This window comes from Schistocerca piceifrons, chromosome 5 (genome assembly GCF_021461385.2).
Source record: "Schistocerca piceifrons isolate TAMUIC-IGC-003096 chromosome 5, iqSchPice1.1, whole genome shotgun sequence".
In the NCBI taxonomy this organism is placed as follows: Eukaryota; Metazoa; Arthropoda; class Insecta; order Orthoptera; family Acrididae; genus Schistocerca; species Schistocerca piceifrons.
Window position 1 is genome coordinate 322,009,713 of NC_060142.1, and position 144,179 is coordinate 322,153,891.

Sequence of the window (144,179 nt, forward strand, 5' to 3'; positions counted from 1 at the left end):
CAAACCTTCCAGGAATTTCTGACTTCCAGCCTTGCCTCTCAATCCTTCTTAAAAAACCTGAATCCTACTCCCAATATCACCACTGCTGAAGCCCAGGCTATCCATGATCTGAAGGCTGACCAGTCCATCGCCATTCTTCTGGCGGACAAGGGTTCCATGACCGTGGTACTTGATTGTTGGAAGTATGTGGCTGAGGGACTGCGTCACCTTTCAGACAACACCACATACAAAGTTTGCCAAGGTAATCCCATTCCTGATGTCCAGGCGGAGCTTCAAGGAATCCTCAGAACCTTAGGCCTCCTACAAAACCTTTCACCTGACTCCATCAAGCTCCTGACCCCACCGACACACCACACCCCTACCTTCTACCTTCTTCCTAAAATTCACAAACCCAATCATCCCGGGCGCCCCATTGTAGCAGGTTACCAAGCCTCCACAGAACGTATCTCTGCCTACGTAGATCAACACCTTCAACCCATTACGTGCAGTCTCCCATCCTTCATCAAAGACACCAACCACTTTTTCGAACGCCTGGAATCCTTAACCAATCCGTTACCCCCAGAAACCATCCTTGTAACCATTGATGCCACTTCCTTATACACTAATATCCCGCACGTCCAGGGCCTCGTTGCGATGGAGCACTTCCTTTCACGCCGATCACCTGCCACCCTACCTAAAACCTCTTTCCTTATTACCTTAGCCAGCTTCATCCTGACCCACAACTTCTTCACTTTTGAAGGCCAGACATATCAACAATTAAAGGGAACAACCATGGGTACCAGGATGGCCCCTTCGTATGCCAACCTATTCATGGGTCGCTTAGAGGAAGCTTTCTTGGTTACCCAGGCCTGCCAACCCAAAGTTTGGTATAGATTTATTGATGACATCTTCATGATCTGGACTCACAGTGAAGAAGAACTCCAGAATTTCCTCTCCAACCTCAACTCCTTTGGTTCCATCAGATTCACCTGGTCCTACTCCAAATCCCATGCCACTTTCCTTGATGTTGACCTCCACCTGTCCAATGGCCAGCTTCACACGTCCGTCCACATCAAACCCACCAACAAGCAACAGTACCTCCATTATGACAGCTGCCACCCATTCCACATCAAACGGTCCCTTCCCTACAGCCTAGGTCTTCACGGCAAACAAATCTGCTCCAGTCCGGAATCCCTGAACCATTACACCAACAACCTGACAACAGCTTTCGCATCCCACAACTACCCTCCCGACCTGATACAGAAGCAAATAACCAGAGCCACTTCCTCATCCCCTCAAACCCAGAACCTCCCACAGAAGAACCCCAAAAGTGCCCCACTTGTGACAGGATACTTTCCGGGACTGGATCAGACTCTGAATTTGGCTCTCCATCAGGGATATGACTTTCTGAAATCCTGTCCTGAAATGAGATCCATCCTTGATGAAATCCTCCCCACTCCACCAAGAGTGTCTTTCCGCCGTCCACCTAACGTTCGTAACCTCTTAGTTCATCCCTATGAAATCCCCAAACCACTTTCCCTACCCTCTGGCTCCTACCCTTGTAACCGCCCCCGGTGTAAAACCTGTCCCATGCACCCTCCCACCACCACCTACTCCAGTCCTGTAACCCGGAAGGTGTACACGATCAAAGGCAGAGCCACGTGTGAAAGCACCCACGTTATCTACCAACTGACCTGCCTGCACTGTGACGCATTCTATGTGAGAATGACCAGCAACAAACTGTCCATTCACATGAATGGACACAGGCAGACAGTGTTTGTTGGTAATGAGGATCACCCTGTGGCTAAACATGCCTTGGTGCACGGCCAGCACATCTTGGCACAGTGTTACACCGTCCAGGTTATCTGGATACTTCCCACTGACACCAACCTATCCGAACTCCGGAGATGGGAACTTGCTCTTCAATATATCCTCTCTTCCCATTATCCACCAGGCCTCAATCTCCGCTAATTTCAAGTTGCCGCCACTCATACCTCACTTGTCATTCAACAACATCTTTGCCTCTGCACTTCTGCCTCGACTGACATCTCTGCCCAAACTCTTTGTCTTTAAATATGTCTGCTTGTGTCTGTATATGTGTGGATGGATATGTGTGTGTGTGCGAGTGTATACCTGTCCTTTTTTCCCCCTAAGGTAAGTCTTTCCGCTCCCGGGATTGGAATGACTCCTTACCCTCTCCTTTAAAACCCACATCCTTTCGTCTTTCCCTCTCCTTCCCTCTTTCCTGATGAGGCAACAGTTTGTTGCGAAAGCTTGAATTTGGTGTGTATGTTTGTGTTTGTTTGTGTGTTTGCTGACCTGCCAGCACTTTCATTTGGTAAGTCACATCATCTTTGTTTTTAGATATATTTTTCCTACGTGGAATGTTTCCCTCTATATATATATATATATATATATATATATATATATATATATATATATATATATATATATATTTTCTTTTTTTTCTCCTTGGTTTCCTCCACAGCTTTCTCAATAAAAAGACTGAATAACATCTGTCATAGGCTATAATCTGGTCTCACTCCCTTCTCAACAACTGCTCCTCATGTGTTTCAAATCTAACTGCTGTCTAGTTTCCGTACAAGTTGTTGATAATCTTTAGCTCATTTTATTTTATCCCTGATACTTCCAAAATTCAGAGTGTAGTCCACTCAACATTGCCAAAGTTGTCTTTAAACCTACAAATATTATAAATGTAGGCTTGCCTTTCTGTAACCTATGCTCTAAGGTAAGCCACAGCGTCAGCAATACCGCAAGTACTCCTGCACATGGGATAGGCAAAATAATGTGAACACCTGTACTTACTTAAGAATGGTTTATTAATATGGGGTTGGACACCCATTTGCCCATAATACAGATTGATTCTTCTTGGAATACTGGCATATAATGATTGTAGAGTCTCCAGTGTAATGTTATGCCTCTCTTCAAACATAACCTCTTTTAACTCCTGTAGTAACAAGGGAGGCATAAATCTGCTCTGGAGTCTGCACTCCAGTACCACCCACACGAGTTCGATAATGTTCAAGTCCAGGGACTGTGCTGGCCAGGGAAGATGCTGCAGTTCAGTTGCATGCTCCTCATACCACAGTTGTCCTGTGTGGGTGTGTGAATTTGTGCATTATCGTTTTCAAATATGGCATCACCGTTGGGGAACATTTGAATCATTGGGTGCATCTGATTACCTAAAATGTTCACATGATCGTTGGCTGTAACACGGCCTTTGAGAGTAATGATGGGATCAGCAGAATGCCATAATATGGCTGCCCACACCTTCACACTTCCACCTCCAGTTTAACCATTGTGGGCTCCTTTTGTGTTCTCCAGGCATAAACCCAGACCAATGTTGAAAATAATGAAAACATTGACTTGTCGGACCATAGGGTGTGTTTCCACTGCTCAACTGACCAGGATGTATGCTCCTGACACCATGTTTTACACTTCTTTGCATTGGTTGTCATCACTAATGGTTTTGGTTTAGCAGCTTGTCCATGAATATTCGCTTTATGGAGTTCTTGGTGGACAGTGTTGATACATTCGGAGTCTTGAAGATAGCTATTGAGCTCTGCAGTCACTTTAGCCGCCACAGTTGTGAGTTGTTTTGACACAATTCATGTTAGCATATGACGATCTCTGTCATTTAGTTTTGATTTTGCCCACTATTCCATTTACAGTATAATGTCTTTCCATGTTTTGTGTAGGCTGTCATGACTGTTGAAACATTTGCTCTTAAAACATTCAGTTAGTTGGCCGTCTTGGTTACTGATGCTCCAGCTAATCGGGCCCCTACAATCTGTCCTCTTTGGAACACTGTTAGGTTTTTCATTGCACATTGACCTTGGCCTCTGAATGCAAATACGAAGTGTGCACCATTCACAAAAAACCTCCACTGATGCCTAGTCCATACTGAACATGCAGAGTCCAGCGCCACATGTGCCTTACTTGTTATTGGCCATCAGACACAACCATACCATTACTCACATTATTTTGCCTATCCCCTGTACATTTTTCCAGAACTAAAACTTCCCTGAATTCAGCCTCTACCGGGCTTTCCATTCTTCTATAAATAATTCCTGTCAGTATTTTGCAACCATGACTTATTAAACTTATTGCGCAGTAATATTCAGACCTGTCAGCACCTGCCTTCTTCAGAACTAATTATTATATTCTTCTTGAAGTCTGAGAGTATTTCTCTCTCTTCCCCCCCCCCACCCCTCTCTTATCTTGTGCACCAGGTCTTCACTTGGGTCTTCCACTGCACTATCAGATTATATTTCTCATCTACTACTTCCTCCTCCCTGTCCAAGATACTGTATTCAAATTCATTTCCTTTGTTACACCCTTCTACATTTCAGCCTTCTCATTTTTGCTTGGTACTGGCTTGCCACATGAGTTCTTACTATTAATGCAGTTGCTTCTCTTTTCTCCAAAGGTTTCTTTAATTTTCTTGCTGGAGGTATCTATCTTTCCCAAAGTCATGCATGCTTCAACAGCTTTGCATTCCTCCTTTACACATCACTGCTTTGCCATTCTGCTTTTCCTTGTCTATTTTTAACTCTTAAAGCTACCCATTTTTCTTCAATTGAATTCTTTTGCTCAGTTTCAGGTAATTGTTGCCTAATGCTTTCTTTTGAAACTCTCCATAACTAGAGCGTTTTTAATTTATCCAAGTCACATCTCTTATCTTCCTGCAATTTCTTCGGGTTAAATCTGCAGTTCATAATCAATAATAACTAGAACCTGCATCTGCACCTGTACATGTTTTGTAGTTTAATATCTGGCTTTGAAATCTCTGTCTTTCCATAGTATAAGCTGAAGTCTACTGGTGTCTTCAGGTCCGTATCACATACTGTATAAACACCTTCTTGCACGATTCATAAACCAAATGTCAGCAACAATTAAACTATGGACTGTGCAGAATTCCATAGTGGCTTCCCTCTCTTTCCTTTCCTCAGTCTATATTATCCTGCTATCAAATTTGTTTACCACATTGTCTTTTCCTTTAATGATGAGAATAATTTATTTTATCACCTCATATATTTCATCAGTCCGATCATTTGCACACCTAGTTATGCAAATAACTATGTACTATGGGTATTGATTCGGTTCTTATCTTGGCCGTGATAATGTATTCACTATGTTGTTCAAGTATATCAAGATATTGCATAACACTGTAATTTCCAGGAAATGAAAATTGTGTGTAGAGATCACATAGAGTACATATTGAAGAAACATGTTTGCTCTACGTACTGGAGAGGCCCGTCTCTCTAATGACAGCTATAAAATCTGCCTAGACATTGCTGATCAGAGATGTATTACTTCTGTTTATACAATATAGTATCTCTGTTTCCAAGCAATGTAGACAAAGGGAGAATACTTCACTATAAGGTTCACATGAGTTTGTGTGTAAAGTCATTTACATAAAAGAGCTTGAGTGGGTGAGCCTCTAAAATGTACCTGTCAATAGTATCACCATACATTTGTATCAAAATGTCTTTCTGGTAGCAAGAAGAGAGGACATCTGATAAATTGTTTCCATATTATATTCCATTATTTTTACAAGCAGCAACACAAGACTTAAAATATCCAAAAGGATTTTGTATAGGCATCTTTCTAGGAGAACCTTCAATGTTTCAGTATACCAGATTTGTAAAAAGACTTGATATTCAGTCTGTGGACATAACTTAACTGCAGAAGGAATCATATGAAGACAATGTTACAGAGGTGAGCAATATTAAAAGTGTGACTGTATTATTGGATAAAAAAGATGCGTTTATAACAACATTTCATACATCACCTGTGTTTGAGCCATTAAGGCAGCCTCCCCCTAGTACTGGTCCCACTCAGTAAAGGAAACCACTCTTGCTCACATATAAAACATTCTCAGACTTCTTGCCACTTCAGTTCAGGGTGAAACCTTGAGCTTTTGACAGTTACCTCCATTGTCTTCGTAAGGAGCAATTGGTTGTCAAAGCTTCTGCTGTAGTGGCCTTATACAGCACATAGATGGCTTCTGATTGGTCGGTAATTACGAGGTGCTGTTGCAGAGGGTGTCAATGTCTGCACTGGTGGTGCCACTGCTCACGGTGTTGCACAAATATTGCAACAAATATTTCTTTCCCATGCTACACTCACACAGAACTCCTTGAGTGTGAGGTCACAAAAGGCCAATGATGTTTATAGCATTTGACACTCCATATATTGTCTGCCATGCAACCACAGTATTGGCTGCTAATGGCAATAGGGGGTAGGACTGGAGCTATCCAGTAATGAGCACGGCATGGGGCTATGGAGCTTGGTTGAACTGCTTAGTCGACGAGAAACTCCAACAGTGCTAGTAGTGTTGATACAAAACAGGGCAATGGTAACGATAAACAAAGTAAATACTGTATTACATCTATAACTACAGTTGCCGGAATTGATATTTTGTCAGAAAGGAACCAAAGGAATTTTGCAGTGTGAGAAAGAAGTGGCAGATGAAATATTAGTGTTTCTGCAAGATGAGTCAGTGGAATACGTGATGTCATATATGCTCAACTGTGTGGACAATGTACATGAAGAGTACAATGATGACAATACATGCTTAGCAAGTGAAAGGGATATTGTAACAGGGGTCGAGCCATGTAGTTCATCTTCCTTGTCAGGCAGAGAGTAGCAAATCCCATCTCCAATGAAATGTAGTGAAGGACAATCGCTGTCCAAGGAGCGGGTACTAAACACGATTATGTACATGGAAGATCATTCACAGCATAGAAAAGAAAATTATGAACAGATTTTGAATAAGTCAGCAGCAATACGTCTGTGTAGTGCATAAGAAAAACTATGGATGGTCAGGAAAGGACAAGGCACACTTGTTACAAAAACTGATGTTTATGCATTTCAAGGCTGCTCAATACAATTTACAGGACATGCATGAGAGTGACCTGCTATGTTATGCACATCAAATTGTGCATGACAGATTAAAGTGATTCAAAGGAAAGCAGTGGATGGTTGCATAACTTCAAACTGTGCTGCAGAATTGCAAGACGTAAAATAACCAAATTTCAAACAAAGTGTCAACTTGACAATGCACAGCAAACTGCGGAATCAGCCCAAAAATTTGTTGATGAGATAAACACTCTTATTCCATTGTTCAGTAAGGAATTTGTTTTCAACTCCAACCAATTGGGATTTGAAGAGAAAATGCATATGAAAGGAACCCTGGAAATTAGAGGTACAATGAGAATTGTAGAAAGATCAACTAATATCATTGCCTTAATGCTTTCATATACAATTATGCTGACTGTTAATCTGGATGGTAAATTGGCTGGAAAGTTATTTACTGTGCTCCAAGAAGTTGGAGATGCTCTGCTCCCTATGATTCTTCCTTGTGTGTGAGATCTTGCAAAGGCAGTAGGGAATATTTATGTCACAGCAAGCAATAGTGGGAAAATGGGCATAAGAGAAGTACAACTATGGTATGGGTACCGCTTGTGGTTAATAGACTCTTGCTTTTGCTTAATTACTGGTCTGCATGTAAAAATCATACTCACAAATTATCCCTCTTGAAAAGTGTGTGACATTGCAATTCACACCACCTAGAACCACTGGACAAATTCAGCCTCTGGATGTTTGTTTTTTTCGTGCCTATAAAAATTATTGCAGTATCTGTAGCTATGTCTTAAAGCATAGCCAGTTTCACAATAGGCTTCATGACAGACTGTTTGGCATTTCGTTGCAAGTCATCATATTCCATTAGTTCTCATCTCCCCATTGCACCAAATGATTCTACATGCATTCTGTAAGAGTAGATACCCAGATGAACGTCCTGCACAGTTTTTGACTCCCAAGGAGTTGACTTTGATCTTGATGGTATGAACCTTTTTGATCACTGGTGTGCCATTTTTCATTCAGTGTGCATGGTGCAAGTTAATGGTTTATTTTTAACACTTCTTGAATGTCGATGATGTCCATTTTGTGAAGTGTAATACATATATCCCAAAGAAGTTTGACCTCTGCATCTCACAGACATTCATTTTCTGTCGCCCTCCTAATGCACATGGTAAGTCTTTAGCAACTAATACTTCTTCCTGTCATAATTGTTGACACAACACTTTCAGATGAGTCTTCGTCAAAATTGAATTTGCAACCTCGCACTCAAGGTGTCCCTTGTAAGATTATATCTGCTGTCATGGTTGGTGTTCTTCTTGCACATTATTTCCACAGCCTTTTTAATTACAGAGTCCCAGTACATAGGAGCCTGGGATAAAACTTTTGTTTCATCAAACAATGCTTTATGTTTGTTTATGAGGATGTGCTCAGCAATTGCAGATTTCTCCAATTCTCGATTTTTTATGTACCATTGATATTCTGCACAGCTGTTGGAAACAGTACAGATGGACTGACATATGTAGTTTTTTCAGCACTCACAAGGGATGTTACAAATCCCAGGGATCCTGAGGCCGAGACTGTCTGTAACAGGGCATAGCATCTCCTTTATCTTCTTGGGAGGTCAGAAAATAGATCTTATACTTCATCTTCCCAGGACTCTACCTATTTTGCTGGATGTAGTGGTGCAGAAAGGAAGGCATGCAATTGGTGGCTCATCAAATGAATGTTCAATATTTTGACATTCCCTTTTGTTGGCGAATGCAGTCTTCATATCACATGACCCACAGCCATTCTTTCAGAGTTTTTTCCCTGGAATTTATGACATCCTTTGTGAGTGTAGAAACAATTACATATGTCAGTCCATCCACACCATTTCTGACTGCTATGCAGAAAGTCAATGGCATACTAAAAATCGAGAACTGGAGAAATCTGCAGTTGCTGATCACAGCCTCACCAACAACCAGAAAATATTACTTGACAAAACAAAAGTTTTGTCTCAGGCTCCAACATACTGGGATTCTGTAATTAAAGAGGCTGTAGAAATAAGAATGTGAGAAAAGAACCATGACTGCAGATATAATCTTAGTGGTACATGGAAGCAACCTCTCGATGCCAGAGATATTCGTCAAAATGTTAATGCTATGATGGGAGTGGTGGCACTATCAGCACAGAATGCTGACACCATCTGCAATGGCGCTGCATAATTACCAACCAATCAGAATCTGTCTAAGGGCTATATGAGGCCACCATAGCAGCAGTTTTGACAGTTAGGTGCTCCTGATGAAGATGGAAGCAATCATCAAAAGCTTGAGATTTTACCCTGAACTGATGTGGCAAGATGTCTATGAATGTTTTATGCAACAGAGCCATCGCAAAAGCTTCATTCTCACAGCACTAGCATCATTCATAAAACACCCTGTCCATTTATTATTATATGTGTGGCAATTGCATTTTGAATTCTGCAGCTGCCTTTTATTCTGTATTGTTTAGCTCCTCGTTTTAGATTATGTACACACTGCATACACTATATACACACCAGTGTACCAGTACAGTGCAGTACATGCCCATTGCTGACTTTTAACTGTGTAAATGCTGACAAAAAATCCTTGGAGCAGTGATTGAAATCAGTTTGATCATGGAAGGTCTCCATTTTCTTCCCGTCTATCACATACACCTCCCATGTCAATGGTTCTTAAATGACAGTGTAAGACAATCCTATAGGTGGGTGGGAATGGTCTGGGATATACGAGAAATTTAAAATGGTTTATAATGCTGAATCCACAGTCTTCAGGATTGCTAAGCTGATTGGTGAATGTATAGATGATTTTTTATCCCTGAGGTTCGGGTTGACGACATATAAAATTAATCGAAAATAACTGTCTTAACTAGAAAGACAGAGCATGAATTTTACCAGATAACATTTATTGACAATCATAACAGAAGGTTAGATTGCTATTCACCAAACAGCAGAGACGTTGAGTTGCCGACAGGAACAAACAAACAAAACGTGCGTATGCGCAAGCACACACATTACCACCCTCTGGCTTCAGTCTTGCACCTAACCACTCAGCCATGGAAATATCTCATTTTCTAAATTAATCCCCCCCCCCCCCCCCCCCCAATCATCTGTTCTAATTCAACTACATTCCACTATCCTTGTTTTACATCTCATTCTGTTCATCTTACAATCTTTTTTCAAGACACTACCCATTCCTATCAACTACTTTTACAAATCTTTTGCTGTCTCAGATAGAATTATCTCATCAGCAAACTCCAAAGTTTTTATATTTTCTACATTAACTTAAATCCCCTTTCCAAATTTCTCCTTGGTTCCTTTAGCAGCTTGCTCAAAGTGTATTTTGAATAAAATCAACCTGACTCACTTCCTTTCAGCTACTTCTTTCCTTTTGTGGCCTTTAACTCTTATAACTGCAATCTGGTTTCTACACAGATTGGAAATAAGCTTTTGCTTCCTACAATTTGTCCCTGCTACTTTAAAAATTTCAAACTGTGTACTTCATTCAGCATTGTTTTAAAAGTGTTTCCAAAATGCTCTAAAATAAGTTTGCATGTTTTTAAACCTATCATCTAAGTTAAGTTATGTTGTTTACCTATTGCCTAACATGTTCTTAAGTTTCTGTGGAATCCAAATTTATCTCCCCAGAGGTCAGATTCTACTAGGTTCTCCATTCTTCTCTAAATAGTTTGTGTCAGTATTTTGCAACAATTACTTATTAAACTGATGGCTCAGTATCATTCATGCCTGTCTACACGTGCGCTTTGCAACTGGAATTATTATGGCCCTCTTAATGCTTGAAGGTATTTCATCCCCATCATATATTAGGTGGGTGTGTATGTTCATAGTGTTTCCTTTTTCATGTTGGTATTTCAGTTGCTATAGGTTTATTTATCAATTGTCATTTTGTATTTTTAGTTCACTGTTGCTATTTGAGTTCACATATTATGAAAAGGAAAGTTGCTACTCACCATATAGCTGAGGTGCTGAGTCACAGATAGGCACAACAAAAAGACTGTCACAAATAAAGCTTAGGGCCATTAAGGCCTTTGTCAACAACACACACACACACACACACACACACACACACACACACACCCCTCCCATTGTTTTCATTCACATATTGTTATTTTGTCATCTGGAGATACTGAGTGGAGCTGTAGACACTGGAAAATGGAATTACAAGTGGAGAAATTGGAACATTTCTGACATATTCTTCTGATTGAGTTCAGTAAAATGGTGACAGCAGTGGAAGCAGCCGGAAACATTTGCGCTGTGTATTGGGATTATGCTGTTGGACAGAGCACGGCAAGAAGATGGTTCTCTTGTTTTAAGGAGGATCGATTTGATGTTAGTAACTATCCGCGTTTAGGAAGACCTTCAGGGTTTGATGAAGATCGTTTAAACACATTAATCCCTAAAGATCCACACCAGTGTACTTGACAACTGGCAAATGTGATTAACTGTGATCATGCAACATTTACATGTAACAAAGAAGGTTCAAAAATTGGTTGAGTAACACATGCTCTAAGCCAAAATCAGAGGATGACCATACGTGCATCTCTACTTGCTTGTCATCAACTGACTCATGAACAACACCAGCCATTCTTATCCTGTACCATTACTGGTGATGACAAATGGTGCCTTTATGCTAACACCAGAAAAAGACAGGAATAGATGGGCCCAAACAAAGCAGCAATTCCCTGTACAAAGACATGCATGCAAATTCAGAAAACAATGTTATGCATCTGGTGGAACAGCAATGGTGTGGTGAACTAAGAATTGCTTTCCTGAGGTATAACAGTCACTGTTGTCAACAACTGAGATGTCTTGCAGACTCAGTTCAAGAATTAATGACCAGGAAGCCTGCATGAAGTGATGGTATTCCACGATGATGCTTGCCCGCATTCTGCTAAACTGACAAAAAAAACACTATACAGGAGTTGCGTTGGGAAGTCATTTCTCATCCACGTAATTCACTTTATTTTGTGTCCTCAGATTTTCAACTTTTCTATTCTCTATTGGGAAACCTTCGAGGAACTTCCTTACCAAATGAAAATGTGCTCCGCACATTGCTTGACAAGTTCTTCACATCAAAACCATGTGGTTTCCACAGTCGTAAAATTGAAAAGTTATTGCGCTGTTGGCAGACTGTTGTAAATAGTAAAGGAGAATATATTATTCATGACTAAAGTCTCTGTTATGTGTATCGGTTTTGTTTATCTAACTTGTGGAAAAACGCTACACACTTATGCACCAATCCAATATCTTGCACACCAGGCGGAATAGTTTTGCCCTAATTGGTTTTGTTTTTTGGTTTTAGGGCATAAAAGAACTCAAAAGTGACTACACGTGAGACCCAATCGGTGGAAGGAAAGCAAGCTAAGAACAAGGACTTACTCATGTAGGAAGGTCTACAAAATATGCTGTAGAGACAGTGGAGATCCTGAACCAAAAGATTAAATGTCCATCACCATGTTGCTGCAATGGATAAAAAGTAGGACGACACTGACAGCATATGTGTTGTTCACTAAAACAACCATTAACTCAGGCAGAAAACATATATGAGAAATAAGTGGTTAAAAAAAAGGGAGTTTGGTCATGAAATGGTGAACCGTCCAAGATAGATGACAGTGAGCACAAAGTAGGGGGGAGGGGGGGGGGGGCGGGGGCAGGACCACCACTTAAATGGCAATGGCTAAAACAACAATACCCAATATGTAACCTTAGTAAAATGATCAGCCTCGCGGCAAGAGGGCCGAGATGAGTTTGGGCGAGCTGCTGGGAGGTGTTTAATTTCCCAGAGCTCATTCCCATGAAGAGAAGACCAGTGGTAATGCCAAAGTGACAAACTACCAACAGACGGCAACATGGAGATCTGAAGGGGTGGAAGAGCTAGTGGACTGAGGTAGGGCTGCAGCCTCATTTCCTGTCAGACTGACGTGGCCTCGAATCCACATGAACATAACAGTGGCTCCCTCAACAGCGAGCAAATGGAAGCTTTCTTGGACTCGTTGCACTAAGGGGTGGACTGTGTATAGTACACAGACGCTCTGAAGGGCACAGAGAGAACCAGAGCATACCTGTATGACACAGTTAAAATGCCTGTGTCACTCGATGTATTGGCCGGGCTGATAGAGGGCAAAGAGCTTTCCTGTAAATACTGAACAGTGTTCTTTAAGCCAATACCAAAAATGTCAGTGCCAGTGCTCTCACTAAATTGTGTGCAAAAGTCGAGAAACTTACCGCGATAATTCAAATCTGGAATAGTTTCCTTAGCAAGTGAATGAACGTCAAGACAAACACAGACCACTGCACAAAGCCAAGTGACGGAGGGATCACACCCGCCAGGAACGTGGCAGGTAGCATGAAGTTAAGCTGCTGGAGTAGGAGCCAGAAGTGAACTCTAGGCGGTAACAGAGAAATGGGACACAGCCCATACTGCCGGTCAAGGGAGTCATCGAAAAAGGATGCCTAGGATGGGTGGCTAGGCATAGCATACAAATGCCATGCGTATCTGCTGAGGAGAACATCATGCTGGTACAACGGAAATAGTGCACCAGCTTATGCGTAGACACACTCAACAGGGCTAGTGTAAAAGGTGCCAGTGGCCAAGTGGATTCCATGATGGTGGATTCTATTAAGATGGTGTAAAATGGATGGATGTGCAAATTGATAAACAGAACATCCATAGTCTGGTTTTGAACGGACAGGGGATTGGCACAAAAGGAGGAGGGTGGTCCGATCTACTCCCCAGGAAGTACCGCTTAGAACACAAAGAACATTGAGAGACCGGGTACAGCATGCAGCCAGGTAAGACACATGCTAGGGCCAAGAAAATCTTCTATCAACCAAGAGTCCCAGTAATTTCATAGTTTCAGCAAATGGAAGATCAACAGGCCCAAGATGTAAATATGGTGGAATAAACTGATTGCACCGCCAGAAATTCATAAAAACGCTTTTGTCAGTGGAAGAGCAAAACCCAATATCGACATGAGCAAAGATGATCGAGACATTGCTGAAGAAGCTGCTCAAGGAGACAAGTGTGTGGAGAACTGCAGTAGATCGCAAAGTTATTGACAAAAGGGGAGATGGAGATGCTGGCAATAGACAGGAGATATTAGAGTTAATGGCTACAGCAAAGAGCATGACATCAGGACGGAGCTCTGAGGCACCCTGTTCTCCTGGATGAAAATATCCGATAAGGCCAAACCCACACATACCTTGAAAATTTGGACTTTTAAAAATTCCTGAAGGAAACAGGGCATGTTGTCCTGGTAGCCCCACATGTAGAGAGTATGGAGGATACCCGTCCTCCAGCAGCTGTCCAAATTGGAAAACACGGCCACAGTCTGGAATTTCTGCAGGAAACCTTTCATGACATGGGTTGACAAGGTGATGAGTTCATGAACTGCAGAATGGTGCACTTGAAATCCACATTGCGAGATTCATGCCATCATACCAACCAGCCATGAATCACGCGTTCCATCACCTTGCAAACACAGCTGGTGAGAGAACTGGGGTGGTAGCTTTAAGGAAGGTGTTTGTCCTTACCAGGCTTAGGTATGGGTATGACAGTGGCTTCATGCCAGCATCTGGAAAACATGCCAACTGCCTAAATGTGATTGTTATATGAAGGAGAAAGTGCTTGGCCGTGTGAGAAAGGTGCTGCGACATCTGAATGTGACCATTGTCAGGCCGTGGGGCTGAAGGTCGGGATGAAGTGACAGCATGATCTAGTTCCATCACTGTAAAGGTGGCATTGGAGCATTCATGATTCTGAGAGGAGAAGGGTACCACCTGATCCTCGTCTCCACTTGTTTTGCCTGAGCCTCCTCCACGCTCTTCTGAGGGAGAAAGGTGGGGTGATAATAGGCAGAGCTCAAAATCTCCACAACATGGTGGCCCAGGGTGCTGGAGATAGCTACAGGGTATGCAAGGATATCATCTGCTACAGTCAGGGCAGAAATCAGGGAATGGACCTTGGTCTAGAGAGCTGACTGAGGTTGCCCCACATGATGGAAGAGAGAGTGGAACTGTTCATAGAAGCAATAATGAAATCCATATAGCTAGTTTACTATCACAAAGAATATGATAACACTGCACATGCAACTGTTTATAATGAATACAGTTTGCCATCGTATCATGATGCTTAAAAAGAAAGAGAGGAAATCTTTGCATGCAAATTGCATTGCAACGTGCCTCAGTCTACTAGGGGACCAGGACACGACGTGGAACTTTTTGCAGCAGTAAGTATAACATTCAAGAGGTACTCTACCTGGTCATCACAACTGGGGAAAAGTTGTTTGTCAAAGGTTGCCATAGACGAATTTAGCCTCCAGTTGGTCTTGGAAAACTGCTAATTGGTTTTACATGTAGGTGTGGTAGGAGTCAACAGACAGATACCACAACATAAATGGTCACTTGATTACATATGAGAGAGAACAGACCACTCGATAGGACAGGCAAGTGGGCAGTGCAGAATGAGAGGTCCAAATGGGAATAGTTGTGCATGGAGTCTGAAAGGGACATACATGCTCCAGTGTTAAGACAAACGAGGTTGAGTTGATTGAGAAGGTCAGCCAAGAGGGCACTTCTCTGACAGGTTCTGGAAGAGCCCCCAAGGGGATGGTGTGCATTGAAGTCATCGAGCAGTGGAAAGTAGTGAGAGAGTTGACCAACAAGCTAGAGGAAGTCTGCCCTGGCAACACTGAATGATGGACAGTTGTAGACATTGCAAAGATGAAAGGTGAAGCAAGGAAGGATAATGCAGGCTGGAACAGCTTGCAACCAAGTGTTCACTGAGATGTCTTCACTTAAAACCTCCGGGTTGATAGGTCATGGTCAAAGCATAAAACTCTCCCAACATTTCGTCTCCGACTGCGGGAGACATCCTCCGAGGTAAAGCGGCACACTGCAAAGAGAACTCGAGCAAGCGCTGATTATATAGGCAGTACTGAGGGCGCCACTGTCAGTCATTTGGCATCGGCTACAAGACTGTCTCTGGTAATGTCAACATTCTCGACTGAAAGTAATAGATCGTCACGCTTCTGGTGCAATGCTGACATCCAAATTTTATACAGTTTATCTTCCTCTTTTGTGTTAAAATTATTATGGTGTTTATCAATCTCGATAGCCTACCTACACTTGCATGCATAATAATGCGAGGTTTTAGATATGATACTAATCTTGTTGAATTTTATTTCATGATTACTTTCCTGGTAAACATGTTCTGCTAAGGCCGATTTATCCGTGTGACCCAGGTGGCAATTACTCTTACGTTCATCAAGATGGATGTTAACACTTCTCTTTGTGGTACCGATGTGAACCTGTGCACAACTACAAGAAATTTTATATACACCCGATGTAGCCAAAGGATGTCATGCATCTTTTGCTGATCTTAAATATTCTTATATTTCTTTGTGGGTCTGAAAATAGTTTCCACTCCATACTTGCTTAACACATTCCCAATGCGATCTGTATCCTTACTAATCAGTGGAAGAAAAATCTTGCCGTTGAGGCTGTTGTTCATCGTTGCTCTTGATTCTCTGCCTAGATCAAAGTGCTCAATCGGTCTCCTTGCTAGAATAGCCATTCTTCACGAAAGTTGACCATAGATGTTCAGTCTCATCTTTTAAATGAACAGGTTCACAAATTTCATATGCCCAGTCTACCAAAGTTTTTGTTACACTTCTTTTGTCTAGGGTGGTGGTTAGAACCTTTACGCAGATAATGATGAGAATGTGTGGCCTTTCTATACACCTTATAGCCCAACATTCTATCCTGTCGTTTAATCACAAACACATCCAGAAAATTCAGTTGCCCATTACTCTCTGTCTCCATAGTAAATTGGATTTTTGGATCAATGCTGTTTAGATGTGTCAGGAAGGCATCCAACATCTCTGCTCCATGTGTCCATATTACGAAAGTGTCAACAACATATCAATACCGTCTGGCTGGCCTCTTACTGTGTCTGCAATGCCCGTTGTTCAAAAGTCTCCATAAACAAGTTAGCCCCTGCAGGACTAAGAGGACTGTCCACAGCCACTCCGTCCATCTGTTCATAAAAATCACTATTGTATTGAAAGTAGGTTGTGGTGAGGCAGTGTCAGAATAATGCCACAATATCAGTAGGAAAAATATCCTTTATGTACAAGATAGCCTTGTTTACTGGAATCATGGTATATAGCATCAAAACTAATGAGGATATCATCTGGGCCCACGCTCTTTCCTACCAACATAAGGTTGCAGCAATGAGGTAATGTGTCTAACTCATAGGTGGGACCACCTACAGTGCTGACAATTGACCTCAAAGGAATGTCAGGTTTATGCACTTTGGGTAATCCATAGAGTCTAGGTGGGTACGCTTCTGTTTTACAAAGCAGCTTCTTATCGTCAGAGGAGAATGAAGACACTCTCACCAGTAGATTCGTCATTTTTAAAATCTTCATAGTCTGATCCTTCTGAAGTACATAAAATTCCTTGTAGTCATGGACAGGTTTATATCGGCAACGTAAAGAGAAGTGTTCAACACCCATCTTGTTGGGTCACGCAGATAAATTGGCCATAGCAGAACATGTTTACCAGGAAGATAATCATGAAATAAAATTCAGTGAGACGAGCATCATATCTAAAACCTCGCATTATTATGCACGCATGTATAGAGAGGCTACGGAGATTGATAAACAGCGTAATAATTTTAAGGTGGAAGGTGTTAAACTAGATAAAATTTGGATGTCTCCGTTGCACCGGAAGCATGGCAATCAATTACTTTTAATCGAGAACGATGGCACTACCAGAGACAGTCTCTAGCCAACGTCACGCAATGGACAGTGGCGCCCTCTGTACTGCCTATATAATCAGCGCTTCCTCGAGTTCTCTTTACAGTTCGCTGCTTTACCTAGGAGGATGTCTTCTACAGTCAGGGGAGAGTTTTATACATTTACCATGGCCTATCAGCCTGGAAGTTTTAAATGAAGACAATACCAGTCATGAAAGCCTACGTTGTATGTTCATCGAGATGGTTTGCTTATGAATGTCATCTCAGATGAGTAGTACGAGTCCCCCACAAGATGCAATGTCGTCCTTTGTGGAGGAAATATCAAAGCAGACTGGAAGGAAATGCGAGAGGTCGAAGTGGTTGCAATAAGCCAATTTTGTTTCCTGGAGGCAGAAAACTAGTCAACACTGTGATTCCAAGAGCAGCCATAATGCCTCCATGTTAGATCTAAATGCTGCGAAGGAACATTCCAATGGAGGAGAGATGTAACTGGGAAAGGGGACAAATGAAAGGTTGTCATCTTGGTGGCTGCCGAGTGCTAGCCTTCAAAGACTCAGTTCTATAGGGCATGGAGGCTGGAAGATCCTGTTCCATGAGATCTACAGTCATTAGCATTCTCACTGGCTTGGCCTGCGGGTTCCACAGCAGAAAAACGGTAGGTGGTATGCACTGGTGAAATGGAGGTCGGCCAGATAAGGCTATAACACTGCGACTCTGTTGAAGAGGATCTCTTGAGTCGCGAAAGGCAAAAACCATTTGCCTTTAATTTCTTAAAGCCTTGGAAGTTGGCAGATGAAGACTCAGATGTTTATTGGCTGGCTCAATGTAAAGTTTTCACAGGAGTATTCTTTTTGGCCTCTCTGGCCTGTCAGTTGTGTAGCAGGTGATTTTGCCACTGGAGGCGAAGATTTGATGGCTTGTTGCAGAGCTGGAGGGGAAGGAGACAGGGATGCCACTGTTATACTCAGCGATTTTACAGCTGCAGTGCTAAACTTGAGGTCAAAAGTCTGCATGGTCATGACCTCCATGGAGCAAGGTGTAGAAAGAATGGTACTTTAAGTGCTAGACAGGAAAACGCAGGGCTTTTGACTAGCCAACAACTTGTGAGTGACAGGGTAAAGTACTTTTTCCTTCACCCAGATCTCCTGGACAGCTCGCTCATTGAAATACACAGGACATTCTCAGGATGAGAGTGCATTTTGCCATTGCAACTGATACGGGAAGGAGGCGGGCAATCGCCCTCTTGAGTATTCCTACCACAAGTAACTCATTTGCCCTTGTTTTGACAGGACATGGAAGTATGGTGGTAATGCTGACACTGGCAGCAAAGCAACAGGTATGGTCGGACTGTGATGACTTCATAGCCTGCTTCCATCTCCGATGGAAGGACTACTCTTCAAATGAGAGAAAAGAGTGCATGTAGGTACTAAGGCTCTATCAACCTTTTCAATTATCTGATGGACTGCAGTGATGACCTGATCAGAGAGCTAAGTTTGGATTTCTCCTTCTATTAGACCATCGAGCAACCTAGCGTAAATAATACCACATGAAGAATTCAGCGGTAGATGGGCCTCAACGTGAAGAAGATAGCGGGCTTGAAAATCACAATTGGTCTCCAAAAGCGAAGTTGCATTATGTAAATAAGGGCAAGATTTCACAGGGCCTGCAACTGCATCAGCATCTTTCTGAATAATAAATGAATTAACCATAGCGAAGTACTAACCGCCTACAGTAATTGATACCATGAGGAACTGAGGTGCAGTTGGGAGATTCTTTGAATCTTTAGCCTCATTTTGTTTACATTTAGTAGACATAGACTGAGGTGGTGATTGGCTCAATGTGAGAAAATCCTCCACGATTGCCAGCATCTCTGATGGCACATCCTTCCAACTGTGGGGCTCCCTCATGCGGGTGGGGGCGGGGAGGGGCACTCATGTGCTTTATTGTTCACACCTCCTGAACTCCTGACAGAGGGAACAATTGGCAATTTGTGAAGGTAACAGCTCTGGCAATCACCCCTCCCTGGGTCTGGCCTGTACCAGAGGGTATGTGCAAACCCCATGTGTCAACCTGGGGCTGGGAATTACGCATAACCGTCACCTGTTGTGCATCAAATGCATGGGCCATCCTTCATGAGCACATAGAGAGGAGGAGGAAGAAGAAGAAGAAGAAAGAAAGAAAGAAAGAAAGAAAGAAAGAGGAACCTCAAACATCAACAGAGGAAGGGTAGGAGATGGGGAATGAAGAAAGTAAGAAAGAAAAAACAGTTGAGGGACTATTCTGTGAGGCTATTAAAACTTCGGAACACATTCTCAAAAATATCCCAAGAATGTTCCCCAAAGGTGGGGAGAAAGAATAGCAGGAGTATAGGCCCACAGCACAGAAAGGGAAAAGGTGCTGCAAAGGCTGAGTCCCCTGTGCTAGCCAAGCATGAACTCATGAGAAAGTGGTGAGTCCCCTGGGAGGGGGTCCCAATTGGCTCTATCGATTCTGAAAGAATGTCATCTACTCCAAGGTTTTTTTTTTTGACTTAGGCCTTTTAGTGCTGTCAAATTCTTCTCACAATTTATCTCCCATCTCATCTAGTCTCTCTTCCCTTTCTATAATATAGCCCCCAAGTTCATTTCCCTCCCATAGACCTTTCCCTTGTTTGCTTAGTATTGGCTTGCGATGTGGGCTCTTAAATATTCACACAGCAGCTTTTCTTTTTACTCCAATGGTTTCTTTAATTTTCTTGTAGGTAGTATCTACGTTCACAAAGTCATGCATGGTTCAACAGCTTTCCACTTTTCCTCTAGCTATTCCTGCCAACCGTTTGGCACTTTGTCAGTCTCATTTTTCCTGCTTCACATGATGTACTGGGTGTTTCAAAAAGGACTTTACAACTTTGAAAATTCATATAAATTAATTCATAGTACCTATAGAGTTAATTGTAGTCTCAATCTGTAGGGAAATACATCAAGTTTTGTCTCGCATAGTTCGCCAGTGCCAAATCGCACCATAAGGAGCACTAGTGGCAGTTGCATAAAAGAGGACTGCCTTCACTGGACCCAAGTGTGCTAGCTGTGCATTTTGGTTTGAAGAATCTAAGTCAGCGACAGCAGTTCAGCATAATTTCTGTACCAAGTATGCTGAAGCTCCTCCTAGTAGGCGTACCGTTTATGGGTGGCAAAAATGTTTTGTAGAAACAAGATGCTCAGTAAGACATGGGAAATCATCATCAGGTCATCCAAGCACATTTGATGACATCGTTGAGCAAGTAAGACAATGCTTTATCGACAGCCCTACTAAATCGACCCGGTGTGCATCACGAAATCTGCAAATGCCACGTACGACTGTTTGGCATGTGTTGATAAATTGTTTGCATTTGAAATCGTACACATTGATGATCATACAAGCAATAAAAGACACTGATAAAACTGCTCGCAAGGACTTCTGTGTAGATGTGTTAAATCAATGACATGAGGATGAACATTTCTTGGACAAAATCATCTTTTTTGACAAGTCCATTTTTCATTTAAGTGGCAAGGTTAACACACCAACTGCAGGATTCGGGGCAGTGAAAATCCACATCAAACAATGGAACATGTTTGTGATAGCCCTAAACTGAAATTTTTTGTGCATTGAGCGAGAGCAAAGTGTACAGTCCCTTTTTCTTCCATGAGAGAACCATCAACGGGATAGTGAACCTGGATATGTTACAACAATTTTTGACATCACAGATCAATGAGGATGACCAAGAATGAAATGTTTACTTCATGCTAGATGGTGCACCAATTCACTACCTGGCTGATGTCCGAGATTTTCTCAGTGACCCCTTTCCAGGTCAATTGATTGGCTGTCATGTGCCAATTGCATGACACCCACATTCCCCAGACCTGACACCACTTTTTTTTTTTTAAGGGTAAATCAAAGATACTGTTCTTGTACCTCCTGTGCTGGCTTCTCTACCTGGACTTACAGCAAGAATTTATCAAAGCAACCCATTCCTCTTATTGCATTTCTGTCCCCAGGTTCAGTTTGTTTCTTTTAATCCCAGTTCCATCTCAATTTCTGAACTTTCTGCAATTTATTCAGTTTTAATCTAGTCCATGAACAATATATTACATTGAAAGACGGTATCTACTCCTGGAAATGTCTTGCAGTTTAGACCGCTTTTGAAACACTATTACCATCATGTAAGATATTTGAAACCTTCTGGTGCCTGCAGTTCTCTTCCACCTATACAATGTTCCTACATGACCCCTAATGCAATGGTTTAATTATGATGGGTGGAAGTTGTACCACACACTTCTTTCATTCCTTTCTGCCATTCCACATTCACTGTGTTTTCTTCTCTTGCTTCTCCTGCTGCTGAATTACAGTCCATCATGGATTTTCACCTCTCGACTACCCAAATAATTGCTTTCATCTCTATATATTCTTTCAATTTCTTCATCAGTGGAGCTAGTTGGCATATAATATTGCACTACTATGGTGAGTGTTGTCTGAGCTATGATAACATTCCTATTTTCTTACTCATTAAACCTGTTCTTGCATTACCCCTACCTGATTTTGTATTTGTAACTTACCCACCTAACCAGAAATCCAGTTCTTCCTGCCATTGTACTTACCTAATTCCCACTACACCTAATTTCAAACTATCAATCTTCCTTTTCAAATTCTCTAGCCTAAGTACACAGTTAAGGGCTCTAACATTTGACACTGATATGTAGTACTATTTTTCCCAATGACTTCCTGCATAGTCTCTCCCACCCAGATATTAAAATGGGGGACTATTTTTCCTATATGCCCTCCCAAAATATAAACGCTTGTTTCCCATTGCATGGGAAGGCAATGTTGGTAAATGCAGTCAATTATCCAGCCTGTTGCTCCAGCAGCTACAGAAAATGTCTTGATGCCCATCGTCAGAAACCACAGGTCAGTCTGGCCTCTCCACAGATAGCCCCTGTGCTATGGCTACCTGTGTCATTAAGAAATGCAAGCTAGCTCCTCCACAAAGTCCATGGTTGGAACTTTTTGGTATTGGCATAATACTTATCTTCTTGGGTATTTCATTACATACGGGTGAAAATTTCATGCTGAAAAGTATTTTTTTTTTCCTTCCACTTTGAGGATAAGAAGCATATTGGCTATCATATTTACATGGGCATTCATTATGATACATGAAATACATTCACAGTTGCAAATATATATAACCATCAGCTGTATAACAGACTGACAATGAAAATTTTGCTGGACCGGGATTCGAACCAGGCTTTCCCACTATGCGAATTGTTGACTTAACTGGTTGTGAGTCGTGCTTGGGTAGCTCAGATGGTAGAGCACTTGCCTGCGAAAGACAAAGATCCCGAGTTCGAGTCTCGGTTCGGCACACAGTTTTAATCTGCCAGGAAGTTTCACTAGCACAATGCTTTTAATATGATCCAAGTGTGACACTCACTTTTATGTTTAATCAGCTTTCAGTACTACATTACTAATATCAGGATTTTGCTCAGTACTATTTCAGCTTTTAGCACATGCACACTAAGTTTCCGGCTCAACTGCTTGGCTCATGGTGATACAAATCAGTGAATGTGTTATGTATATATTGAGTCTAGGTATGTAATGAATAAACGTGTGCTGGTAACATTATGACAAAAGGGACAGGGTGAAACCAGATGCCAGCACACAACCTTCTCCTCTCTAACAGCATCACTGCTGTCCCCATTTGATGGATGGATGACTATCAAAAGTGCCACATGCTATCATTACATGCAACACTGGACAGGTTTGGAATTTATACAGGAGCACCACACCACCTCTCCTGCCCTTAAAGTCAGAAAAGCTAATATAGTTTCCTATATTTTTTGTATTTACTCGTAGCACTTAGAATTTTGTCCCCTGAAGGCAAACTGGAAGACACTGTCAATCTTTTCCTCATCCCGTGGGTAAGTACTACACTATAAATGTGCCTCATCGTTATCCCAAGTTAATATTGGATTATAAATCATCTCTCTAAGGGCAACAATCAAGAAGTTCTAAACACTTATCGGCAGATGTTTCACTGCCAGGCCTCTGCATCAGGCATGTGGTTCTGCTGTAGCTTGTAGGGGCCTCTTGGCAGTCAGAAGTGTTAATCTAGTCTTAGATTAATTTCAAAATTTACAATGGTAGAAAATTTCACAGGAATGGAATTCGCCCCCCCCCCCCCCCCTGAATCATTTTTCATGCCATTTGACAGGAATGGAATCCACCCCCCCCCCTCCCCCGAATCATTTTTCAGTGATGCCAATCATTTGCCTACAGGAGTGCATTTGATTATACAGTTTTCTTTTTAACTTTTCAGTCAAGAAACTACACTCAAAACAAATGACATGCATTTTTGTGCAATGATGCAGCACACAGCTTTCACCAATTTACTCAACTATACTGTGAATAGAAAGCCAAGCATGAATAAAGCACTGCACTTACTGCACCATAGAGCACAAAATTCATACTTCTTAGTCTTTGTGTAGCACATAAAGATGACTTAAGGAGCTTTCTTATCTTCTTAGAGATTCCCGAAAGTACTTTAAAAAGACATGTTCCAGCTTCACAACAAGCATGCATTCCAAACAGTACCATAGCATTAGAAAGAATTCAAGTGATTACAATGCCATCTTTCCCATAGACAGTTGCATTTAAAGCTTAACACTAGAAAGGTAGATTTATGATTAATTAGGATTTATGAAGTATTTCTTTTCTTTGGTATTTTATTTGATACACCTAAGAACTGTTGAAGGAGTCAACTTTACAAAGCTGTAATTTCTCTTTTGAAAAATTGTAAGCAATTCAACAATGAAGTGGCAATGATCAGCAATTTTGCAGAGTTGTTGCATCTTGGCACTTGCACATTCCAATCTGCTATAGTATGTAAGAACGTAATCCCAAAAGTAAGGTCTCCTACCTTTTTTTTCTATGTTATATATAGAAGTGCAGAACTCTGTGTGGCAGTTGGTCACACTGTTATGAAGAGTGCTTCACACACTGTGTGTAAACATGCACACACCGCACTGAGGCACTGTCTTGACAGCTGTCCAGAATGGGGCTCCTGTTGGATGTTACCACCAAGTGCGAATTGCACGCAGTTATTCGGTTTTTGAACACAAAGTGTGCTGCACCAATTGAAATCCATCACCAATTGACAGAAGTGTATGATGAGTCCTGCATGGATGTCAAAAATGTTCGTAAGTGGTGTAGAGAGTTTGCAGCTGGTTGGACCGAAATTCACGAGAAACAAAGGAGCAGGCGACCATCAGTTTCTGAGAAGACAGTGTTTAAGGTTGAGCAAAGCATGCGGGGAGATCGGCAGATCACCCTGGATGATCTCTGCACGTTGGTTCCTGAGGTTTCCCGAAGCACTGCTCACAGAATTTTAACGGAAACAAACACTGAACTACAGGAAGGTGTGCACAAGATGTGTGCCACACATGCTGACTCAGGACCACATGCGGCAACGAGTTCATGCTTCCTGCACATTTCTTCACCGCCTTGCAGCTGAACAGGACAACTTTCTGGACTCAATTGTCACGGATGACGAAACCTGGGCATACCACTTTAAACATGACACCAAGCAACAACCACGCCAGTGGCGGCATCCTCCTTCACCAAAGCCGCAGAAATTCAAACAAACACATTGTGCCAGTAAAGTCAAGACAACCATTTTTTGGGATCAGAAAGGGGTATTGTTGACGACTATGCCCTCTGGGAATGCTGATAGGTACTGAGAGACTGAAAAAACTCAAACGGGCAATTCAGAACTGGAGAAGAGGAATGTTCAGCAAGGGCATACAATTTCTCCATGGCAACGCTTGCCCACACATCGCTCAGCAAACCGTTGCTCTCCAGCGACAGTTTCAGTGGAACATTATCACCCACCCACCCTATAGTCCTGACTTGGCACCCAGTGACTATCACCTGTTCCCTAAGTTAAAACAACATTTGGCCGGATAGCGATTCAGCTCCCATGACGAGGTGAAAGAAGAGGTTCATAACTTTCAAAACAGCATGGCGGCGAGCATACAAAAACTGCCACAGCATCTACAAAAATGCATCGACAAATGGAAATTATGTCGAAAAATATCTAAATGTTCAAGCTGTAAACTGATGTAAACCATTGTAGAAATAAACAGGTGTATGTACTTACAAAAAAAAATAGAATACCTTACTTTCGGGAATACCCTCGTACAGTGTGATTCAGGCAATATTGCCAGCAGGAAATTTTCACTCTGCTGTGGCACGTGCACGGATATGAAACTCGCTGGCGGACCAAAACAGTGTGCCAGACCAAAACAGTGTGCCAGACCAAAACAGTGTGCCAGACCAAAACAGTGTGCCAGACCAAAACAGTGTGCCAGACCAAAACAGTGTGCCAGACCAAAACAGTGTGCCAGACCAAAACAGTGTGCCAGACCAAAACAGTGTGCCAGACCAAAACTAATTTGGGACCTTTGCCTTTCAGAGGAAGTGGAACATAGGAGATGAGGTACTGGCAAAAGTAAAGCTGGGAGAACAGGTCGTGAATCCTCATTGGGTAGCTCTGTTGGTGCAGCACTTACGCACGAAAGGCAAAGGTCCCAAATTCGAGTCTTCGTTCAGCACGCACTTTTCACTTTTAATCTGCCAGATAATTGTGTGTGTGTGTGTGTGTGTGTGTGTGTGTGTGTGTGTGTGTGTGTGTGTGTGTGTGTGTAAGACTTCGAACATGTCTCGTCAACTTGGACTTTTTAATTATGTACCAGAGACAGTGGAAGATTTTATGAGCAAGAAGGAATCAGTGAAGGATGACTCAGATGCTAATCTAAGTCAACCAAAAATCAATCTGAGCTGAACACCCGCCAGCCAACAACTGTCTCTTGAATCTAAAATTTGGAGAAATTTATGGTATTTGTTCTTACTGGCCTGGAGAAAATATTACCATGTGAAACAAGATGATTCATTCAATTCATGCCCAGCAAGATTGACAAGTATTGTCTCAAATACTGGACTTCTGCCAATGTGGTGACAAAGTAAACATGTGATGCTTTCCCATACCTCAAAAAAGCATGCACACACAAAGAGATGCAATCACCTAGTGCGTTGTTCTGCATCTTGTGGAGCATTTTTAAATCAAGGAAGAAATGTGAAGACCGACAACTATTTCACATCTCAACCTGCTAAGAAGCTTTAAGAACTTCACTCCCAATGTCCCAGGAAAGGTAGAACTGACACCTAGGCACTATGCAGCGTGATGCATATGAGCCCAACAATATGCTGAATGGACTAGTCAGACTTGGCAGCAAGTTGTATTAACAGATGAGACCTGCATATGCCTTCAACCAGACAATCATCGGAGACATCGGTGGAGGCAGTTTAGTCACCCTGAATGTCTTTAGTACACACACTGTCCAGCATGGTTGTGGTTCCTGATGTTCTGGGGTGGTATTATGTGGGGTAAACATATGTCACTGGTGGTCACTGAAAACAATCAAATGGCTATATGATACAGGGATGACATCATCCTATGTGTAGTGCAACAATATGGGCAGCATTTTCTAGAGGGATATGTCTTAATGCATGACAATTCGAGTGCACATTTTGTGAATATGTTCCTTCACGATAACTAAATCACTAGACTAAAATGGCCAGCATGTTCTCCACCCACGAACCCTGTCAAACATGCCAGGGACTACTCATGAGGTATCTACAACACACTGCCACTGACTGGGACAATCTGTACCAACAGTGCTTTTATGATCTAGGGACAGTATTCCACGATGAATACAAGCACGCATCAATGCAAGATGACATTTTATTGGGTACTGGAGGTACATGTGTATGCTGCAATCTGGAATACACTAAGGAAGTCCAGATTTATTATTGTACAACTTGCAATTTTTTGTTTTCATGAGCAATAAAGGGAGCTGAAATGTTCTTGTTTATCTTTATTCCATTTTTACGTAAAGGGAGGGGGACACACACACACACACACACACACACACACACACACACACACACAGAGAGACCGCTATTCCTGCAAGGGCAACTTGTCCAAAAGCTTACACATTTACGATTCATTTTTCACTGTGCCTGTCTGACTCAACACCACTCTCTGTGGCAACCTACAATCTATATTCTTCATATTGTGATTACACTGTTCAATGTATGGCTGATGCACATCTATATGATCTTTTCATGGTGACAAATTTGTCTTATCTACAAAATAGCAATGAACAAGAAATGGAAAAGTTCATACATCATGGGAACAGGAGAGCAGGAAGAACAGATGAAAGAGGATACAGGACAAAACTCGTCTAAGCTGAAGTAGTGCCAAATCAGTTTTACAAAGGCAATAAAACCAGTGAGGAAAATGCCTGATGAACTCCAGAAGTAGTTCTTATGAGTAAATAATATTTGATATTTTATTCCTCAATTACTATAGACGTATAAACCCAATGCCATTTGTAATTACATACATCTTTTCCAGGGCTCAAACAGTTCCAGTTCCAACTGTAACAAGAGAGATTACGGTTTGTCACATCAATGGTGAGGTCATTAAACACAGTTGGTGCTGAGAATGAAACTGGCTGTCTTTTTCGAAGGAATGACATTTGCCTTTAGCACTGCACGGAAAATTGTCCTTCCAAGTAAGTCTGGTGACTTAACCACTACACCACCTCATTGAGCACAGTTGAGAACATTTTCCCAACCATTTAACTAAAAACATGTTTGATGTTTGTTAGACTTTTTTTGGATAAAAGGGCAAGGACACTATAAACCTTTTTGCAACATCTGTAATAAAAAATTCAATAAATATTCTTAATGGCACCTTACATTATAGCACATTTTTGTACCAATCACACCAGGCTTTGTTATTTTCATGAATTCCAGTTTATTTCTTCACTTTAATAACTAGTATGCAGATGCTTTAAAGTTTAATAAACAATTTCAATTTTAAGGCTTATGTCATATGAAAGCTTAAGAGGATCTAAATTGCCTCTAAACTTCAAGTGCACTTAGTAGTTTCATTGCTGAGTATAATGTTTGCTGACTTTATAATTTTAGTCCCACAACCACAACAAAGCTGGGATCTGCCAGCATGATATTGACACCAGCTGTATATTTGCTGCGAAGTAAATCAACAACTTGCACACATATACCCAAGCATACACAAATTTACATGATCATGTTTTTAAGTAACCAGTTTATTTGTGTAACAATAGCATACAATATAAGTTAATAAATCTCCGATGTGGAATCTTCTGCATCTGAAAGGATTCACACAGCTTTAACAAAATGAGGTACAAGGGCACAAGCTGACCTTCCAACTGAGGAATCCAATAAGAAAGTGGATTACCAAATTCAGTAACCAACTTCTATCAACAACTATGAATCACACGAGCATAAAAGTTCTTTAAACACAAACAAAATCCCACAACAGTTTGAGGCTTGTTACCTGACCCCACACATATTGATAGCCCTTTATTTTGTAACAAAATAAAGTATCTTGACATTCACAAGAAATAAACACTTTTATAACACAATTTCACACTGCAGCTATATTAGTATCAATACTGTTCACCTATCCATGTATCATCACTTTAGATGTCATAGTTCATAATTTAGCTACCTGGAGATGCTTTAAAAAGCAAGCGAGTTTGTGAAATATGGTCCTCCTAAAATTTATATTATGTAATAAAGCTGGGAGTGTTCTAGTGTCAAGATCTACACTTACATGACCAATTTATTATATTCAAGTTTTAAGCAAAGGCAATGAGATGTCACTTTCCTTACTTCAGTTTCTCACTAACATTACAAAGATTTCTATAAGAAACCTAGCAATTCTACCAGAACTGCAATTTTTAAAATTTTCACACATCAGAATTTGGTTCAATAAAAACTTGCACACTTTAACAATGTTAGCAAATGCTCACTCTCCATGGGTACACCAGTCAGAATACAAATTACTTCACTGTATAACCTATTGCTTTTAAATTCAGATCCCATCACATCTACAAAAAGCATGTACTATAATAAGATGAGACTGCTACATGAGGCACTAGGACAATGACAAGTAACTTGCCAAAATATCCTTCCTCCGATATTACGTGAACCTGAAATTTTAAGCAGTACCACTTGTAGGTGGCCAATATTATATGATCTCCAGGATTTATTACAGGAACTGCACCAAGTTCGCAGACTGACGTTCACAGCAATTATCACATTCCTGGTGAGATTAAAATATTTTATATCACGTTATAACAAAAAATATTTACATATCATTAGGCTACATTAAATTGTGATTTGTATGACTATGGTTCCCAGTAATGAAACTGTTGAAGATGACTATATGTAAATATATATAAATAGCAGCAAACACTGCATTAATGACATCATAAAAAGTATTAACTAGTTAATTTAACTGTCTTTGTTCCACTCATCAATGAATATTTACAATATGTCCAGTCAAATATGGCAGTTAAACATGAGACCAACAAGGACAGTGCCACTTAAACAAGTGAAAGGCACAAATAAATTATGTACTGCATAGAAATATATATAATATATTTATATATATCAGCTTTCCTCATTCAGGAGGCCACAGCACATATGGGCACATATTTCAACAACTACATACAAACTGTTTCTTAAAATGCCATGTTATAAACTTTGTTGCTATCTACATTTGTTACTTAATGGAAGTATTCTTGTTGGCATCTTTTTGTAACCAATTTGAATGTGCATTGTATGGAGTCAACTGTAGCAGATTGCAGATATAAATGTCTGTATCAACATTTCTTACTTGAACAATCAGTAAACTACATTACAGTTCCTGATTGTCCATAACAATAACCCATTACATAAAATATTAAAGAGTATAAAAGTGCAACACTGGAATTAAGTACAAACAATGTTGTGTTTTATGGTATATTATTTTGTGAATTTTTATGACTCAAATGAATGTTCTCTTTCTGAGTTCTATTCTTCAAACGGAGAACACACACTCAGGTCACCAAAACATTAATACATCGTTAAAAACTTTATTAAGAACAACAAAAAGGTAACAGTTATGCCTTCTGGCATTGTTCACTTTCTATGCCTGATTGAATCCTTCCCATGGTCAGGTGTGTTTTTCCTGCAACAAATGGAGAGAAGTAAATATTGTATTTACCATGAATGAAACTATTTAGATACAAAAGTAAGTACCTTTTGATGAGAAGCAAACAGAAGAATTGATCTTCAACATAACTACATATTTAAAGAGTTTTTCTAGCTACAAAAGTTGAATAACTTCCAGTCGAGAATAGTGAGCTCCAAATATGGTGCTTCCTTTTGTAATCTCCAGTGTAAGACATTACTACGAAACTTTTACATGGATATTAACTAGATCATTCAAGAAACTTTATGTAAAAATTACTGAACTTTCAACTCTACAGCAATAGCAATACTAGCAGTTTTAAATATAAGGTCAATTATTGTTTGTTTATGAACCAAGTAACAGTATCATCTTTTAAGCAACACCAACAAGCTTTTTGGGATCCCAAAGGAAGTCCTTTGTACATCGTGGATAGTATCCTACCTGTTCAAAGGAACCAAAAGACATGCCTTCACAGACCTACAGAGGCAAGTGCTGGGGCCAAAGGCAAGGAATTTGTCAGTGGCTGCAGGTGGGCACAAAAGCCTGCCAGGTCCTTGTCCTCTACTAACTATCCCACTATCAGCCTACAGTGCTCTTGACAAATTTGTAATGAGACACCCAAAACCACAATATAAGAACCACTGTCTTACATGATAAGACTAATTTACAGTTGTTTCTACAGATTCAACACACAATCCAATAACCCCATCAACACACCATCATCTGCCTGTTCAAAATCCATTTCATTTGGTGACAATCTGGTCAATCAATCTATGCACAAATTACTGGACTCAAAAAGATTGAATAAGATGCCTTTACATTATTTTGGAAATATGCCACAGAATAAATTTTTCAAACAGCATTTTTACTTACTGCTCTGGACTGTTATCTGTGTCACTTTCTTCAAGTTCCGCCTTGTTGCGCTTCTTCTCATAAATCAAGATAATGGCACACAGTACAAACACTTCAGCACATATGCCGAGGAATGGCCATAAAGCAGCAAGTTTGTCTAGAAACAGAAGCACTGTTTATTAGCACTATCACAATAGGGACATAACTTATTATTATAACAATAATAAATAATGGAAAATCCAGGACAGAATGTAACTGTCTGGCTTCACGCGTGTGTGTGTGTGTGTGTGTGTGTGTGTGTGTGTGTGTAAAACTAGTATTGCATTACATTATACAAAACCTACATGACACTTCTGGTTTTAAATTTGGGCTTTATACAGATATTTACAGTTGGGCACTTCTATGCTGACGGCACAGCCTATTCAATATGGTTCACATGGTGGTTCTGGAATTTGAACACCAGAAATTAAGTCTGGTAATACAATAATTATTCTGAAGACAAAACTATGAATATATGCTGGTATCACTAACATTTTCCTTGTATCAACCAGAATTTTCTTCAATCACCCTTCAACCTCTGAAACACCTGTCAAATTCTACGAAATTTTCGAATTACCCAAGGTTCCAATCTCTTAAAACATTGTTGCTGTACAATTTCTCATGCAACCACAAATTGCCAACTACTCCAGTCACAGCATCCAATTATAAATACATGTGCTTGTACCGGGAGTACACTACGCGAGGGATTTGAGTGTTAAGTAAAGATTGAAGGAAACTGAAAAGACGGCGGTACTGAGAAATGACGTGCCTATATGTGGTTTTCAATTGAAGCAGATGGTCGATATGAGACCTTCCCTCCTGAAAGCCATCCTGGTAAGGAGATAAAAGGTCCCAAGATTTGGGGACCCAATAGAGCCAATTTAGTAACTTGAAGTGGACACTGGCCAGACTGACTGGCCAGTAGCTATCAAGAGATGACAGCGTCAAACTTTAGGTCAGGCATCGCTATACTGCTAAACATCCGGAGGAGATATTGTCGTTGTGGAGGACTGAGGTGTTGAAGCAACTCATTACAAATGGAATCAGGACCTAGGGCTAAATCTTAAGAAGATTTAATCAGAATTAATTCTCATCCAGTAAAAGTTTTATTGTTGGATTCCACCTGACAAGGGGTAAAATATAAGAGGAAAGCTTCAGCCCACTGTCTCTGGAGGAGGAAGGCCACTGGTTAGGAGGCTCACTGCTGCTGTTGCTGAATGAGTCACGATGTGTTCTGCAAGACCTGATGGACTGGTACAGATGCCACCTGGAAGAGCAACGCCCGGCATGGATTGGTTTGTTTGTGGTATAAAGGGACCAAACTGCAAGGTGGTCAGTCACTTTTTCCTGACAAGCAAGGCTCAATGTACAAAAACACCCAACACCACACCTAAAAAGAAAACTAATGGAACAAACAAAAAAATGGGGAAAACATACACCACAAAGAAAAGTAGAAGAATGTATTAAAACCATAGAGCATGTGGTCTGGGCTGGCTGATGACAATAATAAAAGAGGATGAGCCAGACACACTGCAACACACTAAAATGTCCACCCCAAAAAGACATGGCGCGTTGAACACATGTAGGAAAAAGATGACCATCAAGACAAACAAATGCAAAGAAAGTGTGAGACTTAAAATGCAGGGAGGGTGACAACCTCAGAGAGAAGGCAAAAAGACCACCCTTAGATGGTACGATAAAAAGCACCCTCATGGGTAAAATTTAAAACTAAATCTGCTGTTGAGGCATTGTCGACCAACACCGAAAATAGGGTGCTGAGAAGATTAAAAGTCCGCCACAGAGCAGCTGAAAGTGGGCAGTCCAGCAAGAGGTGGATGACCGTCACTCTGAGCCACAGCGACACAGAAGCAAGTCCTCCTGACGGAGGAGGTAAATATGCGTTAGCCATGTATGGCCAATGTGGAGCCGGCAGAAGACAACTTACGCCCTGCGATAAGCTAGCATGGAAGACTTCCACGCATTCATAGTCTCCTTCATGAGAGACAGTTTGTTGTGCATACTGTTATGCCATTCCATCTCCCAAAGCCAAAAAACCTTGCGGCATAAGACAGAACGCAGGTCAGGTTCAGAGAAGCCAATCTCCATAAGCAATTTCCGTGCAGCCTGTTTGGCCAGCCCGTCAGCAAGTTTGTTACCTGGGATTCCGACATGACCTGGAGTTCAGACAAACACCACTGAACAACTGGTCATAGATGGACTCCCACATGGTCACTACCAAACGATGACGAGGGTAGCACTGGTCGATAGCTTGAAGGCTTCTCAAGGAGTCAGTACACAGGAGAAATGACTCGCCTGGGCATGAACAGATGAGCTCAAGAACATGAGATATAGCCACCAGCTCAGCAGTGAAAACACTGCTGCCATTGGGCAAGGAATGCTGTTCAATATGTCCTCCATGGACAAACGCGAAGCCGACATTACCATCAGCCATTGAGCCATCGGTGTAAACCACTTCATAGCCTCGGTACATGTCAAGAATTGACAAGTAGGGGCAGCTGTGAGCTGTGGGGTTAACTGAGTCCTTAGGGCCATGTGATAGGTCCAGGTGAAGCTACACACCATGGAGGTACACGTGAATGGACCTCAAGTATAGGTGGTAAAGGCCACGGAATCCAGTTCGGATAGAAGGGATGGAACGCTAACTGCAACTGTAAACCCTGACATGGGCCACTGATGTGGGAGTGGAACTGCCGTGGGTGGGAAAAGGAGATGGTAATTTGGATGTGCAAGGGAACTACAAATGTGTGCAACGTACCTGGTGAGCAGTTGTGCAAGCCTAACATTCAATGGAGGGACTCCAGCCTCCACCAGGACACAGGTCACTAGACTCATCCTAAAAGCTCCCATCACTAGTCTAACACCACACTGGTGAACTGGGTGAAGTAACCGCAACGCTAAGAGTGCCACTGAACTATAAACTACACTCCCATAGTCAAGGCGGGATTGAAGGACGACTCTGTAGAGCAGCAGCAGCATAGAGCAATCTGCACCCCAGGTGGTGTTGCTCAGGCAGTGGAGAATATTGAGGTGCTGCCAGCACTTCCACTTCAGCTGACAAAGGCGAGGAAGCCAAGCCAATCGGGCGTCAAAAGCCAGTCCTAAGAATCGATATGTCTCCACTAAAGTGAGTGGATCGTCATTAAGGTAAAGTTTGGTTCTGGATGAATGGTACTAGGCCAACAGAAGTGCATAACCCAAGACTTTACGGCTGAAAACTGGAAACCGTGGGCTGGAGCCCATGACTGTGCCTTGTGGATAGCTCCCTGTAGGCACCACTCAGCAACACCAGTACTGGTGGAGCAGTACGAAATTCTGAAGTCGTCTGCATACAGAGAAAGTGAGACCGATGGCCCTACAGCTGCTGCTGGACCATTAATGGCCACTAAAAATAGACATACACACAATACAGAGCCCTGCAGGACCCCATTCTTCTGAATATGGGGGGGACTATAGGAGGCACCAACTTGGACACAGAAAGTACGGATCAACAGGAAGTTTTGGATCAAAATTGAGTGCGGGCCTCCGACACCCCACTTGTATAATGTGGCAACAATATGATGTTGCATGGTGGTGTCATAAGCTTCTCGTAAATCAAGGTGTTGGCATCTCAAAAAGGCTGTTCGGATGGCAGACTATGGATACAAGAGTGACCCTAGCAGAAACCGCCCTGGCATGGACCCAGCAGGCCACGTGATTCCAGGACCCAACCTAACCATCGACACACTATACATTCTAGCAGCTCGCAAAGAACATTGATGAGGCTGATAGGCCGATAGCTATCCACATCAAGCACGTTTTTGCCAGGTCTGAGCACTGGTATGATAGTGCTCTCCCACCACTGTTATGGAAAGACCCCATTGCACCAGATCCGGTTGAAGGTGACAAGGAAATGTCACTTTTAGTCAGACAAGAGATGTTTAAGCATCTGACTATGGATCCAATCAGGCCCAAGAGCTGTGTTGGAGCAATGTGCAAGGCCACTGAGGAGCTCCAACTCTGTAAATGGGGGGTCATAGGGGTCACTGTGTCTTGTAGTGAATGAGAGGACTCTCTTCCATCCGCCTTTCGATAATGCGAAAGGCTGGTGGGGTAGTTCTCCGACGCAGATACTCTAGCATAGTCCTCAGCAAAGTGCTCGGCCATTGCATTTGCGTTGGTAGATAACAAGCCATCAATGATAATTCCAGGGACACCTGTTGGGGTCTGGTACCCAAAAAACGTCTGATCATTCAGATATGGGAAGGTGACATATGGCACGCAATGGTTGAGACATTCCTCTCGCACCACTAATGATTCCACCTTTTGATAAGCTGGCAAACACAGGCACGGATCCGTTTAAAGGCTATTAGGTGCTCTGCCATCCGTTACGAAAAGCTTATGACAGCACCTTGCAACATCATATCCTGCACTTATGTCATGGTAGAGCTTGCCGACTGCTCTTTAATTGCCTCAGCGACTTCCAGCGACCACCTAGGTACAGACTTTCGCCGGGGCACCCCAAAGAACGATGGTTGGCATTTTCTGCTGCAGAAATTATTATTGTAGTGACCTGCTCAATCACAACCTCGATGGCACCACGTGGGGAGATTCAACGGACACCGTGGCAGTGACAGGAAGATGGGGGGGAAGTGGTCACTACTGCACAGGTAGTCATGTGCTCTCCAGTGGATAGTTGGGGAAGTCCTGGGCTGCAAATTGATAAATCAATGGCAGAGTAACTACCATGAGCCACATTCAAATGTGTGGTGGCCCCAGTATTTAAGAGGCAGAGGTAGAGTTGGGACAGTAAATTTGTGAAATCTCTGCCACAGCCAGTAAGCATGGTGCTACCCCACAAGGGGTTATGGGCGTTAAAATCTCCCCAAAGTAGTAAAGGTTTAGGGAGTTGATCAATCAGTGCAGCCAATATGTTCAGGGGAACCGCACCATCTGGAGGGAGATATTCACAGCAGACAGTTATCTCCTGTGTTGTCTGTATCCTGACAGCCACAGCTTTAAGAGGAGTTTGAAGGGGCACAGGTTCACTACATACCGAGTTCAGGACAAACGCAAAAACCATCCGACACTACTATAGTTGTTACAGTTCTTGTAATATCCCGTGTAGCCACGAAGAGCAGGGGTCTGCGTTGCCAGTAACCAGGTTTCCTGGAGTGCAATGCAGAAAGCAGGTGTAAAGCTTAACAATTGCTGAAGCTCAGCCAGGTGGTGGAAAAAACCGCTGCCATTCCACTGGAGGATGATGTGATCATGAAACGGCAAAGGCATGTAACAATCAATGAGGCAGTCTATGGCTCAAGGTCACCTGCTGCCACCGGCATTGCCGAAACAGGCTATATCCATTGTGTCTAGAGTGTCTGGCGAGGTCTAGGTCCTCAGTGGATCGAAGAATCTCCACCCCATCCTCAGACGTAGAGCTTGTAGGTTTTGTGTGTTGTTTTTAGGGCATGAAACATCTAAGGTCATAAGCACTCAGTAAAGAACCAGATAGTGCTGGGGCCGTGAACGCAAATAATCGTTACAAGGTCCAATACAAAAGGGAAGAAAAAACAAATCTAAAACATCAAGACATCATCATGGAAGAGTATCTAAAAGACGTCAACAAGACATGGAGTCACCAGGTAGAAATTAAATCTCTCTCGTCATATTACTGCTTTTAAAAAAACACAAAAAGTGAGCCAGAGCTCGCATGTCATCTGCTAAAATGCCCGGCAAATCAGGTGGCAGCCCGACCCCGAGACGAAAGTGGCTAAAATAGGGGCAGAGGGTCAGGAAATGTCTGACTTAATGGCTGGCTTTAGAAAGGACAGCTGGGTGCAAAGTCGCCACTCAACAAGTGGCGGTGACTAAAGCACCAGTTCCCCATTCGCAACCGAGCTAACATTACTTCCTCATGGCGAGACAGCCAGGAGGAAGTCTATCAAGCTGTTGGGAGAGGTTTCACTTCTCTGAGTTTGTTCCCATGAAGGGAGCACCAATGGTCACATCAAAGTAACGTGATACACTGAGGGATAAAAGTACAAATATCTTATCAGAGAACAGAGTAAGAGGCAGGCCGACAGATGGACGGTGGCCTTGGCTGCAGCATCAGCAACATCATTCCCAGGCAAACTAACATGGCCAGGAACCCATATGAACATCACTTGGGCTCCCCCATCTGGGAACAAATGGAGGCAGTCCTGGATCAGGATCATTTAGACTCTGAAGGACACTGAGGGAGTCAGAGCAGATTACACAGCGACCGACCTGGTGCCTATGGAGAATCCAGTATTGAAACTTATCAGCCCCGACGACAAAAGCACAGTCAATGCCATGGGCAGACTTTGAAGCATCAGTGTAGAAGAGTATGCTATTGGCAATTTGTGAGCGAAGTTCGAGAAATAGGTCAGCTCAGGAGTCTAATCCTTTAGGAATGACCTGAGGTCAAAATGAACACAAACCTGTGTACGAAGGCACGGTGGTGCAAGGATCTCCCTCATTCGGAAAGTGGCTGGAAGTGTGAACTGCAGCTGCTGACGGAAGCGAACACAAGGAGGCTGTAGAGAAGAAATGTACATCTCGTACTGATGGTCAAGAATGTAATCAAAAAAGGTGTCAAAGGTTGGGTGGCCTGGCATGGAAGGAAGCCGACATGCATACCTACTGAGCAGGATGACGCACCCGTGTAGAACTTCGTTGCATCCACGATCGGGAGAGCATTTTGGCCCGGGTGCAAGGACAGTGGAAGAAACGCCTTGTACTGCCAGAAGTTGACACAAACGGATTTGGTAGCAGAAAAGCATAAACCATTTGTGACACTCCACAACACTCAATACAGAGCCCTGAGGCACCCCATTCTCCCGTGAAGAGGTGAGGTGCGAATAAGGAGGAACTCCACACGTACCCGGAAAACTCGTTCCGTTAAAAATTCCCAGATGAAAGTGGGAAGACTACCGCGGAGGCCCTGTGTGTGCATAGTATGTAGAATGCCTGTTCACCAACAGGTCTCCTAGGCTTTCTCCAAATCAAAGAAAATGGCCACTGTTTGTCGCTTCTGCAGAAAATTATTCATTATGAATGTCGGCAGGGTGCCGAGATGATCAACCGCAGAGTGGTGCTTTCGGAAGCCACATTGATCATCAGTGAGAAGATGGTGCGACTCCAGCCACCACACTAATCTACCATTGGTCATGTGTTCCATCACCTTACAAATGCTGCTGGTAAGGAAAATTGGATGATAGCTGGAGGGAAGAGATTTATCTTTATCAGGCTTAGGTAGGGGAACAATGGTAGCCTCACACCAAAGCGTGGGAAATACACCGTCAGTCCAAATACGATTTTAGGTGTCGAGGAGAAACTGTTTTCCCACAGGAGGAAGATTCTGCAGCATGAGGATGTGGATTGTATCAGGCCCAGGAGCAGAAGACTTGAGGATGAGGAGAGAGCACACTCTAGCTCCCTCACATTAAAAGAAGAGTATTGTAGCATTCTCGATTCAAGGAGAGAAGAGAGATTGCATGAGCCTCCTCCACCTGTTTCCGAGGAAGGAAGGAAGGAAGGCAAGATGGTAATGGGTGGAGCTTGAAAACTTCTGCGAAGTACCAACCCAAAGGGTTGGAAGCATTGACAGTGTCGACTATGACGTTTCCCGCCACAGTCAATCCAAAAATCGGGGAGTGGGTGGTAGTTCCGGAACACCAGTACACGCCACCCGAAACGAGAGAGGACAAAATAAATCTGTTGAACGAGCTGGTGAAGGAAACCCAGCACGGGAGAGGAGGGGGGACGGGAGAGGAGGCGCGAGAAGAAGGGGGGGGGGGGCAGGACCTCTGACGCCACCCACTCTGACGCCACCCACTCTGACGCCACCCACTCTGACGCCACCCACTCTGACGCCACCCACTCTGACGCCACCCACTCTGACGCCACCCACTCTGACGCCACCCACTCTGACGCCACCCACTCTGACGCCACCCACTCTGACGCCACCCACTCTGACGCCACCCACTCTGACGCCACCCACTCTGACGCCACCCACTCTGACGCCACCCACTCTGACGCCACCCACTCTGACGCCACCCACTCTGACGCCACCCACTCTGACGCCACCCACTCTGACGCCACCCACTCTGATTAGGGGCCCTCCCCACAGGTGCCACCCAATCTGATCAAGGGCCACCTGGCGGGGTGGCCATTGCCAGGCGTCCCAATGCCCCCGGGAGATGGGTATCTACTGGCATATGTAGGGAGTTTACGGCGCAGACATCAGCAGAGCGACCCCTGTGCATTCAGGAGGCTACAACCAACAGGGTACATGGCAGCCCCACCTCAATGGACTGGCTACTGTGCTGGATATGAGTTGCAAAGAATTCCATGGTCATCGATGGCGCACAAAATGACACTGCATAGCAGGTGGAGGATAACGCACCCAGGAAGGTGTCCTCACTCAAGAGATGGACAATGAGCAGGACTGCAATGCCAAGACGAGAAAACGGGCTAAAGATCTCAATGCACGATGAACATGATGCATCACGTAAGGCACCCTTCCCCAATTGGCTCGTTCTTCGGGAAAATTTAGAAAAATGGAGGTCAAACCATACAGGGGACCATAACATAAAGGCCTAAAGGTGTGTGACTGCTTAGTCGCCTCTTACAACAGACAGGAATACTTCGGGCCTATTCTAACCCCCGGACCCGCAGGGGGAGCCCGGCATAGAAGACTCCTGCTGACGAACTTGGAGGGTGCTGAGTGTAGCCCTCAGCCATGACAAAGGGACAGAAGAATGTGGGAAGGGGAGGAAGCATTCTCAACATACCCATTTGCTCTGTGAAGTATTCGGCCTTGGCGCAAAGATGTTTAGGAGTAATAAGATGGGTGCTGCTTAAGATTAAATGGGAAGTAGTCTGTCACAGAAGAAGTAGTGTTGTGATTTGTTTGAGGAAGGAAGGAAGAAGGATAGGGGAGTAAGCAAAAAGATCAATGGCAGAGAAAGTGCCATAGGCAGCAGTAAAATGACACGGGAAACCATTGCTAAGAAGACAAAGGTCATGGTCCACAAGAAGTTGGTCACTAACGAGCCTCCAACTAGACGAGGAAGCACTGCTGGATGGATGGATGGGCATGGGCATGTGATCAATGGGAATACTGCACAAGTATTGTGTTGGTCACTAAATAACAAGCCACCAGCTGATAGACAAGTGACTGATGCATTGTCATCAACTTCATTGTTATCACGTATATAAAGACTGTACATTACAAAGCGGTCAGAGCAGTGTTGACTTTTACATACTCCTTTACGTATCTGATCAATATGTTCATGACAATCTAAGGACAGATTCAACTCTAAATGCATAAAATAAATTCACTGGTTTAGCAGCTGGTGGCTTCTTATTTAGTGGTCAATACAACAATCATGTAGTACTATTGATTAGCAACATAGTCACATTCTTCCTGCACGACTAAGCACAATCACAAATTTAACAACAAAGAGTTTTAGTCCTAAAGCTAGTATAGTCTACATCTACATGGAGAGGGTTCATCGAACCACCTTCACAATTCTCTATTATTCCAATCTCATACAGCGTGCAGAAAGAATGATCACCTATATCTTTCCGTACGACATCCGATTTCCCTTATTTTATCATAGTGATTGTTCCTCCCTATGTAGGTCAGCGTCAACAAAATATTTTCTCATTCGGAGGAGAAAGTTGGTGATTGCAATTTCGTGAGAAGATTCTGTCACAAGTAGAAACGCTTCTTTTCACGATTCCCAGCCCAAATTCTGTATCATTTCTGTGCCGCTCTCTCCCATGTTTTGCGATAATACAAAATGTGCTGCCTTTCTTTGAACTTTTTCGATGTATTCCATCAGTCCTATCTGGTAAGGATTCCACACAGTGCAGCAACATTCTACAAGGATGGACAAGTGTAGTGTAGGCAGTCTCCTTAGTAGGTCTGTTACATTTTCTAAGTGTCCTGCAAATAAAATGCAGTCTTTGGTTCGCCTTCCCCACAACATTTTCTGCGTTCCTTCCAATTTAAATTGTTCGTAATTGTAATACCTAGTAATTTAGCTGAATTTACAGATTTTAGATTAGACTGATTTATCATGTAACCAAAGTTTAACAACTTCCTTTTAGCACTAATGTGGGTGACCACACTTTTCATTATTTAGGGTCAACTGCCACTTTTCGCACCATTCAGATATCTTTTCTAAATCTTTTTTCCGTTTGTTTTGATCTTCTGATGAGTTTATTAGTTGATAACAGTGTCATTTGCAAACAACCGGAGAAGGCTGCTCAGATTGTCTCCAAACTTGTTTAATAGATAAGGAACAGCAAAGGGCCTATAACACCACCTTGGAGAACGACAAAAATCACTTCTGTTTTACTCTATAACTTTCCGTCAATTACTACGAACTGTGACCCCTCTTAACAGGAAATCGCAAATCCAGTCACATAACTGAGATGATATTCCATAAGCACGCCATTTTTACTATGAGCCGCTTGTGTGGTACAGTGTCAAAAGCCTTCTGGAAATCCAGGAATACAGAATCGATCTGAAATCCTTTGTCAGTAGCACTCAGCACTTCATGTGAATAAAGAGCTAGTTGTGTTTCACAGGAACGATGTTTTCTAAACCCATGTTGACTGAGTGTCAATAGACCGTTTCCTTCAAGGTAATTCATAATGTTTTAACACAATATACGTTCTAAAATCCTGCTGCATATCAACATTAACGATATGGGCCTGTAATTTAGTGGATTACTCCTACCACCTTCCTTGAATATTGGTGTGATCTGTGCAACTTTCCTGTCTTTGGGTATGGATCTTTCGTAGAGTGAACGGTTGTATATGAGTGTTAAGGATGGAGCTAATGCATCAGCATACTCCGAGAGGCACCTAATTGGTATACAGTCTGGAACAGAAGCCTTGCTTTTAATAAGTGATTTAAGTTGCTTCACTACTCCGAGGATATTTACTTCTACATTACTCATGTTGGCAGCTGTTCTCTATTTGAATTCTGGAATATTTACTTCATCTTTTGTGAAGGCATTGATAGTTTCTTGCTGCTAACGTACTTCACACATGACCAGAATCTCTCTCTTTGGTTTTTCTGCCATGTTTCGAGACAAAATTTCATTGTGGAAACTGTTATAGGCATTTCATCTTTAAGTCCATGCTAAATTTCGAGCTTCTGTAAAATATCGCCCGTCTTTGGGATTTTGCAGCTGTCTAAATTTGGTATGTTTGCTTCATTGTCTCTGCAACAGTGTTCTAACCCGTTCTGTGTACCAAGGAGGGTCAGCTCCAGTATTTCGAATAAATCTCTCAATTTCTGCCAATACTATTTCTTTGAATTTAAGCCACATCTGGTCTACACTTATTAATTTGGAATGAGTGGAGATTGTCTCTTAGGAAGACGTCAAGTGAATTTTTATCTGCTTTTTTGAATAGATATATTTTTCACTTATTTTGGACGATTTGGGGATTACAATATTCAATCTCGCTACAACGCTGTTCACTAATCCCTGAATCAGTTTTGACGCTCATTATTAACTCAGGATTATTTGTTGCTAAGAGGTCAAGTGTGTTTTCAAAATCTTTTACTATATGTGTAGGCTCATAAACTAACTGCTCGAAATAATTTTCACAGAATGCTTTTAGCACAAAATTCGGATGATATTTTATGCCTGCCTCCGGAATTAAACATGTATTTTTACCAACATATCAAGGGTAAAAAAGTCAACTATTATAGTACAAGATGGGTACGTGTTTGAAATCAAACTCAAGTTTTCTTTGAACCTTTCAGCAACTATCATCTGAATTGGGAGGTCGGTAAAAGGATCCAATTATTTTATTCCAGTTGCCAACAATGACCACTGCCCATACTAACTCACAGGAAGTATCTACTTCAATTTCGTGACAAGATAAACTACTTCTGACAACAACAAACACGCCACCGCCAACCTTGTTTAGCCTATCCTTTCGGAACACCGTTAGGTCTTCGAAAAAATTTCGGCTGAGGTTATATCCGGCTTTAGCCTGCTTTCAGTGCCTATAACGATTTGAGCATCAGTGCTTTCTATTAGCACTTGGGCTCTGGTACTTTCCCAACACAGCTATGACAATTTACAACTGTTATACCAATGGTTCCTGCATCAGTGTTCTTCCTGTGTTCAGCCTGCACCCTTTGTGACTCAAGGCCTTCTTGTGTTTTCCTGATACCCTTTAACCTAAAAAAAAAAAAAAAAAAAAAAAAAAAAAAAAAAAAAAAAAAAAAAAAAAAAAAAAAACCTGCCAAGTCCACGCCACACAGCCCCTGCTACCCGTGTAGCCGCCTCCTGCATATAGTGGACACCTGACCTAATCAGCAGAACCCAAAACACAATCACCCTCTGGCACAAGTCGAGAAATCTGCAATCTACCAGTTCATTTTTATATACTATGCATCAAATCCTTTCATACATGATTAGTATGTCACAAGCATTACTAATAACTGAATGACTGATCCAGTCAATTTCACATAACCTCCTTATTCCATACTATAATAATACTTCACAGATTTTACAGCTTTCAACAAAAATCTGACTAACAACTGCTCTTTTAGGAAGCTCTTCTCCCCTTTCTTGGTATCCTGTGTATTTTTAAAATGCCATTTCACAAAAATATAATATTACATTTACATCTAGCATTTATGTGACAAGCTTGGTTTGGTTTTGGCCTTGTTTAGCTGTAGGGCACAAAAAAAAGGTCACACACATACACAAGTCAAAACTACAGAACATGAAGACAGAGGAGTTGAAAAAACAATTATATGTCAGAAGACAGCTAAAAACAGGCACGTGGAAAAAGGGCTAAAAACAACACCATATACTGATACGAAGGTCCAAAACTAAAAATTAAATTGCTTTCGTAGATAAAAAGTAAAGCGCAGTTGACAGCCCGTGCGCCATTTGCTAAAACAGCCAATAACTCATATGGCAAACCCGAGCAGGACTTTTAAAAAATGGACATTCCATAAGAAAGTGGTGGACAGTAAAAACGTGCGTACAATGTGTACAAAGTGGTGGGGTAGCATCACTTAGCAAATGATGATGACTAAACAGGCAGTCCCCAATATGCAGCCTAGTTAAAATGACCACCTCTTGGCGGGAGGGCGAAGAGGTGGTCATCCAAGCCGCTGGGAGAGGCTTCATAATCCTGGCCTCATTCCCGTGAAGGGAGGACCATGGGTGATATCACACTGGCTCCAGCAAGATTGAGCAAGTGACAGTTTTCCTAAACCTGCTGCACGAAGGGGTGGGCGGTGTACAGCGCACACAGACTTTGAATGGTGCTGAGTGCGTCTGAATGAGGACAATTGAAAAGGCTGTGTCGCCTGATGTACTCCGTGGTACGATACAGGATGAAGAGCTCTGCTCTAAACACTGAGCAGTTTGCCAGTAGCTGAAATCTAAAGACACACGGGTGCCAATGACTAAGGCACACCCAACCCCACAATCAGTCAGAGCCATCAGTTTACACAAAGGTACTATCGTGAAGTTCCATGCGAAGGTCATGAAACTGAAGGCAATAGATCGAGGCTGGAATAGTGTCCTCAGGAAGAGAATGAAGGCGGAGGTTAACATTGGCTGCTTCACGAAGCCAAGGTGGTGAAGGGTTCACACAGACCACAAAATCTGCAGGTAATGTGAAGTTAAGCTGCCGTAGCATGTGCCGAAAGCAAACTACAGGAGCTAACAGAGAAGAGGGACACACCCCATACACGCGATCAAAGGAATCATTGAAGAAGGAGGCATAGGATGGGTGGCCATGCATGGCAGACGAACAGCACGCATACCTGCTGAAGAGACAGTCACGGTGGTAGGACAGTGGTAGTTCAGCAGCTTCAGCATACAGACAACATACAAGGCACGCGTGGCCCAACAGATGCCACGATGCTGGCTGGTGTTGAGACGATGTAAGAGGGATGGACGTGCAGACACATGAACAAAGCACCCGTAGTCAACTATTGAACAGACAGGGGACCAGTACAAACAGCACAGTGGTTCAATAAGCACCCCAGGGAGGACCATTCAGGACACGGAGGACAGAGTACAGCAGGCGGCCTGGTAAGACACATGGGAGGTCCAAGAGTATTTCCTATGAAACAAGCCCCAGGAATTCTGTAGTTTCAACGAATGGTAGGGCAACAGGCCCAAAATGTAAAGATGGGAGAAGAAACCAACTGCACTGCCAGAAATTCATACGAACAGTTTTGTCAGTCCATAAAAAGAAAGCCATTGTCTATGTTCCATGAGTAAAGACAATTGAGACATCACTGAAGACGTCACTCAATGAGACAGGTCCATGAGGAACTGCAATAGATGGCAAAATCTTCAATAAAAAGAGAGCCAGATATGCCCGGCGGGAGAAAGGCCATTATAGGATCAAAGGCGATAGCTAAGAGGACGACACTCAGAACGTAACCCTGAGGGCACACCGTCTTCTTTGATAAAGGTGTGACAAGGCAGAACCCACAGGCACCTTAAAAATACCTGAAGGAAAACAGGGCAAGTGGCCACTGAAGCCCCCACGTGTAAAGAGTATGGATGATTCCAGTTCTCGAACAGGTGTCTTAGGCCTTCTCCAAATCTAAATGCACGGCCACAGCCTGGGATTTCAGCGGAAAACCATTCATGACATGGGTGGACAAAGTAATGAGATTGTCAACTGCAGAATGCCGCACTCTAAATCCACAATGTGCATTCGTCAGTAAATTGAGAGACTCTAGTGACCATACCAGCTGAGCATGAATCATATGTTTCATCACCTTGCAAACACAGCTGGTAAGAGAAATGGGGTGGTAGCTAGAAAGAAGGTTTTTGACCTTACCGGAATTGGTAAGGTATGATGGTGGCTTCATGCCAGTGTCTGGGAAATGTGCCTCTGCCTAGATGCGGCTGTACATGTTAAGCAGAAAGTGCTTGCCCGCTAGAGAAAGGTGCTGCAACATTTGAATGTGGATGGCATCTGGCCCTGGGGCGGAGTATCGAGATGAAATGAGAGCATGATCTAGCTCCTCATAGTAAAGGCAGTATTGTAGCACTCATGATTCAGAGGAGGGTATCGCCCAAGCCACCTCCGCTCGTTTCCGATGGAGGAAGGCAGGGCGATAGTTCGAAGAGGTCTGAACTTACGCAAAATGGCCACCTAAGGTTTTGGCAATAGCTGTAGGGTCCACAATAACCTCGTCTGCTTCTGTCAGGCCAGAAATTGGGGAATGGATCTTTGTCCCAGAGAGCCGTCCGAGGTTGGCCCACATGACTGAGAAAGGGGTGGAACTGTTAAAAGAACCAGTGAGTAAAATCCAGCTAGCTTGTTTGCTATCTCTAAGAACGTGACGACACTTTGCAACCATCTGTTTATAATGAATGCAATTTGCCATCATAGGATGGCAGTTAAAACTGTGGAGAGCACGTCTCCGTGCGCGAATTGTGTCGCAGCATGCCTCAGTCCACCAAGGGACTGCGACACGACATGATAAAGAGGCAGTGGGGGGAATGGAACGTTCTGCAGCAGTAAGAATAATGTTTGTGAGATATTTCACCTGGTCATCACAACTGGGGAAATGTTCTTCAAAGACCGCCATGGAGGAATAAAGCCACCAGTCGGCCTTAGTAAGCTGCCATTTGGGTGTGCACGCAGGTGGAGTACGAGTCAGGACAGGGATAGCACATGGGAAATTGTTGCTCTAGGTAGGTGTCGGAAAGAATGGACCACTCAAGACGAGGGGCAAGCTGGGCAGTGCAGGTCCAAATGGGAGTAAGTGTGCAAGGCGTCTGAAAGGAAAGTGGGTGCTCTGGTGTTAAGGCAGAAGAGGTTAGGTTGATTAAGAAGCATAATATTTTGAGGAATCGGCCCCAGTTGCTCAAATTTTCTTTTTTTTACCAGGTTTCGGCTAAATTAATCTAGCCTCCTTCATAAGCATAAAATTACTATAACATTCCAGAGTAAGGCACAGTCATCATTAAAATTAAAACCTATAGTACCGTGATACCATGCCGCTGACAACCGACCCCACGTGGTGAAGAGATGCCAGGGCTGGACTTAAGCTAAGTAGTTTTATTCAACATGGTACCACAGTACTATAGGTTTTTATTTTAATGTTGACTGTGCCTTACTCTGGCACGTTATAGTAATTTTATGCTTCTAAAGAAGGCTAGATTAATTTAGCTGAAACATGGTAAACACCAGAGAATTTGTGCAACTGAGGCTGATTCCTCAAAATATTAGTCTATCACAGTTGCAGAAGGGGCTGCAATAGCCTAAAAATTCTTGGTTAAGAAGGTTAACCAGGAGGGCACCTTTGACATGTCCTGGGAGAACCCCAAAGGGGATGATGCGCATTGAAGTCACCGAGCAGCAAAAATGGCAGAGGTAGATGCCCAATAAGCTGAAGGAAGTCTGCCCTGGTGACTGCGAATGACAGAGGTACATGAATGGTGCAGAGGAAAAAAGTCAGGTGGGGAAGGAAAAGGTGAACTGCAACAGCTTAAAGATGGGTAGTGAGGGAGATGGGGTGACTATGAATGTCATCCCAAATGAGGAGCACGACACCCTTATTAGATGGAATTCCAACCTCAGGAGGAAGGTTGAAACGAATCGTTAAGAAATGTGAAAGCGCAAAGTGATTGTGAGGGTGCAATTTCGTTTCCTGAAGGCAGAGTACAAGGGGACACTGCAATGCTAAAAGGAGCTGTAAATCCTCTTTGTGGGACCGTCATGAGAGTCGTGATTAAGAGATGTAGGGGTGTCACCTTGGTGGCTGTCAGAGTGACAGCCACGAAAGAGTCACTACTACAGGGCACAGAAGCAGGATGATCCTGCTCCATGGGGTCCACTGAAACATCAGCATGCTTGTGCAGTCGGTCTGTGGAGTCCAACGCCGAAAAATGGTTGCTGGTACACTCTGGTGACACGAAGGCCGGCCGGGCTACGGTATCACGTGGCAACACCGTTGATGAGGATCTTCGAGTTGGCTAAGGAGAAGACCGTATGACTTTGGTTGACTTCTTCGAGCCTTTCCGGTTAGAGGACAACTTGGGGAGTTTGGCTGAAAGGATGGAGGATGTCTTCAGGGGAGTACTCTTTCTGTCCTTTCCAGCCTACTGGTTGTGTAGCTGGTGGCTTGCCACCTTGAAGTGAGGGTTTGATGGCTTGTTTCACAGCTGGATGGGGGATGGTGATGCTAACTTGAAAATGGGCGATTTCACAACCTCAGAGATGTAATGGAGTTCGCATGTCTGTATGGCCATGTCCTTCCCCGAGTAAGGGGTAACAAAAACAAAACTATAGGTACCAGACGGGAGTTTGGACCAGGGTTTGCGACTAGCTGGTAACTTGCGAGCAACTGGGTAAGGCAGTTTTTCTTTTACCTAGATCTCTTTCACATCCTGCTCATCAAGATACATGGGGACCATCTCGAGAGGTGACAGCATGGCCACCATTGCAGTTGATACAGTGGGGAGACGGATGTGGACCATCGCCCTCGTGTGCATCCATACCACAGGTGACATTTGGCACGGTGTCGACAAGACGTTCTAGTGTGGTTGAAATGATGACACTGGTAGCAGTGCATTGGGTTTGGAATATACACCTGGAATGTGATTATTTTATAGCCTAGTTTGAGCTCTGACGGAAGCACCACTGTATCAAAGGTGAGAAAGAGTGAGTGGGCACTAAGGAGGAATCTACCTTTTTCATCACACGATGGATGGCAATGAGGCAGGATTCAGAGAGGCAGGATTGGAATTCGGCCTCAGACTGTCGAGCAGCTTGGTGTAAATTATACCACAGGAAGAATTCAAAGTTCTATGGGCCTCAACACAAACAGGGTAACCGTGGAGAAGCAAAGCAGCAAGCGGTAGTTGTGCTTGAGAATCAGAAGTGGTCTCCAAAAGCGAAGTGCCATTCTGTAAACGTGAGCAGGATTTCACAGGGCCGGCAACTGCAACAACACCTTTCTGAATAATAAAGGTATTTACTGTGGCAAAGGACTGACCGTCTGCAGTATGTGAGACCATGAGAAACCGTGGTGCAGTGGGAAAGGTATTTAAATCATTAGCCTCATTACGTTTACCTTTTGTAGATGTTGAGTGGGAAGATGCACTGTGAGGAAATCCCCATGATTGCCAGCATCTCCAACAGCACACCCCTTCACAAGAGGGCACACCTGCCTTAAGTAATTGGTCCCTCTGTCAGGTGTTTGTGAGGTGTGAACAATCTGCAATTTAGGAAGGTTGCAGCTCAGGCAATCACCCCTCCCTGGGCCTGGCATTACCCAGTCACCTGTTGTGTATCAGACATATAGGTCGGCCTTCAGGAGCGCACAAGGAGGAAGAAGACAAAGAACTCAAACGCCGAAGTGGAGGCACGAGAGAAGAGAAAAAAAGTTATAAGGGAGCAAAAAACAAAGGTGACACTGTTCTTACGTCAGCAACAGAATGCAGAACATCCTAATAACACCCCAGACATCCTCCCAAAGGAGGGGAAAAAGAATAGCAAGAGGATAGACATGCAGCATGGAAGGGGAAAAAATGCAGAGTTCGGCACCCCGTGGTAGCCAAGCACGAACCCGCCTAAGTGTGGCAAGCTGTCTTGGCGGAGGGGGGGGGGGGGGGGAGGCAGAAGGCTATGTGCTCACAGAATATCTAACTTCATGGACCTTAGTCTCATACCAGACAGTACCTGCACTTGGTAAGAGTACTCTCCTGTTGCACTACACAATAGAGATGTTGTAATGAAGTCAATCCTAATGGAGATTCTAAAATAATCCACTCTTTACATTGCTAAGTGGTAGTAAGAGTATCTCAATTTACACTCTTAGATTAGCACCATGTATATTTAATGTACCTTTCTCAATTTCTCTATTACACAATGGACAGCATCATGGGTGCCTGTTGCTCCCTAAGGGCACCCTGGATCCATCCTTTCAAGCTTGATTCCTACCTCAACCACTGCTCACAATTTACAGAATTATTTGTTGTTGCTTTTATTTTAATACCTCAACCACCCTATCTATTTTGCCCACAGTGCCAAAACGTTACTGTTTTAATTGAGCTTTTACCTTTTTTATTCTCCCGTCCATTTTCTTATTCCATTTTAACCTCTATCCTATATCATTATTCAGTTTTTCCTTTCTTCTACCTATTAATCATCCTACTTATGAGATTTGTCTCCCTTACACCTGTCTTGTGAAATACTGTTGCAACTTTAAATTTGAATTGTGTTCTAGCTTCATATAAATTTCTGTATGTGCATCCGAGATATTACTTTAAGCTTATTAAAACTCAAGAGGAAGGCACAAGAAAATGCTATCCCAACTTAGTGAGGCTTGTAGAAATGACATTTGTATGTCCTATAGCTACATACCATTCATCTTCCTTTGCATAACAAAGAATATTATTTATAAATAATGTATTCCGACAGTGCATGCAGCACATGCTATTAAAAATGTTGTACTGGGAAACTGTCCAACCAAAACCAGGCACACAACTAAAAATAATTTGTGCTGGTGCTTCACATGTTACAATAGGTCACGTCTATAATTTATTGAAGCTGTGGAACAAATCAACAAATACTACTCGCTCGGATCAGTTTCATCACACACTTGTGTTTCCGAATACATTGCAAGCTTGTAGCAACTAATTTCATTTTCACCGCTTGGAAGTTCTGTTGGTTATTTAAGTTGTTCTGCTACATTGTATTACTGTTCTTGTTTTTGGTTTATCCAGCATAAAATGCACTAACTCAAAATGATCCCTGGAATAACATTTTCTTACAGCATCTCCAATTCACCACCGTTTGTACCTCTTCCCAGTCTTGTTAATGCACAGGGTGTATCAAAAAGAATCATGCGATTCGGCACATCTATATTTCTGAAACTAACACCAGTCCATCTTACAGTAATTCTTTGATTTAAAAAATGCCCGCACTTACAGATGTTACTGTGCCAGCGCCCCAATAAAGTCCTTCGAATCAGTCTTCAACTGTGAGAAAAGGAAGTTCTCAAGCATATTGAGATATGTGCTTCATATAGTGTTCTCAGCAAATAAAACTGGTCTATACACCTTTTCCAATGAAATTGCACAAAACCATTAAATTTTGGAGAGTCCCTCCCGTGTTTTACACATTCACATGGTTGTTCCGTACCCCATATTTTCACATTACGACTGTTCACCTTTCCATTTAAATGGAATGTTGTCTCTTCACTAAACAAGAAGCGTGGAAGAAAACAGTCATCCATCACCATGAACGAAATTACAGAGCTCCACACACTGTTGTTTGTCACCTTCAAGAAGAGCTTGCATTAGCTGAATTTCGTATGGTTTCATGTGTAAACATTGACTCAACACACGTCAGACAGACATCGGGCATCTTGAGCTGTAAAGCGAACGGCTTTCTGCGGACTGTGTGAAACTAAGGCAGCTACTTCCAACATCTATGTGTGTCAGGCACGCGGGGACTGGCCGTCAATTTGCCTTTACACAAACAACCTGTTTCTTGGAATTTTTCATGCCATCATCTAATGCTTTGTGCCGTAGTATGATCCACACCCTACCTAGTACGAAAGTCACACTGAACAGTTATTACTGACCCACATTGTGCAAAAAGTAGACCACAAAATGCTTTCTGTTTTCCTGACACCATTTTTACTAGAACTGAAGAGGGTACACGGCTGCTACCTAATGAGAACCATGTAAAACTTTGAGGTTTGCTCTTTCCAACGGTACGTTGTTCACACATGTATCTCAAATAACTTATCACTTATTTTTAATACTGATGATTCTTTTTGATACATCCCATATTTAAAAATCAAGACCTATGGAGATTACACGTAATGAAAAAATTATTCTTTGACCTTAAAACTTAATTACACAAGACATTTTTGGAGGTTGTGAAATTTAATTCTGTACAAGTGAAGAACTTTAGTAAATACACAGCATAATTATTAACAGTATAGCAGTATAGTTAGTGAACTTAAAGGAGACAATTCACTTTCCACTTTTCAAATATTCTACTAGAAATTAAATTGTTGTACAATAACTACAGTGCATTCATACTAACAGTAAGCTCACCAGGCTGTTTTAACAGTGAAGCAACAACAATGGAAGCTCCAGGTAGAAATATTAACATTGTACGAATAAGGACTGCTACTTACCGTAAAGACACTAACTTGCAGAAAGGCACATTTCAACAACACTTAAATAGAGCTTTCAGCCACAGCCTTCATCAGTAAAGATAGAGGCATCCACACATGACTGCCACTTCTAACATCTCTGACATTCCAGCCTAAGATGCTGGAGTTGGCCATCATGTATGCATGAGGAGGATGTGGATGTGTGTGTGTGTGTGTGTGTGTGTGTGTGTGTGTGTGTGTGTGTGTGTGTGTGTGTGTGGGGGGGGGGGGGGGGGGTGTTTACTGATGAAGGCTGTGGCCAAAAGCTGTGTGTCTGCAACTTAATGTGTCTTCTTTATAAGTAGCAATCTGTCTTTTCCTATATTGTCAATGAAGCAGTAACTTATTGCTTACCTAAATTTAAAATAACTCCAAGAATTATGTAAATATACTGTTTCTATGTGCAATGTTTTATCTTAGCCATCCAAGCACTCTTCACACTAACTCAAAGCTTCAATGACAGCCAAGTGGAAACTAAGAAGTTACTGCAAAACTTAGCTTTGAGTCCAGTAGATGAGGCTTTGAGGCTCAATTCAGTGGCTCAGACAGATGGCAGTAATATTTGAAATGCAAAAATCTTTGTGCAAGTAACTGTCCTATAGGTGTTGGGAAACCTACCTTGTAAAGAAGTATAATAGAAATTTAATTTTACCTTTGGTAAAAGGTATGAACTACAGGTTCAAACATTAATTTAGTGGCAATTACATTAGCTATTACCAAGGGCAAAGCAGGCACTACTACTAGTAATCCCCATACACGATGATAAATTATTTTTTTCCAAATGTGACTGTACACAGAACTAACCTTTTACGCGCACCATTGATTTTGCTGTCCCAGCCGTCGTCATATTATTATAATTTCCAATATTGGAAGCAATGCAATAGTAATTATTTCTATCGTCCATTGTAACTTCCTTTATGTACAGAATTGCATCAGCAATGTCACCTTTTGCTTTCAGCGTGATACGATCTGTACTTCCATTTAAAATTTCATTGCCTGAAATGAAGATATTTACACATATGATTTTAAGGAAATCAAACTTGAGAAGCACACTACATGTTTATCTTTAAAACTTGTGTTCTTTTCTAAAAAGGATGTATTTTTTACACTTGCCTATTTTCCATTTAATTGTTGGAGTAGGGACACCACCAGTCTGGCATTCTAATGTCAAACTCTCACCCTCTATTACTATTGTGTTGTCAGGTAGGCGTGCAAATGGACGAGCTGTAAGAAAAACATTATATAGCAGATACAGTAATTATGAGTTATGCTTAAATATCACAACTGTTAAATACAACACTTAATTTTAATAAGTAATAAAGTATCTCAATACACTACAGCCAAATTCAGAACAGTATCAAATCACACACAACTTCTGTACTACTGCAATCTTTTTATTCACTTGTAATTGAAGTTCTTTACTGATTAACAAGTAAAAAAATATTGGAGAAAATTTACTATATTTTCAACAAAACAGTTTCCACTTTGAACAAACCAAGATTAGGTGTATATATATATATATATATAACGAAAGCGCTGGCAGGTCGATAGACACACAAATACACACAAAATTCAAACTGTTGCCTCATCAGGAAAGAGGGAAGGAGAGGGAAAGACTAAAGGATGTGGGTTTTAAGGGAGAGGGTAATGAGTCATTCCAATCCCGGGAGCGGAAAGACTTACCTTAGGGGGAAAAAAGGACGGGTATGCGCGCCCCCCCCCCCCCCACACACACACACACACCCACACACACACACACCCACACACCCACACACACACAAGCAGACATATTTAAAGACCAATATGTGTGTGTGTGTGTGTGTGTGTGTGTGTGTGTGTGTGTGTGTGTGTGTGTGTGTCTGCGTGCGCGCGCGCGCGCGCGCGCGCGCGCGAGCGAGAGAGAGTATACCCGTCCTTTTTTCCCCCTAAGGTAAGTCTTTCCGCTCCTGGGATTGGAATGACTCCTTACCCTCTCCCTTAAAACCCACATCCTTTCGTCTTTCCCTCTCCTTCCCTCTTTCCTGATGAGGCAACAGTTTGTTGCGAAAGCTTGAATTTTGTGTGTCTGTCGACCTGCCAGCACTTTCATTTGGTAAGTCACATCATTATTCCAAACCATCTCTCCACAAAAAGGCTGGAAATGTACGTAGGAGCAGTAACAGATGGAACAATGGCATAAAATGTTTATGGCATTGACAGAAGTTAATGTTTGACTGATAATAAAGCAATGAACCACACTGACCATTTGGTCCAATATTTGTGGAGGGCATGTTTTACAGTAAAAAATATGAGTGCGAGAGTGAGTGGCCAGTACTTGCTTTTTTTTGGGGGGGGGGGGTATAATTTTTAATACTACTTGTATACATACAGAAAAGGACAAGAAACAATACTAGCTTTCAGAACTACTAGTTCCTGTCTCAGAGGCAAGAGGGATAGGTTGGGGAGGATTGCCAAAGACAGAAGGGTAAGTAATTCAGACTCCAGGATGAAAGAGACCCGTCTCCTCTCAGGTTATAGGAAGGTTTGATAATGCAATAATACAATTTGTCTCCATACATTAAAGCAGAATGACAACTTCTTAAACCACTGATCAACTAACATTCTACACCAGCACATGATCTGTGATTTACAGGTTTATCAGGCGTAATAACAAAAATGCAAAGACATTACTGGCATGTTCATACCTGATCTCTTTCCAACAAAAAGTACTGATTCAAAATTTTACAACAGGAAATTTCATGTAACAAAAATATTTTTAGTTTCCTAGTTAGAAGTCAAAATATAAAAATTGACTTTCTGTAATTTTTTTACAGTGTACAATGAAACTTACAGATAACAATGAATGGAACACTTGCATTTGAAGCAAGATCAGTACAAGTGTAATTTCCAGTCTCATCGTCTGTTGGTTTCTCTATCACCAGAGAAGTTGGTTCAAGTTTGTATTTTTCACTTTCTTTAATTACTGTGTCTCCTTTGCGCCTGAAAACAAATTCAGTTCAGCATAGAGTGTACACATCTTTACATAAATTTCAGAGGTATAAAACTGAATTACACAGTGAGTTAAGATAAACTACAATAAACTGCAACAAACTATGACCTACAACTGACATGCACATTTATTGTTATGGAACACTTGTCTTATCCTAATAAATCCCCGTTACATATTTTCAAAATTATGACCAACTGAAATTTTCAGAAACACAATAACTTCTCAAGTAGTATCAAGTCGCTTACCTGCTACCTTACAACAAATAAAAAGCTCCACTGCACAGGATTAATAAAATGTTACTATACAGTCTGTCTACACTGAAGAGTGAATCACTTGTGGTGAGGAAGTGGCACTTACCAAATAAGCACCTTACCTCCTCCACAGGATGAGTAAGAATTAAGTTTCCCATCTAGCAGTGGTGTGGCAGCATGCAGTGACTTACATTTTGTTGACATACATTAACAACATTATTATCGAAAGGATAGATTGCTGCTCACCACTGTGGACTCTGCAGTCAGGCCACAGTGGCAATTCTGCACACACGGGCACCAAAAGGTGAAATGTTTAATAGCCTTTCCAGTCTGCAACTCAGCACCTCTATGTGGTAACAAATATTGCTGTTCCATTACTTTCCAATGTTTGGTACATATATATTAGCTATAAGCTACTAATTTTTTTATTCCATATACTGTTAATGCATTTAGTAGACAAAACACACCCGAGTGAGGACTCATTGCAACTCATTTAAAAAAAGCACACTATGGTTGGTACACAGCCTGTAGGTGCTCCTTGTGATGTAGTTGGGATGGTGAATGGAAACTTCTCTGCTTGCTATTCAGTTTACTGACAGACTATAGTAACAGAACACACCTACACTGGAAAGTTAAGACAAACGAGTTTGCTTAATGTGACACACTTAACAACCAATCTCCCTGCCTTACACAACTGTTTACATCATAGAGACTAACAATGTGTTGTTTTTCAAGAGATAGAGCTACAGTTCAGAATTCCACTCTTAAAAGTTTGAGAAATTAAGGTTCCCAGCAAGCTTACTGGAATTCAGTGTTAATCACGAAGCTCATGGCTACACACACAATTCCATCAGTAATTAAGATGAACTACAACAAAAGACTGCGCTGCTTGCCCATGATGAACACTAAGGCCACCCATGATTCTTGCAAACATGCTCTCAATTTTTTGAAAAATTGTATCTCGTGTGATTATTAATAAAATATATTCTGGTTTGGTTATTATTGCCACACAAAAGAAATTTTTCACACATTGTGCAGAAAACAAACATTGTTTAAATGCAACAAAAATTTATGGCAAGGGTATTCATGTACATGCAACATCTCATATCTATCTTGGACAGAAGACTGCAAATTAATTTGTAGTGTATCATGCAAATTATTTTAATTTATCTTTAAAGTCACTCACCGATATAAATTACTTACCACTCCAGTTTTGCAGTCGTACTGTTAGTACATTTCAGAACCAGTTTAAGCTGCCTCCATTCCATTACCTTGTAATTCTCAAAATCATACACAGGTTGAAGTTGTGGACCTGAAAAAATAATGCATATTTTCAAGGAATTTGTGAGTAACTTTATCAGCACTTTATTGTGGGCAACTGGAAATTATACAGTCCTTAGCAACTACACTAATAGTTGCTTTCAACACATGAATATCCAATAAGAGAAGGAAGGAAATAATTTTTTTATTATGAGCTACATATGAATACATAATTCCCCAATTTAAACTGTACCACATAAATAAGCCTTTAAAAATTGTCCATTTCCGTAGACAAGGTCACAAGTATATCAGAATAATGTAAAATGCCAATGTGTCGGTGTCGCAAGCAATCTTTTGTGTGAAAAAAAGAGGGAAGTTTCGTTACTATGATCACAAACTAGTAGCAACAGTCCTTTTGTAAGTGCAAATACTCACACAAATGATGTATGTGATTTAGCATGGATGTTAATCCTTACACTTTCCCAGGCCTAAAATTTTACAGCACTCGAAGTGAACCCATCTCAACAATTCACAAATTACTTTAGTATACAATGAAATGAGAGTTCTCCGAGATTCTCAAATTTATGTTAGATTTTGCAATTGGTCACTACTTCACATTAATGTATAACTGAAACACTCCCTCAAACTCATGGTTACCACTTGACCATGCACATGCAAGAAACCTTGTACAAAATACTCTAAGGCACCTAATGATTTCTTCACACATTTTACAGTAAATAAAGAATTGTTCTTATGTATTTTGGAATAGTTTTAACACTTCATTTGTAGTGTAAATTTAGGACATGTCTAGTGAAAGTAGTCATGAACGCATGTGTGTGTGTGTGTGTGTGTGTGTGTGTGTGTGTGTGTGTGTGTGTGTGTGTGTGTGAGAGTGAGTGAGTGAGTGAGTGAGAGAGAGAGAGAGAGAGAGAGAGAGAGAGAGAGAGAGAGGGAGGGAGGGAGGGGGCGGGGGGCAGCAAGTTTCAGTCAGGCCAACCCAGAGTGAAGGGGAATATACATTTTTTTAAATGAAGAAAGGAACAGCACATTTTAAAAATTACAACAGTATGTACCCATTACTCTAACAATTTAAAAATACAAAAGATATGTGATTCTTGTGGCTGATGTTGAAGGTAACTAGTTACTTCACAGGTCTGTTGCTGTTTTAGCAGCACTTAACAACAGATTCACACTTTCTTCCATAATATAACAAATTTTGCAAAGTTGTATAGGAAGTAGTTTGCATATTTTTGTGTTACACTAATCATACTTTGATATTAATTCTCAAAAATTTACTTTAATAAAATGATCAGAATTTGCACAACACTACCAACATCATAAATTACATTAGTTATTACAGCTGCAGAAATGTGATTAGTGATTAATATTACTGTCTTAACTGCTACGAACCAGATCATAACCTTTTTGTTATTTAACAGTAGTGTCGTGCTTTCCAGTTTTCCTCTCAACTGCACAAAGAACTCAGCAAAAACTGTCTAGAAACATGTAAAGTTGTGGAACAGCACTAAGGAAAAAACAGATTGTATGAACAGAAGGACCTAGAAATACCAGATGATTTCAGACCGATTATACAGGGTGGTCAGAGTCTGACGAGCTTGTATGGGTGTTACAGGGTAGACTGTACTGAGAAGTAATTGTTAAGAAAAGTGTCGTTTCTGTCAGCACTGACATTAGGACCTAATTGGCTAACTTAATCTGAAGTGGATCAATGTATGAAGTTTTTTCTTTTGGACTGTTTCTGATGATCCTGTATAATAAGGTATCAAAACCAGATTTTAACCCACAAAACATTTCCATGGACAGATGTTTACATAGACCATAATTTGTTGGTTATGAATTGCACATTAAAATTTTTGGCATTGCAAGAAAGGACATGGAGATTGGTTCTGGGTAAATTTAAAGAACCACTTAAATTCTCAAAGGGCCAAAAGCTAACAACAACCTGGAAAAAAGGGAGGGGGGGAGAAGGATCAGTTGATAAGAGACACTGAGGCATCAAGGAATTTTTATTTGTTAATGGGAGGAGTGCAGGCTGGGGCTGGGGGTATGGGTATACTGAGGAAAGGGGGAGGGTTAAATTGTCATTAGAGGGAAGGCTTGCACAGGGGTTAGCGTGGAGAGCTGCATCAACTCAATCTTCCAACTGAAGACCATCAGAAAACTTGTTATTTTGCTTGCTTCCTTAACACTGTTCATTTTGGGGGGGGGGGGGGGGAGGGGGTGCTCTGGACATTCCCTCATTCTTCCCTAGTCCATTAGTGACAGCAGCTAGAAATTCAATCTAATTGTGATAGTATGTAGGTGTAAAAATCACAGCACCGAAAGCCATATTTATACCAGAGATGAAAAATCTAATTAGTAAAAAATATTCACAGGGCCAAAAAAGGCAGAGTTCATATTTTTCACAAGCTACATAGCTCATTCTCTTTCCATGTACTTTGAGTCCTAGGGTTCAAAGGTGCTCAGAGAAAAACCTATAGAGGTGACAACTGATGTAATGGTGGTGACAGTTCATATCTGTTATTAGTTTTAACATTTTTGGTTCACTGACAATTGTGCATTTCAAATGTTGTAACATACATCCTACAACCAAACAAGGTCACAATGGAATAAAGACTGCTTCCAATAATTCAGAAGCATATTTATTATCTCTGTTACCCATTTCCTGTTTATGTATATATTTGTGACAGTTCTCTATAGTTTTTGGTTTGTCATGATGCTGCAGTGATGGATTATTAAATTCCTGAGGCAATGATCTGACTACCAAATTTATTACTGTGAAGAATGAAAAGTTGATACTAAACACGACATACAACAGGGAATTGAACGAAATGTTTACTAGTCAATACCATCAATTTCTTCCATGAACTTTCTGACAACATTTTCCTTGAACTGACAGTATACTCTTGATATTGAGTCTTCTGAGCCCACCAGTTACAAAGGGGCTCAACCAGATTTAATCCCACTGTCAAAGGCCAAAGCAGTTGCCTCCACTAAAAAGCTCCAAAATACATTAAATCACAGGAGTGGATTCTCTTGGTTGAAGAGAAAGAATTCTATGACAATGAAAGAACATCTACAAGAAAGGAAGAAGACTGGAGGAACTCTTTAGTACTGGGCCATCCAATTTCTCATATTTATTGGAAAATTTCTTTTTGAAAGCTAGTGCAAACTGAAAAATTTCAAGATAAATACCAAATATGACAAGCTATTAAATGCACTGGCAAAAACCAAAGAAGCAGAATTTGAGCCTGAAAGCAGCGGAAGGTGCAATTGCAAACTGACATTTTATAATTACAAACAGCAATTGTGATTACATAATTTTCTGGCATAATAAATGTGTATGCACTTCACAGGTATGAAGCTGGATTTAATCATTCGGACGACAACATTTCGACAATCCAACTGGCCACCATCTTCAGGTAAGATTGCAGGTGCGCAATCACGCCAGAAGCAAGCAATGGCCAACATTACTTTTCTGATATAAACACATTTTCCTTAAACTGACAGTATAGTACTGAAGATCCTGTTGATGAAAAAGGTATATCAAAAAATTTGTGGCTATCATTGACTAGTTCTGGCTTGACTGCACCTGTAATCTCACCTGAAAATGGCAGTCAGTTGGGCCATCCAAATACTGTGTCATCAGGACAAAGCCCAGCTGCATACTAATGAAGACTTAAACAAATTTATTAATGTAAGTGACAAATGGGATGTATTTTTGATGCTAGGTAAGCTCACCAGATGTTCCAAGTCACATGTTCCAAGCAGGAAAAATTAATGGACCTGGCTAAAGAAAATTGCAGCACATGTTATGTGACAACTTCGTTACTGGTTGACTCATGGAGCCATATCTTTGATGAGATTTTTTGTAACAACTTTAGAACAGCTACATGCACAATCATCATACTCCAATGTTTAAATCTGGGTGATGTATATGCCCTTTGATGGGTCAAAAACTAACTGGCAATGCACCTTGACCAAAGAAGTGAGCAATTTTTTAAATGGAAGGATGCAATTAAAATTAGCCAACTGTTCATAGGTTTTAAGCATACCTATGTTTCATGGCACAATATGATTCAAAATTAACATAAAGGGGATTACAAATTATAGCACCAACAATATGTCTCCTAGTCCTTTAGTGATGACAAAAGGAGATGACAGGTTACCTTAGGGTGATCAGATTTCCAAAATCATAATATGGGACACAAATTACAAGTTGAAATGAATGGACATTTTATAGAAACTTTTGTTAATATGCCTACCTTATCTAGCAGATTTGTTGCTTTATGCTACAATTGCATTTTTTAAAACTACAACATACACAAAAGTACTTTCCGTTAATAATCAAGTAAATATTTCAATGCTGCGACGTGCAAAAACAGTATATGACTTTCGTGTAACTAGGGTAGTAAATGATTATTATTTACGTAGGGTACTAATTTTCCACTCTCAATTGAGCGCGCGAGTTTAACCGTGGTTAGTTTCTGAAAAATGTTTTCGATATATTTTGCGTAAGTTTGATATTTTGAAAGGAAACGTTAGAAAAATTATGTTAAGTATTCAGAAAAATCAATCTTGGTTATAAGCACTTCCTCAACGGTCTACACACTAAACCACCTCTTTTCAACTGTTCATAAATCATTTGTGATCGAGAATACCCATTCTGCAGTAACATTAGTGCCAGGTATAGTATCACAAATGCAGAAAAAGAGCTACAATTTTTTCTCATCTGTTCTCTTGAGATGAAGGAAGCTGAAAATGGTAGACATTCCGGTTGGTTTAGTCAAATAGTGTTATATTTATTCTTTGGGTATGACCACTTTTTCTCCATCTGGTTATGCAACACATTAAAGACAGGCTGTTGCAAAATACACGGGAGAAGGATAATGGAAAACGCGGACAATACACGGTCCTATTTATTTTGTCGGGGCAATGGGAAACAATAAGGGACGATCACGAAAAATACGGAACGTCGGGTCACCCTAGTTTAACTTCCTTTTGGGAAGTACATTTCTCAACATTTGTTAACCACGCTTAAGAAGAAAAGAAAAAAAACTGTCAGGCTGTGAGCTAACAATGTTCATTGCCTACGTGAAGCACTAATGGCGGGTCTAGTACAGCAGGGAATACAACGGATACAATCCGTCGGCTTTGAACAATGACGTCACAAGTCGCCAGAGAGCATGTATTACAAAGATGAAAGAGCTGAGGAGAATGTTGAGAAACAAAGGAATGAGAGAGAGATAAACTTTATTTCACATATGTAAGGGCCAGTAGTATTTTCACGTTAACGATATCGCGTGTTTGTATCTTAGTATTTCTCCGCAAAATACAATGGAAAAAAATGAATGAAATTACTAGCAAAGAATACAGCACGTTACATGTATGTCAGTTGTATCTCGAAAGTCTTTCGAACTGTATTGCTCAAGTGCAGTACGGGATACAAGTTCAGCGTAGTCGATTTCTTAGCTTCAATTAGCATTGCTGTCCTGTTGTTCACTTGAACTATGTATCCCCTGCTTCACTAAACCGCAAATGAAACCCGATACAAATTAAAAGCTCATTCGAAGTGTGTTGCTTAAGTACAGTCCGGAATACGAGTTTGTCGTAAGGCGATTTCTTCGTTTTCACTAGCATTACTGTCCTGTTCTACACCTGAACGATGTACCCTCCGCTTCAGTAAAACCCAAGTGGAACACGGGATACAAATTGTAGATGTGCTGTTTATTTCGTCTTCGCTATTACTAACAAAGTACTATCAGTTTATTCTATCTCGTGAGTTTTTTTTAAAAGCCAAAAAAATTCAGTAGAATAAACTGATCCTAACATACAGATGGTTCAGTAGCTGATAAGTGTTTTTTGGCTTTTTTAAAAATCTCACGAGATAGAATAAACTGATCCTACTTACGAATAGGTGGAAATACACGTACGTTACATTTGCAACCTGTTTCATTTTATATGTTTTGATTGTTTATTTAACCTTTGTGTTTCACTTGTCTTTTGCTGTTATGTTTTAGTTTAGTTTTTTATTGATTGCTTAATAAAGTAGGATCAGTTTATTCTATCTCGTGAGATGTTTTTTTAAAAAGCCAAAAAACACTTATCAGCTACTGAAGCATCTGTATCTAATATCAAGCGATCGCTTTTAGATTCACATTCAATTATTTTAATAATAGCGCTTATTAGAACACAGAACTGCTTTATTATCTATGCCTCGAAGTGAAGACATTACTATCTATGACTAAGGAATGACGTCATTGTTCAAAGCCGACGGGTTGTATCCCCTGCTGCACTAGACCCCTAATGGCTGTAGAATTGCAAGATCAGAATCAAATAGAATACATGTAGGAACCAGATTAGTGCAGATCGTCAACTTATTAGTCTGCTTTAAGTGACGCATAACCGAGCTTACGTGCGGCAAGAGATTACATCACTGTTAGTCTAGTAAACATGCGCCTTTGCGATAATTGCTGACGTTAACCTTATCAGTAAGCACACAGCAATTAATTACATTCTTAATTACCGCTACCTGAATGCCGTGGCATTGTCAGCAGATACCAGGTTCCATGAAAAAATCAATTCCTTCTATTACATGAACGATGTGATGCTGTGGGAAAGTAGCCATTAATCTACACACCTCAGATAACAAGACTCGGCGCGGTAATAATGCTTTGCAGAACACCAGGCGCCATTTTAAGAAGGATGCATTATAATTCACAGTGACTCAAAATTTTTACACGAATGATCGATATTCACCTATCTTCTACATCGATGATCTAATAAAACTGTCCAGTACTCTTTTGCACTAAACAGTCATTTTACCATTAATTTGCTTATTATATTTCTTGTTTCTTTTTGAAGTTATGATGTGAGGAAACTGCTTGAATCGCCCAAGAGTAAATACTCTTGTTTTGCGTCACAGCAAGGGCTTGTTTTCGGTGTACACGGCTTTCGATGCAGGTGAATTTAATGCTAAACGCCTTTTGTATTGCACGGTTATGAAATATTGTCTAAAACAGTTAATTTGTTTTATGCGGTGGTAAATAAATAACTGTTGCGAATAATTTTTAATTTATTAGCTTTTAAAGATGCCATAGAAAAGTCGGGACTACTGAAGAACGGGATACAACCCGTCTGCTTTGCCCAATGACGTCAGAATTTGTTAGATTTATTACACAAATTTAACAGCAAAGACGGGTGTTCATAAACAAAGGAACCCAGGAGAGAGAAAGATGGTAGACAAACTTCACGTGCATTAAGATTTCGAACATAACGTTAAGGATATCGCTTGTTCGAGTCCTAGTTCTCGTGCAAAAAAGAAAAAACCGATTGAAGTAACGTTAGCATGGAATACCTACGTCAATATATGAGCTGTATCCTTAACTTTCGTCGATCTGTATGGATTAACTGCAGTACGCCTACCAATTGCAGTGCTGGCACTGCAAATTGTGCGTCATGCTTACACGAAAGCAGACAAAAGACTTGAAAGTAAAACTCGCCTTAAATGTTGTTCGTAAACGAAACTGAAATCGTCATGTACATTAAAATCTATAAATATAAAAATGAATGTATGTATGTCTACCATGCGCTCACAAACCATTCATCGGATAATTTTGCGAGCATCGCTACGTAATACTGGTTTCCATCTAACCGTAGGCCTACCGGTAGGTGTTGGCGACTCCCGAGATGGGCCAGCAACTGCCTCTTCCCTCATTTTGAAAATGTTTAGCACAACTGCACAATAAAAACACGCAGAACTGTACAGCGCAAAACAATAACGAAGCAGACGACAATGGCTACCTTGTACAACACAGTCAGCTACGTAATGTTGGCAGCAGTCTAAACTGCGTGCCTACCGAAGCTTCACGACGTTTACCGACTTCTGCCATCTAAAAGTTTACACACTGTAGTCAATCCCTGCTACACATCCATATGAATAAATCTTGAGTACGACGAGCAGATACACTCATCAGGCACATATGTTCGCCGCACTCACGATATCGTACGTAATCAGTAAGAAGACCAGGCATTTGCAAAAATCGAATGGTTGCCATCATGTCCACGCCCAAAGCCTGCTTTAAGGCTTACATATTCATGGGAATAGATTAATCCATACCTACAAAAGAAAATAGACTAAAAATACTTCTAAATGAACTGTTCTTCCAAATTATCTTCGAACTCACAAAGAATGTAATTAAGTACAGAATGAATTGGAAAGAACCAGTTATTTAAATCAATCCAAAAGAAAAAATCTTACGCAATGTCTAACTGAAGATGCGAATCGGCGAGTGATTTGTGATTGGGAAAGAAGGGATACACGCAGTGCCAGAAACCATTCTCTTACTCAACCCCACGCCCTAGTTGTCGAAACACGTCCGAATACGGTGATATGGGGTCACAAAGGATTCGGATGACTAACAGTATTTTGCACATGATTTGTAAGGTCTTACAACAATTTCAAATGTTAGAAAACGAAGATTTTCTGAATTTAATTATAGTCGCTTGCCCATTACCCAAAATACCTTTACGATATACTAATGAACGAATGTTACAAAACAAGTGTGATACTGCAGAACACTATAAAGAAAAACTTCAGAAAATTAGTTTGACTATCATCAGACACTGGACGGACACGCGTTTGAGGGTGACTTGTTTTCTAATAAGGAACAAATGGCTCTGAGCACTATGGGACTTAACTTCTAAGGTTATTAGTCCCCTAGAACTTAGAACTAGTTAAACCTAACTAACCTAAGGACATTACACGCATCCACGCCCGAGGCAGGATTCGAACCTGCGACCGTAGCGGCCTCGCGGTTCCAGACTGCAGCGCCTAATAAGGAACAATTAAAGTCTATAACGTTAGAGTTTATGATTTAACAATACTATACTGCCACTGCTACGCCCCAAGCCGAATTTGGCGGCACGAAAATCAGTTTAAAAAACGCGTAATTTTCCTGAATGAATAGCAGTAGTTAAAAGAATAGCAACATGTTTCAAAACAATGTGTTGCCTCTAGTGACCAGTTAAAGCAAAACTCCGGTGTTAAGTTGATTTACGATGTTTCCACTTGTTGAAATGCAACATTTTAATATGACAGAGATTTGTTAAAACCTGCGCCTTGCAATCAATAAACTGCCACATCAGTACACCAGCAGAAACGTCAACGCAAAACAAATACCTGATTTATCAAAAGTGTGAGATATTACATCAACTGAGATAATTACTCGCGAAGCTCGTGGTGAAAAGTTTGTAACCTATAACCAGAGAAATTAAAAAACCAATGCTACATGCTGAAAAAGTTACTCTTTGCTGTAGCCACTCTTTGATACTCTATTCAGGATCATAGATCTTTCAAGAGGCACTAACCTGTTCAAGAGCCATTAAGAATGTCACGGAGTTTATTTAGGAATTGAGGTGCACGAATGAAGCGAAAATTACATATTGTCTACGAATTCCACAACATAAGAAGCCACATTTGTCTGGAGTGAGCAATATAAACATATTAAGAAGAATGCAAGTTATTTAAAAAGTCCGCAGCTGAAGGAAGTATCTATCCAACACTTGTGCCGCACAGCGACTGACAGATTCTGAAAGACTTTCAAACGCTGGTCAACATCTGTATCAACGACTTGCAGGAAAACTTTGGCCAATGTCACTTTATTGCAGAGTGTACCGAAACTAGAGTTTTCCTCTTTCTCGCCTGTGTTGTACGTAACGAACATATACGGTGAACAATGAAACGACTGACAATGAAGTCTACTGGCAATGCAATATTTTTCGGACAGCCTGTAGCACAGGCCACAGACAGTTTGCAGACGGCCTTCTGCAGGGTTACTTCATACTAAATACCACGGGAACAACCCGAAACAACTGATTTCACCACGCAGATCGATTTACTCGTATAGATCCAGCGTTAATGGTACATGCGACAAGATTAGGTATTTCCTGAATGTTGAACAATGAGCTCAATCTTGTAATGAATACTTAAGGATTGTTAAACACTTGGTCTTTGGTTCCTCTGTTCGTTGCTGCGAGAAGCAGTCTTACTAGAGACAACTGGAAATTGAATTTATACGTGTTCCTACGGCTTGAATATCATTAGTCATGACACCATGAATATAGAGGAGGTATAACAAATTTTTTTCGCAATTCAGGTTTAAGAACTGTAAATAGCTCCTTAATACAACAATCATATGCCGTTTATTTAAATTTACGCAACACTTGTACCACAGGGACACACTACAGTTTCAGCGTCACGTAAAAGTAATGCTAAGCACTAAAGACAGCACTTTTTTTACGCCGGATTCTAGTATATCTATTGCTTTTTAATTTGCTGTCATTCTGGTGAACTGGAGTTGTGAGAAAGTAGTTTCATCCAAAATTGCCCCTATCTGAACGTGGCGAAAGGTTGGAAGAGGTACTAATTTTGTCACACAAAAAGAAAATTATCTTTGTGTAAATGGTGAAATAATCTCAGTTCTTTCTGCATCATCAAAACTGGTTAGAATCTAGTGACTAATGTTGAATGATAGCCTCAGCAGTCAAGAAGACATGCTTAACTTTCCTGGACGCTTCATCCCTTTATTACAACAAGCACATGAATGGAACTTATCGAATGGCTATACATGTGAATCAGTACAGGATAAATACCTGTAACAGGCAATGGTAATGGCCTCTTTCTAGCTGGTTATTAGACTAACTTTATACAATGCCTGGCTGCAATACCGCATAAATTTAAATTTTCGAAGAGAAATTACGCCGGTTACCTGAGACATTCTCCCCCCCCCCCCCCCCCCCACACACACACACACACACACACACACACACACACCAGTCCATTGTACCAGATGAGCTCCACTTTCATGGAATGAAGCACCTAATTGTAAACTACAGGAGCTCAAAAGAAGACATGGTATAAACTGTAAGACATCAAACACCCACTCCGTAATATGGGACTAAGTGTTAATTCCTCGCTGCTTAAACCAAATTGTTTTGTATTTGTATTTTTAGTCATGTTTCTTTCGGTAAAATATGTGTAACCTTTTCGAATAAATGTATTTTTTCCCCCCCTCAACGGTGCTTGGCGTTACATATATGGTACAGTCGATTACAACGAAACTAGAAAGGTAAAAACTGGCTTTTCCCTTTAAATGTTTTTCCAACGTAATCACTGAGAAACTAATAAATGTAAAGATCAACAAAAGTAACTGGGCACTATCCCGAAAATGCACTGTTACTGCAAGATAAGTTATGAAATTAGGTTCAGCGAGCCAGCTTTTTTACAGTGGTTTTTCTCCGAAGAGCGCTTATCTGGCACTCTTTTCCGTTCCGCTCCCCTCCCCACTCCGGGAATATGGTGTACACAGTTTCCATTCATTGCAGAATCCTCATGCACTGATCACTCCCGTGATCCTGCTAAACCTCTTTTAGCAAATAGTGGCATTACGTCGCTGGTTGCAAGGAGTCAATATTACGGCGTCTCGCAACTCATTTATAAAGAAAACAATTCTTTTATTTCCCCTCCTGTAAAAATTTTTGCGGACACCATAGCCACGATCGTTACTCGATTCCATCATCCACACCAAGTTACAACAGTTCAGACGTAATATATCATAAGCAGTCATTAGCACGGGTATCATTTCATTTGTATGCGATGGTTGGTTGGTTTGTTTTGGGGTTTTATGGGGGGCTAAACATCGAGGTCATTAGTCCCCTGTTCCAAACAGACATACTTGTAAAAGGCCTATATAGTAAAAGCAAAACCTCTGCACCCAGAGGGAGGGTACACCAAGGGGTACAGAGCTAAAATGAACATCGCAATAACACAAAATAGAGGACACTTAAAAGGAGCAGAGCAAATAGTTCACTAGAGTGAAACAGACTACAGTGGTTGATGGATCAGGTAAAAGGTCAACCACTCAACTACAAACGAAGAACCTCCAGCTGGAAAGCACTGATAGAGGTACCAACACAACTTGTTACCACAAGACACTATTTTGGTATCCACGTCACAAAAGTCGCTGGAGTGGGTGTAGCCAGAGAAATCATGCGAGAGCGCCCACACTAGAGCGAGTGAAAACCCAGCTGCACGGATAAAACGTAAAACTGAGTCGGCTATAGAGGCATCGCCACCTAGAATTAAAGGAAGTGCAGCTGGCAAATTAAAGGACTGCCGCAAGGGGGCTAAAAGAGGGCAGTCCATCAGAAGATGGACCACTGTCAGCCCCCGCATCACAGCGACACTTGGGCGGGTTCTCATGGCGAAGGAGATAGTTGTTCTCTGCCGTCTCCGAATTGGACACACGCGGTTCACCCACAGCTGAGTCCCTACGCGTGCTTCCCAAGGACGAGTTCCATACGGCCGTGGACGACTTTACCATGCGGAGCTTATTTGGCGTGTTCAAGACCGACCATTCAGAGCTCCAGACATCGCGGACCTTGCGATGTAGGGCTGACCGGAGGTCTCTTCCCACGAGACCAAGCTCCAGGGGTGGCGCAGAGGTGGCCTGCTGGCCATCCGATCGACACGCTCGTTTCCTGGAATGCCGATGTGGCTCGGGGTCCGTACAAACGTCGCTGAACGACCACATTCGGCGAGAGCAAAAACAGCATCTTGAATACCGTGCACCAAAGGGTCCCGAGGAAAACACTGGTCGAGTGCTTGCAATCCACTCGGAGTCACTGCATATGACAAATGACTCCCCAGGGCAGGAGGAGAGGTGAGCGAGTGCACGATAAAGAGCAACCAGCTCCGCAGTGAAAACACTGCTCCCACAACGCAAGGAATGCTGCTCAACGTAGTCGCCGTGGATGAAAGCAAACCCAGTGCGTGCATCGACCACTATACCTGCATCGCGAAACGAGGCAAGAAGAGCTATGAATTGTTGACGAAGACTGGCAGGTGGAACGGAGGACTTGAGAGTCGCAGGACAAATCCAAGCAAAGCCGCAAGCGAGGGAGGGACCAATGAGGGGTATAAGAAGAGGGCCGGAAGGATGGAGGAAGGGGAAAGGACTCTAGTGACGAGAGAAGGGAACGAACGCGGACCGCGGTCTGGAGACCCGACCTAGGCCGACGTCGTGGGGAGGGGAGCGCAGAAGATGTTTTAAGGAGCCTGCGGTTTGGGGGGTCGGGCGAGACATGGAAGCGGGCGATGTATGACGTGAGCAACTGTTTTCTTCTATGCGATGGGCATGGAGAAACTGGCAACGTTTAAATTTTTCGTGCATTCCGCTCTGAATAAATGTGCGTTCCGGAAGCAACACAGCTACTGCGAAGAATTTCGTGCCTAGAAAATCAGTCATTTATGCCATTATTTAAAACGTTACTCGCACGCTGCTGTATCTTCAAGAGTAATACATACTACAAAAGACCAAGCTTCAAGAATACAGTTCTCTGACGAATTACAAATTTTAAAATAACGCCATGTTGTAATAATTATCCTTCCGAAAAAAATCGAGGTATATTACTAAGCAATTTATTCCTCTTGAGCTTCCAAAATTTCTTGATCAGTCAACAAACGAAAAGTATTTGTAGCTAAACTACGGCAAACTGCGAAACCTAATGAGTACACACACGAAATTACGCCAACGCAATCACACATGGGCTGAGCCATTCGTAAAAGCTGCTGTTACGTGCTCTAATGATTTCTTCGAAATACTTCTGGAAATTTAAACAGAAGGCAGAACCTGTTAAACGACAGGTACCAAGACGTCCGCACATTCTCATGCGAAATAAGTTCAGTTTTCGAGCGGTAAGGTGGCTCGCGCATCGATGGATGGGGCCAGTGGTTTGCGCGACAACAAGGTCTTTAGCCCGGACAAGAGTAGACACGAGTTGCAGCAAAATACACAAAGAAGTACAGCACAGCAACAGAAATTAAAAGTAACAAAATCGTGGCAAACCTTGTGTGCACCCACACAACCACCAAAAGAAGGTATCATGTCAAGATTAAAAGAGATAGGAGAAAGTAGGAGAAATTAAACCAACATAGCAGATCGCCGGAGGCCGATCACAGGAAGAGCAAGGATGAGCCAGCCAATCTGCCAGACAAACTTCCAGCCTAAATGACGACTCAGTCTAGGCATCACAACATCTTAAAACATTGGGCACACCTGATCAGCTAAAATAGAGGGGAGATTTCCACCGAAATTCACTTCAAATATGGTGTACAGCGATTTGCAAGCCACTTGCATCACAGAATGGGCCATCCTCGCAACAGAGTAAGAAGCTACGTATAAAGCTCTGTATAAAGGGACAGTGCCCGATTCAGAGGCGTGTAAGGGAGCACGTGGGTGGGGTAGGATTCAGCAATCTGATAGCACACGGTAAATGATCGCTTGTGTACATGTCAGAACGGACCACTCGAGATGATGGGCAAGTTGGGCAGTGCAGAAGGAGAGGTTCAAATGGGAACAGGTGTGAGCAGAGACTGAAAGGAACGTGGGTGCTCCTGTGTTAAGGGAGATGAGATTACTGTGATAGAGATGCCCTCTTGGCTGACCTTCTCAGACAGGTTCTGGGAGAACCCCAAAGGGGATGATGTGTGTTGACGTCATGAAGCAGCAGAAACATGTGAGGGAGTTGCCCAATAAGGTGGAAGAACACTACCATTTACATCCCTCCATTTGATGTCACAAGGGCAAAGGGAAAATGCAGTGTGGAAGGAAAATGCGGACAGGAACAGCTTGAAGCTGGGTAGTCAGGGAGATGGCTTAACTCATGATGAGTAGTAAGACTTCCTCACAAGATTGATTTGCGACATCAGGGGAAGATCAAAGCAGACCGGGAAGAAATGCAAGGGCTCGAAGCTGTTGTTAGGACGCAATTTTGTTCCCTGGGGCAGAGAACAAGCTGATAGAGCAATTCTAAGAGCAGCCGTAAGACCTCTTTGTTGGATCAAAGGCTAGGAAAGCTCCACTGGAGGAGAGTCGTGACGAGAAAAGGGGAAGAGGGAAAAAATGAAGGGGTGTCCACTTGGCGGCTGCACTGTTACACAGTGCAGAGATTCGAGGATCCTGCTCCAAGAGGTCTACAGAAGCATGAGCATTCTGCTCCTATCAGTCTACAGAGTCAAGGGCAGAAAAGCAGTTGGCGGTGCCCAACAGCTACATGGAGGTGGCCGCGTGAGAGTATCACATGGCGACAAAGTCTAAGAGTATCTCCAAGGAGAAGACCGTCTGCCTTTGTCTTCTCTGAGCCTTTCCAGTTGGTGGAGGAAGACTCATTTGTTGGCTGGAGAGATGTTGGCAGTCTTCCTGGAGTACTCCTGTCCATTCTGGCCTGCCAGTTGTGTAGAATATGACTGCCAAAGAGGCGAAAATTTGGTGGCTTGTTGCACAGCTGGAGGAGGAGACGGGAATGCTACCATGACCCCAGGTGATTTCACAACCATGGTAGTGAATTTGAGGCCACATGTGTGCATGGCCATGTCCCTCATGGAGCAAGGTGCAGCACGAATAATACTGTAAGTATCAGATGGTAGAACTCAGTTTCCTAGTATCCAACAACTTGTGAGCCACTGGGTAAGGCACTTTCTCCTTCACCCATATATCCTGCAAAGCCTGCTCATCGAGATACACAGGATACACTCAGAAGGTGGCAGCATGGTCACCATTTTAGTAGACACAGCAGGGAGACTTAGGTGGACAATCGCCTCCGTGAGCATCCCTACCACAGGTTACACATTTGGCCAGGTGTCAAGACAGAGTGTGGTAACAATGAAACTGGTAGCAGCACATCAGGTTCAGAATGTATGGTCAGACTTTGATAAGTTCATACCTCGCTTTGATCTTTGATACAAGCACGACTATCAGAAGTGACAAGAAGAGTGTGTGGAGATACTAAGGATGCAACTACCTTTTTCATCGCCCAATGGACCGGAGTGACAGTGATCAGCAAGGTATGTTTGGATGTCTGCCTCAGTCAGACCATCAACCAGCCTAGTGTAAATATCACCGTGAAAAGAATACAGTGTTTGATGAGCCTCAACACGAACAGGATAGCCGTGGAGGAGCAAATCTGCAAGCAGTAGTTTGCTTTTTGAGACTACTTCTGATTCTCAAGCACAAGTGCCATTCTGTAAAAGAGCAGAACTTCACAGGGGCAGCAGTTGCTTCAACACCTTTCTCAATAATAAACGGATTTACCATAGCAAAGATCTGACCACCTTCAGTACATGAAACCATGAGGAACCATGGTACAGCTGGGAGGTTCTTAATTGTTAACCTCATTCCGTTTACGTTTCGTAGATGTTGACTGAAGATAATTGGCTCATTGCGAGAAAATCCCTCATGAATGCCAGCACCCTCGATGGCATGTTCCTTCCAACTGTGGGCCACCCCTCAGAAGGAGTACACACACCTTAAGTGGTTGTTCACTATCTGGTCAAACATCCCGAACACATGACCGAGGGACCAATCCGCAATTTGGGAAGGTAGCAGCTCAGGCAATCACTCCTCCCTGGGCCTGGCCTGTACCAGGGAGTGTGTGAATCCTACCTGTCACTTGTTATGTATCAGACATGTGGGCTGGCCCACAAGAAGAGCACACGGGGAGGAAGAAGAGAGAGAGACCTCAAACGCCAAAGTGGAGGTGGACAGGAGAAGAGAAACAGAGAAAGAAGAAAGGGACAAAAAACTGTGGAGAGGTTGTTCTAATATTGGCTACTGAATATTCAGAACATTTCCAAAAACATCCCAGACATATTCCCGAGAGAGGGTAAAAATAATAAGAGGATAGACATGCAGCACAGAAGGGAAGAGCCTGCAAAGGATGGTGCCCTGTGGCAGCCATGCAGAAAACTGCACTCCCATTGTTCCACAGCACCCCTATTCATCTTATCTGAGTCAGATTTTTCTATTGCCAAAGCTGAAAAATGTCTCCAAAAGACATTTCAGACTCTTGAGTGCAGTCAAAAGAATTTGGCCAACATGTTAAAGGCCCTACCGGTTGAAGCCTTTCACTACCATTACCAATACGGAACAACAACACTGGTGTTTAGCTGCTTAAGCTAACTTCTTCAAATGTTACAATACTGTTGCTAAAAGAATTTGGCAGATTAAAAAATCTGTGTCATTACTTTTCTCAGACCTCGTATACACATTGGTTCACCCTGAGCCAGGAGATGTTACTCTAAAGGCATCTTGAACCCATATTAAGTTCCAATGAAGTACAGAAGCAGCATTACAATGGTGATGTATGCTCAAGCCATTCCTCCATTATACCCACAAGGTAAGGAAATTGCAGAAGGGGGGTGGGGGGTGGGTGGTTCACTTTCGGGACACTCTGGTTCCCTGAGGCAAACACTAACATACATACTGTCAATGTTATGGTCGTCTGATCCACTGGACAGGAACAAGGTTGCATGGTCCAATTTTCTTTAGTGAAGATAGCACAGTCCCTGCTCCAAACTGGATGGGCCTGGAAGCAATTAAAACACATGGGCAATCAGGATGTTGAAAACGCATTTTGTGGGTCATGGTGCCACGTCTTCCACATGTAGCCCAACTGTTAGAACCCTTCATGGTGTGACTGTATGTAGACAACAGTACATTGGTGGAGAAAGCCTGCTAAAATATACTCTTACAACTTTGGCAGATATTGTCAGGGTAAGATGCTGATTTTTGAAGCTCACCATCGACCATTTCCATAACACTGTAGACTTCTGTCACCTATGTTCCTGTTGCACCTCGTTTGTATTTGTACCCATAATGTGCCAACATGTTTAAATTTTATTTTAATCCAGCTTGCAGCTCACTGTTTATGGGCTTCAAGTGGCTTGGTATTCACAGCTTGTTTGCTTGTGGAGACTTCAGCCTCAAGCAAGAGGACTTGTGTACCCTCTTTATGGATTTGAGATGCCCTACAAATGTCCCCCCCAGAACTTTACCAATAAAGAAGGGTGGCAATTTTTCAAAAGAAGGGCATGCACACATTTCATCACAAAGACATGTGGTAAGTCACTTAATACTTTCTGTAACATTCAGAGATGACCCATGTGGACCAGCTATGTGAGGCCTCAGACTGGGTGTTAATACCACCCAATGGACACCTGACCACTGGGAGTAGAATTGTAAGGTCTGCACTTCTTGCAGATCCTGTGATGAGTTAGGGAAGGAAATCCACCCAGAGCCCCACTTGCCTGGATAAGCCTTATACAACTGAGGTGTTTAAGGTCTCCCAGAGATTGCACACTGCTGCCCGTTCCTCCACAAAAGCCACACAGTGCAGCATAAGGAGCTTTTTATAGAGGTTTTTCCATCCTTGCAACTCCAGCAGTTAAGCCAAGATTACTGGTCTCTGTGAAACACTATTGCACCGCTGTGCCACACAGTGGTCACTAAGCATGCCAAGAGCTTATGGTGACAGGACTGGCAGCACTTACTAGTCCCAAGGTCAGGAATCCTGTTGTCACCAAGCACTTACTCAGAAAACTAATGCTGACCCTGTGGGCTCACACTTCAAGAAAATCTTGCCCCAAGCTGTACTTCAGTGCTGTCTTTTGGAAACAGCATTGCGCACAAAGTTCTACTCCGACTTGGCTGCCACAATATTAAGGACGTGAAAGGCCCCACCTAGTTTGATAGTAGAAGTTTGAGAAAATAAGGTGGTTGTGCCAGAACTGCATACAGGCTGTATTAGAAGAAATTTGAGTGTCTAAAAAGCTATGAGCAACAATAGTTTCCACTGTTGTGTGTTAGCAAAAGATATTTCGGAGGTTCCACAAAAAGTCTGACCCTGTACTCAAACATCACAGTGGCTCCATAAACAGTGAGCAAGTGAAAGTTTTCCTGGACCCACTGCACAAAGGTATGGATGGTATATAGCAAACAGAGGCTTTAATGGGTTCTGAGAGAATCTGAGCAGATGACAATTGAAACGCCTGTGTTGCCAGATGTACTGCACGGCCTGATACAGGGTGCTCTGCTGCAAATACTGAGCAGTGCGCCGGAGGCCGAAACAAACAAACAAACAAAACAAACAAACAAAGGCACCAACGACGAAGGCACACCTATCACCACGGTCAGCCCAAAGTTCCATGCAAAGGCAGTGAAACTGAAGTCAACAGAGAGGCTGGTGTAGCGTCCTTAAAAAGCGAATGAAGGCGAAGGTGAACACTGGCCACCACAGAAAGCCAAAATGGTGAAGGGTTCACACCCACTGGGAAAAGTTGAAGGGAGTGTGAAGCTAATCTGCCAGAGCAAGAGCCACAAGCAAACTCTAGAAGGTAACAGAAGAGGGACGTGCTTCATACTGATGATAGAGGAGGAGTTGAAGGAGGAACTGATTGATGGCCATGCATGGCAAACAGACAGCATGCGTATCTGATGAGAAAGTCATGGCATTAGGACAGCAGTAGTTCAGCAGCTTCTGCCTACAGACACTCCACTGGGCTGGTGTGAAAGGCATCAGTGGCCAAATGGATGTCACAATGGTGGATGGTATAGAGATGATTTAAGAGGGACAGACATGCTGATGCATGAACATAGCATTCGTAGTCTACTTTTGAACAGGCAAGAGAACGGTACAAATGGAGGAGGGTGGTCTGATCCACACAGCAGGAAGTACTATTGAGGACACGTAGGACATTGAGGGACCATTTATTTGGTTTGGTTTTGGTTTTTTGTTTTTGCTTTAGGGCACAGACAACTGGGATCATGCGTGCCCAAGTCAAAATTATAGAACACAAAGACAGACAGAAATTGAAAACGATTACACGTCAGTCCCGTGCAACATACTGATGATCAAAGAAATCATCAAAGGAGGCATAAGACAGGTGGCCACACATGGCAGACAAATTGCATGCATACCTACGGAGGAGAAAGTCATGGCAGTAGGACAGTGAGTTCAGCAGCTTCAGCGCACAGACACAATGGGACTAGTGTAAAAGGAGCCCGCGGTCAAATGGATGCCACAATGGTGGCTAGTACTGAGGCAGATAAGAGATGGGCGTGCAGATGCATAAACAAAGCACCCATAGTAGAGTCTTGTACAGACAAGAGACTAGTACAAACAGAGGGTGGTTCAATCAGCACCCCAGGAAGTACCATTCAGGACACAGACATTGAGGGACTATATACAGCAGGCTGCCAGGTAAGACACATGGGAGGAACAAGAAAGTTTCTTATCGAGCAGGAATCTCAGGTATTTCGTAGTGTCAATGAACGGAAGAGCAACAGGTCCCAGATGTAAAGATGCCAGAAGAAACCAATTGCACCACCAGAAATTCATACAAACAGTTTTGTCAATGGAAAAAAGAAAGCCACTGTATGTTCCACGAGTAAAAACAATCAAGACATCGCTGAAAATGCTGCTCAACGAGACAGGTCTATAAGGAACTGCAACAGATGGCAAAATAGTCAACAAAAAGGGAGCTGGAGATGCCAGGCAGGGATAGGCATTATAGGATTAATGGCGATAGCAAAGATGACGAAACTCAGGACGGAACCCTGAAGGCACACTGTTTTCTTGGGTAAAGGTGTCCAACAAGGCAGAACCCACACACACCCCTTGAAAACTGTCTTAAAATGCCTGAAGGAAACAGGGCAGGCAGCCACGGAAGCCCCACTTGTAAAGAGTACAGAGGATACCAGTTCTCCAATAGGTGTCTTAGGCCTTCTCTAAATTGGAAAACACAGCCAGTCTGATTTCTGTGGAAAACCATTCATGACATGGGTTGACAAAGTAAGGAGATGGTCAACTGCAGAACACCACACTAAATCCATTCGTCAGTAAATTGCGAGACTCTAGTGACCATACCAGCTGGGCATGAATCATATGTTTCATCACCTTGCAAATGCAGCTGGTAAGAGATGGGGTGGTAGTTAGAAAGAACGTTTTTGACCTTACCGGATTTAGTATAGGTATGATGGTGGCTTCATGCCAATGTCTGGGAAATGTGCCCACTGCCCAGATGCAGTTGTACGTATTAAGCAGAAAGTGCTTGCCCGCAAGAGAAAGTTGCTGCAACATCTTAATATTAACAGCATCTGGCCCTAGGGTGGTAGATCAGGCTGAAGTGAGAGCATGATCTAGCTTCTTCATAGTGAAGACAGCATTGTATCAATTCCGCGAAGAGAAGGGTATCGCCTGAACCACCTCCACTTGTCTGATGGAGGAAGGCAGGTTGACAATGGGAACAGCTCAAAATTTCTGCAGACAATCGGGTCCACAATAACTGTCTGCTACTAGCAGGCCAGATATTGGGGAATGGAACTTGGTCCAGAGAGCTGTCGGAAGTTGGTCCACAAGAATGAAGAGGGAGTGGAATTGTTAAAACAACTAGTGAATAATATCCAGCTAGCTTATTTGCTATCCTGAAAAATGCGATTACACTGTGCACCCATTTGTTTATAATGAATGCAGTTTGCCATCGTAGGATGACAGTTAAAAAAGCTGAGAACATGTCCTTGGGTGCGAACTGCATTGTGGCATGCTTCAGTCCACCAAGGTACCGGGATAAGATGTAAGGATGAAGGTCAAGGAAGGGAACATTTTGCAGCAGTAAGAATAATGTTTGTAAGATAGTCCATCTCATCATCACACCTGGGGAAATCCTGTTCTCCGAAGGTCACCAGGGAGGAGTGTAGCCTCCAGTTGGTCTTAGTAAGCTGCCACTTGGGTGTGCACACAGATGGGGTAGGAGTCAGGAAACTGATAGCACACGGGAAATGGTTGCTCAAGTAGGTGTTAGAACGGACCACTAGAGACGATGGGCAAGTTGGGTAGTGCACAAGGATAGGTCCAAATGGGAATAGGTGTGCAGAGAGCCTGGAAGGATCGTGGGTGCTCCTGTGTTAAAACAGAAGAGGTTTAGGTGATTAAGAAGGTCAGGGCACCTCTGACAGGTTCTGGGAGAACCCCAAATGGGATGGTGCACGTTAAAGTCACCGAGCAGCAAGAATAGGTGAGGTAGGTACCCAATAAGCTGGAAGAAGTCAACCCCGGTGACAATGGAGGGATGTGAATGGTAAAAAGTGAAAAGGCCAAATGAGGGAGGGAAAGGAACTTCAAAAACTTTAAGATGGGTGGTCAGGGAGATGGTTTTACTATTAATGTCATCCCGTATGAGCAGCATGACTCCCCAAGGAGATGGAATGCTGACCTCAGGCAGGAGGTCAAAAGAGACTAGGGAGAAACGCAAAAGCTCAAAGCGGCCGTAAAGATGCAGTTTTGTTTCCTGAAGGAAGAGTACAAGTGGACACTGTTATTCTAAAAGCAGCCATAAATCCTCTGTTCCATTGGAGGAGAGTAATGACAAAAAAATGAAAGGGGGTGTCCCCTCAGCGGCTGCAGAGTGCCAGCCTTCGAAGACTTGCTGCAGCAGAACAGGGACAGCAGGATCCTGCTAATGAGGTCTGCAGAAGCATCTGCTTCCTTCTGTTGTCAGCCTGAGGAGCCCAACACTGAAAAATGGTTAGTGGTGCGCACCAGTGACACGGAGGCCAGCCAGGCGAAGGTAACTTGTGGCAACACCATCAAAGAGGATCTTCGAGTTTGTGAAGGACTTCTTTGAGCCTCTCCGGTTAGCAGAGGAAGACTCAGGTGTTGGTTGGCTGGAGAGATTTAGGAAGTCTTCACAGGAGTATTCCCTCTGTTCTTTCCGGCCTGCCAGTTGTATAGCTGGTGACTTTGTCCTGTGAGGGCCAAGTGTGATGGTTTGCTGCACAGCTGGAGGGGGCACCAGGGATGCTACCTTGACACTGGGTGATTTCAGAACCTCAAATCTGAATTTGAGGTTGCATGTCTGCGTGGAAATGTTCTTCACGGAGCGAGACGTAGCAAGAAAAGTGCTGCAAGCGCCAGACTAGAACGCAGGGTCTGCGGCTGGGCAATAACTTGCGAGCGAACAGGTAAGGAACTTTTTCCTTTACCCACATCACCTGGACATCCCGCTCAAGATACACAGGACACATACGAGATGAGGGAGCATGGTCACCATTGCAATTGATACATTGGGGAGAAGGAAGCGGACAATCACCCTCGTGCGCATCCCTACCACAAATTACACAGTTGGCTGGGTGTCAACACGACATTCAAGAGTGGTTGTAACAATGACACTGGTAGCAGTGAATCCGGTTCGGAACGTACAATCTGACTGCCATAACTTCATAATCTGCTTTGATATTTGACAGCATCACTACTATCAAACGTGAGAAAAATAGTGCGGGTGGGCACCAAGGAGGCATCTGTGTTGCTCATCACCTGATACACAACAATGAGACTGATCAGAGAGGTATATTTCGATTTCAGTCTGTCAGACCGTCGAGCAGCCTAATGTAATTAACACTATGGGAAGAATTTAGAGTTCTATGGGCTTTGACACATACAGGTTAGCCGTGAGGAAACAAAGCGGCAAGCAGTAGTTGTGCTTGAGAATCAGAAATAGTCTCCAAAAGCAAAGTGCCATTCCATGAATGTGCACAGTATTTCACAGGGCCAGCAATTTCATCACTTTTCTGAATAATAAACTGATTTACCATTGCGAAGGACTGACCTTTTTCAGTATGGGAAACCACAATGAACCGTGGTGCAGCTGGGAAGGTCTTTGAATCATTAGTCTCATTCCGTTTACGTTTTGTAGAGACGGATTTTGAAGATGATTGGCTCATTGTGAGAAAATTCCCGTGATTACCAGTGTCTCCAATGACATGCTCCTTCCAACTGGGAGGAGCTCCTTCACAAGGAGATGCTCCCGCCTTATGTGATTGTTCAAGGTCGCACCTTTGAACACCTGACAGATGGACCAATCGGCAATTTGGGAATGTAGCAACACAGGCTATCACCCCTCCCTGAACCTGGCCTGCTGTACCAGGGGACAAGTGTGAGCCCTACCTGTCGACCAGGGCTGGGAATTACATTACCTAGTCATCTATTACACATCAGAGAGGAGGGCCAGCCTTCAAGAGTGCAGAAGGAGGAAGAAAAGGAGAAGCCTCAAATGCCAAAATGGAGGAAGGATAGGAGAAGATGAACAAAGAAGGGAAAAAGAAATGAAACAGTGGTGAGACATAAGAAGTCAGCTACAGACAGTGCCGAACATTCCCATAAACACAATGTATGTTCCCAAGATGGGGAAAGAAAATAGCAAGAGCATGGAAGGGAAAAGATGCTGCAAATGATGGAGCCGCGTGGTAGCCAAGCACAAACCTGCCAAAGATCGAGTGCCCTGGAAGGGAGTGGGGGGAGGGGGGGCGGGTTGGAGGGGGGGGGGGGGAGGAGGGGTGAGACCAGGACAGTGGATTCTCTGCAAGAAGTGTGTGAAGGGAAGACTGCCATGTGGTCGTGGTCACCTTTATGGCCCTCTTTTGGGTGAGTCCAAGGCGAACAAATCTGATTTCAAGACCAACAATTGATGGTATAGAGCTGACTGAAGGTCCCATTTGTGGACCTGCATTTCCAAAATCAGCATTCAGGTAGCCAACTTTGCCCACCGGATACCATGTTCATTCCCTGAGGACCCAACATGTCCAGGGTTCCACACAAATGGCCAGTCATCCAGCTTGGAGGTCAGGAAGATCCTGGATGGTCATGACTAATGGATGGTGAGAGTAGAATTGGTCTGTAGCCTGAAGGCTGCTCAGAGGAACAGCTCGTGAAAGAACAAGCATGGCTAAGGGCTCATTAGATGACCACCAATTCAGCTGTGAAGACACTGCATCCGTTTGCCACGTAGCTTAGATCACTGCACCTTACACGTGTGTATGCAAAACCGGTTCGTCCACTGACTGTGGCATTAGTGTATACTACTTCCGAACCCAGAAGCATTGAGGACAGCCAGGAACAGGTGGCAAAAAACGACATGGTAAACTGAATCCTTTGGTCCAATAAACAGACATCTGAGGTCAGGGTACATGCCATGGGGGCACACAGGATTGATCCCTGACAAGGTGACATGGAGCTCAGAAATGACCCACTGTAGCCCAAGTGCAGTTGTGACCCAATTCTGGATCTGTAGTAGTAGGGCAGCTCGAAAGGGCACCTCGAAAGGCCCCTGTTGCGCGTTGGACTCCAAAGTGGTGTATCTTCTCCAGTAACCATGATGCTGGGAGTGATGCTGAAACATATGCCAGACTCCCATAATCAAGATGGGAAAGAATCTGGGCTTTGTAAAGCTGTAGAAAGGTAGTGCAGTCTATGTCCCGGCTGCTGTTACTGAGGCAGTGAAGTGTATTACGGTGTTGTCAGCACCATTGCTCAATATGGGTAAGCCACATCAGCTGGGCATCGAAGACCACTCCCCAAAATGTAAGTGCAGCACATGGAGTAATTGGTTGTTAAGATAAAGTTCTAGGTGTGGTCAAACAGCACAATGTCAACAGAAGTGCATGACTTGAGTCTTAATGGCTGGAAGCTTAAAGTCATGCATGAGAGTCGACATTTCGAACCGCACCCTGCAGTTTGTGTTCAACACCAGCGCTAGAGGAGCAATAGTAAAAGCAACAATCAGTGTACAAGAAGGGTGATACTGAAGATCCCATAGCTGCTGCTAGGCCATTGATGTCTACTAACAAGGGAACCTCCCCATCGCACCCCTCTCAGATTTAGTTATAAGTTGGCACAGTGGATAGGCCTTGAAAAACTGAACACAGATCAATTGAGAAAACAGGGAGAAGTTGTGTGGAACTGTGAAAAAAGGCGGAAACAGACTCCTGAATAGAGGACACCAGAGGAGAAGAGGGATAGCAGCGGTCGATGGCCTGAAGGCTGCTCAGGGAGTCACTGCAGATGACGATGGACCTACCTGAGCAGAAACGCATATGCTCAGAAGAGCGCGCAAGATGGCCACCAGCTCTGCAGTAAAAATACTGCAGCCAGCCGGCAAGGAGCATTGCTCAACATGGGCAGCGTGAGCAAAAGCGTAGGCAGTGCGACCATCAACCAGGGAACCATCAGTGTAGACAGGCTCACAGCCCGGAAATGATTCGAGGAGTGCAAGAAAACGGCGACGGAGGGCCACAGGCGGAACCGAGTCCTTAGGTCCCTGTGCCAAATCCAGACGGACGGACAGCCGGGACAAACACCAGGGAGGCGTAGGTGTACGGACCCGGAAGGGAGGCAGAAGAGGGAATGACCCCAGTTCTGACAGCAGGGACTGGACACGGACAGCTACGGAAAGCCCAGACCTAGGTCGCCGTTCGGGCAGATGGAGGACCATGGCAGGGAAAAGCAGGCGACGATTGGGATGGTCTGGCGAGCAATGCACGTGGACAGCATAGTCTGCAAGCAGTCGATGGCGCCGAATCCGCAGCGGGGGAACCCCGGCCTCCACCAGTAGACTATCTACGGGGCTGGTACGAAAAGCGCCAGTTGCAAGCCGAACCCCACAGTGGTGTATGGGGTCTAACAACTTCAACACTGAGGGTGATGCAGACCCATAGGTCAGGCACCCATAATCAAGCCGGGATTGCACAAGGGCTCTGTACAATCGCAGCAGCGTGCAGCGATCTGCACCCCAAGACGTGTGGCTAAGGCAGCGGAGGGCGTTGAGGTGCCACCAGCATTTTTGCTTCAGCTGAGTAACATGAGGAACCCATGTGAGCCGGGCATCAAACACGAGTCCCAAGAAGCGGCAAGTGTCCCAAGGTGGCCGCCGAGGTAAAGGTCAGGATGAGGGTGGACTGTCCGACACCTGCAGAAGTGCATAACTCGAGTCTTGGCTGCAGAGAACTGAAAACCATGAGTCAGAGCCCATGATGCTGCCTTGCGAACGGCGACTTGCAGCCTGCGGTCGGCGACTCCCGTAGTCTTGGAGCTAAATGAGATGCAGAAGTCGTCGGCATACAAAGAAGGAGACACCGACGACCCCACTGCTGCAGCCAGACCATTAATGGCCACTAGAAATAAGGAGACTCTCAACACTGAGCCCTGCGGGACCCCATTTTCCTGTATATAAGATGAACTAGAGGTGGCACCGACTTGCACTCGGAAAGAGCGGCGCAATAAAAAGGTTTGAAGAAAAGCTGGGAGCCGACCACGAAGACCCCACTCATGCAACGTGGCGAGGATGTGATGCCGCCATGTGGTGTCATACGCCTTCCGCAGATCGAAAAATACAGCAACGAGATGCAGACGTCGGGCAAAGGCCGTACGGACTGCAGATTCCAGCCGCACCAAATTGTCCGTGGCAGACCGGCCCCGACGGAAGACACCCTGGGATGGAGCGAGGAGACCGCGCGACTCAAGGACCCAACACAAACGCCGCCCCACCATACGTTCCAGCAATTTGCACAAAACGTTGGTGAGGGTAATGGGACGATAGCTGTCCACCGCCAGTGGGTCCGCACCGGGCTTCAAGATGGGGACAATAACACCCTCTCGCCATTGCGACGGGAACACGCCTTCGCTCCAAATGCGATTAAATATCGCGAGAATGTGTCTCTGCAGTCCCTGGAGAGATGCTTCAGCATCTGCGCGTGGATGCAGTCTGGGCCTGGTGCTGTATCAGGGCAATCGGCGAGGGCAGCGAGGAATTCCCTCTCGCTGAAAGGAGCATTGTATGTTTCAGAACGACGCGTGTGGAATGAGAACGGCGTCCGCTTGGCTCACTCCTTTAGAGAGCGAAAGGCGGGGGGATAGGATGCAGTCGCAGAGCTCTGAGCAAAGTGCGCGGCAAGCCGTTCAGCAATGGCGGCAGCGTCCGTGCAGACAGCGCCGTCCAAGGAGAGCCCAGGGACACCCATAGGAGTCTGGTATCCGTAAATCCGCCGGATCCGGGACCACACGAGTGAGGGGGAGACATGGGAGCCCAAGAATGAGACATACCTCTCCCAGCACTCCTGCTTACGCCGTGCAATAAGACGACGGGCGAAGGCACGGAGCCTCTTAAAGGTGATGGTCTCAAGAGACGGGTGCCGCCTATGACGCTGGAGAGCCCGCCGACGGTCGCGAATAGCTTCAGCAACCTCCGGCGACCACCAGGGTACAGCCCTCCTCTAAGCCAGAAGAACGGGGGATGGCAGCCTCGGCCGCTGAAATGATGGACGTGGTTAAAACACGCACCACCTCGTCAATGTCACCCTGTGGGGGAGACTCAATGGTTGCAGCGGAAGTAAAAGCTGGCCAGTCAGCCCTGTGGAGAGCCCAGTGGGGCAAGCGCCCAGAAGAATGACACTGGGGCAGTGACAAATAGATGGGAAAATGGTCACTACCACACAGGTCAGGATGCACTCTCCAGTGGAGGGATGGGAAAAGTCCAGGGCTGCAAATAGAGAGATCGATGGCCGAGAACGAGCCATGGGCCACACTGAAATGCGTGGGAGCACTGGTGTTCAAGAGGCTAAGGTCGAGCTGAGCCACCACATGCTCCACGGCCCGACCGCGGTCATCGGAGACAGTCCCACCCCATAGAGGGTTGTGGGCATTGAAATCGCCCAGCAGCAAAAAAGGTGGCGGCAGTTGGGCTATCAGAGCAGCCAGGACATGCTGCGCGACAGCACCATCAGGTGGAAGGTAAATACTGCAGACGGTAATAGCCTGTGGCGTCCACACCCGAACAGCGACAGCCTCTAAAGCTGTTTGTAGAGGTACAAACTTGCTGTGAAGAGAGTTAAGGACATATATGCAGACACCACCAGACACCCTTTCATAAGCTGCCCGGTTCTTAAAATAACCCAGATAGCCACGGAGGGCGGGGGTTCGCATTGCTGGAAACCAAGTTTCCTGCAGAGCAATGCAAAGGAAAGGATGATGGCTGATAAGTTGGCGGAGCTCAGCTAGATGGTGGAAGAAACCGCTGCAGTTCCACTGGAGGATGGTATTAGCCATGGATGGGAAAGGCGTGAAGGGATTGGGGAGGCAGATTACGCCTCCGGGGCCCCTGCTGCTACTGAGTCACCACCTGGACAACAGCTATCTATTGCATCCGAGGGACTGGCGAGATCCATGTCCTCAGTGGACGCCAGAATCTCCACCTCATCCTCAGACGCAGAGCTTGTAGGAAGCGGTGGAATGGGTGCCACCGCAATGTCGGTAGCTTTGGGGAGTTTCTTCTTCTTCTGCTTCTCGCACTGCGCCTTGGGTGGTTCAGGCTGGGAGGGCATCACTGGGTCAGTCTCAGGGACAGACGATGACCGTGTGTCCCGACGACCAGGGACTGGCGGTTGTTTGAGCCACTTGTGGCTGTCGGCTTTGGAACCGGTCGGAACGTGCGAAGGGAGGTCCCCAAGGGACCCCTTCCTTACGAGAGTAGCCGAAGAAGTCTTACGCTTCTCCGGCTGGGAAGGGGGGACTGATGTCCCCGATGGTTGGGGAGGGTGTTGCTTCTGAAGTAGATGGAGCAGGAGCAACAGGAGGTTTAGTGCCCCCCACGATCAAGGGGGCAGGTGTGGGACTTCGACTCTGAGAGCTGACTGGAGTGGATGGAATTGTAGAAGGAGTGACAGTTGCGGCATAAGAAGCTGTCATGCGCACTGGATGAAGCCGATCATATTTCCGCTTCGCCTCAGTGTACGTCAGGCGGTCGAGAGTCTTGATTTCCATGATCTTCCGCTCCTTCTGCAGAATCGGACAGTCTGGCGAGCAAAGCGGATGGTACGCACCACAGTTCACACAGATTGGAGGCGGCGCACAGGGATGATCAGGATGGGAAGGTCGACCGCAATCGCGACAGACAGGTCGGAAGCACAGCGTGAAGACATGTGGCCGAACTTCCAACACTTGAAGCACCGCATCGGGGGAGGGATATACGGCTTGACATCACAATGGTACACCATCACCTTGACCTTCTCAGGTAACGTGTCACCCTCGAAGGCCAAGATGAAGGCACTGGTGGCAACTTGACGATCCCTCGGACCCCGGTGGACGCGCCGGACGAAATGGACACCTCGGCGCTCCAAGTTGGCGCGCAGCTCGTCATCGGACTGTAAAAGGAGATCGCGGTGAAAAATAATTCCCTGGACCATATTTAAGCTGTTATGTGGGGTGATAGTAACAGACACATCCCCCAACTTCGTACAAGCCAGCAAGGCTCGTGACTGGGCAGAGGATGCCGTTTTTATCAACACCGATCCAGACCGCATCTTGGACAAGCCCTCCACCTCCCCGAACTTGTCCTCTAAATGTTCGCCAAAGAACTGAGGCTTCACAGACACAAACGAGTCCCCGTCAGCTCTGGTACAGACGAGATACCGGGGCGAGTATCTTTCTCTCTCATTCACAGCCTTTCGTTCCTCCCATGGTGTGGCCAGGGAGGGGAACGATTTGGGGTCATACACATTAGCCTTAAAGTGAGATTTGGAACGCTTAGAGACTGCTGACGGCTGGCCGCCAGCGAGAGATGATGTACCATGCTTCATTGCGGGTCATCCGCCCTGATGCCACCTACTCCGACCAAGGGCCCTCCCCACGGGCGCCACCCAGCCACAGTAAAGGCCACCTGGCAGGATGGCCATTGCCGGGAGTCCCGATGCCCCAGGGCGATGGGCATCTACTCCTTGGCATATGTGGGGAGTTAACAGCGCAGGCATCAGTAGAGCGATCCCTGTGTTGTCAGGGGGCTACAACCAAGAGGGTACATGGCGGCCCCACCACAACAGACTGGCTACCGTGCTGGATCTTAGGTGCAAAAATGGCCAAGGTGGTCGTCGCAGTTAAAAGAAACACTGCAGAGTGCAGCATGGTAATCGCCCAAGAGATCGAAAACGAGCGGGACACCATTGCAACGACGAGAAAGACGGCTAAAGGTCTAATTGCACGACGGATACAATGCACCACGTAAGGCGCCCTTCCCCAAGTGGCTCACTCTTCGGAATAATTTAGAAAGATGGAGGTCAAACCTGAGAGGGGACCATCACATAAGGCCGAAACATTTGAGACTCCTTTTAGTCGCCTCTTACGACAGGCAGGAATACCGCGGGCCTATTCTAACCCCCGAACCCGCAGGGGGTGAAGTCACTGGTCCCTTGTTCCTAATAAAACAATGCCACAAGTGAGAGAATAATACAGACGAAACATAACAAAATGGAAAGAAAGGAAAAGCCACAAGAACAAAGGGCAGGCTATTAACACCAAAAGGAACAAAACAGGACAAGGAAACAACAGAGACACTAGAAACAGAAGAGAGTAAAAGATGAAAGATTACAGTGGCTGGCCCCACGAGAATAAAAAGAGAAAGCCAACCACTCTGCAACACATTAAAACCTCTACCCTAAAAGCACTACGGTGGAGGACACAGAGACAAACAACATGCACTAAAACCTACATAGAAGTATAAAACCCACTCTCAGATAAAACAAACCTAAGGCTGCTGCGGAGGCATTGTCACCCAACACCTAAGGCAGAGTGCTGGGAAAGTTAAAAGTCTGCCGCAGAGCAGCTGAAAGTGTGCAGTCCAGTAAGAGGTGGACAACTGTCATTTGGGAGCAACACTGAAGTGGGTCCTCGTGATTGAGTAGGTAACAATGCCTTAGCCATGTATGGCCAATGCGGATCCGGCAGAGGACAACTGATTCCCTGCGAGAGGCCTGCATGGAAGACTTCCACACATTCATAGTCTATTAATGACTCGCAGTTTGTTGTGCGTGATGTTCTGCCATCCGTACCCCAAAGCTGGAAAACCCTGCGGTGTAAGACAAAACACAGGTCAGCTTCGGAGATGCCTATCTCCAGAAGCTGTTACCGCTTCACCTGTTTGGCCAGCCTGTCGGCAAGTTCATTGCTTGGGATTACGATGTGTCCTGGGGTCCAGACAAAAAACACTACTGAATAACTGGGCCATTCCAGGGCACAGAAGGACTCCTGGTTGGTCACTACCAAAGGATGAGGAGGGCAGCACAGGTAGACAGCATGTAGGCTGCTCAAGGAGTCTGTACACAGGAGAAATGACTTGTCTGGGCATCAGCGGATGTGCTCAAGAGCAGAAGATATGGCTGCCAGCTCGGCAGTGAAAACACTGCAGCCATCTGGCAAGGAGTGCTGTTCTATGTGCCCTCCATGAACATAGGCAAAGCCAACGTGACCATCAGCCATCGAGAGATCTGTGTAAACCACTTCATAGCCCCAGTACATGTCAAGGGGAAGAGACAGCGGAAAGTCGCAGGGTTAACTGAGTCCTTAGGCCATGTGAAAGGTCAAGACGAAGCCGTGGCCTAGGTGTGCAGCATGGAGGTGTACATGAATGAACCTTAGGCCATGTGAAAGGTCAAGAAGAAGCCGTGGCCTAGGTGTGCAGCATGGAGGTGTACATGAATGAACCTCAAGTATAGGTGGTAAAGGCAAGTATTCCAGTTCAGAGAGAAGGAATCGCACACGAACTGCAATTGTAAGTTCTGACCTGGCCCGCCAAAGCGGGAGATGAACCACTTTGGGTGGGAAAAGAAGACGGTAATTCAGATGCGCAGGAGAACTACGAACGTGTGCAACATAACTGGAGAGCAATTGCGGATGCCTAATCTGCAATGGAGGGACTCCAGCCTCCACCAGGACACTGGTCACCAGACTTGCCCTAAAAGTTCCCATCGCTAGACAAACACCACAATGAGGCACTGGGTCGATTAAACGCAACAAAGTGTGCCGCCGAACCATAAACCAGACTCCCATAGTCAAGGCAGGATGGAACAAGGGCTCTGTAGAGTTGCAGCAGTGTATAGCAATCTGCACCCCAGATAGTGTTGCTCAAGTAGTGGAGTGCACTGAGGTGCTGCGAGCACTTCTCCTTAAGCTGATGAAGGTGAGGGAGCCAAGTCAATTGGAAGTCAAAAACCAGTCCTAAGAATAAATATGTCTCCACACCACTGAGTGGATCGTCATTAAGGTAAAGTTCTGGTTCCGCATGAACGGTATGACACCGACTGAATTGTATGACATGACTGTGCGGCTGAAAACTGGAAGCCGTGGGCTGGAGCCCATGACTGTGTGCCTTGTGGATGGCTCCCTGGAAGGGCCACTCAGCAGCAACAGTACTGGAGCAGCAGTACGAAATTCAGAAGTCATCTGCATACAGAGAAGGTGAAGCAGAGAGCTCGACAGCTGCTGCTAGATCGTGAATGGCCACTAAAAACAAAGACACTCAATACAGAGAACTGTGGGACTCCATTCTCCTGGATATGGATGGAACTATGGCAGTCACCAACTTGGACACGGAAAGTACGGAGCAACAGGAAGTATTGCATAAAATTAGGGAGTGGTCCACAGAGACCCCACTCATACAATGTGGCAAGGATGTGTCATCAAGTCGAGTCGTACGCTTTATGCAAGTCAAAAAAGACGGCAATCAGATGTTGCCATCTGGAAAAGGCTATTTGGATGGCAGACTCAATGGACACAAAATCATCAGTGGTAGAGCAACCATGGCAGAAGCTGCCCTGACATTGAGCCAGCAAGCCACGTGACTCCAGAACCCAACCCAACTGCTGACATACCATACGTTTCAGCAGCTTACAAGGAATGTTGGTGAGGCTAATGAGCTAAAAGCTATCTACATCAAGCGGGTTTTTACTGGGTTTGAGCACCGTAATGATGGTGCTATCCCGCCATTGTGATGGAAAGATACCATCACACCAGATCAGGTTGAAGATGATGAGAAGATGTCGTTTGCAGTCAGATGAGAGATGTTTAATCATCTGGTTGTGGATGCAATCAGGCCCAGAAGCTGTGTCTGAGCATTGTGCAAGAGCACTGAGGAGCTCTCTCTCTGTAAATGGGGTGTTACACGATTCACTGCAGCGTGTAGTGAATGAGAGGACATTTCCTTCCAGGAGACGTTTGAGTGTGCAAAAGGCTGGGTGGTAATTCTCCTACGCAGAGGCTCGAGCAAAGTGCTCGGTAATCGCATATGCATCGGTATACAATTCACCATTTATGGTAACACCGGGGACAACTGTTGGGGCCTGGTACCCAAAAAGATGCTTTATCTTTGCCCAGACTTGGGAAGGTGACGAGTGGCACCCAACTGTGGAGAAGTATGTCTCCCATCACTCCTCCTTCCATTGTTTAATAAGGTAGCGAACACGGGCACGGAGCCGTTTAAAGGCTATGAGGTGTTCCAGGGAAGGGTGCCACTTATGTCACTGTAGAGCTCGCCCACACTCAATTGCTTCAGCGACTTCTGGCGACCACCAAGTGACTGCCTTATGCCTCGGGCACCCTAAAGAGCATGGGATCGCGTTTTCTGCTGCTAGTCACCTGCTCAACCATAACATTGACGTTACCATATAGGGGAGATTCAGCAGTGACAGCAGAGGTGTAAGTTACCAGTCCACCTTGTTCAAAGCCCATCTGGGCAGGCGTCAATGTGCCTGATGCTGGGGAGCGGTCACTACCACACAGGTAGTCATGTGCTCTCCAGTGGATAGATGGGAGTAAATCAATGGCCGAGTACCGTGAGCCACACTCAAATGTGTGGCAGCCCCAGTATTTAGGAGGTAGAGGTCAAGTTGGGACAGTAAATATGCGAAATCTCTGCCACTGCCAGTAAGCATGGTGCTACCCCACAAGGGGTTATGGTGTTAAAATCTCCCCATAGTAGGAAAGGTTTAGGGAGTTCATCAATCAGTGCAGCCAATATGTTCAGGGATACCACATCATCTGGAGGGAGATATTCCCTGCAGACAGTTATCTCCTGTGTTGTCTGTATCCTGACAGCCACAGCTTTAAGAGGAGTTTGAAGGGGCACAAGTTCACTACATACCGAGTTCAGGACAAACAAACTCCACCTGACACTACTATAGTTGCTACAGTTCTTGTAATATCCCTTGTAGCCGCAAAGGGCAGGAGTCTGCGTTGCTAGGAACCAGGTTTCCTGGAATGCAATAAAGAAAGCAGGTGTAAAGCTTCAACACTTGCCATAGCTCAGACAAACATTAAATGAGGCAGTTTACGCCTCAGTTACCTGCTGCCACCGATTTATTGCCTGAGCAGTCTATATCCATTGTGTCTGAGGGTCTGGCAGGATACAGGTCCTCAGCAGACACCACATTCTCCACTCCATCCTCAGCCACAGAGCTTGTAGGTTGCAGTGGTGTGGGTGCCACTGCAGTTTCCTTGGTCTTAGGGGGTTTTCTTTTTGGATTTCTCTAGCTGTTCCTTGGGTTTCCCTGGCTGGGAGGACTTCACTAGCTCAGTCTCTGGGACTGAAGATGAGCGTGAAGCCCTATGACCAGATGCTTTTGGGCTCTTCAGCCACTGGCAGTTGTCTTTCCCACTAGAAGAAACCTGGTAAGGGAGTGACCCAAGGGACCCCTTCCTAGCGATAGAAGCCGAAGAAGACTTGGGCTTCTCTGGCTTAGAAGTGGGGACGGACGTCCCCGATGGTTGGAGGGGTGTTGCTCCTGAAGTAGGTGGTGCAGAAGCAACAGGGAGGGAAATGCCCCCCGCCATCAAGAGGGCAGGTGTAGTCTTCCAGCTGTGAGAGGTGACCTAGGTTGGCAGAGCTGATGGTGCCACAACTGTTGTAGCGGCGGCATAAGAATGTCACACGCACAGGATGCAGGCGTTCAAATTTTCTCTTAGCCTCAGTGTAGGTCAGTCTGTCCAGGGTCTTGTGCTGCCCGATTTTCCTTTCTTTCTGGAGAATACTGCAGTCAAATTTTCTCTTAGCCTCAGTGTAGGTCAGTCTGTCCAGGGTCTTGTGCTGCCCGATTTTCCTTTCTTTCTGGAGAATACTGCAGTCATGAGAGCAAGGCAAATGGTGCTCTCCGCAGTTGACACAGATGGGAGGCGGAGCACACTGAGTACTGGGATGTGATGGGCATCTGCAATCTCAGCGTATGACACTGGAAGTACAGCGGGAAGACGTATGGCTGAACTACCAGCATTTAAAACACCGCATTGAGGGAGGGATATAGGGCTTTACATCACAGTAGTGGACCATCACCTTGACCTTCTTGGGCAATGTATCACCCTCAAAGGCCAAGATGAAGGCACTGGTGGCAACTTTATTATCCTTCAGACCTGGTGGACACACCGGACGAAATTTACACCTCGCCGCTTTAAATTGGCACACAGCTCATCTTCTGACTGTAAAAGGTCTCTGTGAAATATGATACCCTGAAACATGCTTAAGCTCTTAAGGGGTGTGATGGTTACAGAAACATCACCAGCTTGTCACAAGCAAGTAACTCCCGTGACTGGGCAGAGGATGCTGTTTTGATCAAGACTGACCCAGATCTCATTTTGGACAAGCCCTCCATGACCCCGAATTTGTCCTCTAAATGCTCAACAGAAAACTCAGGCTTCATCATCAAGAAAGATTCCCCATCAGTTCTGTAACATACAAGGTACCGGGGCAAATAAAATCCGCTGCCATCCTTAGCCTGATGTTCCTCCCATGGTGTGGCCAAGAAGGGGAACGATTTGGGGTTGTACTTCTGTGCATTAAATTGAACTCGTGATCGCTTAGAGACTGCTGGTGTTTCACCACCAGCAAGAAATGATTGACTAAGCTTCATCACGTGTCATCCATCCTGATGCCACCCACTCCGACCAGGGGCCCTCCCACAGGTACAACACAGCTGCAGCAAAGGCCACCTGGCAGGATGGCCATTGCTGGGAGTCCCAATACCCCAGGGAGATGAGCATCTACCCCTTGGCATACATGGGGAGTTCATGGCACAGGCTTCAGCAGAGTGATCCCTGTGTGGTCAGGGGGCTACAACCAACAGGGTACATGGCAGACCCACCACAATGGACTGGGTACCGTGCTGGATATCAGGTGCAAAGAAGTTCATTGTCATCGTTGACACAGGAATCGACCCTGCATAGTGCATGGTGTAAAATGCACCCAGGAAGGTGTCCTCACCCAAGAGATGGAGAATGGGCAGGACTGCAATGTGACGATGAGAAAGTGGGCTAAAGATCTCAATGCACAATTGAAATGATGCACCTTGTAAGGCGCCCTTCCTGTACTTCACTGTCCTGGACTGCATGTGCTTGTCACTTTACATGTAGGTCCTACATGAACATTGAGTATTAGAGATGATTTGCATACAATGCATTAAATGTAAGAATTTAGTTATAAGAGAAACATTACAATAATGTTTGTAGACAGTATTATCTCATCAATGACTAATGACATAAGCCTACATCACAAACCTATTCAGACAACCTCATACTGCTCATATTTCTATTTTTTAGAAATCTAATTGCTGTTTACAGCAGGATGGTCTGCTTGCTTAATTCAGTGTTGTCTGCAATCAGAGGAAGATTTAACTTCTTCTCCTCCCTGGGTATCATTTTACTTAAAGATGGACTACCGTATTGCAAATATTTCACTTATTTGAGGATATTCAATAAACAGTGGACAGGAAAGTACTATAAAGGACTGTTATTGGACAGGTGGGACAAAAGGGTAATCTGAGTTCTGAAAGTTGCACATTTGTATGTCCAAAGCAAATGAAGAAAATGGTATGCCTAACATTACCATGCAAAACAAAACAGTATTTTAGTTGGAAAATAGACAACCGATCGCTGTTGCCTCAAGTTCACTAGAGGAAAATGATCAAATGAGTAAAAAGATTTCATTGCAAGAAAATACAAACTTTCACAAAAAATTTCAAGACTGAAGCTGGTCCAGTATACCACACTATATCATACTACCATCACAGGAAACAAATCGTTCTGGTCAATAATGATGTGGCCTTTGGAGGCTAGGATGCTACTGTAAGACCCAGCAGTGATTAACAAATGAGAATGATAAAATGACTCAACTTCATTTCGGGAGAGAGACAGTTTTGACATACCATGCACTACTATAAAGAGAACTCGTGTAAAATGTGTGGGCCTAACAGCACTTTCCCTGAAGATCAATATTTTTGGATGGCATAAGTTATGGTCCAACTTCTTGTATCTTAGATACTGAATATATGATGACTTGTTACAAATAAGTTTTGAATCCAGATCCAAAAAACTTAATTTACACTTTTTTAGGGTTAATGGTGTGCTGCATGACATACAGGTAAAATATCTATATAGACAAAACGTGAACTGGAATGAGCAATGTCAATGGGCAAGAAGACGAGACTATGGTTTATTCTTAGCATATTTAGGTTACCTTTATGGGCCTTTTCACATTGGAGGCTGACCATGCAGCTGGGTAGAGCTGAAGTGATTTGCTTTGAATTGAATACTGTGTCCTCTCACGAAAGGCAGAGAGCTTCGTCTGTCTCACTGCAGCTGGTCCAGCTTATAGCAGCTACTCAACACAGATCTTTCAGATGGGGTGCAATGAGCTGTTTGCCGTCTCTTGTTTGTCACCTCTTATAGCACTTCACACGCAGTTTCAGTACACACTGTCAAGTTAGCAGCTCTACATTTCTGCCCACTATTTACCATTTCCAGGTTGGCAACTTGCCTGGAAAATCTTTAAACTGGAATTTTCAGGGAAATTGAATTTACTGAAAATCCAGGAAAATATATGGGAATTCTTAAATGTCTCCAGGGAGATTTTTAATGTTTGTTGTAACTTGTTCTGAGTCATGCTTGAAAAACAATCTGTTGTTAAGAGGATACAAGCATGCAAGAAGTAAGCTTCTGAGCAGCATGGCAACATTGTCTTACTTTTGAGGCATATGAAACACCTTGACAATAATACAATTTGGAAAACTTTAGAATTAGGTACTATTACATTAACTGACCCATATTTATAACAACTTTACAGTTTAATGTCTTCCATGTATTTCAAATGACAAATGATTTTGTTCTTGCCTGTCAGAGCTATACAGCCTCAATCACATATCTGTTTGCCATGTAAAAAGTGTGCAGCAAAAATTGCCTTATGCACCTCAATTACACCCGATAAAACTCTAAGGAAGAAAGTGGAACTTAGCAGCATTCTAAGAGGTAATATGAAGCATCAATCTGACTATTTTACATTAATTCCTCATGTTCCTTCCAAGTTTTAAATTAAGCTGACTCAAATTTATTTCTGGCGGCCACTAAATGAGTGATTTCAAGATTGTACACCATTCTTAAAATGAGGTCAATAACATACACTGATTAGCCAGATCGTGACCATCTACGTAATAGCCAATATGTCCACCTCTGGCATGGATAACAGCAGCAATGCATCATGGCATGGAAGCAAACAGGCCTTGGTAGGTCACTGGAGGGAGTTGAAATCGTCTGCACAACCAAGGCACAAGGAGGGACGATGAGCTCTGATGCGGCGTTGCATCACATCCGAGGTCTTTGATCATGTTCAGATCTGGCCAATTGGGGCAGCCAGCACATCAATTAACTCTCCATTGTGTTCCTTGAACCATTCCAATACACTCCTAGCCTTGTGATGTGGTGCATTACCTTACTGAAAAATGCCACTGTTGTCAGGAAACATGTTCGTCATGCCATCACGATGCCTTGCACAAGCTCTGACAGACCCATGGATGACATGTGCATGTCCCCACAGCATAATGGAGCTGCTGCCAGCCTGTCTCCACCTCCCATCAGCATGTTTAAGGTATCGTGATTCATCAGACGATGCAACACACTGCCAACCAAACATTGAGGTCATCGTTCCCTTGTTCACAGCAAAATAATTTCACAAGGGAAAGAAAAAAAGGAGATATACAGCACAATAACAGGAGAAAGGAAGAACCAGAAGAATGACAGAAGAACGACAGAAGAACGACCAACACTACAATGGACAAAACAGGAAACAAAAGCCACAGAGAGAAGTAAGAAACAGATACAGGGTGTCTACGTGGACAAGGAAACAAAATCCCAGATTTTTCCCGTATTTCCCGGTTAAAAATACACTTTCTCCCAGGCGAAAATACACTTTTTCCGTGTTAAGTGATACTATTCCTTGGCACTGTAAAACTCATCAATCCTTTGAATGTTTATGGTTTTATACACCGACGTAGAATTCCCCGCCACTTTAGAGAACAAAACTCAGGGGGAACAAAAACACGTTTTTAAACACCTTTGATGTGCAGCAATATGTACGCTGCATATTTACGTATTACCGAGGTATAAATTCGAATTCCACCAAATACCACATGTTACTTTCTGAAGCATTGAAATCGAGATTGCGATGCGCTTTTGTAAGCTACTTATCACTCATGTCACGTGATCTCGCCGGCTGATAACACAGGGCACGTGATGTAGTCAGCCAATAGCAAGATCACTTAAGTAGTGTGAAAGCACAAATAAGAAAAGTTAATGGTTTAAATTAATATACATAGCATTCACATATAATATTGGTCTCCAAGATTAATAAGCTGGAAGAGAAGCTAAGCTTCCACATATGTTTACCTTTTCTGCCCGTGATACACTTTAAGATACATCATCACACAAATGTGTCAGTAAAATTTTTAATAACGGCGTAAATGTGTGATGATCTGAGTTCGAAATTCTTCTAAATGGCCGTCCTCAAGGAGTTGATTTTTAAATCAGAGTCAAACACTTTGTTATTTACGAAATTCATCGTACATTCTCGCACAGTTTATCTTGCTTTTAATATATGTAACACTTTTCAAACCACCGTTCGCAATATTTTCCTGCTACCTGTTAGAAATAGGTTCGTTTCAGTAGTTGCAAGAGCGCCAGGTAACAGTCGCCACCGCACGATGATGCAGGAAGGCCATATGTTCGTATTCTCCGATGTAGAGGTTCAAGCGGAGTAATCAGCTAAGCGCTCAGCAATCGCATTTGCATCAGTAGATAACACACCATTTATGTTAGCCTTCCAGCCGCCGTTTGAGAGTGCTTGGGGGGGAGGGGGTATTCTCCGATGTAGAGGTTCAAGTGTAGTGATCAGCTAAGTGCTCGACAATCGCATTTGCATCAGTAGATAACACACCGTTTATGTTAACACGGGAACACCTGTTGGGGTCTGGTACCTGAAGACATGTTTGATCTTTCCCCAGAATTGGGAAGGTGACATATGGCACCCAATGGTCGAGACAGCTCTCCCAACACTCTTGCTTCTGTCACTTGGTAAGTTGGCAAATGTGGGCACAGAGCTGTTTAAAGGCTACGACGTGCTCCAGGAAAAGGTGCCACCTATACAGCTGTAAAGCTCACCAACGCTCCTTAATTGCTTCAGTAACTTCCAGCGACAACCAAGGGACTGCCCTTGCTCCATGAAAACAGATTTCATGGACATGAAAGATTCCTCATCAACTCGCGAACATACGAAGTACCATGGCAAATAAGTTTCTCTGCCATCCTTAGCCTGGTGTTATTCCCATGTTGTGGCCAGAGAGGGGAACAATTTGGGGTCATATTTCTTAGCACTGAAGTTAGAAACTTTGCCCACTTACAGACTGCTGGCGACAGACCATCAGCAAGAGATGACGTATTACACTTCATGGTATGTCATCTGTCCTGATGCCACTCACTTTGACCTCCCCACAGGCACCACTCAGCCTCAGGATGCCACCAGGCAGGATGGCCATTGCCGGGAGTCCCAATGCCCCTGTGAGATGGACTTCTAGTCCATCGCATGTGTGAGGAGTTAATGGTGCAGGCATCAGCAGAGTTATCCCTGTGTTGTCAGGGGGCTACAAGCAACACGGTACATGGCAGCCCCACCACAACGGACTGGCTGCCGTGCTGGCTATGAGATGCAAAGAATTCCATGGTCATTGTTGGCACACAAAACGACAGTACATAGTGGGTGGAGGAAAACGCACCCATGAAGGTGTCCTTGTCCCAGAGATGGAGAGTTAGCGGGACTCCAATGTGACGACGAGAAAGTGGGCTAAAGATCTCAATGCCTGATGGACCCGATGCACCATGTAAGGCACCCTTCCGCAGTTTGTTCACTCTTCAGGGAAATTTATAAAGATGGAGGTCAAACCCGACAGGCGACCATCACAAAGGCTGAAATGTGTGACTCCTTTTAGCCACCTCTTACAACAGGCAGGAATTGCTCAGGCCTATTCTAATCCCTAGACCTGCAGGGGGACCATCTATTTTGTAGCTGTGCAAGCAGTAATCCCAGGACGGGAGAATGCAATAATCCAGCTGGAGACTTCGTAAAAATCACTTGTGTGACCAGCTCTAGAATACTGCTTAAAGTTGTGGGACCCATACCAGACAGATCTAATGGGGGATACTGAACATGTATGGAGAAGGGCAGCATGAATTGTCACAAGTTTGTTTAACCCACAGGAGTGTGTCAAAGGGATCCTGAAGGAAGCGAACTGGAAGACTATGAAGACAGATGGAAACTATGCCGAGAAAGTCTATTAATAAATTTTAAAGATACAGTTTGAAATGATTACTTTAGGAGTACACTAGAAGCCCCTACATATAACTCACATACGACTCAAAAATAAGATTGAAGTAACTACTGCACACATGGAAGGATCTAACAATAATTGTTCGCATGCTCCATATGCCAGTGGAATAGGAAGAAACCCCAATAACTGGTACAATGGGACATACCCTCTGCCATGCACTTCATAGTAGTTTGCGGAGTGTAGATGCAGAAGTGGGTGCTTTTGTGCACGAAGTTATGGTCACCTGAAGTTTTGATAGTTGTGGAATGTTTTATTGCCATGATGTAACAACACATGAATAACTGGATAACACTACAGGGATGTTCCAAAAACTTTGTAAGCCCATGTCAGATTGACCACATCTGTGGAAGTCTGGATGCTGAATCATGATAATGCATAGCCACGTACTGCAAATGTTCAGTAAAAACAGTTTGGAAACAATGAAAATTATCACTCGCCCTCCCAATAGACTGGATTTTGGCCTGTGTGAATTTTCTATTCCCTAACCTAAATGAACACCCTTGTGAGAGGCATTTTCATTCATCAGAAGCAGTAATCAAAGCAGCAGAGGAAATTCTGAAGGACCTTTCAGAAAGTAACTTCCTGCACATCTTTGCCAACTCGCAGAAACATTGGAACAACTGCACTGGATCAAAAGGAACCTTTTTGAGAAGGACCATCAAAATAAGATTTTCTATTTTTTGCTTGTGAAAAGTAACAATGAAAGTGCACTGGCCTGGAGGAGTCCTCAACCATTTTCCTGAATGGTTAATAGGCTTTTCGAAGATAATGGAGTTATCTATAATCAAATACTACGACAGAAGCCGTGTAAATATTTTTGTCAGATCTTGATAAGATTTCAAAGTGGTGCAGAGGTTGGTAACTTCCTTTGAATGTTGAGATGTGTAAACTTTTAGTCTTTACAAAATAAAAAGCAGTACCCCATGACTATAATATCAATGAGTAATTGAATTGGCCAATGCCAAATACTTGAGTAACACTTTGTAGGGATATGAAATGGAATGATCCCATAGGTTCAGTAGTTGGTAAAGCTGAAGACAGACTTTGGTTTTGGTAAAATACTGGCAAAGTGCAATCAGTCTACAAAGTAGATTGCTTACAAATCACTTGTGCGGCCAGTTCCAGAGTACTGCTCCAATGTTTAGAACCTGTACCAGATAGGGCTAAATGGATGTTTAACACACAGAAAGAAGAGCAGCACGAATCATCACAGGTTTGTTAAATCTGTGCAAATTTCACAAAGATACATAAGGAATGAAACAGACTAAGATAGACATGCACTACATGAGAAAGTCTTGAAAATTTCAAGAACCGGTTATAAATTATGACTGTAGGAATATATTATCCTCTATGTATCCCTCACATACAGATTGTGAAGATAAGATTTGCACACACACACACACACACACACACACACATATTCAAACAATCATTCTTCCCACATTCCAGACAAACTAAACAGGAAGGAACCCTTGTAACTGGTACAATTGGACATACCCTCTGCCATACACCTTACAGTGGTTTACAGAGTACATACCGGGTGATCAAAAAGTCAGTATAAATTTGAAAACTTAATAAACCACGGAATAATGTAGACAGAGGTAAAAACTGACGAAAATTAGAACAAAAAAACAAAGTTCACAAAATGTCCGACACATGGCGCTGGACAGCAAATCAGTGACTGCGCATGACAATCTTGTATAAAAGGAGCTGTAATGAGAGAGAATCAGATGCACCAGCAGTCGCAGTATGTTGACGTTACCTGATAAGGCGCTTTTAGTGAAGCTGTATTGTCAGAATGGGGAATGTGCTAGTTCAGCGTTACGATCCTATGACATGGGAAGGGGATTCGGACAGGTAAAGGTCCGTTGACAAATGCAGCTGTGGCAAGAATGATTTCGAAGTTCGAAGCCAGGGGTTGTTTAGACGACAGACCCCGTAGTGGCCGACCGAGCCCAAGGCGTAATGCTGCTGAGACAGTTCAGGAAGAAATGGAAACTGTAGCGGGTTTGTCTATGCACGGGGAAGTCATCGCTCGTGCACTCTCATCGCACCGGCATTCCATACACTACTGTTTGGTTGGCACTGAGGCGTACCCTCCGACGCTATCCGTACAAAATCCACTGGCATCATGAACTGTTACCTGGCGATTTAGTGAAGCGGAGGGCATTTGCCGTGTGGGCGTTTCAAAAGATGGCAGAAGATGACGATTGGTTGAGTTACGTGTTGTGGACCGACGAAGCTCATTTCACGCTCCGAGGGTCTGTCAACGCCCACAACTGCAGAATTTGGGCTACCGAAAATCCTAGAACTGTCGAAACTCCATTGCACGACGGGAAAGTCACGGTACCACATCTACCGTTATCGGGCCTTTATTCTTCGGGGAAATGCGTGATTCGTTAAAATTAAAAATTGTGCACCTGCCGAGTTTTGAATCCTGCACTTCCTGCATGCGAAGCTGTTGTGCTATCCAAATACACCATGCAACAGGACTATGTAGTCTAACTTTTTTGAATACGTGTCACGAAATTCCAATTTTTTTCGTTTCGTCTATTACTCGTAAATGAGAGCTCACAAGGATGAATGGCTGCAGTGTACGATATATTGGATCTTAACCTACCTCACCATACAGATAGTTTCAAAACGTGAGTCATACCGTTGACGACTTCTCCTAAGTTATACTGACGTGCAATATGAAACTAATTTGTCATTATGGAATAAATAACGGTAATGTAATCAGTAGAAAATTGCTACATAGTCGTGCTCCCAAACGTGGGTGGACGGCATCCTCTTAACCATAAGGGAATGAATACTGGTAATTTATAAGAAAACCAACGGCAAAACGTTAATCTAATGCTCGTGAGTTTAGCCTCTTAACCAACTTCTGTTTAAGGCCACTCACAAGAATGTAATCCAAGTAGAAATGACATGAAAACCAATATGAAGTTATCAAACACCCAAGAAAACATTTGTCGAGCTTTAATACAAAAAAATACTATACAGTAGTTTACCAATTCTTTCAAATAGCTAAGATTTCAGAAATACGCATGCACTCGCTAACTTGCTATTTGTTTCGATTCTCTCGTCACTCAAAATCGGTCACAAATTATCAACGAGCGCAAAATTTCTTTAAGTCTTACTATCTAGATTCCCCAAACTCTTTCCAAAAAGGGAATGCTCTATAGGAATATTTCTCCGTGTTCCTACTTAACTAGGCAGCTGTACAAGAACTGCGGTCCACGACTGGCGAATAAAACATTACTCCACAAACATTCAGCATTTTATTTTTCATTTTGGTAAAAATCACAAGTTACCCTAAACGATTTTTATTAGTCCACAGACTATTTCACAATGCACGGATTTATAATCACATTTCTTACACTGATTAACATCGTATTTTGCTTCTATGTTGGTAGAGCTTGTAGGAACGCATAACTGCTTTGACAGGCAATAAATTTCAGTGTTAAGGTTTGGGGGATATGCATACTTTCAGTCACTTGCGAGGAGAATTAGATGTTTGCTTCAACCTGCTGAGATGTCACCAGAGTGTGATTATCCACATTAAATTATTTTAAACTCAGATGATGCAATCAAGCATTTTGCAAGTATTTTTACTATGGTAGTTGGATTGTTGTTCATCGGTGAAACTGTAGTAACAAATACACTGACACGTGCTGGCGTTATGTTGAGTTTGACAAACTGGGTCACTCCGTAGTTAATACATTTGTGATAAAAGTTCTTACCGTGATCAGATCCACGTAAGCAAGGAGATATAAAAGCTGTCACCAAACAGTACTGACTTGAGGGAAAAAATACTTCGACACTTGCACAATACAACTATGTACCCATTTTCCGACAATTTTCACCATAAATGATCTGAATGATCCTAATGAATGTCACAAATCACCTTCACAGCAAGGATGGTTGAGAGATCTGTTGATAATCTAATTCCATTTTACGTAGCAGAGTTCGGCGAAATCCACTAACCGTGGAGAGTCACTGTTCGAAATTCAGCTGAAGGCTACATTTTACGAGTACTGTTAATCGTAGTTGACTTAACATGGGCATCCATTATAATGTTAGGAAATGACAGTTCAGTCCATGCACAGTTTGTGACGTACATGCAAATGCCCTTAAGTTTAGATTCCGTCAACTCAAGCCAAGTTCCTGTTAAAATTGGTAAAAACCGGTAGCATCCAGCTGACTCTTCGCGCCGGCGCAGTACGATCAATTTAATCTTTTCGTTGCGTGCCACAAAAACAATATCCCGGTAACAGACACGAGAATACTGTATTCTTAAGCTGAACGCGCACTGCGTAGGTAACACGTAACAGAACCTTTCACTCGAGCTGCATTATTAATCCACTAGCTTAAGTTTCCTACCACAAACCGCACTTTTGACACATTTGTTGTGTTCTCTACTGCCGCAACGCCTCTGCTAAGCGACAACCCACTGTAGAAGTGGATAAGCACTACTTAAGAACATTACAAAGCATCTATACCACAATGTTGCTAGCGTAGTGTAAGTGGGTGGATATAACCTTTAATTTCAACTGTCAAGATTGCACTTTTTTTGGGAAATGTCCGGGGAACCTAGACGGTTACAGCGATAAATGAAATTATTTTGACTGCTAAAATGACACAAACATGCAGTTAACTGGCACTAGCAAAACCGTCAATAATTAGTTTCGTTTTAAGCTGAATGAAGAGTTCAAAAGGTACATGTTCAATACAAACGTTAAACTGAGGCAAGTCCGATTAATTTGTTAAGGCACTGCAAAGTGGAAATCTTGGATTCAAAAGTCTTACCACTCAAAACAGTGAGGTTGTGAGAATTATTATGAAAAGTACTGCATCTGTAAGTTCCAGAGTGAAATGCACGTGCATGCATTACATTAAGGTGAAAGAAAATCCTTCCATTTGCTTCTTTTTTGTACATAGTGTAATTCTTGTCCGAATCGATGATGACTTTCACACCATTGACCGTAGATACATGGTCAAATTTGATAGTGTAGCCATCTTTTTGCCATTTTATTGCATCAAATACTGAAGCTTCACACACTATCGTGAATGGGCAGCCTTCAAAGACGTGATGATTACCCTGATATTTAACTGGTGGGTAGCCTGAATAAAACATTAACAAACTGTAACTGCAAACAGTTACACGAATATAAAATGTTCATTATCAGGACTTTATATCGAAAGCACGATTCTTAGTAAATCGCAGGTTTACAGTAATTTATCAAACAATTTCATACTTGAAAATACCACAAACATAACTGCATTCACAAAGCCTTACGATTTTGCAATCCAAAACCGATTACTTACACAAACAGTTGCATCTCTCTGGTGAAAAGGGCTCCCCATGTTTTAGTAATAGGGAAACGTTATCGAAAAAACTGCAGCCTTGTTTGTATTATATACACAATGAAATTTTCATTTAAATCAGGATTTTCATACGAACATTAGACCAATAATTATCACAAAAAAATATTCAAAATAGCACAGTTTTAATGTGAAAACCAAATCGGAAACTTAGCACTACTCTGAACCATGAGAATCAAATTACCATCTAAATTTAATCACAATTCCTTCACGGTCTTTAATTCGGGAACTGACACCACGCATTCAACGACAGAAGACCATACTGTGTGTTCTGAAACGTCTCTTAGTGTTCGGTGTCAGTCTATTAGAAACTGAATTGAACACTGAATTAATCATACAAAAGGGAATTGGGACAGACGCCTGTATCTCTGCATATCAGACTAAGGCATCCAAATGAAGCAGGCAACTAACACATGCCACAAACGAAAAAGTATATTCAAATTTAAAAATCTTTACCATTATAAGTGTTTACCTCAGATTACAAACCCTACGTGTAACAGTTTAGCATTGATATTTTCATAACTCCCACTGTGTCTAACAAACTTCAGGAGCTACATTCTAACGACACCAGACAGTGAAATCTGTATGTGTCAAGAATAGGCTACTTTCTTGGCACCGACACCCAAATGGTAGCTAATCAATCCACTGCAGAGAAAGTTGTCATAGTGGCTGATCCTATCATTAAAAAGGTAAGTTCTCGACGGAGTTTGCGCTTAACATTAGGGTGATAGAAGGAAGAGACGAGAAGGGAATTCTCTGCCATATTATGGTAATGAGAACTGACTCACGTAACACTTAAAAATAACCTTCAAATCGAGGACGACTACGCGTAGAGACTGCTCCTCACAGCAGAGCTGTCACAGTCTACTTTTAACACTGTACTATCACCACATACAATTAAAACATTTAAAAACACATTTATTAATATTAACCCATTACACTTAAAAGAGTATCAAAAGACTTACCTGCTGCTCTTGTAGACACTATATTGGATACAAAAATTAACAGAAGGCTTAGGAAACTGTACCTAAGTATACAGTTCCTGTACTTTAACGTTAATATCATGATAATATTGCTATAGCTAACTCCAACGTGACTACACTTCACAAACCCAGCCCACAACAATTTTACACTCTACCGCAAGATGGCGTTGAGAGACACTAACTATCTAATCGGGCACAGAGTACAAGGCAAAAATAGACCAAAACCAGAGATTTTATAACACAGCAATACTGTCAAAGATATCGCATACAGTATCAAAGACGCCACACGGCCTCAGTAGTTTATTGTTTGGAAGGGTTATAGTTATTAGTAAAGTTCTTGAGTTGTTAGATGTTGTGAAAGATGAGTTTATCTGTTAACGGATACACAAATGGAACTGTGGACATGTGAACGGATACATAATTTTTTTTTTTTTTGCATTGTACAGTCGTTGTATTCGGTGAACGCAAAACGAATATGTGGAATGGTTCACTTCTTTAGAATTGTGATGTAGGTAGCTCCAGCGGATGTCTACACAAGGTCAATGTATTGTACTCCAGAGTTTGAGATTGTTGACCAACAGAAATTTAAGTGAGCATTTAGATTTTCGTGGTGAAGCAGCGAGGCTCGAGATATACTCAAGTTATGTACGTCGAACGTTATGAGATGTGTAGTTACATTAAAACTGAATCATGGAAATATACAGGAAGGGATATGAGTGTAAGTATTGGGACAGCTTTTTAACAGTAGCGTCGTTAACGATCTACAGGCTTATTATTATCATCGCTCTATGGGCAGTGTTACACTTTTTTTTAACTTTTGCTATAAAATATGGCAAGTAGATGGTGTGGTAACATGTATAAAGTCTATCTTAAAAAGTATTTGTTGCAGTACATGCAAATAAATTAATAATTGTTAGTCTCATGTAGGCTATGGAGACACATTGAAATGGTTTTGCCACAAGTACCAAATAAATAAATGATTCACCCCTTAATTTCTGATATTCAGAACTATGGCCGTTTTGCTTAGCAAATTAAAAGTGCTAAAATTTATGCTTCCTGATAACAAGACCTACAGTGAATGAATCCAAGGATAAGAATGAAATACACGAGGCTTATATTTCTGCAAGTGATAGTATAACATTGTTACAATAGATTTCTACTGCACAAAGCAAAGTGATTGACAACTTAGTGTGGAAAGGGGGAATATTGTCAGTTTGCAGCAGCAGCAGAACAGTTCCATACAGATAACATTCATACGTACCCCACTAACATGTAATATTGAGTTCTCTTTGCAGGCTCATAATAGTCTTACTGTTTTCCTGTGGAGTTTCGCATATTCTCTAAAAGAAACATATCAATAGAGCAACAAAGCATATAGTTACAGGCCACAGTTGTCATTCAGGTAGAAGAGTGACATGATAACTGTGTACAGGACAGAAAGAGCGACCAAACACGTGCGTTTATTAGTTGAAACTTTCTGACAGATTAAAACTGTGTGCTGGATCGAGACTCGGACTCGGGACCTTTGCCTTTCACGGGCAAGTGCTCTACCAACTGAGCTACCCAAGCTCGACTCATGATCCGTCCTCACAGCTTTATTTCTGTCAGTACCTCGTCTCCTACCTTCCAAACTTCACAGAAGTTCTTTTGCAATTGCAGAACTAGCACTCCTGGAAGAAAGGATATTGCAGAGACATGGCTCAGCCACGACCTATGGGATGTTCCCAGAATGAGATTTTCACTCTGCAGCGGAGTGTGCACTGATATGAAACTTCATGACAGATTAAAACTGTGTGTCGCAATATTCTTTCTTCCACGAGTGCTAGTTCTGCAAGGTTCGCAGAAGAGCTTCTGTGAAGTTAGGAAGGTAGGAGACTAGGTACTGGCATAATTGAAGCTGTGAGGATGAGTCATGCTTGGGTAGCTCAGTTGGTAGAGCACTTGCCCGCGAAAGGCAAAGGTCCTGAGTTCGAGTCTTGGTCCGGCACACAGTTTTAATCTGTCAGGAAGTTTCATATCAGCGCATACTCCTCTGCAGAGTGGAAATCTCATTCCGCTTATTAGTTGTTGCTAAGGCAGCTGCCCTGTAAGTAAACAGATGTGAATGGCTTTGTATTCTGACTCTGTTCTAATATTTTCTTTTTAAGTTTGTTTATAAATGCAATTTTAAAGGAAACATGTAATATTATTTGAATAACTTTATTCACAGACTTTACCTCAAGCATGGGAGTGAAATGGACTGGGACTACGTTTAGTGCTATAAGAAATTCTTAATTCAAACTCATTTGCTTGGGTATGGAAGATTGCTGTAAGTTACGATTATCCAATCATTTTACTACCTCGTGCACCGGTTTGTTTGTATAAAATTTTTTTAAAAAAGTCTCCATGGTTTGAGAATTGTTAATATGCTTTTGATCTCACATTCAGATACACTGACATTAAAATAGCATGTTGAAAAACAATCTGAATATATACCAGTAGTTTGAGAAAAACAGTGGACTGATCAAAATTTCATGCAACTACATTCACCCTCGACAAACCGCTATGAAGTGCAAGCAGAAGGTACTTCCCATTGTACGAGTTAGTAGGGCTTCATCCGTTTACATTCAAATATGGAGCATGGGAAGAATAACTGTTTAAATGCCTCAGCATTCTGTAATTAGTGTAATCTTGTCTGTCTGATCCCCTTTCTTAGGGTTGTTTGCGTCTATCTAAAAGTGTATAACAGTTCAGTTTCTTCAGCGTCTCTGTTGGCACTTCCGAACAGATCAGACAAATTTGTGTATACACTCAGTGTCCCCCATTATTTGTGTTTGGTAATTGTTCCGTTTGAATTCTCAGGATAACGGAAGTGTCCGATTCCACCCGTTGGCTTTAACCTGTGATGTAAGGCTGTTGTTGTTTGACGTCACAACATCGCGGAGTTTAGTTTGTGAGGGTGGCATGTTTTTAGGTGTCGTTTGATGTTATTGGTTTGCTGTTTCTCTACGGTAAGTCATTTAATTCAATTTGTGACTTCTAAGTTTAATAGTGCGCATCTGCAGGCTGAAATGGGGAACGACATGTTGTCTGTCATTCAGTTGCTGCAACTTTTTTGGGCTTGTGACGGAGATAATGAAATGCGGTGTATATGCGATTTGGGAGTTAGTGTGTAGCGCCGGAGCTTTTTTATGGTAATTAGTCATTTTTTTGGTCTATTGTTCGTGTGTTATGATATCCAGTGCAGATTTTGTGTGTTATTCGGTCGGTGTTATTTACTGCATGTGGTTGATGTTTTAGTATTGGCACTTATGGTTGATTTATGTATCTTAGAGGGAAGTACTTGATTTCAATTTTTTTGGTATCATCAGTTGTATTTGAGCTGCGTAGGTCATGAGAAGTAACCAATTGCAATTTGTTGTCGTAGCTGTGTGTGTTTTGGTATCGTGAGCTGTTGTTGGCCTATATAGATCAAGGGAAGTGTTAAATACCAATGCGTTGTCGTAGCTGTGTGTGTGTTTTGGTATCTTGAGTTGCTGTTTACCTTTATAGGTCAAGGGAAGTGTATGATTCCAATGTGTCATATCTCTGTGTTCTGGTATCATGAGTTGCTGATGACCTATGGTCAAGGGAACTGTCAGATACCCATGTGTAGGGTTGACCGAAGCTTCCGATCCCACCCGTCGGCTTTGATCCGTGACGTAAGGCTGTTGTGGCGTTTGTGAGAGTGGCGTGTTTGTAGGTGTCGTTTTGATGCGATCGGTGATGCTCTCTGGTGGTGTGTTAGGTGATGTTTTTAGTTTAGTTTACGAGTGTGGCTTCGTGTGTGAATTTTGATAAATTGCTTTTTTATGTCTTTGGTAGGTATGGATATGACTGACAGGGTCAACAGTTTTCGGTTGTCACCTATGATGGGGAACAATGCGTTGTCTCTAATAAAATTTCTTCAAACTATTCGGATTTTTGGATGAAGTCGTGAAATGTTAAGTATGCTGTGAAGAAATGAGGCTTACTTAAAGTTCCGGCGTCTCGGACCAGGGACGGCTGTATGTGGAGATGTTGTGAGGATAACAGGTCCAGGGAAGTGTTCAATCCCAATGTGTGGCTGTGAATGTTGGTTTTGGTATTGGGAGATGTTTTTGAGCTATGTAGGTCAAGGAAAGTGTCAGATTCCAGATGATATTGTGTGGTGTTTGGGGAGCGTTGTGATGTCGGTTTTTTTCGTCGTTTTGCATGGTTTCGTATGGGGGTGGGTGTCTAAATTTGTTTATATTTAGTTTGTCCCCATCCAAAATTCCCTATTTCCCGCGCTTGTCCTGTTGGTGTCATTAGGCTTTTTGTGGAACGTGTGTATGTTTGTTTTTCGATGTATTTTCGTCCTCATAATGTGTACGTAACGACTTTATACATGCCATATTGGAATCGTGGTTTATGGTCGTTTCCGCCATATTTGTGACGTCATGAGTCAAAGCAGATGGGCGGGATCGGACACTTCCGTATTTCCCATGTGTATCATTGTAGCTTTGTGTCTTTGGTATCGTGAGCAGCTGTTGACCTATATAGATGAAGGGAAGTGTCCGATTCCAATTTTTGTTGTTTTGGGTGTTGGTTTTGTGGTATCGATAGTTGCAGTGTATAATTTTTGGGGTAGTTGGTTTTTATTTTGTGGTATCGACAATTGCGGTTGAGCTGTGTAATGGAAGGGAAGTGACCGATTCCTGTATATATTGTAAGTGTAGCGGAACTTGGGAATTTTGTGGTGTGTTTATGTCGTCATTTTGTGTGGTTTGTGATCATGGTGTGTGTCTGTATGTGTTTATATTTAGTTTGTCCCCACCCAAAAACCCCCAATTTCCCGCACTGGTCCCGTTAGTTTGATTATATTTTTGGAGAGAGAGGGGTGTGTGTGTGTGTGTGTGTGTGTGTGTGTGTGTGTGTGTTATATGTATTTTCTGTTTATTGTCGTTTATGGAATGTTGTTAATGACGTCATAGGCACCATATTGGAGACGTTGAGAATGGTCATTTCCGCCATATTGGTGACGCCATGCAGACGGGTGAAATCGTAAGCTTTTGTATTCCTGAATTATCCGAAGTATGCTGTTGGCTTTACCTACAATTGAGCCTATTTGATAATTCCATTTCATAACCCTACCTAGGTATATGCAGAAGTTGACAGATTCCAAATCTGACTCACTGTTACTGTAGTCGAGTGATATTGGTACTGTGTGTTTTTCATTTTGTGAAACGCACAGTTTTACATATTTGAACATTTAATGCAAGTTGCCAATGTTTGCACCACTTTGAAAGCTTATCATGATCTAACTGAATGTTTGTGCAGCTTTGTTCAGACAGTACTTAATTACAGATAACTGCATTGCCTATTAAAAGTCTGAGATTACTATTAATATTGTTTGCAAGGTCATTAATATACAACATGCACAAGAATGATGGCAAAACACTTCCCTGGGGCACACTCTTTTATACCTGTTGACGATGCTTCATCCACAATAACGTGCTGCTTCCTCCTCGACAAAAAATCCAAAGTCCAGTCTCAAATTGTGCTTGATACCACATATTATTCTACTTTTGTTTAAGAAGCACAGATGTGCTACTAACAAGGGAACCTCCCCATCGCACCCCCCTCAGATTTAGTTGTAATTTGGCACAGTGGATAGGCCTTGAAAAACTGAACACAGATCAGTCGAGAAAACAGGAAGAAGTTGTATGGAACTATGAAAAAAATAAGCAAAATATACAAACTGAGTACTCCATGGCAACATATGCAACATCAAGGATCATGTGGGCACAGGAGCGCCGTGGTCCCGTGGTTAGCGTGAGCAGCTGCGGAGCGAGAGGTCCTCGGTTGAAGTCTACCCTCGAGTGAAAAGTTTACTTACTTTATTTTTGCAAAGTTATGATCTGTCCGTTCGTTCATTGATGTCTCTGTTCCCTGTAATAAGTTTAGTGTCTGTGTTTCCCTGTAATAAGCTTAGTGTCTGTGTTTTGCGACCGCACCGCAAAACCGTGCAATTAGTAGACGAAAGGACGTGCCTCTCCAATGGGAACCGAAAACATTTGATCCAAGAAAACACGTCTGATGTATTCTATACGACACGTGACGGCATGTGCGTCACATGACAGCAATATGTTGTCGACCCACCTAACTTGCACACTTGGCGAATGGGTAAAAAGATTCTTCTACCTTGCCCGATTTAGGTTTTCTTGTGGATGTGATAATCACTCCCAAAAAAGTGATGAAAACATAAGAGTGTGTCACATAAACTGCAACAAATGAATGCAATAGTTTCACAGTCGCACAGTTTTCTCTGTGCTCTGTCAAAACATATATTTTTAACGTTTTCAAATTTTTCCGTGTGTAGACCGTCAAGTCTGAAGCAAATCCAAGCAAATCTGAACATGTCCTGGAATTTTGGAGAGCGGAATTGATTATGTGTGAGTGCCTGAACTCTGATAGTTTTCTGAAAATAAAAATTTAAACTTTTCACTGGAGGGAAGACTTGAACCAAGGACCTCTTGCTTCGCAGCTGCTCACGCTAACCACGGCACTCCTGTGCCGAGATCATCCTTGATGTTGCCCATGAACTATTCAGTTTGTATATTTTGCTTATTTTTTTCATAGTTCCACACAACTTCTTCTTGTTTTCTCTATTGATCTGTGTACAGTTTTTCAAGGCCTATCCACTGTGCCAAATTATAACTAAATCTGAGGCGGGGTGTGATGGGGAGGTTCCCTTGTAAGTGAAATGTTTTTGTAAATTGAGAAATATTGCATCTTTTTGACTGCCTTAATTAAAAACAACTTAAGGATGTGTGAAAATTCAGAGATGAGTTTCATATGACCATTGTTTTCAGAAACCATGCAGGTTGGCATGCAGATGGTCATTGTGTTAGAGATACCTCATTAAGTTTGAGCTCAGAGTATGTTCTAAGATTGTACAACAAAAAGGTAAAGGTATCAAACTTCAATTACTATTAATTAATACTGATACTTCTATAGCTTCACTAAAGCTTCCAGGCATATTGGTGCTTCTGATTTCTACAAGGAAAATATGGCTCAGAATTTGCATTGTAGCTATTGTAATTTGTGGCATGGTTTTGTGACTATACTATGACTGTATGATGTTGAATGATAATTATTTATTTAAAAAAAATAAAATAAAAAATCACCATACTGAGACTCATAATTTAGATGATCCTTCCAAAAATAGTATATTTTTGATGCAATGCACTTGTTGTCCCAGAGTTTCTACCTGTTTGCAAAGACGTCCAGGAAACCATTTTTTTAAAAGTCCTTCAGAATTTCCTTTGCAGCTTTGACTACTGCTTCTGATGAATGAAAATGCCTCCCACAGAGGTGTTTATTCAGATTAGGGAATAGAGAAAAGTCACACAGGCCACAATCCGGACTATTGGGAGGGTGAGGGTGATTTTCACATTGATTTTTACAAGATCTTCAATAAGAACATTTGCAGTACGCGGCTGTGCATTATCATTGTTCAGCATCCAGACTGTTTCACAGATACGTGGTCTTTTGCATCTGACATGGGCTTGCAAAGTTTTTGAAACATTCCTGTAGTTTTGTCCAGTTATTCATGTGTTTGCCGCTACAACGTGGCAATAAAATATTTCATGACTATCAAAACTTGAGATGACCATAACTTTCTGGGTAAAAACACTCACTTCTACATGTACACTCTGCAAACCACTCTGAAGTGAAGTGCATGACTGAAGGCACGTTCCATTGTACCAGTTATCAGGGTTTCTTCCTGTTCCACTGACATATGCAGCATGGGAACAATTATTGTTTGATCGCTCCATGCATGCAATAGTTATTCCAGTCTTATTTTTATGAGCCCTATGTGAGTGATATGTAGGGGCTTGTAGTATATTCTTGAAGTAATCATTTCAAGACGGTTCTTGAAACTTTATTAATAGGCTATCTCGGGATAGTTTACATCTGTCTTCAAGAGTCTTCCAGTTTGGTTCCTTCAGGAGGTCTGTGACTCTCTCCCATGGATTAACCAAACCTGTATCCATTCATGTTGCCCTTCTCTGTACATATTCAGCATCCCCCGTTAGGTCTATGTGGTACAGATCTCACACACTTGAGCAATATTCTAGAGCCGGTCACGAAAGTGTTTTGTATGCAGTCTCCTTTGTACAATGATTGCACTTCCACAGTATTCTATGAGTAAACCAAAGTGTACCACCTGCTTTACCCATGACTAAGCCTATATGATCATTCCATTTCATATCCATATAAAGTGTTACACCTAGGTATTCGTATGAGTTGGCCGATTCCAACAGTGACTCATTGATAGTATAGTCATAGGATACGATGTTTTTTTGTTTTTTGAAGTGCAAAATTTTATATTTCTGAACATTTAAAGCATGTTCTCAATCTCTGCACCACTTTAAAATCTTATTAAGAACTGACTGAATATTTATGCTGCTGCTTTCAGATAATACTTCATTCTAGATAACTGGATCATCTGCAAAAATCTTGAGTTTACTATTAATGTTGTGTGCTAGGTCATTAATATAAATGGACAGCAAGGGTCCCAACACGCTTCCCTGGGGCACACCCGAATTTACTTTTACATCTGACAATGACTCTCCATCCAAGATAACATGTTGCGTCCTCCCTGCTAAAGACTATTCAATCAAGTCACAAAAGTGCGAATTTGGTTTCACATGATCGATGTTTTCAAAATTTTTGCTGTTTGGCATTGAGGAGGTCATTCTGTTCAAGATACTCATTATGTGTGAGTTCAGAATATGTTCTGAGATTTTACAACAAATCAATGTCCAGAATACTGGACAGAAGTTCGTGGATCGCTTCTTCTACCTGTCCTATAGATGGGTTGACCTGTGCCTTTTCCCAAGAACCGGGCCCTTCCCATTATGAACTGTTCTACTGGGTACATATCTATCCAGTGGATGGTCAACCATTCATTTAAGCTTGAACTAGACTTCCTCCTGCCCTCTGTTGAAGTTCCTTGTTGAGAAATGGCACTATTGATCTTTTATCTAGTTTACTGAACCTGTATATCTTTCTGCTAGTTTTAGTTGTCCTTTGCACTTTGGTGATCATTGTTACCACAACTGTGTCATGGTCACTGGTGCCAGTTTCGATTTAGGTGTCCTCAAAGAGGTTAGGTCTATTTATTGCCATTAGATCCAGTATATTTCCATTGTGATTGGGGTTCCTAACTATATATTCTAGGTAGTTTTCAGAGGAGGTGTTTAGTAAAGTTTCAGAGGATGTCTGATCACACCCACAACTAACAGAACTGTAATTTTCTCAGTTAATTGTTGGATGATTAAAGTCTCCACCGATGGTTACAGTATGATTGGGAAACCTGCGTAATAGTGAATTGAGGTTTACTATAAAGTTTTCGGTTGTATTAGGAGACAAGTCTGGTGAGCAATAGAAGGATCCAATTATCGTTTTATGCCCACCCTTGATACTGAGTTATGCCCAAACAATCTCGCGTACAGCTTCAATTTCTATCTCGGTTGATTTGAATTTTTAGTCTGCTGCAACAAATATGCCACCTCCATTACCCATTTTCCTAGCCTTTCAATAAACACTTAAATTTTTTCCCAAAAATCTCACTGCCATCAATTTTGGGTTTCAACAGACTTTTCGTACCTAGTATTATGTGAGCACTATTTAGGATTTAATACTGGGAGGCATTTGTTTCGATTTTACACTTATACTTCTCGGTTTCCTATAGCTATTGTTACTGGATTTGATGGAGAGTTGCGTAATCTAAAAAACCTTTGTGAGCACCTCATGCACAGACAACTACCTGAGTAGGAGCCTCTGATGTGCACACCTGAGCCATTTAGAGGAACTCTAAACACTTAGGTTTCCTGGGGAGGGGGGGATATTTCCAGGTTTCATCAGCCATGTGATTACCTTTGAAAGAATCTTCAAATTCCCCTCTGACATCAACTCCAGTTGCATGCAGACCTGCAGGCAAATGTTCTTTGGTCAGGAATGAGCAGCCTTGGAAGCCACCAAGCACAGATTTATCTTATGTTTAAATTTTCAGTCACCCAACTTGTGGCTGGCACCAAAAGAAATTTTCAATATTTCAAAAAGTATTCAAATGGTTATTTGTCGATCCTCGGTCACAGTAACAGCAGTGGTGTTGATATTTTCTTCCGTAAGAGCAGTAACTGGAGCATGTGGTCCACCTTCCTTAAAAATAGTCAGGCACCTCTCTTTAAACAATGTAAACCATCTTTGAACTGTGCTTTGTGGAAGAACAGACTCTCCATTGGCCTCCTGTAATGTTCCATAGGCCACAGCTGAAGATTTGTTGAGGTGAAAGCAGAATTACAGTGTCGCATATTGTTCATCATGTATTACCTTGATTGCTGCGGAAGTAACTTGCCCTACTCTCATAAGTGGCAACTAGGTTTGTCAACTATGAAACCAATACGGGATGTTACTTCATTAAGCTAACAGAATATCATGAGTTTAAATTCTAGCCCAAGAAATTGATAGTAATAAGATTATGGTCATTTTTTTATTGAACAGACTCTGTACAAAGCAAATTTGTTGGGAATTATCCTCCCTCTTTATTTGTAAGTTAGGCTATAAGCCCCAGGTCATATAGTTGAGACATGAAATTCTCTAGGAGACAGGCGACCATAATTATATTATGAGGCCTGTTCAGAAAATTCCAAAAGTTTGCCCACAATATTGTGTTACGCTTTCCTTTTACTTATTGCGCATGGTCTCTTTCGAAATACTCTCCTCCACAATTGATACACCGCTCCCAATGCCATCCCACTTCGAAAAGCAGTCTTGGTGCACTTCTTCCTATATCGCACAAAGCACCATCTACGAATTTTATTTTGTCTTGTCTGTCATTGCAAATCTGTCCTTTCGAGGAGGTTTTCAACTTCGGAAATAAAAAAAGAGTCCTCAGGGGCCAGATTTGAAGAGTACGGAGGATGAGACAGCACAGTGACTTCATTTTTGTGGAGTTGTCATGCACCAACAGGGAGGAATGTGTGGATGCATTATTGTGATGCAAGAGCCACGAATTGTCTCACCACATTTCAGACTGTTTGCTTTTCACATTCTCTCGCAGGTGTCTCAACACTTCCCAGTAGTACCATCAGTTAGCAGTTTGTTCTTGTGGCGCAAATTCATGACGAACTAATCCTTCAAAATCAAGTAAAAATATTTGCATGGCTTTGACATTTGGCCTGATCTGACAAGGTTTTTTTTTTTTTTTGGTCTTGGATTAACTTTTCCTGACCCATTGCTAAGATTGAACCTTGCTCTCAACATCATAACTGTAGCTCCACATCTCGTCACCAGTTATGATTCTCTTAAGGAACATTTTTTTCTCATTTGCACGATCCAAAAGTTCATGACAGATTTCAAGTTGAAGGTCTTTCTGGTCTGACTCGTGAGCCTGTGAGGTAACGGACGAGTTGTGGCGCCCTGGAAATATTCGAAGTTTGGAGTTGGTGTGGGCGCACGGGGGCTTCTCGGATGGCCGCGGCCCGGCAGCAACCACGTGGTGTCGAACGTTAGGTGATCATGAGGGATAGGCCCAGCACATGGTCCAGCCGCGTGGCTGGGAATTCCACGGTGACGTTGTGTCGATGAAGGAGACACACCGGGAGTGCCAAAGATGGTGGACTTTGTGAAACCTTAATGGCAGACATTTCACAGTTCGTATAGAAATTAATAGTAGCTAGATGAATCACGATACCTCAAAAATAACATGTACATTACCATTATTTGCACGATGATTCTGACGACGTAATTGGATTTTCAATATCATTATTAGTTTAAAGTTGAGTATCTGACTGTAAATTATACAAGTAACACTCAGAAACAAATTTCCAAAACCTAAATGGTACATCCAATTGCGTCAATTGACATGTCTTTAGAAAGCTATTAGTGTAAACCTAAATTGGTATAAATTACAGGTATGTAACTTGAATAGTACATGAGTTATTGGAGGTCAAAGTGGCAGATTACTATTTATCGCATTAGGCCCTAAGTACTCCACAGTTACACAAAAAAACGGTAGCAGCATGTTGTTGTTGTTGTTGTTGTTGTTGTGGTCTTCAGTCCTGAGACTGGTTTGATGCAGCTCTCCATGCTACTCTATCCTGTGCAAGCTTTTTCATCTCCCAGTACCTACTGCAACCTACATCCTTCTGAACCTGCTTAGCGTATTCATCTCTTGGTCTCCCTCTTCGATTTTTACCCTCCACGCTGCACTCCAATACTAAATTGGTGATCCCTTGATGCCTCAGAATATGTCCTACCAACCGATCCCTTCTTCTGGTCAAATTGTGCCACAAACTTCTCTTCTCCCCAATCCTATTCAATACTTCCTCATTAGTTATGTGATCTACCCATCTAATCTTCAGCATTCTTCTGTAGCACCACATTTCGAAAGCTTCTATTCTCTTCTTGTCCAAACTATTTATCGTCCATGTTTCACTTCCATACATGGCTACACTCCATACAAATACTTTCAGAAAGGACTTCCTGACACTTAAATCTATACTCGATGTTAACAAATTTCTCTTCTTCAGAAACGCTTTCCTTGCCATTGCCAGTCTACATTTTATATCCTCTCTACTTCGACCATCATCAGTTATTTTGCTCCCCAAATAGCAAAACTCCTTTACTACTTTAAGTGTCTCATTTCCTAATCTAATTCCCTCAGCATCACCCGACTTAATTAGACTACATTCCATTATCCTTGTTTTGCTTTTGTTGATGTTCATCTTATATCCTCCTTTCAAGACACTGTCCATTCCATTCAACTGCTCTTCCAAGTCCTTTGCTGTCTCTGACAGCATGCTTATAAATATATTTATTCATCTGTGTCTTTGTTTATATCCAATATATACTATTCAAGAAGAAATTGGCCAAATATTTACTGTGTTTTAGAAAGCACAGAGACATTAGGCTACTGGCCTACTTTTGCCTGCTATTCCTTTGATATATGTTTATTTAATTTATTTATGTATTTAATAATGTATGTTAGAGCGTGTCTATGGTCCAGCCGTAAAATTATTTTCAAGTTATTTAAATGTAAATCCAGTATTTCGAATGTGTTTCATTATGTTTGTGAATGTGCGTTGCCTTGAAGACATGGTGGGAGCGCTCTAGCCAGTCACAGTGCTCGTGAATGGGGAGACAGGATGGAAAGGGGAGGACAGTACGGGAGAGGACACTACGGGTCCGGGAGAGACTGAGAGTGTGGAGTGGTTTGCATGTGATCACGAGAGATAGAAATACTTCGGAGTGCGGACTTGTGAGATTTCCGAGGTTTCTACCGTGAAGACGTAGTATGCGTTTAGAAGTGAATATCTCGCGAGCTATGTTGTCGTTCATAACTAATTACATGCAGTAGGAATCTATTGTTTCCCTGTTATTCAACTTAGATTTTATTTAATTGCTGGAATGTCGATACCAGTAAGTGTTTTGCATGAATATACCACATTCTCAAAAGTACTTCTACTATCGTACTCATCATTTAAAGTTGTTAAGATAGTACCTGCAGATTTTATTTATTGCAATCTTTTATTTATAAATTTCTATGTTACATTCGCAATTGCTGAGTGATAGGAACCTTCGACCATTCGATTCATGTGTCTATTCATATTGTATACTGTAGACTCTGCATTATTTGGCTTGTAATGCAGCAACTATGTATCCCAGCTCCTAGTCAACGAAACTAACCAAAACTTTTAATATTAAAACTTTGAATCTGAGGGTATGTAGTTCAGGGCACCATGTCACATCCTTTCATCATTTTATTTGAAAGCCCACAAGCCATGGGACGAACTTGGAGACAGCATGATGCATTCCAGGATTCTGGGTCAGGATTTCATGACATGATCCAACTGAAATGTTACACTCTTCTGCAATCTCTCAGACAGTCTGTCTTTGATTGGCACCCATAATTTCACTGACATCTTGACATGAGTGTCGTCAATAGATGTTGAAGGGCGTTCTGACGGAAGGTCATCTTTTAACTTCCATCTGGCCATTTTTAAATTGAATGAATTGCTCTTAACACCAAGTATAGCTTAAGCAATCATCACCATAGGCTTCCTGCATCATTTGGTGTCTCTCTGTAAAGGTTTTCTAGAATTACACGCAAAATTTAATGCAGATGCATTGCTCCTCTAACTCTGCCATTTCAAAATTCACAAACCATGCGACGCAGCGTACTACTCGATACAGTACTGGTGAAGAATAACAAAGGCAGTGTAATCATTGAAATGAACCGGTCAGAATAAACATTTCCTGTGAGAGGTGAAGGTAATTTGGGGCATGTCATGCAGGTAAAAAATACGGAGTCATGAGACTAAGAACGGGAGGGAGGGGCGATGGGAGGAGATTGGTTCAGTGAGTGTTGAGAAAAATATAGTATAAAGGATAGAAAGAGTAGCAGTAAAATGTATATATACTGTATGTATTACTGTGTCCTATAAAATGAACAACCAGTACAGAGACTTTTTTTCCATTCAAAATTAATCATGCAATGTAGACAGCTGCTAATGAAGTTGAGTCAAATATATTCATTTGGCAAGGCTACAATATTATACAGTCAAGTTTATGGTAAAACAAGTTTTCTGGATGTACCAATTTTGATTCAGAAGTGTATAAAACAAACCTATACATAAATACAATAGTTTTCTTATTAACCAGTACGAATTTTTCTTTATTTTTAAAATTTTTCTTACTTGTTAAAGTTCTTGTTTATTTTTTATAATTCTTCTTTATTTTGTAATTACAATAAATTAAAGCTGTCGTGGTCCAAAGTGATAAGTGATTTGGGGGGGGGGGGGGGGGGGATAACCAGTGGGCAATAGAGGAGGGGTGTGAGGGTAGACAGGGAGGAAGGCTGGAGTGGTGCAGTACAAAAACATATGGATGACAGAATAGTGTAAGGTCGTAGTATATAGTAATAAGCTATACTACATGCATAAAACCACCTGACAGAAGACATAATTGAAAACTGTTGGAATAACAGGTGAACAGTCAACGGAATAAAACATAAACCTCATCAGAGAAAAAAACCTAAAGAATCAATTACAGAGTGCCTATGTTATTTGTCCTGTCACTTGATTAATCTCCTGCTGTTACATACTGCTTTACAAGCACTTATACCATTCTATTTCCTACATTCCTCCAGCCCCATCACAGTTCCACCTCGTGCCCTCTCTTGGTGCCCTAGTTCTAAGCCAAGACCATATTTAGATAGGTTACTATTTTATGGAATTAGTCTTAATGTTTGGATTCTGATGTAATTTCCTATCTGCTCTGGACACACAACATAAACACTTTGCAATTAATTCGTTTATCTTACTCGTAGATTTTATTCTCTCTGATGAAAGTTGTATTTTATTCTGTTGTTTTATCTTCCTTACTTCTAAGCCAATATTGTTTTAAAATAGTTCACTGCTTTATGGAATTAGTTTAAATGTGTTTGTTGATCTAAATCTGTATCTGCTTTGGACAGATAACATTAGCAAGTTGGTTTAATTCTGTTGTTTATTCACTATTTATTCCAATAGTTGTCTCTGATGTGTTTTGCCAGGTATATACCACCCACTGTACGCTGTTCTATCCTGTCCGCAGCCCATGGTCTAGTGGCTAGTGCTGCAACCTATGGATCACAGGGTCCCAGGTTCGATTTCACGGCCGGGTTGAGGATTTTCGCTGCCCAGGGACTGGGTTTTTGTGTTGTTGTCATCATTTCATCATCATCCTCATCATTCATGACAGTGGCTAGATTGGTCTGTGAAAAAATTGGGACTTTGTATGGGCACTGATGACCGTGCAGATGAGTGCCCCACAAACCAATCATCATCAACCTTTCTGTCTGCCACCCCTCCCCTATTGTCCATTGGATCCCCCCCCACCCCCCTGCCCTCTTTACTTTGGGCCAAGACCATTTTACTTTATTTTAAACAGAAAAGAGTTCAAAATTTAAAAAAATCATCCTGCTGAAAAAGAAAACTATTATAATCATGTATAACTTTTGTTTTATAGACTTTTGGATTGAAAGTAGTATGTCCAGAAGACTTGCATTACAGTAACCTTGATTGTTTAACCTAGTACCCTTTCCAGGTGGATATGTTCGACTCCGTTTCACTCCATTTCAGTACTAGCTGCCTAGATTGCAAGATTAATTTTGAATGAAAAACAAATTATTTGGTCTTTGTACAGGTTGTATACTTCATTTATTTCATAGGTATGTATATAATAGAGGGAAACATTCCACATGGGAAAAATATATCTAAAAACAAAGATGATGTAACTTACCAAACGAAAGCGTTGGCATGTTGATATACACACAAACACACACACAAAATTCAATCTTTCGCAACCAATGGTTGCTTCGCACGCGCGCGCACACACACACACACACACACACACACACACACACACACACACACACACACACACACACACACACACACACACAGACATTTGTAAAGGCAAAGAGTTTGGGCAGGGATGTCAGTCGAGGCCGAAGTACAGAGGCCTCTGTACTTACTTAAAAAACACGCTTCGTATCATTGCATCCCATAGCAGTCAATAACCTACGTGTAGTCCCTGAGTCGTGTCAAATGCTGAGCAAATCAGGGAGTGCTGTCAGACTTTCCAGGATTTGTCTAACCTGGTGGTGGTAGTCTGTACGCCCAAGCCTGGGGTAAAATATGTCCCACTGTAACTTTGATATGTTATTAGCATTGTTAGTTAAATTCTGCAACATTGGCCTTCCACATAAGTTTCAACCAACTGTCCCACATTGTAACAGTGTGTAAGTTTCCCAATCTGATACATTGCAATGTTGAGTAAAAGCGTGTCTTCTACCAAGAAACACGTGGCCTATTTTATCAAATTTTCTTTGAGCCCTGTACTGGAGTGGAAGACCAAGACAGAAGAAAGCTAGGCCGTCTTCTGGGAGATGTGAGGAGTATCTCGGGAAAAAGGATCACAAGACCAAACCTACTTGGAATAATTGCTGCAAGTTCATATGTTATGAACATTCATGTTCAGTGTGCAGAGAATGTACTGACAATGATTGTGATTAGATACGAAAGACAAACTCTCCAGAATAAACAGTGTTTGAGAGATTTAATTTTTATGATTATGGAAAGTGTTTGCGTCTTAAAAATCATTAAACATATAAGAGGGTTGATTATGTTGTTGCCCCTGACAATAATTAGACGAAATATTTGTCAGGATTTGTAAGCAGTGGGTCCTTGAGGTACGGCAATACGCAAACACCAAGAAGTAAGTTTAAACAGTTTTATTAACAAAGGCTGATTACAAAACATGCACGCTACGCGCACCCGTCATCACTGTCTCTGACATCCTAATTGCAGCGAATTACGGTCGTATCGAAAGGCTCCATGGAGAACTAAGAAAAGAGACATATTCGCACCTGAGGCCACAGTAGTTAATACAGCGCGCTGCGGACGGCAGCCAGTCACGTACTCCCTGCGTTGCACTGCAGCCGGATACACGTGTACTGACCAAGCAAATTGTCAGCATTCCAGACAGGTCGGCTGGCGCATTTTATGTACTGTACGGCTGCATGCAACCCGTAGACCCTTACAAACACATCATTAAAAAAAATACTTTGATGTCATTGCATAAGGCTTTAAAAAATAATGATAGGTGAAGATGCAGTGAAAATATGCCCGTATTGTGCTGGTACTCAAATTAAATCTGACATTTTTAATTTCCTTTTACAGTTGTTTAACGCTCTTTTGGGAAGGTAATATCAAAAATTAATTCGTGTACCAGCAAAATAAGGGTGTATTTTCACTGCACCTTCACATTAGCAATATTTTTTCGAGTCTTATATGCTGGCATTGCTAAACCAACTCTAGTTTTAGAGGTGGCTTAAAACATGATCTTTCTAATGGAAAATGTTTGAAAGAGTTGAAAATACTTTTTTGTAAAAGTGTGCTAAAAATACTAATTTTAGCACTTTTAAAAAATCGCCAATTTTACCCTAATCTGTAAACTATTGGAAAGAATTAGTCACATGAATACCACTATTTCTAGCTAATACTTGTTATTACAGAATGGCTCATCCATACTGCACCAACTAATTCAACCAGAGAATTGTGTGTTCAATAACCCTGAACAGATTCCAACAAAAATTAGAGAAGATACAGATAGTAAAACACTCATCAATTGTCTGAATGTAAATATAATGGGAAAGATATATCATTCTTTCAGTAAATTAAAGACTGTTCCCCACTGTTGGGTTTGACTATCTCCCCCCCCCCCCCCCCCCGCCTCCTCTCCCCCCCTCCCTGGAATTTTGACAATAGAATAGTGGAGCTTGTTTGTGGAATGGCTCCATATAGGTGGCTCTTATACACAAAATATAATAATCACTTTCCCCTTCTCAGTACAACTACAACTAGTCTTGCCATCAAGCCAGTGAGGTAAGAAATCTAACATGGTGTGGTTGTCAGGTTCTCTCTAAGCTAGGCTATTCTGACACTGCCCCATAGGATGAAGACAGTGCTAAACACCCCTCAGCTTGCTTGTGGGCAAGCGCAACAAGTATAAGCTACCCACCAAGCATCCCTGTGGTACGTATATGCTAACCACATGGCCAGCCTTCCTGCAAGCGCTCAGCCAGTGCAGAACATTTGCATAGGCTCCAATTCTGCTGCTTGACTGCCCTTGTGTCAGCTTTTTGCCCATCTCTGTTCACTTGTGTCCATGAGTGCCCAGCAGCTTCCTGCCTGCGGGAGCTCGTGCTGGAACAGTCCTCTGACAACACGTGGCTCACGTTCTCATGTAAGCCAATGGAGCTCTGAGCAGTGACTGTCAACCGAAACATTCACTGCAGTCGTTGGATGTCAACTGTGGGAGTGGCCTTGACTACAGTAAGTGGACTTCCGTAGATAAAAAAGCTGAAGTGGCACCAGATAATGGCAGTGCAGGAACTCTCAGTGACTAATGTGAAGTTTAATGTAGACTCGTGTTACACCTTACCCTTCATTTCCATAACCGCAACTTGTGATGAAAAACAGTAATCAAATAATTTGCTCAATGTTTACTTTGCAGAAAGACAGACAATGATTGCTCCACAGTAACAGAACCTATGTTTCTTGTGGAGGATATCGATGATAAATTTGGCAAAGTCCATCATGTAAAAATTTGGAAAGATTCTTATTGAAATTTGCTGGAAGATTAAAACTGTACGTTGGACTGGGGCTGTAGCCTGGAATCTTGCCTTTCGTGGGCAATGCTCCTCATGACAGAATTGTCCAGGGAAGACTCGCAGCCCATCCTGACAGCTTTACTTCTGCTAACACCTACCTTCTAGACTTCATAGAAATCCTAGCTGTATGTCTCGCAGAACTCACTGTGCACCAGTTTATGCAGCGTTTGAAACTTTCTGGCAGGTTCAAACTGTGTCCAAGACCAGGACTCAAACTCAAAACATTGCCTTTCTCTGGCAACATTCTCACTGACTGTGAAACAAAAATGTTAAATTCTAGCACACTTGACATTTTTCTTTAATGCTTATGTGTTAAATCTAGCTGAATATTTTTTTAGACTCTCAGAAAAAAGTGCAGACAACTGATTAACAACCACACACCTTTTTGGTACTTCACGTACATTTCAGTATACTGTTGGTGTGTGCATTCAAAGTATGGCAGGCAAGAGCCACTTGCCTGTGAGAAACAAGCAAGAAATGCCACAAATATCTTCCTTCACTCTTCTTCTATATTTGTTTACATTCTTCCTCATTCGGCCCAGGGAAGTCCTTGCATCGGTCACATTTAGCCAGTACTTGCATTTTGCACAGTCTGCACTTTCAAAATCAGCATGTGTGGAAAAGCTGAAAGTAGTATGGACATGGGGAGAAATTAGCTGACCACTGCGTCACCCATCACCCCTAGCCCTTACAAATAAGGTTTTACTTTCTTTCAACACCTGATAATTACATCTAGTCTTAGTATTTGTAGGGCAAAAATGTAATGAATATGTTGTGGTGTTTTAGGCAAAAAAAGGTGCCAATGTCAATGTTCACTCAGCAAATGTTGTTAAGTATAAAAGGAACTATATACATTCCTCTTACATACATAAACTGACACAAGGCGGGTATTTTGTTTTTAAATCAGAATCAGTATTCATGTTGACTTTCAAGCCTTTCAAATCAGGGTTTCTGACTAAGTTTTGCTCAAAGTTTTGGTTTTTCAGTACCTTCAAGTACATCATTTATGTCCGTCAAAACTGTTCACTGTGCTTCTTTTTCCTAAAACTGTTAGGTTGATACATAAGTTCATTGCATTTACGAATTTCTGCTGTTATGGGTTTATTTACAGATTGTCATTATTAATTGTAGATCCCTCTTGCTCTTTGAGTTTACATGTTGTGATTTGGAGATAGTGAGTGCAGCTGTGGACACTAGAAAATGGAGTGTCAAGTGGAGAAATCGGAATATTTCTGACATATTCTTCTGTTTGATTTCAATAGAGGGGTGAGAGTAGCACAGGTAGTCAGAAACATTTGCGCCATGTATGCTGATAAAACTGTTGGACAAAGCGTGGTAAGAAAATGGTTTTCTTGCTTTGAGGAGGATTGTTTTGACATTAGTGACACTCCACATTCAGGAAGACTTCGGCATTTGATAAAGATAATTTAAATGCATTACTCTATAATGATCCATGTCAATGTACTGGAGAACTGGCAAACATGATTAATTGTGATCATTACACCATTGCACGACCTTTGCATGCAATGGAGGAGGTTCAAAAATCAGGTGTATGGGTACTGCATGCACCAAGCCAAAATCACAAAAATCAGAGGTTGGGCATTATGTGCATCTCTGCTTGCATGTCATTGGGTGGCTCATGAACAGTGCCAACCATTCCCATACAGTATCGTTACTGCTGACGAGAAATGGTGTCTTTATGCTGATACGAGGAAAACAAAGGAATGATTGAGCCCAAACAAAGACCTGCGCGCATCCACAAAAGATGTTATGCATCTGGTGGAACAGTGATGATGTGGTGTACTACAGATTGCTTCCCTGAAGTGTAACCATCACTGCTGACATCTGGCACATGCAATCCAAAAACAACAAGAAGGAAAACTGTTGAAGTGATCCTACTTCACGATAATGCCCACCTGCATCCTGTTAGACTGACAAAAACACTATGCAGGAGTTGAGTTCGGAAGTCACTCTGCGTCCACCTTATTCACCTGACCCTGCACCCTCAGATTTTTACCTTTTCTGCCCACTATCAAACAACCTGCAAGAAACTTTTCAGATGAAAATGTGCTCCAAACATGGCTCGATGAGTTCTTTGCCTCAAAACCACATCATTTCTACAATCAGGGAATTGAGAAGTTGCCTCAGTATTGGCAGGCTATTTTAAATAGTGAAGGAGAATATATTATTGGTGACTAAAGCCTTTGTTAGGTGTATTTGTTGTGTTTATTAAACTTTCAGAAAAATGTTACTGAGAGTTATGCAGTAACCTAATACTTCATCAGTTTTCTCATGGCTGCTGCCAGGGAAGAGAGTTGTACACAACAAAGTTCATGTTGCATGCCTAATTAAGTTGATAGTTCTATAGGCATTCTTACAGCCAAAGAACCATGGCAACACATTAGAAAATCTACACAAAGTTTGAAAATGATTACAGACTAATGAACCCATCAGTGCTTTGCAATTGCTAAGTAAGTGTGGAAATTGGATACACCTTCTAATCTGTAGATTCATGGGAATTGTGACAGGACACAAATTGTAGCTCCTCATAACCTCTTTGTCATCTTTTTAGATTATGAATTTCAAAAACAGCATAAAGAACATGAATCTTAAAGACTCCTTTGTTTTCTTTTTTATTGTTTATAAGGTTTCTTAATTTTTTTGCATGGTACAATTACAAAACTTCAGAATATACATTTTTCCTGTTTTGGACACTGTGTGGTAACAATATGATCTGGCTTTCTGAACAATCAGTCCAAAGTTAACATACCATTGGCCATGCAAGAAAATTTGTCTAATATTGTAAATGATCTGATATTGTAGTTAAAATCCACTATGAGGAAGAAATCAAAATGGCACATGTTCACAAGCACATTTATAGTATTATATATATTTTTGGATGTTCCGAACTACACACGACTGATGTACAATAGAAATACAGCAATTTCGGATAAACACATTTTACGAGTGCAGTTCAATAAGTAATGCACCACATTTTTTTTCTCGGCCAATTTTGGTTGAAAAAACCGGACATTTCTTGTGGAATATTTTTAAACATTCCTGCTTCGTCTCATATTGTTTCATTGACTTCCGACAGGTGGCAGCGCTGTACGGAGCTGTTAAACTGGCGTCTGTAACGGATGTGCGTTGCAAACAACGGGCAGTGATCGAGTTTCTTTTGGCAGAAAACCAGGGCATCTCAGATATTCATAGGCGCTTGCAGAATGTCTACGGTGATCTGGCAGTGGACAAAAGCACGGTGAGTCATTGGTCAAAGCGTGTGTCATCATCGCCGCAAGGTCAAGCAAGACTGTCTGATCTCCCGCGTGCGGGCCGGCCGTGCACAGCTGTGACTCCTGCAATGGCGGAGCGTGCGAACACACTCGTTCGAGATGATCGACGGATCACCATCAAACAACTCAGTCCTCAACTTGACATCTCTGTTGGTAGTGCTGTCACAATTGTTCACCAGTTGGGATATTCAAAGGTTTGTTCCCGCTGGGTCCCTCGTTGTCTAACCGAACACCATAAAGAGCAAAGGAGAACCATCTGTGCGGAATTGCTTTCTCGTCATGTGGCTGAGGGTGACAATTTCTTGTCAAAGATTGTTACAGGCGATGAAACACGGGTTCATCACTTCGAACCTGAAACAAAACGGCAGTCAATGGAGTGGCGCCACACCCACTCCCCTACCAAGAAAAAGTTTAAAGCCATACCCTCAGCAGGTAAAGTCATGGTTACAGTCTTCTGGGACGCTGAAGGGGTTATTCTGTTCGATGTCCTTCCCCATGGTCAAATGATCAACTCTGAAGTGTATTGTGCTACTCTTCAGAAATTGAAGAAACGACTTCAGCGTGTTCGTAGGCACAAAAATCAGAACGAATTTCTCCTTCTTCATAACGCAAGACCTCACACAAGTCTTCGCACCCGAGAGGAGCTCACAAAACTTCAGTGGACTGTTCTTCCTCATGCACCCTACAGCCCCAATCTCGCACCGTCGGATTTCCATATGTTTGGCCCAATGAAGGACGCAATTCGTGGGACGCACTACGCGGATGATGAAGAAGTTATTGATGCTGTACGACGTTGGCTCCGACATCGACCAGTGGAATGGTACCGTGCAGGCATACAGGCCCTCATTTCAAGGTGGCGTAAGGCTGTAGCATTGAATGGAGATTACGTTGAAAAATAGTGTTGTGTAGCTAAAAGATTGGTGAATAACCTGGTGTATTTCAATGCTGAATAAAACAACCCCTGTTTCAGAAAAAAAATGTGTTGCATTACTTATTGAACTGCCCTCGTATTGATGATAGTTTACAGAACAGAGTGAAGAGTGTGTGTATACAAAGCAAGTCAAGAAATAATTGTCCAGAGACCGTCAGCCTCCGAGAGATCACTCGAGTTGGTGAAGTCCATAGTTGATCCACTTTTGATCACCACCACAGAGGGTCCTCCCTCCCTGGTAGTGCAGAGCACATGGGAAAAGATGTACCACCAGGACTGGAGTGAGGTCGCTTAGGAGGAAGTGCTGATAGGACGGTGTCAATGAGGTGGTGAGCAAGTTTGCCTGATCAGCCATGCCACGGCCGGTCCCAAAGGCTGATGTGTCGAGGTGCAGGCATGCGTGATCATTCATGTTGAAGCTGAGAGTGAGGCATGACTGGACTTTTTGTTGGGGACTGGAGGTTGTCTGGGGCATGTATATCTGCCCAGATGAAATCCTGTCTCCAAATGAGGTGAGCGTAAACATAGGCCCATGTGAGAGCTTGGGAGGTCCGTCAAAGTACCTCATGTCTGTGCAGTTTCCCGTGATGGGACAGTAGCATGAAGGTGGCGATTATTAGTGATGTGAGCTGCGTTGTTATCTTTTTCCATGTTGGTAGGAAGCTGGTGAGAGCGCAGCAGGCAGTTGCAATGAGATAATACATCCTCCATTGCAGTAGGAGAGTCAGCAAAGCACCAGGTGTATGCCATCACTTAGCTGCAGCCAGATGTGCTCAGGACTGAAATCTGTTATGTCAACTGTTTAGGTCGTAGCAGTGTAGGGGGAAGTGGTTGTAAGGCACTCACGCAGTTGCAAATCCTCTTGTGGGTTAAGTGTATCACACATAGGGCCAATCTAAACTGGTGTACTGGAAGGTGTATCACTAGAAAAATATGGAGCCACATATAAGTTCACGTTGTCATCGGCCATCCCCTCTGGAGCAGTGACAGTATCCAAAAGTGATCAGAGACACTTTGATACTTCCCCTTTGGAAGAATGTTTAATATGTTTACCAAATGGATGTGAACCTTGTAGGGACCTGTGTTCGGAGGTTGAAGAGCTGACAGGACAGTATCATTACATAGCATGTCATTGACAATTTGATTCAAAATGAGTGGCAGATCACTCAATGAAACTACAGTAAAGGCGTTGAGACCTAGTGGATATCCTCAAAGACGACCTGAAAGTTGAATGGTCCCAAGAAGGCGTTGTAAATATGCAGAATATTATGAAAAGGGTGGAAGGTGACCTGATTAAATCTGACTTGTTCATCCTCACTTTTAGTATCACAAAACTCCCAGAACAAAGGCAGGTTTTCTTTGCTTAACTGTGCGGCCCTATGTCCCCAAGCCAATGTGCTGTTTTAAATGCAAGTTAGTTGGACATGCCACACCTGGATGTATGTGAGAAGCCACTAGTGGCAAATGTTGTAAGGATGCCCATGAAGAAGTCAGATGTTCATTTCCTGTAAGTGTGTGAACTGCTCTGGGGCTCACCCTATCTGGAGTAAGGACTTCTGTGTCTTCGTGAAGAATGGAAGATACTCTGTGAAGAATGGGTGATACAGGAGACTAAAACCATAGATCCCCTATGGTGGGGCCCAGCAGAAAATTTATAACGTCATGCAGACCCCAACATTCGCTACCTCCTTTGTGTCAGTTATTAAGCACCCAGAACAGAAAAGTGGTGCTGCTACACAGACAAAGGCAGCTAGTGTTAGCTCTAGTATCTGCGATTGTCAATGTACTTCTGCTACTGCAGTTAATTTGCAGCTTACACTTCCTCCCAAAATGTGGAAAAAGTCTGTGGTCACTAATGTTGCAGAGCTCCCTGTTCTCCCCCATGGTTCAGTCTGGTACACCATTCAGTGCTCCAACTATCTCCAGTGTGGTTGTGGCTCCAAAGTCTGCCCAGAGCAAAAATCAAAGGCCAAGCATCCCCCCTGATGGAGTTGGGAAGTGAGCAGTTTGATGATGTTGACATCATACTACCTGATGTGTTGTTCAAGCAGAGCTAATGGAGTTTGAAGGCAGACTGGGGGGAGTTTGAGGGCAGACTGGGGCAGTCATCTCGCCCCAAGACAGCCCCCACCCACTGTGGGCTCCCCTCTCCAGGCAGAAAGACAGGGTGAAAGCACAACTCCCATGATAGATGGCTTCCAAATTACAGTGGAACATTAATGGGTTTAGGACACATGCGGAGGATCTGAAACTACTAGTGCGAGAACACCCGCTGTGCCTGTGTTTACAAGGAACCCATTTTAAAGCAGCTGACAATCCTGTGCTAAGGGGCTATACCCTTCAGTGAAAGGATGACCTGATTGGGGACAGTCAAGGGAGAGGTTCCTGTGTTTGTCAGTAATGCATATCTCCTTTTCTCCCCATGGCTACTGACCTGCAAGCAGTTGCTGCCAAAATTAATGGGTGTTGGAGGATGACTGTTTGCTTGCTGTGTCTACCTCTGCCAGATGCAATAGACTCAGGCTCTCATACATCTTGTGGAACAACAACCATGACCATTTCTTTTACTGGGAGACTTCAATGCCCATCATGTGTAGTGGGGCTTGACCTCCACTTGCTCTCTGGGTCGGGTTTTGGAGAGCCTGGTGCCATCTCATGAGCTATGCCTACTCAACACAGGTATTCTCACTCATTTCTCCTCTGTTACTGGGTTATTTTCAGCCATCAATCTCGTTTTATCCACTTCCAGCACTCGCAGACTCTGTTCTGTGGCAGGTAATTGACAACTTTCATTTCAGTGACCACTTCCCATTCCGCATTCACCTGCTAGATTGAGCACTACTTGAAGAGAAGCCACCAACATAGATGGTCAGCAGGGCTACCTGGATGCTGTTGGCCAGCTGGCTGTATTTGAACACTGTGACTGTCCAGGGATGGATGGACCACATCACACGATGATCCATCATGTCATTGACTTATCCTTCCCAAAGTTCTGAAGTCAACTTAAGTGGTGAATTGTGTGTTGGTAGACAGATGAGTGCCACTCAGCAATCTGGGTCAGGCGTGCTGAACTTTGACAGTTCAAGTACTGCCTGACAACAGAGAATGTCACAGCATTTTGTGTCACAAGGGCCAAGGCTCGATATGTAATCCAGGAGCGCAATAAAAGGTCATGGCAAGTGCTCCTGGACTCCATCCATTGTTACATTTGTTCTACAAAAGTCTGGGAAGACATTAGGAGGATTTCCGGTAAATGTAGCCATTTACCAATAGCAGCTGTGCTGAAACAGGGATGTCGCCGAACTGCGCCTGGAGAAATTGCTCAGACCCCGGCAGAAAATTGTGCACAAACTACTGTCAGTGCTAACCAGGATTCAGCACTTTGTCGTCACTGTGCAACTGTAGAGAGGGGAAAATTGGACCTCAGATCCAACAGTTGTAAAACTTACAACTACTCTTCCTCCAAACAGGAGCTGGAATTAGCCATGTCTGATACTCATGATACTACACCTGGTCATGATCAAATCCGCTTTGATATTTGCCAGCATCGTCAAAAGATATCCTCCTTGAATATTTTAATCTTATATGGCAGACAGGTTGCTTCCCAAACTTAGGGAGAGAGGCACTATTGATAATTCTCCTCAAACCAGGGAAGGACCACACACGTCCCAGTAGTTGCGGGAGTACTGCCTTAATGAGCTGTGTAAGACAGACCCTGGAGTGAACGGTTATCCATCATCTGCTCTGGTTATTAGAGACCAGGCAACTACTTAGCCACTCTCATTACGGAGATTCTGGTCTATTGTTGGCAACCTGACCCTGCTGGAGGCAGCTATTCAGCATGCTTTCCTATGTAAACATCACATTATTGGCCTGTTCTTCAATACCAGTGAGGCATGCAGTACTACTTTGAGTCACTAAATTCTCGTTCAACTGCATCAATAGGGCTTTCGTGACCAGCTCCCCATCGTCATATGGTCTTTCCTATCTCGGCGGTTTTTTAGGGCGCAATTTGGTAATTTGCTGTCAGGTCATTTTGAGCAGGAGAATGGTGCCCCTAAGGTCAGTGTTTTCAGTGTGACCCACTATGCCATAGCCATAGACAATATCACATCTGTGGTAAGGAGTCCTGTATAGTGCTCCTTATTTGTGGACGGTTTTGCTGTTTTCTGTTTCTGCTCCTGTGTTGTAACAGAGAGCTGTCAGTTGCAACTTAAATTGCATAGGTTGGAGGAGTGGGCTGCAAAGACAGTGTTTCAGTTTTCTGCCAATTTTGATCATTATCATTGTATTTTTAATTTATCTGTTGTGCATATGAGGGACAGCATCCTAAATTTTAGACATTCAGTGAGGTTTCTAGGCCTCATTTTTGTTTGCAGTTTGTCGTGGTTTGCTCACCTGAGAGACCTGAAAGCCAGAATCCCAAAGGCACTGAACATCATAAAGTGCCTTAGCCGAAGGTGTTGGGGAGCATACAGATCATATCTGCTTCAGTTTTATAGGGCCTTCATGCATTCATGGCTGGAGTATGGGTGCTTGGTGTATGGATTGGCGATGCCTTCTTATTTGAATATCATTGACACTGTCCACCATGAGGAGATTTGGCTGACCAGAGCTGATTATAGGACCAGTCCCATACCCTGTCAGTGTGCTGAGGCTGGGGACCCACCACTCACCATTCAGTGGCAGCTCCTCATGGTGTGTCAGGCTTGTAAGTTCCTCGTAGCTGTGACTTCGCCTGCATACCATACTGCTACTCGTCTGACTCTGGAACGCCCTTCCTCCAAGCAGGGGGACTCCGTTGGTTGCTCTGTCGTTTCCCCAGATCGTCTCCTCAAGGTGCAACTCCCTCAAGAATTTACCGTCTTTGATGCAGAGTTACATGTGATCTTGTGGGCACTGCAACAGATGAGACATTCTTCCAATGCTAAATTTCTTGGTTGTTCAGATTCTCTAAACGCTCTTTGCTCTCTCCAACGTTTGTACCTAGCAGATAAACTCATCTGGGATGTCCAGGATGCCCTCCTCCAACTACCATGACTGGAGAAGGAGGTGTCTTTCTGCTTGGTACCAGCATGTGAGTATTGCAGGGAACAAAAGGACTGATCTAGCAGCCAAGGAGGTGTTTCATGATCCTCAGTTTTTTTCAGTGTGCCATACCCCTGCATGTTAGGACCTTGCTGTTGAGGTACAAACTTAAGCGTCGGTGGGAAGACGAGTGCCTTGAAATGACTTGACAATAACAGGTGTGTAGTAGAGCCCACAACTTGACTGTGACATACTTCCAGCCACGTAGAATGTACGCAGTTCTCCTTGTCTCACATAGGCCACAGCCATATCATGCATGGCTTCTTGCCTTGGTAAGAGGACCCTCCAACGTGTGGTGCATATGGAGTACAGATAACTGTGTGTCGCATATTATTGGACTGTGTTTTATTGTCTGACCAGTGGGCCGTGGTGGATTTGCCGATGGATCTGCCCTCTATTTTAAGTGATGTTCAAATTAATGTGATTCAAGTTTTAAAGTTTTGTGAATTTTCCATTTTTAACAACAGTTTAGGGAGATGTTTTTAATGCGTTAACAGGGTGACTGGCTCATTCAAGTTTATTGTAAGTGGTCAGCCGGTGACATTTTCCTGTTCCTTTCTTTTAGCTCCTTTGTCATTTTACTTTTGCTTTAATCTTATATGTAGCTTCTTTTACACTTTCTCCATTGTTGTAGACTATGTAAGTTAGTTATTGCATGCTCAATTTGAGTGTATCAGTGCGGAAAAATTTTCAAGGCTTTTAGCCACATTCATTTGTTTTAATAAGTCTAAGGATGCTGATGACCTCGCCGTTGTTTGCCCACAAGCTCCAAACACACATACACAACTCTAGCAGTAACTTCTAACAGAAAACCGGAACACTTTTTAAAAAGATGTATAGCTTACACCCGTCTGAATCTTTCTTACTTTAACATGTAAACAGAGATGGGCAGACTTCATTATTTCAGCTGATTAAATGTCAGTTTCTGTTAGTGTCTAATCAGTTTTCTCTCTCATTCCTCTTTTAGTTTGTTATTCATGATGGTATGCCAATAGTATCCCACATTTCCAAATTATGTTTCTCTCTTTGCTCTTTGTCTAGTGTCAAAATATTTCTATAGAAATTATAATCGTCTTTTCTACCTCTGACAGATCAACTATTGATGTGTGAGCAGGTAGTTTTATAATGGAAAAGAGTCACTAGAAAGACAAGAATATTCCCGAAATTTTTCATTTTGGGCTTAAAAGTGTCAAATTGAGCATACAATGATGCTGGAGATCCTTGGTAGAGTTTATAAGCATTTCAGATGAAGTAGTTAATTACACCTGATTAGATATTCAGAGTACCAGGAGGCATTGTTTCACGTGCTTGAAGAATGTAATGAAGAACAAAGATAGTTAACTGAAATGCAACTAGGGTGGGAGGGATAAGTGGATGGTTTACAATATTTTACCTAGAAGCTGTAAATAATGCATGGAAGTCAGTCATTGAAACCACACAGGTGTTTGTAGTTCATTAGCAGTAATTAAAAATATTTACATTTGATCAACTAATCATCAGGCCGCATTGTGTACATTGGGGCATAATGTTTCAGACTTACTCTTTTTCATACATCGAAGTACTGGGGAAATTTCTGAATACATGCCTTTTGAGCAACTCATGAGGTCAACACCCAAATGGCCTAATTCCAACCTCTGCAACCAATATAAAGCATATGACAAAGGGTCTTTACCATTATGCAGAGTGATTCACAGAAATGGGAAGTTCAAGCTGCTGTCCTAAGAAGCCCACATCGTTCAGTCCATCATCATGCATCTTCTTTACAGTTGAATAGTTCAAGTGTTCAAAGAATATTAGTACAGGATTTGCATTACCCATAAAAGTTGTAGATTGTCCAGGAACTGAAACCCAATGATCACCTAATACAACAACAATTATGTGAACGAATGATGGAAAAGGCAGACAACTGTGAGTTTGTTAACAATCAGTTTATATCGGACGAACCACATTTCCTTCTTTATTGGTTTTTTAATAAACAACTTTATTTATTTGGCACAAGGAAACCCACTGCACAGCGACACAAAGTCACAGTATGAAATTAGAATGATATTAATACCTTCAGCTGCCCCGTTTTGTTTGAAGACGAAAATGACATTGTAATTATAATTGCATCGGATCGGTACATCGCCATGCTCAAAATATTTGTTACGCGAAAACTACAAACATTTTCAGAAATTGTTGACAGGCATTGCAACATGGCGCAGAGTGTAGATTTGCAGAATACTAGATCCGAACAAACGAGGAAAAGTGTACAATGTGTAATAGTATCGATGTATATCACGAGTATTTGTGTTTTTCGTGGTACATCATCAGAAAAGGACCGGAAGAGAACAATGAAGCCAGAAGAATATATGAAGAAAACTTCACACATGGAGCGTCCACATCGTCATACGACGAATCAAGTTAAATAATACGTTCGGACCCCTGCATCTGCGAGAAATGTGCAGCAAAAGGTGTAATATGCGCGATATGTAAAACTGTGCTTCATTAGAAATGTGTAAATACAGATCCAAAACGTAAGATATGGTTCTGCTCAAAATGTCTCACACACGATTTAGTTCAAAAACTTTAACGGAAAAGATTAAAACACGACTGTGACAAAGAGAGACAACAGAACGCAAGTAAATCGTATGATAAATTTCACTCAGATACAAGAACTTGTATCAACACTAAAACAAGCTACAGTGTGTGTAAAAACTACGAGAGGTGGCAAAAATGGCGTCATATGCATTGTATGCGAAAGAGAGCTCAATTTACGGTACGAAAAACTCAGTCCGTCGAAAAAAAAAAAGAAAAAAAAAAAAAAAAAAGACCGAAAACACAATACCGGAATGGAAATGTTATACCGGAAACAGCAGTGTGTTACCAAATTCACCAGTTCCTTTTAAAAACCGATATGACGTCCAAATTACAGTAAGTGACGACTCTGCATCATAAAATGCTACTGCAAACATTCAGATACCCAAACCAGACATTTTCTGCACCCTGAAGACTCGCAAACTAAGACAACATGTACTTATGTCGCAGCAAAAAATTCGTGATAGATTGTGAAACTTTATATTCTCAAGCTGATAGCCATGGACTCGGAATGAGACGTGTTAATGAGACAGCAGTTGTGAAGGCCACGAGCTTTGTCAAGCCAGGAGCGCCCCTCACAGAAATAATGAATGTTATTCATTATTAAGAAATTATGGAGTTATCTTCAGGGGACTTTACAGCTCTGTTTGGCGGCTCAAACGATATATACAGAAACAAAACATCCGCAGCTTGCTCAGAATTAAGAAAACAACTGGTTCACATGTCGCACACAAATGTTCTCTTTGTGACCATTCCCCAATGCTACGATTTGCCACATTGGTGTTGTGTAAACAAGGAGATCAGAGCTGCCAACGACCTTCCTTCTGATACATGCTAGCAATTGAAAAACGTTGATATTGGTGATATTACCAACTTTGGGCGCAGGTTTCATACATCACATGGCCTTCACTTGAACAGTCAAGGGAATAAACTGTGATCCAGAAATTACTGGAAAAAATCAAGAAGCACCTGCAAATATCTGCAACACAAACAGCAGGATCAGTAAAATCACCAAACCCAGCTGTAGCAAGTACAACACACATGACTGCAGCAACAGTACCACCCCGACCACAACAACAACACAAGAAACAGCAGTAACAACTAAACCTACATCAACATAAGTTACAGCAACAGCCCCACCTCCAGCAGAAACAGCGTCAGTAAAAAAAGCAAACACAGTAATTGTACGAGAAACCATGTCACCAACAAGAAACCATGTCACCAACAGCAGCAACTGCCAACAACAGTAGCAGCTGGTCAACACTGCCTGAAGAGCCAAGGGCTAGGTACAGCTGCTTCACTTAGTGATGATTTTTTATGGCACCAAACGAAGAAAAGGAAGAGACTGTGACAAATCAGCCTGAAAAATTGCAGATAAGTGTCAAAAATCAGAAACAAAGCAGCACTTCACCAGGTATTGACAAAATAACAAATACTTGCAAAACTTTCAATATAATGAGTCAAAACGTTCAGTGTCTCAAAAACAAAGACATGTTTTGAGTATCCCAAACAGCTTTCACATGAATCAACTCTTCACACACCCCACTAGCATAAGACTCATCTTTCCCCCTATTAGATAATGTCTTTACAAATATCGAAAATGATGTTACTGAGGCACAAAACGTAAACTTAGGAGTTTCAGACCACCATACACTAGTAACATGCTTAAATTCTTCTGTACCTGAGATGGTTAAATACAAGTGGGAATATAAAAGACACTTCTACCTAGAAAATGTTAATATTTTTATTTAGTTGTTAGCAAAAGAAATCTGCGAAGATGTATACTCAAAATCATCAACTGCATTTTATAATACTTTCATATCCATATTTGAGATGTGTTTTCCAAAAAAACTGACAAGAATTAATGTCATGCCAAGAAAGAGCAGCCAGTGGATAACACCTGTATCCAGTCAAAAGCTAACACTTCTCAATCACCTGAGACAAAACAACTAAGATGAACACATTGCAGAATGTGTTAAAACTTATAAGAAAGTAATTAAAACACCCAAGACAATGCAAAATTACAAAGTAATCATAGGGACAGCAAACAAGTAGAACACAAAATGGAATATAGTAAAAAAGGAAACAAAGAAAAGTATTGAAAAGCAAGATTAAACTGTATTAAAATATGATTGTGGTGTGCTACTCAGAAATGGTACTCTTGCAAATTACATAAATGACTTTCATAAATACTCCAGTCAATCTGAGTAAAACTTTTGCTGGTGATAGTAGTACCACAGTTTAAAGAGAGCAAAGTGGTAATTCAGTATTGCTATGTCCCACAAATAAATCAGTTCTTAAGATAATAAAAACTATGAAGAACAAGATGTCCTCTGGAATTATCAAGGTTCCAGGTTCAGTCACAACTAAATGTGCTTGTCATAGCAGAACCACCCTCACGTATCGTAAACATATTAACAGAAGGGGCGTTCCCCCAAAGATTAAAAATTTAAAAAATAAAACCATTGTAAAAAAGAGTAATACATATGAAGTGGGAAACTATAGACCAATAGTTTACTATCTGTAATTACAAACTACCTCGAAAAATTCAATCCCTTGTCTGTAAACCAACATGGTTTTCGCAAAGGCGTGAGTACAGAAACAGCAAATACCCAAATAATAGAAAAATTTCTAATAGGACTTGACAGAAATAACAGTACAGTATGAATAAATTTAGACTCATCAAAGGCATTCGATACTATTGATCATGATATATTGCTAGACAAACTAGAAGCTATAGGTATCAAGGAGTTACATTAAAATGGTTTCAGTCATGTCTCCACAATAGAAAACGGGTAGTAGAAATTACCTCAGTAAACAATAAAAACCAATCATTGTATACAGATCGAACATGCAGATTGTACCAGTCAGAGTACCTCAGGGCAGTTCTAGCACCTCGATATCAAGATCCCAATGAGTGGTATGCACATAAGTTTGTTTGCTGATTACACAAATATTGTTGTAACAAGACATAAATACAGAATTGCCAACAACTGCAACCAGAGTTTTAGAATACATACAAAACTGATTTGAACAGGACAGGCTAACCTTAAATACTTAAAAAACTAATGATATACATTACAAAGTCTCATCATGATATTCAGAATAAACAAATTGAAAGGGTAGCTGCCAAAAAACGCTTAGGTGTGCAAATTGACGAAAATTTAGACTAGAAAGCCCACATTCTCTATCTCACGCTCAAGTTAAGCTCTGCTTGCTTTGCATTATGCATAAATCACCTATGGCCAACCCTTCTGGGTTCACAATAAGTCAAACATGAAAACCAACTTCACCTTACAAAAGCGAGCTGGTAGAATAATTTCAAACAGTAAAAGGCTAACAGTTGCAAACAGTTATTTCAACACCTAAATATTCTACACTTACCACGCCTCTATTAAATAAAGTGTTGTTAGTATAAAAATGCACATTGATAATTATAAAACCAACTCAGGTCTTCACTCGCACAATACAAGAACGTGCAATGACATTCACATAAAAAGGGTAAACAAAGCTTTAACACAAAAACAAACCAACATTCAGGTTACTATTTTGTACAACAAACTCCCAGCTCAGCTAAAAGAAGTAAAAATATTGTCTACATTCAAGGAAGCAATATTTAAATTCTTAATGATGAACTGCTATTATAGTATAAATGAGTATGTGCAGAAACTTTGTATCAAGTAATTACGTTCATTTACTATATGTTAATAGTACCATAAATCAAATGATTGCCGTAGCCTCAATGTTAATTTTTCTGAACAAAAGTGTTACATCAATTATTTACTTGTATTTAATGTAAAAGATCCTTCTCATACTTTTATGTTATTACAGTAATCAAAGGTGTAGTGCAAAAAAATATTGTAATGAGTACAATGAAAAATTGTGTTACGTAGGAAACTGTACACCCTTAACTTATTTTTGTTATACTATGTTCTTTAGCGAAATCCATACAAGGTACATTGTCGCTGGATGAATAAACTACTACTACTACTACTACTACTACTACTACTACTACTTCTATAATGGCTCAGTTTCGGCAACACAGACGTCACACAAAGCATATCACTGGCTGCTGTTCCCCAATTGTTAAGCAGCTGAACAATTTCAAGAAACGGAGACATTCCACTGATCTCCTAGATCACTTGATTCGTATGCATGCATTTTCTTTTTTAAATGCAAAATGTATTACGGTTTATAGTCTTCAACAGTAGAATTGAAAGCTAAGATCTGAGTAGTAATTGCAAAAATTCCTGTTGGAATGTTACTTGGAACCATGCACTATTTATCTAAGACACTGCAGGAATATTTCAGGAAAGGTAGCAATGGCAGCCACATTAGGCAATCAAATAATTCAATGGCGAAAGTTCAAAATTCTTTTCTGGACCGAGACTCAAAACTGGATTGCCCATGTTATGTGAGCAGTTGCCGTATCAGGGTATATACGTCCAGGGAAAAACGTGGGAATTGTTTCAGCCAAGGGAAACCTGAGAACGTTTTAGAAGTCCAGGAATTTTTCATTGTTTGAGTTTTCAGTTAAATTTTTGTAATTTTGACTGGTAAGAACTGATGCTCTTAACAGAATTTTATTGTATCCTGCTGCTACAGAATAACATTGTAGCAATAAAACGTAAGAGACAGAGATACACCAGTATAAAACTTCAAAGAAAGTGCGCCATTTGCAACAAAAAAACACAGTGCACACACAAGCGTCTGCCAAAAGCAAAATGTACGTAGACTGTGCAAGATTTTATAACAACAAACTGCTTTCGACGAGCGTGGAGTCACAATTGTGTAAATTATGATTGTTACACAAAGAGCCTAGCATCCAGCACATGTAGGTCTATCGATTATTCCTATGATTTTGAAACGCATCCCTATTTGCTATTTAACACAGTCTAAGTTGATTTCTGTATCAAATCATAAGTTGATGTTTTGAATGTGTTCATAGTGTATGTGAAGTCTCTGCCAGGGGAATCCCTGATGCATCAAGAAGTAAAAAATTTTCCCTTCAGACAAAAGGGATGGGGCTATTTGAGCTCAGCCAAATAATCCCGAACAGGTGAATACCAATCGCTGTTTGTTTCTGTGATTGGCTGGATGTGGGAATGATAAGCGTTGTTACAGTTATTAGCGAAATCTATAGAGACGAACAGTGGGGAAATAAACGACTGACAGGAATAGCAGCTAAGAAAGATTACATGTTATCTTCTCGGTGTATCCAAGATAATGAAATTTTGACAGAAAATTTTTGCCAGATTGGTGCACTAGGGGCCAGTTGTAAAGTCCCTGGTTAGCTGCCATTTAATTTCTATTCCCGGAATAGTGCGTGATGGAAGTGAAACATGGACGATAAATAGTTTGGACAAGAAGAGAATAGAAGCTTTTGAAATGTGGTGCTATAGAAGAATGCTGAAGATTAGATGGGTAGATTACATAACTAATGAGGAGGTATTGAATAGGATTGGGGAGAAGAGAAGTTTGTGGCACAACTTGACTAGAAGAAGGGATCGGTTGGTAGGACATGTTCTGAGGCATCAAGGGATCACCAATTTAGTATTGGAGGGCAGCGTGCAGGGTAAAAGTCGTAGAGGGAGACAAAGAGATGAATACACTAAGCAGATTCAGAAGGATGTAGGTTGCAGTAGGTATTGGGAGATGATGAAGCTTGCACAGGATAGAGTAGCATGGAGAGCTGCATCAAACCAGTCTCAGGACTGAAGACGACGACGACAACAACAACAACAACAACAACAACAACATGCATTATATGGAGACATACTCACTCGTAACTGATGAATAAACGTGGGATAATTAAACTGGCGATTCTGACAGGTTTAGTGAAGTTAACCAGGGAATATGTTTGGACAATAGGAGGAATAGTTACAGAACTAGTGATGACAAGATTGCGTATTAAGATACCTTCCCACCGAAAACCAACTCCCACAAACAAAGCCATACAAAAAATTTGGCAAACTTACAACTGTTGAAAAGGGTTAGCAACAGTTTCAAACTTTTGTAAACACAAGTTCGGCGTTTTTATTTTTTGTTACAGAAAAGCATGTAAATGGAATCTGACCGAAGATTTCCCATTTGTTATGGTGGGAGACGATGCTTTTGCTCTTTTGAGTACATGATGGAACCATTTGCAGGATGGCAAGAGAAAGGCAGCCAGGAAAGAACGTTTAATTACCGAATACTGTGCGCTAGAAGAAGTATGGAGAATGTTTTTTGGAATATTGTAAACAGTTTTTCGGTGACTTACAACAACTGTACACTTAAATCCTGAAAAAGCAACATTAGTGACTTCTGCATCTGTGTCTTTGCACAGTTTTCTTAGAAGAAATGAAGTACCACAATTTACTCCCCAGATGACAGTTCTGATGTGGAAGATCCAGAAACAGGCAGAGTTTCGGATGGCAGTTGCAGGATATCTCAGAAAAATAAATGCCTTCCGGCGACGCAAAAGAACCGCAAAGAATACAAGGAATAAATTTGCAGTCTACTTTGTATCGGATGTTTGTAAAGTGAAATGACATTAGGAATATGAATAAATAAATATCGAGTGAAAAGGTAAATGTAATGAAAAACATCCAAAACAAAACCCTTATCGCTTTAATTATTAAAAATTTAAGCCATTAACTTGCAAATTACTTTGTCATATTTTGACAAAATGATATGACAACAGAAATAGATAAATTTCCGTTAAAATTTGTAATTACAAAGTTTCCTACCAACAATCTTACAGTTTCCATAATTACGATTATAAATATTTTTCTCCCTGGCTTGTTCTCGTGTCCCAAATACTTAATTGCTCGTAAAATATCCATTTCGGAATGTAGATCTCAGTTGTCTCAGACCCACTTTTAGTTTGGACCATTTTATATTTGTCCATTTCTTTTCACACTCCACAAGTGGTTATCTGTCTTTATATGCAGAATCTGAATAATCCTACAGAGGTAACCTCATTTCAATTTCTAACAAAAACTGAATTGTTGGATCTGTTGACGACTCGTGGATTGCCATTGTCGAAAGAA

The 144,179-nt window shown here is 42.4% G+C and overlaps 1 protein-coding gene across 3 annotated transcripts; it reads right to left on the reverse strand.

Moving 5' to 3' along the window:
• Window positions 1–28,846: 28,846 nt before the first annotated feature.
• LOC124797894 (basigin) lies at window positions 28,847–106,178 on the reverse strand. 3 transcript variants are annotated; one of them, XM_047261008.1, is made up of 7 exons: window positions 105,969–106,178; window positions 57,356–57,464; window positions 55,743–55,891; window positions 54,026–54,136; window positions 53,717–53,908; window positions 31,675–31,810; window positions 28,847–30,798 (listed from the first exon to the last, which is right to left on the reverse strand). In XM_047261008.1, the coding sequence occupies exons 1-7, from the start codon at window positions 106,066–106,068 to the stop codon at window positions 30,750–30,752; spliced, it is 846 nt and encodes a 281-aa protein (XP_047116964.1). In that variant the 5' UTR covers window positions 106,069–106,178; the 3' UTR covers window positions 28,847–30,749. The 3 variants fall into 3 exon arrangements, with proteins under 3 accessions (XP_047116964.1, XP_047116963.1, XP_047116965.1); XM_047261007.1 differs by lacking the exon at window positions 105,969–106,178 and adding an exon at window positions 104,428–104,524; XM_047261009.1 differs by lacking the exon at window positions 105,969–106,178 and adding an exon at window positions 103,362–103,697.
• Between the last annotated feature and the right edge of the window lie 38,001 nt (window positions 106,179–144,179).

Coding starts and splice junctions, on each gene's coding strand:
- LOC124797894 (XM_047261008.1), bottom strand. CDS start 106,068: ATGATATTAACGTTAAAGTACAGGAACTGTATACTTAGGTACAGTTTC. Junction 57,465..105,968: donor AGTGTCTACAAGAGCAGCAG/GTAAGTCTTTTG, acceptor TTATTTTTTCAG/GTCCACAACTTCAACCTGTG. Junction 31,811..53,716: donor ATCAATGGTGCGCGTAAAAG/GTTAGTTCTGTG, acceptor TTCTGTTTCTAG/ACAAACTTGCTGCTTTATGG.